The sequence below is a fragment of the Brienomyrus brachyistius genome, chromosome 4 (genome assembly GCF_023856365.1).
Source record: "Brienomyrus brachyistius isolate T26 chromosome 4, BBRACH_0.4, whole genome shotgun sequence".
Lineage (NCBI taxonomy): Eukaryota > Metazoa > Chordata > Actinopteri > Osteoglossiformes > Mormyridae > Brienomyrus > Brienomyrus brachyistius.
Genome location: NC_064536.1, coordinates 6,404,148 through 6,526,043, shown reverse-complemented (window position 1 = coordinate 6,526,043; position 121,896 = coordinate 6,404,148). Strand labels below are relative to the sequence as shown.

Sequence of the window (121,896 nt, the reverse complement as noted above, 5' to 3'; positions counted from 1 at the left end):
TTACATGCATGACAGGTTAATCATTATAGAGTTATCTCTGGTTCCCTTCGACATGAGTAATTAACAGTGTGATGTCGCCATAGTTAACGTGTAGCGTAATGTAACGTTTTTAAGGACAGGACCGCCTACCTCGTGCCCATAATTCCCTAGGGTCTCCTCCGCAGAAGTGCGTCACAAGGGCGCTATAGAACGCTATAGAAACCAAGCTAATTTTAACTGTTACTGCAGGGATGGATACGGCATCCCGGCTTAGCACATTAGGCTACTTTTTGTAACATGTAGCACTCGCGGTGAATGGAAATGTGCTTTTGTTTTTTTTTTTTTTCGTTACAGAGGCACGCTTTCAGAAATCACAGCGAGGCACTTTAATTACTGGCCATGTGATGCCGATTCCAGAAGGGAAATCTAGGGGTGTCTCTTTATTGGGGACCTCGTACGTGCCAGGCCATTTTGTGATTTTAATCACGGTCTTTCCTGTCGTGAAATGTTCCTCACGTACACCCTGAGTAGCCGAAGCTGCCATGCAGGCCTCTGTCTCCATCGGCGTCACCAGCCTCCAGCATCTCCCAGTCTGGCTCTGCTATGAAACGGCGCTATACTGTAACTACACTCCGGTGACAGGGTGTGATCGATGGCGTTCGGTACCAGCCACAAAATGCCTCGGCCTGAATTTTTAAGGAGCCTTTCGGTACCCACTGGTCTCAGACGATTTCTGCGTTCTCTCCCTGTTCTGGTGTCCTGCTGATGTTCTTGTAGTACGTTCTGGCTGAAGCGTGTCGAGGGGGGAAGCACAGGAGTCGTACGCAAAAGCCCGATAATTTGTGGGACTGCATCTGTGGTGTCAAGCATCTTTTAGACATTTAGATGAGTAATCTATCGATCTCGTTAATGTAATTCCAGTTTAAGCACTGACCTGGCAATTATGCTTATTTACGCATCCGCCGACTGATGGCTGCCGTTGGCACGTCGTCTGTTTCTTGAATGCATTTGGAAATTGCAAGAAATGGTGTCAGAGATTTATTCAGGGTGCCGTGTTAGTCTCATAAGACCTTTTTGGGGGGGGGGTGGGGCGATCAGTTCTGATATTTTCAGTATTTGCTTCATATGTGCAATATAGAATGTATATCTCCAGGTATGGTCACCCACGTTCTCCATTTCCTGCTGAAACTGTATTATAAAATACAGTTTGGCATATCCACCCTCTGGATTCCACCCCCCCCCCCCCCCACGATTGGTCCGACCCGGCCTGTAAATGCCAAAGCCTCCATTCACTCACATAATTGGCCGTGGAATAACACCCCTGCACCTGACATTATATGAAGAAGCGTTTTTTTTTTGGTCAAACTAAAAGGCGTATGGAATGTTTTCCGTGGACCTCCAGGACAGCAGGGGGCTCCCTTCTGATGTGCCACAGACTAGCGGCCAGCCTTTTTTCCACAGAGGGATCATTTTAAACAAAACACAGCAGCTTGCTCATGGAGAGCCAGCGGGGGAGGGGTGAGCACGCTCTGTCCTGGCGGGGCTCCCGTGACGATTTCCTCTATACAGCTGCTCATTACTCACAAGAAAGGCAGGCCCAGCCCACCCCCGGGCCTGGGCGTGGGCTGTCGGGGGAGGTGGGATGAAGACTCAAGTAGGGTGCAATTTGTGGACTACTTCCAGGGGGTGCCAGGGCAACGAGCAGAGCAGACCGTGTCGTCAGCTCCGGTATCCTGTAACAAGCAAGCATTCTTTCCTTTTTTTAATCAATGATAATGGATAATCATTTTCAGTCAGCGTTGCATGAATGGCGCAGTAGCCTCACCTTAAATGAATAGTACGTGCTGCAGTTTGCCGCTGATGCTGAACATCCACCCCATTTACCAGCATGTGTTCCTGACCTAACGAGCCAGTCAGGCCTAATTCGCAGAGAGGCTGATGAGGAGGGCTCTATGCGGCGTGACTGTATGGCGATGGCGGTGTACTGAGCCCTCAGCCCGTAAACCTCGCCTCGAAGCCCACCTTCTTTGTGTTATGGATTTCACAGGCTCTGCAGTCGGCGTTAGTCTTCTGCTTAATTGTTTCTGCGTCCTGGAGAACGTGGATCGCTCTGTTCTCTAAACAAGTCTACGTTATTGATGGGGAACACCAGTGAGGTCTTTCTGCAGAGACCGCCGTGGTCTTTACGGCGCTGTGAGTTTGTACATGTGGTGCCCCTGTGTGAAATCAGTTCTGCGTCTCCTGTAAGTCTGTGTGGGGCGGGTCCTGTTTTGTTGGGGGGGGGGGGGGACAGGCTGGGAGAGGTCAGCGTTAACGGTCTGATTTGTGTGTGTGTTGAGTCGGAGCGTATGTGCCCCAAGGGCTGATGGGAATTTCTCTTGCTGTTCCCTCCCTCCTTCCCTATTCACTCCCCCTACTTCCCCCCCCCCCCCCCCCCCCCCACTTTCCTCCTCCTCTGTCACTGCTCCACAGAATGTCATCAGAGGACAAGAGTCTTGAGGCCTCTGAGCACGGACCATCGCCGCCGCCAGCTGGCGGGGGGGCCACCCCCGCTGGCAGCCCCGCCCCCTCAGACAAGCGCCCCCCGCGGCCGGCCTCGCAAGGATGCTGTCGCCGCCCCACCCAAGCCCCGAAAGAAGTATGGTTAACCCTTTCCCGTCCGGGACCCTTATCCATGTGTCGGGAGGAGGAGGCGGGGGTGGTCACAGTTAGTTTTAAATGTGAGAAATGTTTCCTGAATGTTCCGCATTTAAAGCTTCAGAGTCACAGATCTACGCCGGTCCGTTTGGTCTTCATCTTGTTGATTCCTGTGGGCCGGTAGAGTTGATGAGATGCTGGGGGTTCGCACCTGTCGTCACGTGGTCTAAAAGGCCCCAGCCTGCATTCTCCTTAGCGGCGTCTTTACATGATGCTTTTTGTCCCTGTGATTCCGTTCTGTCGACCCGGAGAGCTTGGAAATTTGGTCTGGGTTATATCTGACGAGGGTGTAGGCCCGAGTGACAGGAGCGGGCCGACGGCGTCCTGCCTCGGGGCGTTTCAGCGTGTTCAGCGCAGTGTCTTCACCATAACACCCCCCCCCCCCCACCCCCGGCCAAACGCCAATCCATCACATTCTGTTAAATCAGCCCCCGTTTATTAAGCACATGAATAATTCAACCTGCACGCATTTACTGCTGTCAGGGGCCTCAGGGGCTACCGCCGCCCCCCCCAATCTGCAGCCTTCCTGTCACGACAGGAAGTGGGGTGGGGATCGGTCAGGTGGCAAACTAGTTGACAGATGTGGGGGCGGGTTGGGCTCAGGGTAGATGCTACTGCATGTGACCTAAACTACATGTGTTCGTGTTAAGGGTTAGGGTGAGAGCGTGCAGGGAGTACGGTGTGAATTCTAAAATATTTGTTTGCTTCTGTATAGCTGCTCGGCAGAATAAAGAGAGTGCACATCTCCCTCCCATCCTGTGGGGGGCGCTATGATGACATTATTGGTTCCGCCTCGAACGCATGCCTCTCTTGCTCTGCCCGACCCGGCGAGGCACGGGAGCCGAACACGAGAAATGCGCGGCGTGAAATTGATATCGTATCACGCCCCCGCAGCTTGTTTTCGTCACGTGCGCTGCGGCAACCACGACGAGATCAGGGGGCTTGATATCAGACAGGTGGAAATGTAATCGCCTCGCCCCGGTATCGCTGCGTGACCCCGGCACACGCATTACAGATGTGTGTCTCCAAGCTGCCGATAAGGGCCGAAGGCGGGAAATGATTGGACGTCAAGTTAGATGAGGGCAGGGGTGCCACCACACGTCGTATCATTTTCGGTGGCTGAGTGACAGCGTTATGAGGTATGAGCACTGGGTTGAGGCACCTGGAGCTCAACTGACAGCATTCAGCTAAACCCATAGATTGGTTCTTTGTTCTACATGGTTTTGGTTCTCCATAATGTAACTTCATTACTGTCCGATTAATTGTTCTAACTGGTTCTAACCCCTCTGTAACTGGTTCTAACCCCTCTAGGGTTTGACCGTGTGCCCATAAACTCCTGGTAAATGATTGGTCAAAGACCTGAAATACCACAAAGAGGAGCCAATCAGAGATCCTGTGCTGACCCCTTGGCTGTAGCGTCCAATGAGCTCGTTGACAGGTGTCTTGTTTGACATAATGTGTCTGATTGGATCTTGGATTGCCCCCCCACATCAGCAGCCTGCCCAGGTCACGTGACATTCATGGGTTGCTATACAGGCCTATCCTAGATTTTCTGTGTGAGCCGGTCATGCTGGTACCGTGCGAGAGGGTCGTTCCAGTCCTGTCCTTTGTGCTTCTTTGTCAGTAACACAGCAGGTTCTCCCTCTGTGAAACATGCGGTCCTGTTACTTTCACATGCTTGTGCGTTTTAACCCTAACCTTAAATATCCCATCGTGGACACTAAACACCGGAACGTATTTATGCCTCCATCGTTAATCAGACTGCAGAAACTTCTTGATCAGCTTTTATTGTGTCTCAGGGCAAAATTAAGCAGCAAATTTCACATTGAAACGAGTCAGCGGGTGCTCGTAGTGATGGGTAAACAAGCATTTATGTGTGTGCGTGCGCGCGATACAGAAAGGTTTCTGCGGCATGGAGCAACTCGCACATCACTGCCATGTGTGTAATGCTGAGATGTCTCCCATTGTGACGCATCCCTCCTGGTCACTTTCACAGCACATTCTGCTGTCCACCCCAGCCTCCCTGTCAGTTAGGCTTAATTGGCTCGTTAGAGGGGACGATCCTGCGTGTCGTGTCTGATGGCCGCAAGTACACGTCCTGGCAGGGAAAATGAAAAACATGTTTATGTGAATAATAAAATACCAATATATCATCTAAACTTGGTTCATTTGTCTCTTTCAACTGGTAATTACTTCTTGGATAATTGTTAATAAAAATTTTAGATGCTCTAAATAATTTGTCTCAAGGCGGTAAGTGTGTATTTTTAAAAAAAAATAAAAAATAAAGAGCAGTGAAGTAAAGAATTTTTTCAGTGTGTCGGGACAGCAAAAAGCCTTTTCGTGTCAGCGAGACTCCGGAAATGTCAGATGCGTTTGGTTAGTCCTTCAGCGTCTCGTTTAGGGCTAATTAAGAAGGAAGAGCGCTGGCTGCAAGGAATCGGCAACGCGGGCCAGGAAAATGCAGCTCCGTTTGGTCGCAGGACCCGTGTGAGACTGACTAAAAATACTTATAGAACATGAATATATTATTTTGGCGCAGTACATTTAACAGGGCCGAATCCCAAACTATAGGCTGCCAAGTGAAGCGGGGAGCGAGGGAGTGAAGTGCATGCTGGGAGCCCGGCGCTGCGAAGAGGGGGGCGTGCCCTCCAGCGGCCGGCCGCTCCGTGCCAGGATTTCCCTTTTGCTCTCTGAGCTGGAACTACTTACCAAAGAGCTTTTTTTTTTTTTCCTCCCTCTCCCCCACTGTAGGGGGATCATGAAGCTAAGTTATAATGTACATGGCTGAGGGGGGGTTGGGTTCCTAGCAGCCTTTTAGGTTTTGTTCTGTAAAGAAAGGGCTGCTTTCCTTTTCATTCTGAATGGCAGGACCGCCAGGTTTGTTTGTTTGTTTTTTGTTTGTCGCCTGGTTTGTCTAGTCATTTATGAAACAAAGGGGCTTGCATGAAATATTAATGGAAAGTTTCTGAGATGCAGCAGGAACTTGCGATCGCCTCCTTTGTCGTCGAGGAAGCGCGTTTCCGTCTGTCCTGGACACACACCGCCGCTTTCTTGCCATTTTTCCTGCATCCCCGATACACGATGTGAGGTTTTTTTTCTTTGTTTTCTTTGGTTGATGTCCCCCCCCCCCCCCCCCAACACCTGGACAGTATAGAGGCCTTGAATAGTGCAAACCTTAGTTTGTTTTGTTATCAAAATCCATTCTTTCATCCATACATCCATCCGTCTGCCCTCCCTGCCCGCTTCCTCTCTGCCGTTACGTAGACCGCCTGTATGTTCCCTTTCCGGAATACCCGGCCCCGAAGTCTAGTCACAGTGACTCATAAAGTAGAGACGGATGTCGCAGTCCTGCGGCCCATGCCGACTTCTCGGGGCCCCGCTTGGCTCTCCCTCCGGGCCCCTCTTTCTTCACGCTAGGGATTTACGCGCAGCCCCCCAGCAAGGTGGGTGCCCAAGCCGTGCGGTGTCTGGGACGGCACGCGAGCTCCCAGGACCTGCAGGTTACTGCCTGATAGTGACACCACGCGGCAGCCCTTGCTGAAATGGTGGTGCTGGGCAGTCTGGTTTTTTGTTTTTATGTTGAAACCCCCCCAGACACACACCAAAACAACTGCTTTATGGTTGGAGGATGTCTGTCTGGGGGCAGTGCCTTCACTCAGAAAAGGAGTCTCGCTCTAAACAACAAAACAGTCTGCACATTTTGGAAAAGGGATAGAGGAACATGTAACTTAATAATAAATATGTGTATGTATAATTCTCAGGTAACATTCTAGTAGTATGAAGAAATACCGACATTGTAAGTCCTTTATGTACTAGGGGGCGGTAATAAAAGTGAGGGGATGGGACTGGACACTTGTTGCCATGGATTTAATTGCATTGGTCCCTCCGCGCTGACAGCTGATTGGTCCTTGGAGTGCCCCTCCCCTGTCATTTACTGATTCAAAACATATCATTGGCCATTGACAGATTTGGTCCCTCTGGTTTGAATTCTGGTTCCTCTTATGCCACCCACCATAGAAAAAGTCCTAGAATCACCCCTAACCCCGGCCCCAGGGCTAAAGCTCCACCCCTTGATTTTATGGTTTCCCTTCCCTGTTACAGGCTCCGCCCAGACTGCCCTCAGTTTCACTGTCAGGTGACTGACCCCAGGGGGCGTTGCCACCGTGTGGCAAATCGCCATGGACCTAAAAGCCTGCAAACAAGGTTCATTGGGCTGTTTTTAAAACAGCCAGCTTTGCTCTGAGTGAGTCAAGGCTGAGTTCATCATGTTCCTAGCATGCTGAATTAACCGTAAAATTTAACGACCGGACCCGGTTCCGAAACAGACCCGCAGCCCGGAACATACAGTTTCAGTCTTAAAATTTTAAGGCTCTCTATAGACTCGCCTTGTAGTTTGGTTTATTTGGCTCCATATCCATGCACAACCTCATTTTAATGAATTTACATAGTTATTCAGCCTTTTCTTGCAATATGAAGCATCTTGAAATCGGCCGAGTCGACATTCATTCGCCCAGAACTCCTCGCTTTCCGCCAATCGGCCGTGCTGCTCAGTGTGAAGATTCTTCTAAGCGTTGAACGTGAGGAGCCATCCTCCCTTGCCTTTAACCATGTCATAATTCATGTCATTGTTTACAAGCACTTGTGGTTTGGGGGGGGGGGGGGTCCTTTTGTCGTCTGTTATTTTTTATGTTGTGTAATTAATCCTGACCCGGGCTCCTGTGCTCTTTTTCTTTAGCTAGTCCTGGGTGTTTCTTTCCATGTTCCATGGGTCAGAGTCCCATGAGTCGTCATGCGTTATGCTGAAAATATTTTGTTCAATCCCCAATTACCATGTTTCATACTCAGACCCCATTTCATCGCCTATGACGGCACTCAAGTCTGAAGTACTACCGTATTATTAGGATTATAAGCTCCCGTTCTGAGCACCCAGCCTTGAGGATCCTCTCCAGTATATACTTCACATAAACAATCTCATCCGCAGTGAAGGATGGAGGAGGCTGTGGAGAAGCTGCACATGTTAATGGCTGTGGGACTGGACCGGAGCGCTCGCCGCCCTCTGCCTTTCTGATAAGGTCCAGAGTGGGAATATCCCGCGGTGAGAATGGCTGACAGGCTAACATGTCCAGGGAGTTTGTCCCTTGCGAGTCAGCCGGAGCAAGAGAGGGTAACCCAACTGAGCAGAGACCTCCCAGAATCGGGGGGGGGTCAGCTGAGATTGTGAGAGAGGTGCTGGGTTTATGCACCAACGGTCCCAAGCACATGGCTGTCTTACTGAGCGAAGCTGTAAGAGCCCCATTAAAGCCATTTGGGTCTCTTCTCTGCTCCAGAAAGGAAGTTGTGAGCTATGAATTTTACCTTCTTGTTGTCCCTCCTCCGCGTCGTTTTTGAAGCTGCCACAAATGAACTTAAAACCTAGGAGCCAAGGAGCTTATCGCTCTAAGGTCGAGGGTCAGTCTCCTTCAGCCTATCACGATTTTGTTCTCAGTCTGTCAGAAGTGGCTGATTTCCCATTTTTCCCTTTTCATCTGAATGTTTTTTGATTTGTATTTTGTGAAAATTAGTTTATATTTAAAATAACAAAGCACATTAAAAGTAAATGGATTTAAGAAACTGGTCCAAAGCATTACTTTTCCATCTGCTCCTGAAAAAAAAAAAAAAAATCTACTTTGCTGTTCTGGAGGTTTGGCGTCAGTTGCAAGACAGGAGATGATGTTACTATGGCAACAGGCGGCCAAGTACTGGCTGCAGGCAACTCTTGCACTATTGGCTGCCGGCGTATAGGAGAAATGGCCTGGTTGCCGCTTTGACATCATCGGAGTGGATGAGGGGGTGGCTGGACCCGACCCTGCAATGGCAGAGCGGCCTGTCAGGATACGAGCGAGGGCAAGAGAGGGTGGACTCCAAAAATGAAGGGCCACCAAGCCTGAGGCCACGCAGAGAGTCTGGGAAACGGAGTCCAAGTTGGAAAGCTCTCAGCTATGCTTCGGGCACCTTAATCCGTGATAATCAAAAACCCTACGACAACCAGCCGGAAGAGAAGCAGCATAAGCTTCGCAATTTTAGGTCTCCTCAGCAGCAATCTGGAGAACATGGCCCAGCTTGAGCCACAAGTGCGTGAAGGGTTAGAGTGAAGGTCTTCACTCGAGTGGCTTTGGGAACAGGGATTGACATAATGGACAATTCTGTCCCTCGTGCAAATGGCTGCACATTTCTGATGATAGCTGGGTGGCATCACTGTGATGGAGAGCAGGTAGCAAGCATGGAGAAAATGCTGTGAACATGGCAAGAAGGCCTGATCACGGAAGGGTTCTGAAGCTTATCATGAAGGCTGATCCAGACGATCGATTAAACCAGTTCGCTGTTCACATGTCCTTAATCCTCTGAGTCGACGACGATGCCGCGTAATTTTGTCGCGTAATTCAATTTATAACTCGCTGAAATCGTATTGTAGTAACATGAAATAAACGTTGACTAAATCCGTAATCTGTCTTCTTTTCAAAACGGCAATTGTCAGAAATATTAAAGTTTTTAAAAATTAGGTTAAATCAGCAAAAAAGTAAACCGTGTCACCTTCTTTGTTTTACCTGCATGGGGGGCGTGTAGTGCCGCCCTCACCTGAAGATCGCTGTTCGCTTTCTAAATAGTCGCATTAGCGCGTGTTCAAATCGCATTCGCATGGTAATTAGATGAACAATGCAACGGTGAAACACGATCCAGATACATCCTCATCTGCGCCATAAAAGGGGGGGGGGGGTGGCCAGGTGTGAATGGCTCATGCATACACATGAAAGTTGCTACATATTCAATGAAAGGAGCCCAGAAATAGTGACATGAGTTTTTGAGGTTTTTCTTATTTATTTATCCAACTGAATGTTGCAACTACACCATTTAGTCATCTTCATGTAGCCAAGATTTTGGTGATCAGATATGTGAGATCAAAACAAACTTCCACCATTGCTTACTATGTACTTTTATAATGTTTCTGCAAGTGTTCCGAACTGCATTTCACAATGTCTGTAATTTGATGTCAATAAAATTGACAATAAAAAGATATATCATAAATCTGATATATTTACAAAGTACACTAAGATTAAGATGAGTTTAATGCTAAATCAAAAGTATAAGAAATAATTTATTTGCCATGAATTAAGTTTATGATATTGAATGAAATGTGTGACCATGCCCCGAGACCCCAGAGGGTTAAAGCCTGTGTATATAGGGCAGAAGGTCGATTCTCCTGAAGGTTATTGTCCGTTTATGGACTCCATACCTGTGACTGAATCAGTGAATAAGCCACACAAAGTGAATTTATGATTGACAGTGATTTCCTGTGAATATACAGTCGGCTAATTGCTGATAATGCGATGTGTGCATGACCATGCCCTCACTTGACCCCTGAAAACGTTTTTGTTTGTTGAGTACTTATAATGATACTTCTGTCATTTGTACAAACATAGGATATTTTGGCTTTGCCATATCTCATATTGCTGTCTTATGAGGGCATAACTCAAGGGCGTCTTCCCTTCTTAATTATAAATAAAGCCTGTTATGCTCCTCCCTGCTGATGCTGTAGGCTCCGCCCAGCCTGCCCCTGTGCCCCTCCCTTATGATGCTGTAGGCTCTGCCCAGCCTGCCCCTGTGTCCCTCCCTTATGATGCTGTAGGCTCCGCCCAGCCTGCCCCTGTGCCCCTCCCTTATGATGCTGTAGGCTCCGCCCAGCCTGCCCCTGTGCCCCTCCCTTATGATGCTGTAGGCTCCCGCCCAGCCTGCCCCTGTGCCCCTCCCTTATAATGCTGTAGGCTCCGCCCAGCCTGCCCCTGTGCCCCTCCCTTATGATGCTGTAGGCTCCGCCCAGCCTGCCCCTGTGCTCCTCCCTGCTGATGCTGTAGGCTCCGCCCAGCCTGCCCCTGTGCCCCTCCCTTATAATGCTGTAGGCTCCGCCCAGCCTGCCCCAGTGCCCCTCCCTTATGATGCTGTAGGCTCCGCCCAGCCTGCCCCAGTGCCCCTCCCTTATGATGCAATAGTTAAAGTAGTGGCTGCTTGTGAGGAGAATCGAGGCATCATTCATTGCTTTCATAATTTTCAGGCCCCGCAGCCGAGGAAAGGCGGCGGGTGACGATGAGGACAGTATGGACGGGACTGAGGCGGTGGAATCCGAGAGCCCTCAGCAGATGGGTAAGTTTTTCTTCATTATTGGTATCTCCTTAAAGTTGATATTTAGGTTGCTGGCTGGGTAGGTGGGACATGAGCGTTTCTCTTGATTGGCTGTTCATCCTGGATTGAAGTCCAGGTCAGCCAATGCCATGAGGGCAGCTCCTATTGCATCAGAATGTTAGTGACAGGACTTCCTTTTTGGAGTAAAATCGGCAGTATTTATCATATGCGGCAGAGCTGCCCTGTATTCAGGCTCTCAGATTGCATTGGCCTGTCTATGTGAACCACCGTCCTTTAGTTCGCTCTCTTCCTGCGCATCCTCTGTTTGACCGCAGTGTATCAAAAAAACGGGGAGGTTCTTTCCCGGAGTAAACGGGAACTGGCGGTGGCTACTGTTGGTTTAATGTGTGAGAGAGTAGGCCTGATATGGGACTCGGAGGTGCAGGTGCAGAGTCAGTGCTGTTCAGAAGGGAGGGGGGGGGGGGGGGTGTCACGTGTTTTGGTGCACTGTCCTCCAGCAGGGGGCACCACACAGTCTCACCGTGTGACCATGGGAAGCCCTCACTGCACTGGCCATCTTTCATCCATCTTTCATCCATCTTTCTTCATTCTTCTGGCTCTTCATCACGCAGCAGCCAGGCAGACACCAGCCCACGGGCCGTACGGAGCGCCACGACACGCGCTCTATCGGTTTCTTTCCACTCACAGCTCTGCGGGGGGTTGGGGGGGGGGAGGGGTAGCTGATTTGCATTCTCCGGACCTCTGTGCTCAGGCTGTTTTTCCTCACAGTGGCGGTGGGACTGGGGTCAGCACCGGATGACGGATGCCTTCTTGGAGTATTTCATTTCCGTGCCTGATGTGGGCCATCCTGTTAAAGAGGGGTTTTGACAGGGGTTTGGCACACGAGATTGCCCTGCCAGTGGGCTCGCGTGCTGGTGCAAGAGGTATCGCTGCTGCCCCTTGTCTATAGCATCCGAGGGTTGATTGCTATCCTGACTGCACGTGCGTTGCAGCCCAAAATGACGTGTTTAAATTGAAGTTTCTAAAATGGCCATTATCTGCTATGGTGTATGGACTATACTGCCTGGAACAGGAGTAGTGGGAAGATGGATGGATGGATTTTTGTTCCCAAGCCTGCAGTGACTGTCAGATAATGGGATTCCTTAGACAGGTGACTCTGAGTGCTCCTGAGCGGTCTGCCTCTGAGCACTGCCCCCCTGTTAGCAGGCCCTGTTTACCCCCCCCCCCCCGGCAGAGGGTCTTTAGCTGGTGACAGATGGGCCTGTCGACACAGAGCGTGACCGTAGGGTTGCCTGGGGACTTCAGTGATCAGCGATCACCAGAGCTCTGGTGAACCGTGCTAAGATCCGAAAGATGGGAGCTTCCACAGGAGTCTCTTGGGCTGCACTCTTGTCAGGACCCCAGTATCTGCCCCGGAAAGGGTAAATCAAAATGAGGCGGGTGTGCTCGCTGTCCCTCCTTCAAGTAACCCGATGTCCTGGGTGTGATGGAGCAGAACAGCTCCCACTCAGTGCTGGAGGCTATTTCAAGGTACAACAGCCGGACCCCTTATGAGATTAGGGGTGAATCTCAGTACCAAGAATTGAAAGGCTGTACTTGTGGTCTTGCTAAATCGCCTGTCGAGAATGAATTTGGGGCGAAGCGAATCATAGGATTGGTCTGATTCAACTGGTGTATCCTTGATATTTGGGGCGGAGCAAGAACGACATCCGAGGATTTTTACCGTCTTCTGTACTTTTGTTCATGAGCATTGGGTTTTGTGTGGTTTCTTCCCGATTCCGATTGTTATCAGTATGACCCAGACGTGATGTCACTGTGGTCCGTCACGCGGCCTGTTTAAACTCGCAGATAGAGGTAGCGTTTGAAGCAAACGACGGGCGGTACTTACTTCTCCTCCGCAGGTGTCTGTGCTGGAGAAGCTCTCTGTTTCCCCTAACCATCTAAATAGGGAAGAATTTATTTGTGCATTTCCGGTTTCGGTACCGCGAGGGAGCCGCGGGGTTGGCTTGTGGAAATGTGGGCCGGGGGGGTGTCCGAGACGGTCAGTCTGAGGCGTTTACTCCTAACTACAGAAACAAAGGAGCCGCAGAAGGTGAGCGAGGGAGGCCAGCCCACGGAAGGTTCCGGAGAACCAGCCATCTCACCGACCACGCCGCCCCAGCACCCGGAGCCAGCTGCATCAGAGGCCAGAGGGAGGTTAGAAACTCTGACATGGAGTGTGTGTGTGTGTGTGTGTGTGTGTGTAACGTGATAAATATCTGGCAGGAAACCGGTCCCCATAAAGGAAAACTCTGTTTTATAATAATCAATGTCTGCTATGGAAAAACTAAAAATAAGGTTGTCATAGTTAGCATTAGCATAATTCCCATAGAAGTGAATGAGCGGGCCCCATAAGGATAGGTATACCCTACATGTGTGTGTGGGGGTGTGTGTTAGGGGCCCAGGCCCAAAAAGAGGAAGTTATATCTGTGGTTTGTTTCCCTCCCGTATCAGTGTGTGTGTGGTCGCGTGCGCACATGGGGGCGGTTATAGACGCCTGTGTGTGTGTGCGTGTGAGTGTGTGTCCTCGGGCGAGCTGCCGTGCCTAGTGCCTGTGTGCTTGCGTGTGCTAATGCTTCGGTGGGTGAGGATGTGGGGAGGAGGAGGGGCCGGGCGGCAGCCATGAATTCTGGGTAAAGAGACACCACGAGCCGAACGAAGCCGGCCCAGACCCCGAGGCGTCTTGGCGTCACGCGGGTGAAGCTGCTCTTCTTGCTCTGCGTAGATGGCCCAGCGCGTTCCTTTGGAGCGGTAAGCTGCAAATGTGCCATGTTTAAGGGGGGGTAGTGCAGAGGAACGGTGTCGTGTGCTTACGAGCCCCATCCGTGCCGAGCTACTGTGTTATCACATTGTAATGGGAATGGCGATTGGTGTCTCTGCAGTAAAACACAGCCCAGCCCAACAAAGTAAGAGGACATGCCACTCTCTGAGACGGCCTGTAATCCATCTCTGTGACAGCCCCCCCCCCCCCCCCCCCCCCCCCCCCCGGGTTTAATGGGGGAGAATTTATTAAAGACTCTCATTTTCCACTTGGCCGTCTGATAAATATTTACAGCACCCTGTCCGTCTGGCTGTCCTTAAGCGCCATTTATTCTCAGTAAAACAGAAGTGGACTGTAGATGAGATAGATATTTTGTTTTTTGTTTTTTTTTCTCCCAAATCCTTGCGCTTCAGATTTACGTCCGTTACTCCACTTCCTGTAGTGTATTGCAGAGGGGGTGATCCCTGAGGGCTGAACTCCCATCAGCAACACAAGGCCGAGGTCCTCTGTGTGGGAGGGGGGGGGGGGGGGGGGGGTGGGGATGACTGCCAGTGACGCGTGGAATAGAGAACGCACCGGATGATCTGCACTGGGATATCCAGAATGCTCCTCCGAACAGCCAGTCACGTGACTGCAGCTGACTACATCCAGCGCACATTAAGGAGGGTTCATTTACTGTGCAGCTGAGCTTTGGGGCAGCTGAGATACTGTGTATATTTGGCGTAGTCGCCGGTCTCAGACACCCCCATTCTTAAGTTCTTAACCGTAAGCAGGTGAATCGGCATTATGATGCGGGGAGGGGGCCGGGTGGGGGTGAGCGAATGCTAGAGCCCGCGTTTAGCTTTTTTGTGTCTCTGTGTGTGTGCGAAGCATTGAGTTCAGCTTCAGTTAAACATACAGGGTATTAACCCTTTAGCTCTGGGGGAAATGCCATCTGAGACCGGCAGAGCTTATCAGTCATCTTAATTGGTCCGATTTGGTCCGCTTTACGTGCTGGTAGACCTTTACTGTCACAGTACGGCTGCTGCATTGGATCAAATTTAACAGATCAGTTAAGCAGACCAAACAAACCCCAACGGGGTGAAAATTCTGTCGGAAGGCTTGAATGGGCTTTCCACTAGGCGGAGTTAAACTGGCACTGAGCCTGATGCTGATTCCCCTACAGCGAGCAGCTGTGCGCCTTGTGTCACTGTGGGGCACGCAGCCTCCTGGGGCAGGGCGAGCTGAGGTGGTTTGGACCGCAGCCGGGACAGATTCCCCAGGCCGATCCCGGAGGGAGCGGTGGGCAGCGAGACCAGGAGCCCATTACCGGTCCCGGGCAGACCCCCGCAAGGTAAGCGTGATGTTCTCTGTGAAAGGCGCTCCTCCAGACCGAAAGAGCAGCAGTGGGCAGGACACTTATCTATGAATTACCCTTAACGTATCAAGGGCCCGGGATCATGTTCAGAAGCTCCTGACAGATGGAACGGACCACTGTAACCTGTGCGGGGGAGTCCGATATAATTCACCCAGGCAGCCTCATTTTCTAGGAAAGCAATTAAGCGCCCTGATCTAATCAGCTCTCTGCTGAAGCACCGGCGTGTATTGTGTAATGCCGTGTAACCGGTTAGCCTCATCCACCCCCAGGCCCAAAATAATTTGCCTTTTTGTTTGATTAAATAATTCCGTGCGTGCTGGTTTTATTTATTTTTTTTGCTGGTTAATAGCTGCTCAGTGCCAGACCGGGGTAATTATGTCTTCATATTGTGGAGTTTGACAGAGGGCATACGGGAATGGTGAAAATGACACCCGTTCCCCGTATGTGAAGCAGTGTGTGCACCCCTCTCCTGAGTGGAACAATCCAGCCTGTATAGTCCGTAGCATCTCTGATGGAACAGTCCAAACCTCCCGGTGTGGGGGAGGGGACACTGGGAGCCGAGAGTTGGGTCTCATTTAGAGATGAGGTTTCTCTGAATATAGCCGTCCGCTTTTTTTTTTAGATCTCAAAAATGGTCATTAATAGTCGTAACATTTTTATTTTATCGTTCTTGCAGGAATTTTATGTCTGAAATCATGTTCTGTTGCTCACTGTAGTTTGTGTCATTTAAAATTTTTACATTTATTGAAATGGCCGAACTGTTAACTGGTTTCGTCAAGAAAAGCAATCAACATTTTTTGCTTTTAATATTGTTATTGGCCTGGATGGCGCGCAATTGACACGTGAGCGCTGTAAGAGAGGCGCCCTCCCAGAGGTGCTCCGTCATCTTTTTGGGCCCCACACTCATTTCTTTTGGCTCAGCACAGCCAATCGACTCAGACCCCCGAGGGGGGTCCGGTGATGTAATGGGCATGGAGTACGGTGCTGGCAGGCGGCCAATCGGCACATTGCTGCTGCGCTGGAGGCGTGCGATTGGTCAGCAGGGCTGGACCCGCGCCAGGTGGTGGGGGCAGGGGGAAGGGTGGGTGGAGGAATGAAAACAAAAACAAAGAGAGGCGTCTGAGGCTGCGTGTTGTGCAACTGGGCCTGTCGGGCTTATGCTGTGAGCAATTAAATTGCTAACAGGAAACGAAGCCGAATGCTTTCAATTGACCGATGCGTCTTAATGGCAGGTGGAGGGCGGCTCTCGGAGGGGGTCCGGGGCTTCCCCAGAGACGAACTATCACCTGGTGCCATTATGGACGTCCCACGGACGCGGCTCATTGTAATTCAAATTGGCTGCGTTTCAGTCCCGCCCGTTTGGCCGACCTAGAGACACAGCAAGCGCTGAAAGGCGAAGAGAATTCTCCCGGCCCGGAGGCAGATGCCGGTGCTCGGTTGCGTGACGATTTGCGAATCTGGCGGAGAGAATCCGGAGGATGAATGGAAGGCCGATCGCATCTGTGGTGCTGCGACAGACCGCGCCGTTCGCTCTGCCTCGTGGTCGCCGCCGTTCCTTGATGTCGGGCGCCTTTTCCGATGGATAGTCCGCACTCACTTGCGGATGTTCTAGGGAATTCTTCGCCATTGCAAGGATCTCGTGACAGGGAATCGTGTTCTGTTTTATTCGGAAGAGTATGGATGTGATACTGTGATACTTTGTGGGCTTTGCAGCATTCCCAGAGTTCCCAGTCTCCCGAATGCCTGCTGACTTGTTCCTGCTCGGCTTTCTACTGACCTTTTACATTTGGCGGGAGTCCCTGTCAGCTCTGCTTCCGCAGTGCCCCGTGTCAGAGGTCAGATACTGATCGCTGAGCAGTGATCACCCTTCCTTCTTTCCCAGTGCTGCCCCCTCTTGGCCAGCAGAGGAGCCGTCCAGCAAGTCGTGGGACGAGCTGGGCCGGGTGGGCCTTCCCGATGACGTTGACGTGCGGTCGCTCTTCGACCCGGCAGGTGAGTCACCCAAGAGTGTGCTGGAGCGACAACACCGCAAGGCCATCGCACCTCAGCCTTGGCTGCACGCTTATCTCGTCGTTAGGGTAACCATCCCATCACGGTGTACTATTTTGAGCTCACGCCCCACACTTACAGCACTGAGTGTCGACAGATGACTATCGCTCCCTCAGCAAACCTCTCAGTTGGTTTTAAAAATGGCTTTAGAAAAAGAGGGATGCCGTGTTCGTCAGCAGGTGGGCGGGGCCCGTGTGAGAGCATGCCCCCCCCCCCCCCATTGGCACCAAGGTGGCCTTCACTCACCCTCCTGAACCCTTTCTCCCATATCTCACCCCCCTCTTTCAGGGCGATGCCTCGTTCACCAGCGCTGTGCGTCGTGGTCAGAGGTTGTCAGCCAGGGGGGAGGCCAGGCGCTGGAGAGAGCCATCCACTCAGGGAGCACACAGGTGAGACAGTAGGCCCCAGGGCTCTGCTTCTCTCAGCAGATGGCAAGACAGACAGAAAGTCAGACAGACACAGACAGATAACAACAGACAGATGGAAAAGCTAACATGGAAGACATTGACAGACAGACGGAAAAGCAGACAGACACTGATGGAATGGCAGTAAAACAGAGACAGACAAATGAAATGACAAACAGGCAGTCAAACAAACAGGAAAGGACAGACAGATAGAAAGACAGACAGATGGAGAGGCAGACAGACATGGTAAGATGGACAGTCAGACACAGATGGAGAGGATGGAGAAGCGGAGAGATGGAAAGACAGATGAGAGGAAGACAGACAGATGGAGAGGCAGACACAGACAGACAGCTTGAGAGAGAGACAGACAGACAGCTTGAGAGAGAGAGAGACAGATGGAGAGGCAGACACAGACAGATAGCTTGAGAGAGAGACAGACAGATGGAGAGGCAGACACAGACAGACAGCTTGAGAGAGAGACAGACAGACAGCTTGAGAGAGAGAGAGACAGATGGAGAGGCAGACACAGACAGACAGCTTGAGAGAGAGACAGACAGCTTGAGAGAGAGACAGACAGACAGCTTGAGAGAGAGAGAGAGACAGATGGAGAGGCAGACACAGACAGACAGCTTGAGAGAGAGACAGACAGATGGAGAGACAGACAGAGAAACAGACAAACGGTTAGCTGATGTTCACTCTTTTTAGGGGGATAGGATTAACAAATTTGCCATAGTTTTATTGGAAACCATGAATTTCCTCAGCAAATAGTTCCTTTGCATTGGACCTTGGACATTCTTAGGTAAAAAGATAAGTTCTGCTAAAGGATTGTCATGGAAACAAACTGCCATCATTGTGATAATTAACTGTGATTAATTAAGAATTGTTGTTCCTTGGTGGGACAGACGACCAGAGGCATAGCAGGGTCCTGTGATCTTTAGATATTTTTAATTAGATGCCACCAACTGCTACGCTGCTCAACTTTAATTTTAATTAGGACTTTATCTGTTGCCAAGGTCTGAATCAGCAGATGAAATAAAAAGGGCTGAGCTGGGACAGTGATTTGTGAGAGAGGAGGGTTTTCGCTATAATTGTTATTTTGGGTCTTTTCTAAATGCTGCATCTAGGAAGATTAATTAATGACCTCAGATATATAAACTCTCGCAGAGTCAGTGTAATTCCTCATCACTGGAGGCATGGGACGCTGTACACAGACACCCCATTGCTGTAACGATGGGGTTGCCTTCGCATAATCCCCATTACTTGTTGCCATAGTGATGGTTGGTCCTAAGTGAGACGCCTGGCCGTCTTCACCCCAGTAAGGGGCACTGTGGGTGTGTGGGATGCTGCCGTGGGGCAGGTGAAGGACAGCTGCCCAGCTCGCAAACTTGGAGTTGTATGTTGACAGGTTCCTCGTTTAATTTGGAAGTAGATGCCTTAAAGTTCAGTTCCCTGCTTCATTTGTGTGCGTGTGTGAGTGTGTGTGTGTGAGAGGTGCTTTAGTTTATTGGTAGACCAGTCTTGGGCCCCCAGATGGTGCCATCGATTGGTCCAGACCTGAAAGTAAACAAGGGAAGATGAAGCGTGAACAGAGTTGGCCCAGAGTGTCATCAGTCAGACGAGCTGTGTGTTGATCTGGTTCCTGTTTGTTGCTGCTTGTCTTTTTATTTCCGCGACATGCGCTCTGGCGGGGAATTGCAGGGACGGCCTCGTCTCTCGGGAGCTGTCTTCCGGGGTGACTTTGAGTCAGTTTCTTATGGAGTCGGTACATATGTTGACGACGTGGCTGGGATGGCGGCTTGACGACGCGGACGATCCGCAGATGGACACGATGCCGATGGTGACCATCAGCTTGACGCTTTGGGGGAGGGGCTTTAAAACTCTCCCTGGGGAAGACTCTCTGCTCTGGGCCCGTCTAAGCTTCCTGTGTTGTCGATAGCCAAATGATCAGTATGTGCGCGTTATAACACAAGTACATCTCTATACATAAACCTCCGAAAAGTTTCTGCATTTTTATAGTTATGATAATGACTCTTCTCGCCCCCCTTCTCACAGCGGTGTGCATACTGTAAACGCCTTGGAGCGTCCGTCAGGTGCTGTGAGGAGACGTGCCAGCGCTCGTACCATTACCCGTGTGCCCCTGCGGCCGGAACCTTCCAGGACATCCGGAGCTACAGTCTCCTGTGTCCCGAGCACATCCAGCAGGCCGTCGAGCGCGGTAAGTCAGACGCCTCGCTTCATCAGCAACGGTAGAGTTGCATGTCGTTAGCTTGAGTTCATAGCACATCTGCCTAAAGACAGTTCATCTGTTCGCCAGCGATGTATTTATTTCTTTGAGAGAAACATGCCCTCTAGCAGGGTTAGCATTAAACAGTGAAATCACCTTAGGCACTAGCATGTCCGTCAGGGTTAGTGAGAGCCAGGGCTCTCAAGTTCCATCAAAAGTTTGGATTGAGATCAGTTAGGGGCGCAGCCTGTGTCTCACAGTCAAGGTGGGTAACTTGAGATCCCTGCCTGCCACACTGATCCGATCATGCTCTCCCAGTTCCACCTTATCTGAACTCCGTGCGTGTATGTATATTTGTAATAATGTGCTTGCAGCAGGATCACATGTATCTTATTTAGGAATTTACCCGAAACAACAATTGCTTTTTTCAAATTCGGCTGGTAGGGGGCTATTAACTCTGTATAACTCGGGGCAGCTATGAACTCGGCGGAAAACTGCACTCCGCATGCCTGCACCTCGTCTAATAATTCTGTATAACGGGACACTTCGCTGGGGGTTATCCCTTCACTTCTCAGTGTGAGAAACACAAGGTGTAGCGTGTGAACGCGTGAACTGCTTCAAAGGTGTATGTCTTACTGTCAGTGCATGAGATTTGAGAGCCCTGGTGATAGCAGTGGTCTGTCAAATCAGCTTTAGCATTAGCGTTAGCATGGACCCATCATGGTTAGTGATAGCACTGATCTGTCAGATCAACTTTAGCATTAGCGTTAGCATGGACCCATCATGGTTAGTGATAGCACTGATCTGTTAGATCACTTTAGCATTAGCGTTAGCATGGACCCATCATGGTTAGTAATAGCACTGATCTGTCAGATCAACTTTAGCATTAGCGTTAGCATGGACCCATCATGGTTAGTGATAGCACTGATCTGTTAGATCACTTTAGCATTAGCGTTAGCATGGACCCATCATGGTTAGTAATAGCACTGATCTGTCAGATCAACTTTAGCATTAGCGTTAGCATGGACCCATCATGGTTAGTGATAGCACTGAGCTGTCAGATCAGCATTAGTGTTAGCCAGCGTTGGTGTTTACCACCACTCAAATCATGCATTGGCCATGAACAGTCACTACCTGTGGTTTTCTGAGTAGGGCCTCGGAAACAACAATCCCACCCCTGGCGCTAACATTAATTAGCATTCGCATTTAGCGTTAGCACAAATCAGTGAAACCAGGGTGTTAGCATGAACAAACGATGCAGCTCACTGTCCCTTGACACGTGTCCCCATGTCTGTCCCCACTGCCCGCAGCCAAGGAGCAGGCCAACTGCGCGGTGTGTGACAGCCCCGGCGATCTGCATGACCAGTTGTTCTGCACCAGCTGTGGGCAGCACTACCACGGCGTGTGCCTGGACGTGGCCCCCACCCCGCTCAAGCGGGCCGGCTGGCAGTGTCCTGAGTGCAAGGTGTGCCAGACATGCAAGTGAGTCCCGCCATGACCCATCTGTGGAGCGGGTTTAACGGCGGGGGCGGGGGTGTGGATGACAGTGTGGTCAGGGAGCCCCAGCCCTGTTTATCGAGGTGTAACCCAAAGCTCAGAGGCTGCCCTGGAAGGCGAGAGCTGAGCCTGCATCAGCAGGGGATCTGAAACCGGTGAACACTCTGAGAGTGCTGGCCCGTGGGTGTGAGGTTTTCGCGTCTCAGTAGACCGTGGCGCTCCTGCGGCTTCCTGGCTGGGCCGCACCCCCACCCCCCCCCCACGCAAACTGAGTGGCATGATAGGGGTTGGAGCCTCAAACGGCCATCCGTGGGCAGGGCCTGGCAGAGGTTGGAGCGGCGTGGCGGCCGCCCCCTGCGTGATTCACCCGATTGTGAAAGTGTCGATATTACAAATAGTCACCCGAATAGCGGCTAAATGAAGGATAACCATCTGAGATCGGCTTCCTTTCAGAAACCCGGGAGAAGACAGCAAGATGCTGGTGTGTGACATGTGTGACAAAGGCTACCACACCTTCTGTCTGCAGCCTGTGATGGAGTCCATCCCCACGAATGGGTGGAGGTGTAAGGTACGGGGCGGCAGAGCGGGTGGGGGGGAATGTAACTGCTTTTGTTGTTTTTCTGAGTCTCTTCCTTTAATAACGCCCCCCACCCGCGCTCATTATCGGAAATTGCAGCGTGCTCTGGTGCTGTTGCTGAAGCAAATGGGTCAGGGAGGGTCGAGGGGGGGGTCATGCACCTGCTGACATCTTCATAGGTGCGCTGGGCGTCAGCGACGGGCTGTTTCCTCCTCAGGCAGAAGAAATAGCTGTACCTGTTTCTCTATTTTCCCTGTAATGAAATTGCTTCTTCTCCTCATATTCTTACGATTATTTTTTAATGGAGCTCGTACCACACGTCTAGTCATCGCCGTCTATCTGAAACACTCCCCCCCACCCACGTCTCCCCTCCCCCCCAGCTGAGCAGAGAGAATAGCAGAGAAGGCGAGGGGGAGGCCTGGTCCAAAACGCAGGGATGAGAATGGAGATGTTGGCTCAGCGGTATGGTGGGCGGAGCTCCAGGCTGTGTGTGTGTGTGTGTGTGTGTGTGTGTGTGTGTGTGTGTGTGTGTGTGTGTGTGTGTGTGTGTGTGTGTGTGTGTGCGTGTGTGTGTGTGTGGGAGGGGGGGTGGAGTCAAGGCTGCCCCCGCCTCCGCCCCCGTTTAGAGCCCCTGATTAGCAGCTCGCCCCGGGCCGTCCTGTAATCAATCCCTGTCCGCGCGCTTCGCCTGGGAAAACAACCACCGCTGCCAGAGCAAATTAAGTCATTCTAAGCCATCCGCGGACTGCTTTAACTGCGACCGCCAGTGGGGGGAGCGGGCCAGAGTTCAGGCGGGACAGACCATTTTCTGTGGTGCATGGGGGCCACCTTGGCGTGACTCCAGTAGCCTGTTGTCAGTCCCCGCAGCTGCCAAGACGACTCCTTCTGTCATCTTGCTATATGGGTGACTTCCAGCTCCTGTACAAGGAGGAGGGCAGGGCTGGATTGTTTCGGAGCATTCCGGACTGCTGATGATGGGAGAAACGGCTCGCGCCAAGCCACGCCTCGGATGTACGGGACATGCTGGGGCATGTGGTTAACAGCGCCCCCTTTCTTCCTCTCCACAGTACTGCAGGGTGTGCGTCCAGTGTGGCACCAGGACCAGTTCTCAGTGGCACCACAACTGCCTGCTGTGTGAGGGCTGCTTCCAGCAGCAGGACCCGACGGGATCCTGCCTGGTCTGCGGGAATGCTGGGAACCCAGAGCTCCAGAAGGATGTGCTGTCCTGTCACCTCTGCAAAAGGTACGAGGCCCCGCTGTGCTGCGTAACTGCGACGCCTCCACTCCTCCTCCATTACTCGGCTCGCGGCGTTGTTTAGTTGTTTATGTCACCATGGATATGCTCCCCCCCCCCCACGTTCCACATCTCCTGGGGGTCTCCCCACACAGATCATCCGTTCCACTGTTTAGCCGGGTTATCCGCTCTGCGTGACCCGCTCGTTTTCACGGGCTGATGCGGGCCCCGGTCCGATCCTGGGATTCCCGGCTGATGCGTAGAATTATCACGGTGAGCCCAGTGTGACAGCAGAACCCGACACACCATAAACTGGGCTCTAATTTTACCCATTAAGCCTTTCAAATAAAGATGAAACGATGGAGATTGAATTAGTCTCTCTAAATTCCTCCGTGGAGTATGATTGTGTGTGAGCATTTGTGTGTGTCTGCCCTGTGATGGACTGGCACCCTGTCCAGGGCAGACTCCTGCCGCCTGGTACACTCTCCAGCCCCTTACAAGGATAAACTTATTTGGATGGACGGATGAATGGATGATAGGGAGTTTGGACGGATGAATGAATGACAGGGAGTTCGGACGGATAAATGATCGATAGGGAGTTCGGACGGATGAATGAACGATAGGGAGTTCGGACGGATGAATGAACGATAGGGAGTTCGGACGGATGAATGAACGATAGGGAGTTCCAGTGTTCTGCACTTTTTTTGTATTCCCACGTTGCGTAGCTGTTTTTAACTCTGTATTCCGTTTGCCGCGTGTGTCTCTCTCCTGACTGCTCCGGCATTTACTGGCCATGGGGCAGAATCCACTTCCTCTCCCCCAACCCGTGGCCATTAGGTGGGGGTAACTCTTCAGATGAGCAGCCCCCTCCTTTGCCCTTCTAGGTGGCTCCACCCGGAGTGCGAGCAGCCGGCCGAGAGGGACGCAGAGGCCCCGCAGAGGGAGGGGTATGTCTGCGCAGACTGCAGGCAGGCAGAGCTGGATGGCGCCCCGGAGGAGGGGGCCCATGCCGTCACAGAGGCAGTGCCAGGTAAGCCTGCGGGCAGGAATCGGCGCAGCTCGGCTCGGTTCCGCCGTTATCGCCGTCTGGCCCGGTAGGCTCGCGTTTGCTCAGCAAATTAAATACAGATGAAAGGAGCCCGCCGGCCTCTTGCGGAGCGAGATAACACCGGCGCTGAAACAGGCCACCGCCGTGCTGGATTCGCCAGCAGGCCCCAAGGGCCAATTAATCCGCGGCAGACGAATGGCAGTCGGAATACAATGGCGGCCGAAAACCTGCAGCCAAACGGCCGTGTCTGAAATGCCAGTGCCCATGAATGAGGCCTGATTAGCACTGCGGCTTCTTTCACTGCAGCTGGGTGGTTTTCTGTCTGCCCCACCCTCCCCACACCTTATTATCGGGGGGGGGGGGGGGCGCTCTATCGCCGAAGTCGGCCACGATTGCGATGATCATTTCTCTCTTAACATTTTTTTTGTTGCAGTCGGCGACTGTTTAGTGGGGATCCGAACAAATGTTCCATCAAAGTGTTTGACCTAGTCGGAGTGCGTGGGGGGACAATGGGGGAGTGGGCGAAGGGGGGGGGGTGGGGGTGGTGGAGAGAAATCTGAGCTCCGTGCCAACCTCGAAATTTTTATTGCGATGAAAACTCCCAGAATTAGCAGGGGTCCGCGCGCGGCTTGCTGTAAACACTCCTGCGGTTTCACTGGCGCGGGATCCTCCTTCCCTGCCTGCATTTCATTTTCTGCTTTGCAAATTAAGAGCTTTTTGGCCGGCGCCGGGACGTGTGTGAAGAATGATTATTCACAGTGCTTAGCCCCGAAATATCAAATGCCGGCTCGAATTTGGATCCACTTCCCGAAATGACAGAAGTATTAAATCTGACTCCAGCTTTTCCCAGACTCCCAGTAACAGGTACCATATTTCTGTGGACTTACTGGGATATCCTCGCGGGGTGACAGCTTTACCTCTGCACTGGAGGGCTCCCGGCTCATCGGGCCCTAATTGAGGATCAGATCAACAGCTTAACTGGCATTTGATAGGTTCATGTTTGTTTTGACGACAAGGAGCGTCTCACGGTCGTGTGGATCAGACCGGAGCGCTGTCGGTTTTCCGAAATGCCTCGTGAGGAGTAATAGGTCCCTGGAGCACCCAGAACCAGATGGTGCAAAAAGAGGAGGAGAAAAAAAACGAGAAGAAAATCCATCTTCCTTCTGAGTAATTGAAGCTCCTCCAGGCTGCTCTCTGGAACGGTACACTGTTGTTTGCAGTGATTTCAGGCGCTGTGATCCCCGTTGTTAGCGTCCCGAGCCCTGAACACACCCAGAGGTGACAGATCGATCCACGACCAGCCGGGCAGTTTGGAGTTGGTTTAGTGACCCCCGCTGTTGTTTCATTCCTCAGGGTGGGGGGGGTGCGGGCATAGAGCCTGTCCAAGACTCTCCACCTGTTTTCACAAAATGCACACACACATACACCCAAACGGAACAGTGATACTTTATTAACCCCCATGGAGAAATTGTCCTTTCTTGCCCCCCCCCGACACACAGACGCATATGCAAGACAGAGCAAGTTTGGGGGTCACAGCACAGGGTCAGCCAGCGTGCAGCATCCCTGGCCCTGGGAGTAGAACCGGTGTCTCTCTGGTGACCTTAGAGTCCTAACCCACTGTATAACACACCACCAGGCATGTAGTGAAGTAGTATAACAAGTTTGAACCATCCACCCCTCCCCCCCCCCCCTTTGAAATTTCTTATTTTTTACCGATCAGGCACATAGCCTGGTAGTAAAATTACGGGTTTGAATCCCTCTCGAAATTTGCTTCAGCCCCCTGGATGGCAAAGGCGGGGGGGGGGGCTGTCAGTAGTGTTGCCAGACCCCCTGAAAAATTTCTTTCTGGCTAGAGAATTGCGCACTACCCCCGTTGTGCGTATAAGGACAAAAGTGCATGCTGGTACCGAAAGTTATCACCTTCAGTAGCGAGCGCGAGGCAGCCATTAGCCTCCGGTAAGGCCGCGCTTCACTAGGCCACCTGATCACGGTTTAACCCAGAGGATCGTTTAATTCCCCCTCACTCACCACCAGACCCTTACTCGGCAGTGTCCTCAGTATGCATAGCCCCTCTCCTCCCACCCCCATGGTGTTTTGATTCCCCGGGCGTGGTGGATGTCCCTGGAGTCACCGACACCCCTCCAGCTCCGCAGGTAAACGGCCAGGAGCAGCAGGCATCGGGTGTCAGAGGATAATGGGTCGTCAGCCGGCCGTGCGATCGGCCCCGACTCCCGGGATACACACAGAGCCGGCTTTGCAGATCCGGACGTCTGCTGCCCGTTGAGCGCGGCGCCCTGCCCTGCCGCGTAGCCGCAGGCCTCTCCGTCACACTCGCTCCGTCCCTGTCGAACGGCGCTTCAGCCACCTCAGCTACCACAGCCTTCATCTCATCTTGGTGGCTTCGGCTCACATTTTTTGTCGAATCCTCTGCAGAGTGTTTTTTTTCCCGTGGGGAGTGGGGGGGGGGGGGGGGGCTGAACGACACACGTAGACACGCACGAGAAAACACGCACACACTGGGCTGGTCTGTATCTCGCAGGAGACGGAGGATCATCTGTGAAAGTAGCTGCATCTAAATCCATGTATACTGAGATCCGACTGAGCCAGTGTGCTAACTGAGGTGGGGGGGGTGGGACGTGGAGCTGGTGCAGCGATGGGCCTGGGGCACCGCAGGGGCTTCTGGGTCACACCGCCGCAGTGCTCCGCCTCCACGCTCCCCCGTCACCCCCTGCGTTTGGATGGTGACGAACATTCTTAGTTACCTGGAATAAATGAAGAGTCACGTGTCACTGAGCACGGAGTAGCTGCGATAAACACGGCACATGGCTGGTGGGTTGGGTTTGTGCTCGTTAACTGACCCCCCCCCCCCCCCCAAAAGAGCAGAGCTGCTTCTTTCAGCTTCAGCGGAATGTCAGCGAAGCCTCTTTGTGGCTCTGAGGGCAGCTGCTGTGGTCTGTGAGGGAGGCGTGAAACTATTCAGACTACACCCTGCTGGACCCCCCTGCCCCCGCAGCGACCCCCTCACTGGATGTTCGCTATCATCATCTTGCACCCGGCACTTGCGATGCCGGAGCGCCCGTCCTCTGCCGGGCCTACCAGCGCTGGGCCTGACTTCATGTTTGCCCCTCAGCCTGAAATGGCAGTAATGTAATCCCACAGGCGCGATCTCACAGAGACTCGCACTGCGACGAGCCGAAATGCGGCCCCTGTCCGTCCGAAAGCCAGCCCCCCCACCCTCCCTCTTTTAATTATTTATCACATTTTGGAATCAGAATTTCTTATTTTCGTTTGAGTCCGTCTTTCAGGTTACCTGCAGACGCAGTGAAACAGTTTTATTCATGTGAGATTCGCATGAGGTCATCGAGGGGACAGCGTACCCACGGACACCCCCCCCCAGGAATGACGTCTGACGTGTGAATTAATGCGTGGCAGGCCTGGTAGAGTGACTCGCTGAGCTGGTAGTTGGGGGGGGGGCAACTGGGTAGTTGGGACACACCGAACACGAGCAATCAGCGGCCGTTTGACCTTTATGTCTCTGGGATTACATTTGTCACCTTGTCGGCCCTCGTTTATTTTCCAGGAGGAGTACCCGAGCTGGGGGGGGTGGGGGGGCACTGTGGGTTTTTTTTTTTTTATATCAGACCCCCCCTCCCCCCTCCAAGATCAGCAGCGTTTGAGACCTACATCGCCATGGCAACACCTCGCTCAGGCGTGCGGGGTAAATCACAGCTAGCAGGAGGCGCTGTCGGGGAAGGAGGAGCAGAAGTTGACCCCCACCCGAGTCCAGAAACGGGGTTGCCTTTAATTCCAGGAGCGTGGTCACTCACCCATGACTCCATCATAGAGGATGGACAGGGGGTGCAAATTTACTCTGCGACACCGCGGTGGCGTGAGCGTTTACGGAGAGTTCATGGAGGCCTGCCCGGTCCGCTTCCTGTGACTAAAATCAAACAGGTAACTGTGTGTGGGCCTTTCAGCCGAAGTCAACCAGGCTGTCAGACACAGCTTCTGACCTTCTCCTGCGGGAGGCGTTAGCACGCACACGTCACCCGAGGAACCTGCGACTCGGAAGAATAATGATTTGTCCGTCCTCTGCAAGCTGCCTCGGTGCACGGAGGCCTGAGTCACCGTAGGGAAGGATTTAGCACGAGGAGGAAATGTTTATTGTGAGAAACGGATAATTATCTTCACCTGGGGGACTTATTGGTTATTGTTAATTAATTCATCACATTCGTTACGGGGTTTTTGAAGCGTTTCGCTGGAGATGTATATGTTGTTTTTAATTTTTCTTTGCAGTTTCTGGTGGGGGGGGCAGTGGGGTTCATGAATTAAAGATGGCCCTCCCTGAGCACGGTCACTGCGCTTTTAAAGGCGGGTGTGCATGTCAGGCCCCTGCGCACGGCCTGGGGCTCGCATTAATGCCGCGTCCTGCTGAAACACTCTAACAGACCTTTCCTTCTCCCCCATTTACATTTAATTCACACACACCCTGCCTCATCTTAAAAATTTAATTCAGGTTATTTCTTTCTTAATCGAATTAATTTACAAATGCGCGCTGAATCACTTTACCGGCAGTATTATGTGACCGGGCTTTCGGTCGACGTTCCTCCCCCAGCTGCAGATGTTGGCGGTGAGGCCGCAGAGGAGCGTGTGGAGGAGCGTGCGGCGGATGGAGGAGACCCGGAGGAGGAGGCCTCAGGTATGCGTCACGGTGGGCTGCGGGGGTCATGGTTTCCCCATGTGAGCATTTTTGCAACTCGCCTGGGTCTCAGTATGGCTGACGCCCGCTGCTGCGTCTCGTTCCCTCCCTCAGCTGTTCTACTGGCCCCGGAGATCGATGCCCCAGAGGTTCCGACGTCACCGGCGCCGGTTGTGGTTTCCGTGGAGCCGGAGGCAGCGAGCCCTTCCATGACCCGCAAGGACGAGTGCTCCGACATCACGACTGGAGCCTCGGAACCAGAGGAGCCCATGGATTTCCCCCCCAAGGACGTGGGCGCCCCACCCCAGGAGGCCGAGCAGACGGCAGGGGCAGCCGAAAAGACTCTGGATTCTCCTACCAAAGAGACCAACTTGATTGCGGAAGAAACAATGGAGGTCTCTCCCACGGAACATTCTAGAATGTCTGGAATAGACCAAACGGCCGATTCCGGGGGCGAAAGGCCACCGCCGCCGGAGACTGTCGTCCGGATAGCGTCGGTATCCGCGGAGGAGGCCCCTCCTGGCTCAGAGCCCAGTCCTCCTTCGGAGGCGGACTGCGCTCCCACCAGCGAGCCGGCCCGCTTCGATTTCAGCCCCCCTGCTGAGGACACGCCTTCGAGGCCATTTGTGGCAGAGTCGGCATTGGGAAGTCCTGCCAAGGCGGCTCTGTCCCCACCGTCTGCGGAGGCCTCCCCCAGGGAGCCCCCTCCCAGCCAGACCACCCCCACTCTACTCGAGCAAGCCATACCTTCGACCACCTTCATCTCAATGACGCCTAAAATCGGCATGGGGAAGCCCGCCATCTCCAAGAGGAAGTTCTCCCCTGGAAGACCACGAGCGAAGCAGGTAGGTGGCCCATTTACTAAGCCCTGGACTGGGGGGTGGGGGGTGAGGTTGGCCTATGCGCCCCATGCTGATTAGCATTCCGAGGCTAACTCTGTAGATGGCATCGGTAGTTATAATATTTTTATGGTGTTTTGATTCCGTCAGTATGAAATTAATCATTAATTAAAGTAGGACAGCTTTGCCAGAGTGTGTGGAGAGCAGTGTGCACTCTCAACAAATATCGTCGGAGGGTGAAAATCGCCTCCGTCGCTTTGGTTTTGTAACCAGGAGCGCGAAGACGTCCTTTCGTGGACAATGTTATTTTCTGGTGTGACACCTACTCATACCCCTGAATCTTGTATTTTTATTCAAATTTTATGGTGTTAAGTGGCATTATAGTTGTGGTTCAGTTGGCTGCTGGGAATTTCAGGTCAGTTTGAGATGCCGTCTTGCTGATAAACAACGTAAAGCAATCAGAGACCCGGGTTCCATCGGCATGGTGGAGTCGGTGAAGCTGATTGGTGAAAAAAATGGTTCCGGATAACTGTGCCTGTCTGTCTGTCTGTCTGTCTGTCTGTCTGTCTGTGTCTGTCTGTGAGTGTATGATTGTGTGCGTCTGTGAGTGAGTGAGTGTCTGTGTGTGTCGGTAAGTGAGTGGATATGTGTCTGTGTGTCTGTCGGTGTGAGTGAGAATGTGTGGTATCTTGCTTCCGAATAGCTAATGGAGTGACATGTGTTAATGCTTCCCTCATGTGTGTCTGTGGTAGATCTGTCATTAGCCCTCCTGTCATTAGCCCTCCTGTCATTAGCCCTCCTGTCATTAGCCCTCCTGTCATTAGACGGGTGTCTGCAGGAGTATAATGTGTCTCCCCACTTGGGCTGAGGTTGGGGTGGCGTCTGCTCGCAAAACACCGCCCTCACCACAGAGCCGAAGGCCCCGCCCCCTTTGCCGTTAGCGCCGCCGGTTTTGTGGGTCCTGTGACAGAACCAGGAGCTCCGCCTTCCTGGAGTGTCGTAACCGTAGCAACCGAGATGCGAGAAACAAGCGGATCCCTGGCAATGTCGGCAGACGAGGGAAGCTGGGAATGGGCTTCCGGGAGAGTGTCCAAGACTGTCCAGCATTGCTTACGCGACGTTGCGTTCCTTCAGCTCTGTTTCTGTCCTCATCCCCTAGCATGTCCTCGCTGCACACGCCGCTGTGGCTCTCCCTGCTCTCCGCAACGGTGCCGCGGCACCCCCGCCTGCCCCTTTAAAAGCTTGGCCCCGCCCTCTTTCCCACGGCCTTGCATCTGTGTCCCGTGTGTTACTCAGCCTGTACTCGATAATACAGATATTTAGAGAACAGATACGTCCCACAGCCATTTTATTCATGTCTTTAAATGGATTTAAAAGATGAGCTTCATTTTGTGATGCGTTTATTTCCTCTGCCAAATCCATCCATACATGTCCATTGCATGGTTGTCATTGACATTATTTTATTTTCACGGTGTTGTTTGAGATGTGCTGTGAAACCTGTGCCGAAGGACCTGGCATCTTACATGGGAATGAGGCTCCCTACCTACTAATCAGATCAGCAACATGAGCTGTCATGTTATTGGCTGGTCAATTATGAAGTCCCACCCATTTTTATATGTACCTTGTGCATGTATGATGACCTTGATTTTTGCATGATTGTTCTGTATTGCACTACAGTCATTGCTGCATTGCTTGTTTTGTGTACTAATTTGCTACCCCCCCTACTTTTTGATCTTGGTTTGTCCCACTTAGCCCCCCCCCTTCCCCCCATGTTGGCTGTTCATTTTGTCTGGCTTCATCCCTCCTCCCCATTCTCTCATCCGCTGTGCCGTAGGGAGCATGGAGCACCTATGGCAGTGTGAGCTCACCGTCGTGGTCCCCGGACCGCTCGGACGGGTGGGACGCCCCAAAGACGAGGCAGGGTCCCGGCTCGCCTCCCTGGAGCATCAGAGTGGTAAATGGCTGGCCGGGGGTGGGGTGGGCGGGAGGGGTGCACTCAGGAAGGATGGGGGGGGGCGGGTTTTGGTTCACGCAAGCCGGTTCTGATGAGATGTACGTCCCGGAAACGGCTGATGGCTGAAACCTCGGCTCTGCTGATGTGACATGACGTGTCTGGCCTGATGGCCCATAATAGTAGCCCATAAAAGGCTCACCGAGGGGGCAGAGGTCATTCAGAATTACAGCCATTATCCGAAATACTGGCCCCTGATTACCGATCTTGCTGTGCAGACTAAATATTCATTCCAGCTGGTTTAAGTGGCCCGGGGGCCCTTTGTCAATGGGACATTTAGCTGGAAGGGTGCTCACCTGCTACATCATACTAGCTGACAGCATGGATCCAGGACGAACCTCCATTAACAGAGGACTCTCACCCATGCGTAAATAAGCCTGTGTGTCAGATCAGCCATCAAGAGCGGCCCTCCTACGGAATGTTCCGGAGAGGCTGTGCAGTGCCTGGCCCAGGCAGATCGCGTGTAGAGTGATGGTGGTCACCATACTCTGGGGTCAGGGGCTGCAGCTTCTGGAGATGTGTCTGGGGTGTTCTGTTGGGTAATCAACCTGCCATTTTCTGAGGGGGTGGGGCCGCGGGGATGGTTGGGGGGTGCGTGGCATCGCCAAACCGAACGATCATTCATCCCCCGAGCAAACAGGCCTTTGTTTGGCTGTTATGAATCAATTGTGATCTCAATAACGCTTTAATTCCCCGGTATGAATGCGGCCCGCAGAGGCACCGCGAGTCCTTTTGTTGAGCGCTCCTTTGTTCTGCGATTTGATAGGCTCATTCTGGGGACTTTTAGGAGTTTTAATTTCAGGGGAGAGCGGGCAGGAGAGCTATCGTATGCACAGCCCCGAAAAGCTGACGCCTGTCGTGAATTCGGCCACCAGGTTAGGGGGGGAGGGCGCTTTAAACATTTAGTTGCCCTTTTCTGCATGACCATGCAAACAGGTTTGTTTGTTTTCCCCTGTGTTTGTTGTAATAGCCTCTGATTCTTTCCCTCATTGTTCTGCCCATGTCTGCCGTAACCGGATCTCTTCCGGACAACATGCAAGCCAGTCGCTTAGTCACGGTGGTGTTGGGTGTTGAGGATAATGCAGGGTTTTACGTAGAAGGCGATCTCTCCGGAAGGCTCTGTCATTGCAAGGGATGGATCGTAGGGGGTCGTTACTTCCAACGCCTTGTCAAAATGCCCCAAACTAATTTCATTTTTTTTTTCCACACTCAGCTCTTATGCAAGAGGGTTACGTGAATTAGCCAGGTGTTCGGCTCAAAATTCACTCGTATTTTTTTTCCCGTCGACAGACATCTCTATAAGTACCAAGAATAAAGAGTGCAATGTATTGCAGAAAAAAAACGAAATACAACAAACAGCATAAAAATTACAGTATATGTAATACGAATAGAATAGTGTGCAAGTAGGATAGCAGCATGAAGATAAATGATAAAAAAAGAGATGGGAATGTGCGTCTGCTGAAGGTTTAAACGTGGCACTGTATAAATGTTCAAAAATAACTACATACATTGCAAAAGGTGTAATGAGTATATCAAATAAAAGTGTAAAAGTATGCCTATTAATATGTTCTGTTGGTTATGTTACGATAAAGGTGCTTCAGCTTATTCATAAGGTCTTGCGTGAAGGTGGGTGCCTCGGTTTTGGGTGGGGGGGGATGGGGCATGGCGGTGTCATCCGGAAACACTGGACATTTCACTCCCCGCAGGGACGAGGATCTGGCTTCCCGGGAAAGAGGAGGCCTCGGGGGTCGGGCCTGTCCGGGAGAGGAGGCCGGGGCCGCTCCAAGCTAAAGAACGGCGTTGCCCCCATCGTGGCTCCTGGGGTATGTCTCCTCAGCTTCTCCAGGGTGTCATTTCAAGGCCACGTCGGCTGACATGCTGCCCTTACGTAACTGGGGGTGAATGAAGTGGGCGGGACTTAAAGTGCCGCCAATCATCAGCAGTGTCGGCTCACTTCCTGTTGAATCCAGCACCACGGTTCTTAGCAACCTTTCATCAATAGTGTTACGCCTTCTTAAAAGTCTTAGGCCTCGTTATTAATTACCGGATGGGGGGGCGGGGGGGGGGGGATATTAATGAATAACAGGGTTAAGTAAGTTCCATTGGGAGGTAGCGGCACTCGATTGAACATTAATAGCATGTCGCCGTTAGCCTAGCGTTTAGCGTTACAGTTGTGTGAGAGCTGACGCATTTGCACGCCCCCCCTGGTTATGCGGCTGGCTCTCTGCGGGCCCAGGTGAGCATCCCGGAGACAGTGTACGTGGTGAAGGAGGAGGAGGAAAGCGCCATGCACAGCACCATGGTCATGTTCTCCAGCAGTGACGGCTTCACCCTCAAGCAGGTGGGTCTCCCCTTCATAAGTCCCTTTCATTTTGGTGCCCGAGGGGCCGTGATTCTTGGAGGCAGCGCGGGGGGGGGACGAGCCGGTGCCTGGGGGAGGGAGTGGGCGGCGGTCTTACAGGTGAATCGACGACCACGGAGAGGGAATATAGTGTTTATATCTAATGTAGCATCCTCTGCAGTCTGTGTCCTCCTTCCTGTAGGTAGTTCTGCTCCCTCGCAGTCTAACTCCTGCCTTGGGGTCTGTTGTTCACAGCCTACTGGGGTCTGATTCTGTATCAGTGTTTTCCTGCTGCATGCAGATGTGTGTGCGTGTGTGTGTGTGTGTGTGTGTGTGTGTTTCTCCTGACAGGAGTGGGCCGCCTGACCCCTCTGACCTCTTACAGGACATGTGCGTGGTCTGTGGTAGTTTCGGGCAGGGTGCTGAGGGCCGGCTCCTGGCCTGCGCCCAGTGTGGCCAGTGCTACCACCCCTTCTGTGTCAACATCAAGGTAAGACAGCACCCCCCCCCCCCCACCCCCACCCCAACCCAACCCCCACTTCCCGGACCAGACTCCTGGTTTTACACCCCGCTTACCTGGCTTTGGCGCCATGGCAACGCATCTTACCAAGCCTCCATTCCCCGTCTCTCTCCTGCCATCCCTCCGTCACGCAGTGAGACCTAAGCGGTCACTTCCCAGCAGGCCGTGCGGCGCCATCGTCCCCTCCAGCGAGGCTCTTAACGCCGATGGCTTTGCTAATTATCCAGCTGCGTGCACGGGTAAAACGTAAGCCGGATGAGTCGCTTTGGAAAAAGAGCGATTTAATAACATTATTATCGCACAATCGCAGGCATAAAGGCTGTGTTTTTAAGCTTGGGAGGCGCGAGACGAGCTTTTCGGGAGGTGCACCTGAGCGACACCCCTGCAAGGTGCCCTGCGTTAGCGTTAAGGGCCCTTTGAAGTGATGCGGAGCGCGTTAGTGGATTAAAAGGCCCAGCAAAACCCAAACCACGAGGCTCAGCTCAAGAGCACCGCTGATCTATATCAATTAACTCTGCCGCTTACCGTAAACACAGTGTTTCCAGGCTCGGGTAGCCATTCATGTGCTGGGCGTCTCATGAAGGATTACAGGAGCCGACCTTACGGCATATCTATTAATGTCTTTGTTTTCCTAAGCAGGATATGTGATTCTTATCTGCACAGGCGCGTTCGGCTGGATGGGGGCGGGTCTGAGTGCTTCTCCCCACTTTTGGTGTGTGTGCTGAACTGCTTCCCGTTTCCTGGAAGAAAAGTAATTTCTCTATGTCGCTCATACTGAGGACTGGAGCCTTGACGTTAGTCTTTTTTTTTTTTTTATCGCGTTATTAAAAGTTTTATCGTAGGAAAGACGTGCGTCGTAACCAGGTCTTAAGTGAATGAGTGAATGGCGCTATTTTTATTTTTTTTTACTTTCTGCATACCCTAGACCTGGTCAAGAGCCAAATAGCTATAAATGCTGCAGTTAATTATCACTAAGTTTTAAAGAGCTGCTGGGACCAGACCCGGCCTGAGGTGATGCAGCATGTGCCAGACCTGCCTAGAGCATCCCCTCGCTTTCATTCCGTTAGCCCCGCCCCCTCGATCACCCTATCACCACATCACATCCTCCTTTACCCATTCCATTAGCCCCGCCCCCTCGATCACCCTATCACCACATCACATCCTCCTTTACCCATTTCATTAGCCCCGCCCCCTCAATCACCTTCTCACCACATCACATCCTCCTTTACCCATTCCATTAGCCCCGCCCTCTCCATCACCTTCTCACCACATCACATCCTCCTTTACCCATTCCATTAGCCCCGCCCCCTCGATCACCTTCTCACCACATTACATCCTCCTTTACCCATTCCATTAGCCCCGCCCTCTCCATCACCTTCTCACCACATCACATCCTCCTTTACCCATTTCATTAGCCCCGCCCCCTCAATCACCTTCTCACCACATCACATCCCCCTTTACCCATTTCATTAGCCCCGCCCCCTATGTCTCTTTCTCATATCCATGGTCTGTTCCATCTGCCCCCATGCCAGATCACCAAGGTGGTGCTCAGCAAAGGATGGCGCTGTCTGGAGTGCACGGTGTGCGAAGCATGTGGACAGGCCACAGACCCGGGCCGCCTGCTGCTGTGTGACGACTGCGACATCAGCTACCACACCTACTGCCTGGACCCGCCCCTGCAGACTGTGCCCAAGGGCAGCTGGAAGTGCAAGTGGTGAGTCTCACACATGCACACGCGCACGTGCATCGCACGCCACGCCTGGCCAGACAAACTCTGAAATTTCGTTTACTGGATGCTGTCATTGCACTGAGAGAGCTCAGTACAGCACAGTAAATATGATTTTTTTCCCTCCCCGCAGGTGCGTTTCCTGTACGCAGTGCGGCGCCACAACTCCAGGACTGCGCTGCGAGTGGCAGAACAACTACACACAGTGCGGCCCCTGCGCCAGCCTGGCCACGTGCCCACTCTGTGCCCGTAGCTACTGCGAAGACGAGCTCATCATCCAGTGCCGCCAGTGTGACAGGTGGGCGGGCTGCAGCAAAAGGATTCGCATCGCAGGAACATTCCCCAGGCTGGGCGGTGATATTTCAAAGGGCGGAGTTAGTGTTCTGGGGGAGGTCCTTTAAGTTTGCTATTAGCAAAACTTAGCAATAACAGTGTATTATTGCACCCATGTTAACACTTCCTGCTGCAAAACGGCTACCTGCATTCTCCGCCTCCCTCACCCGCCTCCCTCACCACCTCACCCCTGGCCAGGTGGATCCACGCTTCCTGCATAGGCCTGAACTCTGAGGAGGAATTGGAGAACGCGCCCGACAGTAGCTTCGACTGTAGCACCTGCAGGGCACAGACGGCACCGTCCCAGGGTAGGCCGTGCCCCTGACCGTGGGTTCATAGTAACTGATTTACGTGTGGAGGTCGGTCTTTGGGTTTGTGGGCCAAAGCGAAGGCCTCACTGGTGTATGATGCCGTTAGTCTGAGAAGATGCCCTTCCGTTATGGTGTTCCTTACCTCTTCTGTAGTGCTGCTGCCCCCTCCCGTGCCCGCGACCCAGATCGTCACCGAACCGGTGGAGCCCATACCTGCTCCGCAGATCATGACCAAGACCAAGGAGCTTGGTAAAGCTACGCTCTGATTTCATGCACCCTCCCATCCCCCCATGCTGCCGAGTAACCATGGGCTTCGCCTGTCTGCAGAGCCGGGCCGGACGTACACCCAAGACGGCGTGTGCCTGACGGAGCTGGGCCTGTGCCAGCTGCAGAGCCTGGCGGGCCACGGGCCTCGGCGCCGGCGATCGAAACCCAAGCTGAAGCTGCGGATCATCAACCAGAACAGCGTGGCGGTGCTGCAGGCCCCGGCGGACCCGCAGTCCGAGCACTCCCGCGACGGGGAGCTGGATGAGAGCAGAGGTAGCTGTGGAAACTGATTTTCTTGAGCTCTCCGGTATGATGAGAATGCATGGACCAGTAGGGGTCACCTTTGGGTACACATGCAGGGTGCGTCCAGTCAATACAACGATACCCAGAACGGACGGCAGCATATTCATCTAGCGTTTTACAGTCACGCTTGTTCACGCAATCGTAGCTTAAGTTCTCTTGAGGTCGTGTGCAGGAGATGGGGGGGGGGGGGGGTAGGGGGTAGCTGGAAATAGCCGGCGAACCAAGGTGTATTTTAATGTGATCGTCTTCTCCCGCCTCTAAGTTGGTGCTGATTTGTTCCCGTGGAGAAAAGGGGATGGAGGGAAGTATTGGCGATAAAATTTAATGGGGGGAAATCTTTGAAAACCGCAGTTGGCAAATTGCAGTCTGGGCTTCCCAGTGAGATGAGCGCTACGGTGCTCGAGGAAATTATGGCCTGAGCTTCCCACCGACTGCTGTGCTCGGGGGGGATGGTGAAGCTCACAAAATCTTAACTGGAGAAACTGCTACCCCCCTTTGGCGCCCCCTATGGGTTAAATGTTAGACCATTGTTTCCCAACCTGGTCCTCGGTTGGGAGCTGGCAGGGAGCAAAAACGTGGACCGTCTGCGGGTCCCTGTGGACCGGATGGGGAAACACTGGTCTAGACTGTTTGGTGTTGAACTGTCTGTGTTGGATACAAGATGACCCTTCCGTGACTGACTTAGCTAAAGGTGAACGATGACCTAGACTTCCCAGAAACCTCACTGATTTTATGTCCAAATGCATCACGGTGATTCCAGAGTCAGAAAGTGTAGATCTCCGACGACAAAAAGCAACACTTGAGCATCTCTTAATGGCCTGTTGAGTTCTTCAAGACACCGATGATGTTGCGTCGTTGTTGAGCCTAGTGGATATAATTCACGTTACTGGAAGTGGGTGGGTGGGGGAAGGGGGCGATCACAGTTGTTTACCTGTCGATGCTGATCTGCCACTAGAGGGTGAACTTTTGGACTGTGATGGCAAGTCAGACTCCAGCCCCGAGCGGGAACCTGCTGATGAAGACTCCAAAGGGCCCGAGGGAGCCGACGGGGCCAAGAAGAGGAAGAGGAAACCGTACCGACCAGGTAGGGTGCCGGATGGGCACAGCTTCTTTGCAGAGGCATTCTGGGTAACGCCTATTGTGCGTATCGGCATGGGTTGCTAGTTAGCCATTCTGTAGATCTTCATTCTTCTGGCAGTGGCCCTGAATTAGGGCTTCCTTTGACCGTAATGAGAGGTAACCAAAAATGCAGTGGACTTGCAAATGATCGGTATGAGTGTCTATTTCCTGCGTGGCATGTTAAGCTCGACTAAGCCAGGCTTAGTCTTGCCGCTCAGTGTGGAGCACGCTAACTGTTTAAAGGGAAAAATCTGTAGAAGCTTCAGCCCTCCAAAAATTCCGACCAGGAATTTGTATTTATTAGTAGGTTTGATTGGCGTCTGTAGCAGCCAGGAAAGGCGATTCCCCCTCTAGCACAGATCATGGTTCGATTATCAGCGATAACATTCACCAGCTCTGAGCTAGATCATCTAATAGCAGAATGAAATGCATACGGTTTCCTTGGAGACAGTTGGGCTGAGTCAGCTGTATGGTATTTTTTCAGGTTTATTTTTTTCCTGAAATTGTTTATGTAGATTTGTAGATTCCAGTGACACACAATGTCAGGACTTTCTAATATTCAGAGGTAAATGAGTAACCTGTCTGCTAGGGATGAGCGAGTACAGCATTATCTGTATCTGTTAACCATATGAATTATCTGTATCTGTATCTGTACTCGGACTGGGCAGGGCCTAACCCGGAAGTGGGCGGGATTTAACCTGAAAGTGGGTTGGGTTGTCTTGAAATGGGCGGGGCTTTAACCGGTATGTTATTTTAAGCATGCAATTGATATGGGTTGATCAGAAATTGTTATATTTATTGCTGATTAGAAAACTATTTTACATGACAGCATCAGCATTGAGCTTCAGATCAGTGGTTTTGATCACGATAACAAACGAACTATATACAGAACAAGTTTTGCAACAATTGAATACAACACATGCGGTTGCAATTATGAAGTAAAATGTAATGAACAAGAGTTTTCATCTCAACATAACTTTCTTTTTTTAACTTTTAATTTTTCTATGATCAGTGTGATTTCTTTTGGTTCTTTTTTTTATTATTTCCACACCAGGTATGTGTGAGTGTGTGAGTGAGTAAGAGAGAGAGAGAGAGGGGGGGGCAGTGTGTGTGTGTGTAGCTTAATTTGTAATATTATTTACACCACAACTACCTTTATTTTTTTTTTATAAAATACAGCAAGAAAGTGTCACTCAGTGCGTAAAGTCAAAAAACTGGTTAGAGCCAGTAGACGGTTTAAAAAAGAAAAAAAAATCTCCGACAGGCAGAGACGCGAGTCGCATTCTACCAAGCACCACGTCTGAACAAACCCCACGTTTACCAAAACTCTACTGGTTAATAAGTAAGTACTACAAACCAAAGTAAAATTCAAACCTGAAGCTGAAGAAACCCTAAACGTTAACGGAAAAAACCCGCAAACCTGAGTGACTGAGGGGGAGACAGAGAGAGAGAGAGAGCGCTGTTCTCTTCTCGGTGTTCTGTGTGTGAGTGAGCAGAGCGGGACACAGCAACACAATAAATCTGTATGTGTGTAGGGGAGGGGCGCTGTGACTGGTCCATCACAGAACGCAGACACAGTCAGCTACCCAATGAGAATTATTATTCAATCCGAGCACAGATATTGACTCGTATTACTCGTATGATACTCGTACTCGTCAAAAGCGCTTTATCCGTACCGGATACTAGTTTCAGCCGAGTATCCGGCTCAACTCTACTGTCTGCTATTACAGCATGGCTGCTTGGAATCAATGCGGACTTGGTGGAAAGTTCTTTCTTCGCAAATTGTTGGAGCTTATTACGTATTCGGTCACATTGTGTGTGGTTGAGCTGATGTCCCGCCTTCTGATTGGCCACTGCAGGCATTGGTGGATTCATGGTACGACAGAGAAGTCGAACTGGCCAAGGGAAGAACAAACGCTGTCTTACCAGGAAGGATTCCTCAGGCTCTGTGTCTGAGAACCTTCTCGGCAAGGATGAAGGTGCGCACATCCCCCACCCCAGCTTCAGTCTTTGCGTTCACATCCACATGTTTCTAAAATCGATTAGTCGACCTTTGTTGTTTGAGGTGCTGCCATGACACGGAGTTTGTGGTACTCATGTGAGCTCCCTGTGTGACTGTATCCTCTTTCGGTCACTGAAGGTTGGACTGAGATGCCAGATACGCCAGTAGACGAGACTGCCCCTGGCTCCGAGGGTCTAGAAAAAGCTAAGAAGCGTTACAGGAAGCGCAGAAGCAAACTGGAAGAGGAATTCCCCTCGTACCTGCAGGTTCGATTGCCTTTGGGGGCGGGGTTTGCTGTGTTTATGCGAAAAGGCATGCAGGTTGATCTCTTCTGTTCCATTAATGGCCATCTGACAACGTCAGGCCAGGACGTTGGGGATGTGGCCGTGACCCACACAGCTGCTGAGTTTATGGGTTTAACCTGACAGATCCATACCGCAGAATCGGCAGTGTTTCTGAGATTTGTATACTGAATGGAGAATGTAGGGTTTCAAGTTCTCATTTGTCTCTGCAATGCAATGGATTATTCTTCTGCTTTTTTTAAAAGAAAAGACAGCTTGTTTCGCTTCAGAAATGAAAGAGGGAAGGTGTTTTGCACATACTCTGTCCATCACCTGTGTGAGCACACTACAGACTAGTATCTGTGTAGAGTTGATTAGTCATTGACAAAAAAACGTAATGATATGCACATCCTTTTTGAGCCCAGGTGGATGATGCGAGCTCATTAGCTTTAAACATCATCTGCAGTTTAGGTGATTCTGACATTGATATCTGGTTATTTTGATATTTGGTGATTTTGATATCTCATGATTCTGATGTCTGGTGATTCTGATATTTGATTCCAAAATCTAATGATTTTTGACATCTGATGATTCTGACATTTGATGATTCTGACGGCTGGCATGCGTTCCTTATGCGTGTCCCTCGTGAGTGTTGCACGGATGCGGTTTGGTTGCCGGGCCGCGATATCTGCGTCGCGTTTGTTTTCTGAGACGTTACCGTGGTTCATTGCTGCCCTGATCCCTCACAGGAAGCCTTCTTTGGGAAGGACCTGCTGGACAGGAGCAAGCAGAACCGGCAGTCCCTGGAGCCTGGGCTTTCTGACGACGACCGGGCTCAGTCCGACAGCAAGCCCGCCCACGCTGGCTTCCTGGACCGCCACCCGGGCCCCCTGCTCGGCTCAGCCGCCCCGCCCCTCTCTGCCAAATCCGGTCCTCTGCGTACGTACACGCCGAGATGGACACCCCAAAGACCTCACGTTACCACCACTTGCTAACCAGGCAGGCTTCAAAATATACAGCTGTTTAAATGGATAAAGTGTTCAATTGCTGATCTTTGTAAACATAAGCTATGCTAATGTAGTGATACCAAAAAAAAAATTCTAAATAATAATAACGATTCTGCTCGCCATCAGTGACCCGTTAGGCCTAATCACCCGGCCTGGCAGCAAAGCTAATTACCGTCCTCCTTCTATCTAATCAATTCTGAGTGGGAATGAATGAGCTCAGTCAGATCTACTGCCTCCGGGAGGTGACTTAATGGCACTGCTCTAGACACATCCAGCGCTCCCTGTATCGACAATACCGGCTCAGCAGTGCCCCCGGGGTCTCTCCCCAGCCTCCGTGATTCAACACAATGAACCATTTTTCAAAAATGTTTTGAATCATTCGTGCTTATAAAGGCCGCTGGATCGACTGTAGCCTTCCAGATTGCAGGGATACGCTGCCCGAGTGTGACTCCTGCAGAATTAGCCGCAGATTAGTGCCGAAAGCTAACGCACGATGTAAAAGCGAGTCAGCGGAACCGGCGTGCCTGTGTGCCTCCCCAGCCAGCACCGAGGACCCCTTGCTGGACCTGTCGGAGGTGCTGACCACGGACAACGACATCCTGGGAATGCTGTCGGGGGATCTGGTGAAGCCAGCCGAGCATCGAGGTGAGCCGTCGTCATGGACACGGGCCGTTGTCATGTCCCCCCCCCCCCCCCCCATGGTTTGCCATTGTCTGGTCCTACCTCTCCATCCACGCCATCATCACATTCACTGTTTTGTCCAGTTCCTCTAGGTCTTCATTTAAGCCGTTTCCAGGTCGAGAGCTGCACCTCTCCATTTGGTAAGGAATGAACCATGGCTTAACCATGGCTTAGTACCAGTGGCCCCAACCTCTCCCCCCCCCTCCCCTGCAGCACAGCACACCCCTGCATGTGCCCCAACCCCGCTCCAATCTCCATAGCGTCATTATGGTGTGTAGCAGTAGTCTAACTACTCTATTAATGTCCTTTCATGTGATAACACTGCTTAAATATGTAAATTGATCTGTGTGCGTACAATTTAAGTAATAATTCATCAGTCAGGTTTATAAATTCAGCCAGAGTTCATACTCTAGTACTCCTGAGTCGCTCGTTCAGGGGTCAGTGCTGACAAACGTCTTCCAGTGTGGCCCTAGTCTCTGACAGTACAATCTTGGTACTGTACTAATCACTGGAATTCCGTACACGGACAGAGCAGCACAGTGCCAAGGCTGCTGTTGGGGGCTCAGTAGTTTAATTTCATATAGGAGCATTAATTTAGTCAAAAATCTGAATATTTGATTGGCCTGTAAAATACAGCTGTAGCAGTTTAATGTCTAAAGCAGGTGCTGGTACTTGATCTCTTCATTAATTGCCTGCCTGAAACGTTTGTGTAACCAAGGCAGTTATCAGTTAATTTAGCGGATTAATAATAACTTTACTATTAGCTCACTAGTCTCTGCCGTACCCATGAAATTGACAGAATCAATCCGCTCTGTTTTTAATGATCCTTACTTATCGGAGTGACATGGTGTAATTTTCCACTCAGCTGAGCACTATTCTGCCTGCTCTGGCCTCCAAGTACCACAGCAAAGCAGAGGATGCATCAGTCTCATTAGGCAGCTGACGTTTTGACTCCCGTTTGTTTCCTGTATCTCTACATGGCAACCCTGGTGTGGATGGGTTGCCAGATCTTCTTTTCCCCAGTCTGGATGGGCTGTTGTTTAGCTGGTTCATATTTCTCCGCATGCATACTAGCCGACGCGTCTGCTCGCACGTTTATGATGCATTTGATACCATTGTGCGCCTCCGCAGGTATTACCGCAAGGTAATAAAACTACTACATACATGTAAATACGTATGTATGTGAGTGCAGACTTTCAAATTTCACACCAGCCAGCTGACCAAAGGCAACCCTGTGAGCTGGGTCTGAATTTGTGAAACACAGAGAGAAAGGGTCACAAACCTCACTGCTGTGGTATGTGTGCTGGGAATATCAGACTAATCATTCATATTGATATCATTAATAAAAATACATGCGCAAAGTGTGCGGCTTGCAACTATGAACATTTCCAGAGAGTGGATACACGAGTATTGCACTTGTGCAGAGCAAAAGTTTGAAAAAACCTTTATGAATCTGGTCAGGGGATGGATTTTAATACGTGCGTCTCCATCTGTGTGTGACCCTACTAGCTGGTCTGAGCATTGGCCCCCTTGCAGACGACTCTGCCACAGTCCCTCCGACACCCCCCGGGCGAGGAGCCCGACCTCTACCGGAGGAGCCTCTGGATGGGATTCTGAGTCCCGAGCTGGACAAAATGGTCACTGATGGTAAGGGTGGTTCATTCTCCGTATCAGTAATAAAGGCAGGTAGCCTTCTGTCCGTGCAGAAACATGCAAACTGCTGGAATATTGCAGGTGGTTAATAGCATAAATGTTAGTTTAATTCATATGGGAGTTCAGTGATGAGTAATGTGATGTCACACGTTTAGGCTTTAGTGATTTGTATAGCAGTTTGTGTTTCGACCCATATGCACAGTCTGGAAACACCGAAATTCCAAATGCCATCTTTTCTCCGTGATCTTTCTGATTTAAAACCTACTTATGAGGATTTGTTTTTTTTTTTTTTCCCGTCACAGGTGCGATTCTCAGCAGGCTTCAGCAAATTCCAGGTCTGTTGTCTTGGACTCTTGCATATTCTGTTATCAATTAGCATGTTACACCAGTAACCCTCGCCATTGACCCCTGTAGAGCTGGAGGGGAAGGATGTCGAAGACCTTTTCACAGCAGTCCTGAGTCCCAGCACCAGCCAGCCTCCTCTGCCTCAGGTGCCACCATCCTCAGCCATGCCGCTGTCAAACCCAGGTATGTTACTATCTTCGGTAATGGATTCAGTCCTTTTGAAAAGGATTTGTAAGTGGGGATTCATATACGTGCATACTGTTTATACTGATTTAATGCTATTTAAAATGCATAGAAATCTGCAATCCACTTTTGGGAGAAAGCGGATCTTGGTGCGCTTGATGCAGTGCCAGTGTTTTCACGCTGGCCTGTTTTTCCTTACAGGAAATGCCATTTTTCCACGCATGCCGATGATGAATGGTCTCATGGGACAGAACCCAAACTTCCCTCCAGTGTCTGTGAATCCTGGGAGAGGCGCGTGTGTCCCAAACACCTTTCCTCCTGTTCAGTGCCTGCCTTTCCACGATGGCATGAGGTGCTAATGTCTCTCTTGCTACCTTCGCTAGCTCGAGGTGTCTCATTTCTGCCGGCAGAGTAGAAGTGTCTCATTTCCTTGGGCATTTTGCGGCAGGCTTGAGCAGCCACCAGATAAGGGGTCTGGGGGGGTCTGTTTTGCATTTGCAATTTGTTTGTTTAGCTGGCAGATGTTCCGCAGGGTACTGTACATAGCTAACATGGCAAATGTAATACGTGCACCAAGTAAACAACAGGCACTGTCAACATGCTGCTTGCCAGGGAAATGACCAAATTCCAGATGTTTCTTTGGGACCTTCAGCCTATGGCCAAGTTTAGTCAACGCTGCCCTTCAACGCTCTTTTTCCACAGAGACAAGACATTTCGGCAAATGCCCAGAGAGCCGGCAGGCCCATGGAGCGCAGCTGGCCCCGCCCCCTCGCTCGAGGGCGAGACAGACACCATGTCCAACACCCAGAAGAACACCCTCAAGTGGGAGAAGGAGGAATCGCTGGGCGAGGCAGCCACAGTGGCCCCTGTCCTTTACACTAACATGAACTTCCCCGGCCTCAAGGAGGAATTTCCAGGTAAGATCCAGGACCTTCAGCTCCTTAAAGCTGCTTCAGCCTCTTTCAGCGCATATTTCATGGAGATCCTCTGCCTTTCTTCAATGTTATTTGTAATGCCTCCTAAAATGTTGCTCATCCAGACTGGTCTACAAGAGTCAAGCAAATTGCAAAGCTGTGGCGAAAAGCCAGCTCCCAGGAACGGGCACCATATGTGGTAAGACAGGCTTTTAAAGAATCTGTAATTAGCATTTTTTGGGATGGATCTGAGGGTCCGACAAGAGTGCTGGTTTTTATTACAGCTGAACCCTCCCAGTGCTGACCTGGCTTAGGGTGATACATACCTTATGTCTTTGGTGCTCTAGGTCAGTGTTTTTCAACCCATTCCTCAGGGACTTGGAGGGAGCAAAAACATTGACCGGGTTGGGAAACATTGATGGCACGATGACAGGACTTACTTTGGTTACCCGATATTTTTATAGAAATGAACATGTCAGTTTGATGTGGCCAGAGATGAAGCATTACATATTTACCATGATTTCATTCACAAAAAACTGTTGCCCTGCACCTTGATGCTTACAGATTATTTGCGGTTTTTTTGTCAAATATAGAAGATACAGGTCTGGATGCTGTTCAACCAAATAGTTGCTTCAGTATTAGTTCAAATACAAGAACTTGTAGCCATAGGTGGAAATTAGCGGGAGGACATTTTAAACTGGATTTGAGGAAGCACTTCTTTACACAGCATGTAGATAGAGTATGGAATAGTCTTCCTGTTAGTGTAGTGCAAGCTAAAAACCCTCGGGTCCTTTAAATCAGAGCTAGAGAAGATTTTAACAACTCTGAGCTATTAGTTAAGTTCTCCCCAAACGAGCTTGATGGGCCAAATGACCTCTCGTTTGTAAATTTATGTTCTTATTGTTTGCTGCATTTTTTCAGCAAAAGGCTCGAGACAATAGGGCCGCACTCCGCATTAACAAAGTGCAGATGTCCAATGAGTCCATGAAAAGGCAACAGCAGCAGCAGCAACAGCAACAGCAACAACAGCAGCAGCAGCAACAGCAGCAGCAGCAACAACAACAGCAACAACAACAACAGCAGCAGCAGCAGCAGCAGCAGCAGCAGCAGCAGCAGATGGACATGTTTGACCCCAGCATCCCCTTGGACTCTGAGCTGCTCTTCAAGGACCCTCTGAAACACAAGGAATCTGAGCATGAACAGGAGTGGAAGTTCAGACAGGTGAGGAGGGCATGTCTGGTATCCTGGAAGGGCAAGAGCCAGTCAGGGCAAGATGAATACGTAACCTCTTGTTTTTGCTCTGCTCTGTTTCTCCAACAGCAAATGAGACAGAAAAGCAAACAGCAGGCAAAGATCGAAGCCACACAGAAGCTCGAACAGGTTAAGAGTGAGCAGCAGCAGCTCCAGCAGCAACAACAGATGGGTGGTCGATCTGAAGGGGACACACCCAGTAGCGGCAGTCAAAGTCCCATCGCCTGTCAGTCCGCTAATGGTAACATGTCGCCCATGCAGCAGACAGTGCCCAAGGATGGGTTTCCTCGCCCGCAACTCCCTGGAACACCTACGTCAGGGTCGTCTGATGATGTCTTCCTGCGTCCCCCACCTCCTCCCCCAGCTGGTGTACGGCTGCCGGTTCAGGATGGGGGTGCCTGTCCGCCACACGGGCCATCCTCCCAGCCACAGTCCCCGCAAAGATTCTCTCCTAGCACGAGTGGCTCCAGACCTTCCTCCCCCTGGGACCCGTATGCCAAAATGGTGGGGACTCCTCGGCCACCCCCGATTGCATCAAGCACACCTCGTAGGAGTTCTGTCGACTCAGGAAAATCTCCCAGAGCAGAACAGCAAGAACGAGAGCGACCATCTCCTGTCCATGAATCATTCAGCTCTCCGACTTCCATGAGCAGTGACCCCTATGCTAAACCGCCTGACACCCCCAGACCTGCAACAATAGCAGACCCATTTCTGAAGCCTATGGGGCCACCAAGGTCATGCTCTGCTTCTGAGCAGCAGGGAAGGCAAATGATGAGTTCACCGGCAGGCAACACATTTGCCAGACTAGCACTTCGAAATGAGAGCTACCAGCGGATGCCCCCAAACAGGATGATTCTGTCAGACCCCTATTCTAGGCCTCTGCTGACACCTATTCCCGGAAGCAATGAGTCTGGATCTGTCCCATTGTTCAAAACCCCAATGCCCCCTAATCAGTCACATGATCCTTTTAGCACCATGCATTCTACGCACAGACCTTCGGAGGGATTTTCTCAAAATCAACAGATTGACCCATATGCACACCCTCCCCTTACTCCTCGTCCCTCAGTAAATGACAGTTTTTCACATCCTTCCAGAATGGCTCGACATCCCCAGGGCATCACCTTTTCTCAGTCTGGACCTATGGTACAGGTGCCTTCTCGAGATCCATATAGCCAAACTGCTTCTGACCCCTATGCTCAACCTCCTGGTACCCCTCGACCTTTACCTGACCCTTATACCCAACCCCCTGGTACTCCTCGACCTTTACCTGACCCTTATGCCCAACCCCCTGGTACTCCTCGACCTTTACCTGACCCTTATGCTCAACCCCCTGGTACTCCTCGACCTTTACCTGACCCTTATGCTCAACCCCCTGGTACTCCTAGGCCTTTACCTGACCCTTATGCCCAACCCCCTGGAACTCCTCGACCTGTATCTGACCCTTATGCCCAACCCCCTGGTACTCCTCGACCTTTACCTGACCCTTATGCCCAGCCCCCTGGTACTCCTCGACCTGTATCTGACCCTTATGCCCAACCCCCTGGTACTCCTCGACCTGTATCTGACCCTTATGCCCAACCCCCTGGTACTCCTCGACCTTTACCTGACCCTTATGCCCAACCCCCTGGAACTCCTCGACCTGTATCTGACCCTTATGCCCAACCCCCTGGTACTCCTCGACCTGTATCTGACCCTTATGCCCAACCCCCTGGTACTCCTCGACCTTTACCTGACCCTTATGCTCAACCCCCTGGTACTCCTAGGCCTTTACCTGACCCTTATGCCCAACCCCCTGGTACTCCTCGACCTGTATCTGACCCTTATGCCCAACCCCCTGGTACTCCTCGACCTGTATCTGACCCCTACAGCCAATCTCATGGTACTCCTCGTTCTTTGTCTGACCCTTACGCCCAGCCACCTGGCACTCCTCGGCCTTCATCTAACCCTCGACTTGCTGCTGTGGAGCAGTACCCCCAGCAATCTCAACCACAGCCTTCCAGTCGCAGACAATCACCATCACATTCAGTAGACCCTTATGCTCAGCCACCAGGAACTCCACGTCCAGTAATGGGAGAAAGTTTCTCCAAATCCCCAGGTAGCCAGAGAAGTGTTGATCCTTATCTGCACTCTCAGAGGACTCCAAGACTCTTGAATAGCGGTCCATATGGCCAACCGCCTGGCACACCTAGACCCTTTTTGAGCGATCCCTATGCTCAGCCTCCAGGAACACCACGGCCTGGTACCAGCACAGAAGTGTTTAACAGACCAGTCGCAAGGCCCTTGCTGACCCCACAAGACCCTTTCTCCCCACCTCAGGGTGGGATGCAGGATACCTTTGTACAGCCAGTAGCCCCTGGCTCTCAAACACCAAAGCACACCGGATTGTCTGATGATGGATTTGCACAGCCCCAATCTAACCCACCCAACCAGACTCCCATTCATGACCCTTATGAGCCGGCCCCAATGACCCCTCAGCCGCTGGTACCCGAAAGACTCAATCATGACCTGAAGGATCAGCAAGGAGTAGGGCCTGAGGTCAGTTCCCAGGATATAGCACAGTTCTCTGATATCCCACAAACCACTGGAACAGTCTCTGATATTCAGACTGGAGGACATCAAATTCTAGATGACAAAGAGGAAACACTTAGGAAGGTATGACTCTTTGCTTTTCTTGATGTATATTGCATCATGCAAGGAGTGTGAATGACACAACACTATAACTGTTGGCAGTTTCAAGGTTTTCCAGTCATTAACATTTGTGCCTGTGTCACTGACTCACACACATCTGTGTTGTTGTTTAGCGCCAGCGGATCCGGGAGCTAATTCGCAGGCAGCAGCAGCAGAAGAGTGCTCTCCGGCAAGAGAAGGGCCTACCAGACCCTGCCACAACTCCTGTACCTGGAACTCCTCACCAGGAAAACTTGGGCCAGCAGAATGAGATGTTTGGCAGGCCTCCTCCCCCATACCCTGGGACCATGAAAGGCCCACTGAGGGTTCCAAAACCTTTCCCCAGTGACCAGCAAGGTCATTTCCCCAGTGAAGGGCACTTTCCTAGACCTCAGTTTACAGGGGAAATGAACAACATGGGCATGCGACCACATGGGTTAAGGTTAGTTTATTAATGTTTATGTGGCATATGTACCATTAGTAGCGTTCTTCTTGAATTTATAATAAAACAATATTACAACTAGTGTTTTGATGTGCTATTTGATCTTGATTGTAATGCTAACGGGGAGTGCTTGGACACTTAAAAATTGAATTCGCTTTTCTCCTCCAGGTTTGGGTTTCCCACAGCGGCACAGGGGCCACATGGGAGCCAGGAACACTTTGTTAAGCCACATCAGATTCCTGAACCCATGATGGATCTCCCCCCGCAAATGAGAAGGTCTGTGTCCATTGACCTTGGAAGAGCAATGGGGAACAACCAGATCGGGCTTCGTCACTTTCCCCCCAGAGGTTTGCAGGTGCAACAGCACAACATAATGGGGCAGCCGTATATAGAACTGAGACACAGATCCCCCGAGAACAGAGTGAGGCTTCCCTTTGGATCTTCTGCTGTACCAGGAAATGGGGATCCTTCCATTCAGGCAGAAGCACCACCAGGATTTATGAGTGAACAGGAGGATGGCTTCCCTGTAAATCAGGGGCCTAAAACGATGGACCCTATGGTGAACCAGTGTTCAGCAATTGCTAACCAAATGTCATCCAGTATGGAAAACCTGCATCAGCAGCCTATGCCAATGAACTCGGGGCCTCAGCATCCTCCTCTTATGCGCTCTTTAAGCCATCCATCATCAACCGAAGCCTTAAATCCACCTTCATCCATCATGCTCCCAGCACCAACCGTGGAACCAGCAGAGGAGATTCCAATACCCAGCACAGATGGAATTGAAGAAAAACTGGACACTGATGACTCAGCTGTAAAAGATCTGGAAGATGTAGAAGTCAAAGACTTAGTAGATGATGACCTCGAAAATCTCAATCTTGATCCTGAGGACGGCAAGGACTTGGACCTTGAGACCAATGATTTGCATCTTGATGACTTCCTCACGTCTGGAAAATTTGACATAATTGCTTACACAGATCCCGAACTTGATCTGGAGGATAAGAAGGACATGTTCAATGAAGAGCTGGATCTCGGAGATCCCATTGATGATGGTGGTGAGCCTTCGGACTTGCAGAACGTACTGTCTGAGAAGAATAACACCAGCTCCAATAGCACTGAGTTGCCTTCCAAAGTGACCACAGAGCCTGGAACAGGAAAATCAGAGAAAATGCCAGAGAGGTCTTCAGCTCAGGTCAAACAGGAGACCACCTCTCATAGCCATCCCCTGTGCGCAAAGAAAATTGTTAAATCTGAAGTCAAAGACGGTCAGGCATCTGCTGAGGAGACTCCTGCCTGCAGAGGTCAACATGATGGAAGAATAGTGCCTCACAAGGAGGGTCTTGGAGATAGCCCCAGGCTCCTGGAAACATCTGTTCATCAGGCTCTTCAGGTTTCAGCCAACGGGCTTTCCGATTCGACTCCAGTCCTTTCACGCCTGCTGATCAAGGAGAACTTGGAAGAGGCTGCACTCAGCTCAACGAGCTCTTCTAGTCAGAGTGACCTAACGGCTCAAACTAGCCAAATGAAGGGAGGACAGCAGACTCCGAACATGATGATGACGGCGGCACAGATCCCTGACCATGCGATGAATCCCAGTATGGCTGTGGGTCATCTCATGAACCCCATACAAGGAGCGTCACCTGGAAATCTAAATCTCGTACAAGGGCAGCCCTCATGTCAGGCTTTTGCGGATGACCTGCCGGCAGACTCAACACTTGCTCTGGAGAATCAGCAGCTGCCTGGGACCATGACCCAAGCACAGGCCCAGCAGGCTATGTTTACTCAGGGCTTGAGCCAGCAGAACCAGCAAAACAGACCCCTGCTTCTGGATGAACAGCCCCTCCTTCTGCAGGACCTGCTAGACCAGGAAAGACAGGAGCAGCAGCAGCAGAGGCAAATGCAGGCCATGATTCGCCAAAGATCAAGTGATTCTTTCTTCCCCAACGTTGGTAAGATTCATGAGAGGAGTTCATCCCTCAGCGCTTCCTTCCTTCGCCTTGAAGATCGCCGCTTATCGTAAAGAAGCACCATGTTCACCGCAGAATCTTATGTCATTATATAATGGGATCCTATGTGTATTTTGAAGTTTGTTTCTGTCACTTTTCAGACTTTGACGCCATCACTGACCCCATCATGAAAGCCAAGATGGTCGCTCTGAAGGGAATCAACAAGGTCATGGTGCAGAACAACATGGGAATGGCACCAATGGTCATGAACCGGTATGAAATGCAGCTAAATTTATTATGATATCTTATTGTTCGGTACCAAATTCCCACAAAACCTGAGGAGGATTGTTGTGAATCCTTGGCTACAATGAATTTTTGTGTTTGCTATAAACCGTGTGTGCATATGTGTTTGCACGTTCCCTTCTTTACACTCTGTAAGCTGAAATTCATATTTATGAACGGTTGCGTCTTATAAGACATTATTATAGGGCACGTTGCACGTAGAGCAGTTTTAGTGTGCTCTAAAAGACAGAGTATCTTTTCCAAGAAAGACGGACTGTGCTTTAGATAGAATGTTTATATAACATGGGATTTTCTGGTAGGTTCCCAGTAAGTGGCCCACAGGCACCAGCTTCTCAATGTCACAGCAGTGGAGTAATCCCCCAGCAGGCAATGGGCCAGGTATGTTAATTACTTTAACTAGTGTAACCTGGTTAGTTGCAAGGGATGATGGTCTCACTGTTTCAACATAACCATTTCAGGATGGGAAGTTGGCGCCCCATATCGTACGACCTAGTCCTCCTAATTTTGGGCCGGGATTTTCCAGTAAGTATATGTATGATAATTATGGAGATAGATGTCTTCCTCCCTCCTCTGCACACTCATTAGTGTTTTTAATCCATTATGGATTTAAATAGAAATTCACTTTAATTAGTATTGTAATATGAAGTTATGCTACATATTAATTTACATAATTTTTATTTGAGTAGCCAGTAAATCCAGTCTGACTTTATTTGTTGTGAAAGTCCAAAATGACCCTGTTCATCCATCCTGGCCCAGATGACACCCAGAGGAAGCAGTATGAGGAGTGGCTTCAGGAGACCCAGCAGCTGCTGCAGATGCAGCAGAAGTTTCTGGAAGAGCAGATCGGGGCCCACAGGAAGTCCAAGAAAGCGCTGTCGGCAAAGCAGCGCACGGCCAAGAAGGCGGGTCGCGAGTTCCCCGAGGAGGACGCTGAGCAGCTGAAGCACGTGACGGAGCAGCAAGGCGTTGTGCAGAAGCAGCTGGAGCAGGTAGGGAGTCTGCGTAGCGACTGCGTAGCGTCTTGCTGCAGCGCGTCCTGATCCGTGATACGCAATATCATGTGAATCAGTGCTGTAGTTTAATGCCATATCACCTCTCTACTTCATTTTAAGTGTGTTTGTCATCTGCTGAAAACAGATGAATTTCCTTCTCGCATCCTCTCATAATTAATGCATGTACCAAGGCTCCAATGTTTCTCCATACATCAGATGTCTTGACCTACGTTCCTTGTTTCCGGAAACTTTGCCATCCGTGTCATCATGTTATCACAGCCCGAGGAACATGTTGACCTGCTCAGTCACCGGGATGTGACCCCACAGCGGGAAATTTTAATCTGCTTTCCCAGGGGTGCTCATATACACTACTGTACATGAACAAAAGTATTTCTGACACCTGGCCATTAAACCCACAGGAATTTCTATGACATCCCATTCTAAATCCATAGCCATCGATATGGAGTTGGTCTCCCCTTTGCAGCTATAACAGGTGCCACTCTTCTGGGAAGACTTTCCACATGATTTCGGAGTGTCTGTGGGAATTTCTGCCAACTTATCCGGGAGCGTTTGTGTGGTTAGGCACTGATGTTGGACATGAAGGCCTGCCTTGCAGTCTTCATTCTTGTTCATCTCCAAGGTGTTCAGTGCGGTTGAGGTCAGGGTTATGTGTGGATCAGTCAAGTTTTTTTCCACACCAAACTTACCCAATTATGTCTTAGTGAACCTTGCTTTGTACACTAGGGCACAGTCATGCTGGAACAGCAGAAATGGGACTTCCCCAAACTGTACCTACAGTGTTGGAAGCATAGATTTATCCAAAGTGTCTTGGCATGCTGAATCATTAAGAGTTCCCTTCACTGGACCAAAAGGGCCTAACCCAACCCCTGAAAAACAACCATACCATTATCCCTTCGCCACCAAATTTACAGTTGGCACAGGGCAGTCAGGCAGGTAACGTTCTCCTGGCATCTGCCAAACCCAGACTCATCCAAAAGAATTCCAGACAAAGAAGCATGATTCATTACTCCACAGAACACGTTTCCACTACTTCAGAGTTCAGTGGTGACGTTCTTTCACCACTCCATCCAACACTTGGTATTGCTCTTGGTGATGTTAGACTTGCTTGCAGCTGCTTGGCCAAGGAAGCCCATTCCATGAAGCTCCCGTTGCTCAGTTTTTGTGATGGGGTTAATGCCAGAGGAGGATCGGAACTGTACAGTTATCAAGTCAGCAGAGCACTGGCGACTTCTCTGCCTCAGCACACTGCGACCCCACTCTCTCACTTTACGTGTTACTTTAATTTCTGTTGTTCCAAAATGCTTCACTCTGCAATAACACCACTTACAGTTAAGCATGGGGTATTTAACAGTGAAGCAATTTCACAAACTGGCTTATTGCAAAGGTGGCATCCTATGACAATGCTACAGTTGAATTCACTGGAGAAGTTCGGGGTAGTTAAGGGCCTTGCTCAAGGACCCAAAGTTAAATGTGATTATTATACCAAGGTCCGACCCCCGCAGTCTTCCCATCACAGATGCAGAGGCCTAACCGGCTGAATCACACAGCATCCCCCCAGGGGACTCATTAAACATTTGCGTGTTTGCCCCCCCCCCCCCCCCAAAATCGAGAGCGGCAGTTCCTGCATGTGAAATGCTCATTTTTGTTTTGCCTCTAGATCAGGAAGCAGCAGAAGGAGCACGCTGAGCTGATTGAGGAGTACCGCGTCAAACAACAACAGCACTGCGGCCTACAGCCGCCCATGATGACCAGCATGCAGGGCCAGACGCCCCCTGTCTCTGGGGGCCCATCCATCAACCAGCCTGTGGGCCAGCTTCACCCGGGCCCCCAGCCCAGTGCCCCTCGCTGGCACCCAGGCTCCCCGGCCCCTACCATGGGCCCCCGGATGCCCTCCCTCTTGCCTCCTCCGCAGGTACCCCCAGCTAACCCCGGCCCCCCTCCCACACTCCCGCCGGCCGCGAAGATGGCAGACGTAGCGGCGGCAGCCGGCGAATCCCCACAAGTGAAGTTTGATGACAACAACCCGTTCAGCGAGGGCTTCCAGGAGAGGGAGCGCAAGGAGCGGCTGCGGGAGCAGCAGGAGCGACAGCGGGTGCAGCTGATGCAGGAGGTGGAGAGGCACCGTGCCCTGCAGCAGCGCCTGGAGATGGAGCGGCAAGGTCTGGGGGCGCAGGACAGGACGCCGGGGGGCATCTACAGCACCGACGTACCCCGGGAGTTTATGCAGCCATCGAGGCCCCAACAGCCTCTGGGCCAGATGTTTCCCCAGCAGCCCAACACACAGCCAGGCTTCATGGGATCTCCTCCAGTCCATTTCACGCCAGGTGGAGATCACCGGGCTTTTCCGGGCCATGGGATGGGGCCGGGATTCCGAGCCAGCAACCCGTCGACGTCTGGCCCGAATTTTCCCCATGGTCAGCCCAGACCGCAGAGGTTTGGGGCGCCGGGACTGCCCCCTGCAGTGGTGGGTGAGGCACCCCCTTTCAGGATGGAGCCATCCACCCCGCTGCCTCCCTCATACCCCGGGCCAGGCCAGTCACTCATCCAGTTGTACTCCAATATCATCCCTGAGGAAAAGGGCAAGAAGAAGAGGAACACAAAGAAGAAGAAGGACGACGATGCTGACTCAGTGCGGACGCCCTCCACCCCACACTCTGACCTCACTGCCCCGCTGACTCCGGCAGTTTCTGATACCTCCTCCACTCCCACCCGGATTGCCCAGCACTTGGGCGAGTCGGACCCTTCCGAACCTTCGTTGGGCCCCTCCACCCCTGGCCCCCTCGGCGACCATGCCCATTCCAAGTTGAACCGGGAATCATCGGGAAGTATTGGCTGTCCTCCACACCAGCAGGTGGCGACGCTCCGCGAGATCAAGCTGGAACAGATGGACAACAGTGAGTGCCAAGTAGGCAGGGACACGCAGCTGGAAGCACCCACAGCACCCGGGACGGTGAAAGTGGAAGAAGAGCTGGAGGGTCAAAGCCCCACCCAGACAGCCAAGGGGGATTCTGGGAATGAGCTTTTGAAACACCTACTGAAGAACAAGAGCACTCCACCGCTACTGCCTAATCAGAGACCTGGTGATGGTCTGCCATTGGACGAAGGGCGTTCAGCTGACGGCAGCGCCCCCCAGAGGCACAGTAGCATAGACAGCATTGGGGTAAGTCGCTGCTGGAGCTTCTCAGCCCAGCCCACGAGTCACAGTCTCCGAGCATCAGGCAAATGACTCATTTCACAAACCCACCAGCAGCCTGGAAATGTGAAAATGATTGCAATAACCCCCCCCCCCCCCCCCCCAAAAAAAAAAAAAAAAAAGTGTCAGGATAGCGTTAACCCGTACCATGAAATCCTCAGTCCAGATGACACGCTCCACATTTCCTGCAAATTAACATTTTTTGATATTAGAACTTTTGCGGCAATAAGAAATATAAATAAATAAAATGCTGATCTCAAAGAAAGTGAACTGACTTTATCAGCTGTATGTTTTGCCCATACCAGCTTGAAAAATCTAATTATGAAATAAACCCAGTCATATCAGCGTTACGAAGGGAGGCACACTGAGTACAGAATGATCTTTGCCACATGCAAATAAGGTTCGTGTGTTTTCTCAGTGCATCGATCTGTAGGAGTTTTCTTTGAAATATGATGGGAAATCTGTGGACAAATCGGGGGTCATTTGGATCTTGGCTGTAATGCTGTGGGTTAGAGATCTGAATCATGCAGAAATGATTCTCCATTCTGGCACATTTCTCTCCATTTATTTGTGGTTAGATTGGTGATGACCGTTCTGTAATAATGTCCCTCCCAGGTGGCGAACACAGGGTGCCGCCTGACCGGTCCCCATCCGGAGCGTGGAATTCCACTCCCTGAGCCGGATAAGAAGAAGCAGCGGAATAAGCGGGCACCCAAGGGAGGTGAGAAGCCCACCCCACGTTCCAAGAAGAGGAGGAAGGAGGAAGAGGAGAGGGCGTACCCCAGCACGGACACGCTGATGACGCAACTCAAACAGGTACCTCCCTCTCAGGTCATTTCCGGGTTGGAGCGACACTGGGCAGCATCACTGCGGTGGATGGAGCTTAGGCACTGAAAAGAGGCCTTGCTGTTGTACCTGTAAACCACGTGCAGTGTGGTACTGAGCCGTTTTAATACTGTACGGGACTCAACCGTTATAGTACACTGGAACGTGAACGTGAGAGTGCATCAGTCAGGTACCTGGCTCAGTCTTTTCAGTAGTGTCATGGATACACAAAGGCATGTCTGAGAGTAATGAGTCCATCTTGTGGTTCATGATATAAGCTCCATGCTCCTTCCTCTCAGGCGAAGGGAAAATAAGACGAATGTGGATTATTTCTTGAAAACAAACAGCAACATTTTAACTCTGAGTTTAGGGGAACAGTATAGTGCACTTCAAAGTGTCTAATGTTTATGAAGTGGATATCTAGTATAGTTTTTGCTCTGAGTATGCAGGGACAGACATTTTTGGCGCAGTCTAAAATCCAAAGGTTTAATTGCTATCATCTTGGTGAGTAATTGCTTTCATTATGCTTCAATTGCAGCCTTGATAGGAATAATTATGCAGTTAATGTAGTTTCTGGGAGGCATAAGCAAGAAATCGGGCTTAATTACGGTCACACCCAGCTGCTCGACGAGGCCCAGTCACTATTCAGGTGACTTGTTTTCTTGGCCAGTCGTAAGTGAGCATTAAGAAGCGTGTGAAGCCCATTGGCTGACAGGCAGCCATCGCCGTGACACCTGGTTATCTGCCTTGCTTGCTTCCTCCCTAACACACTGTTTCTCCTCCTCTTCTACTTTACGTGTCTCCCTCCTTCTTTCTCCCTCTTTAACACTGCTCCTCTTGCTCTGTCCTCTTCATCACCTCTCACCTTCTCGCTCTTGTCCCTCGTTCCCCTTCTCCTCCTCTGTCCTCCCTCCATCTCTGCCCCTCCCCCGATCCTTCACTCTCTCCCTCCCTCCCTTTCACTCCTCCTCTTCCCTCTCACCTTCCTTCTCTCATTTCCCGCTCTACCTCTACGCCTTCCCCCCCTTCCTTCTCTCCCTTTTGCTGTCTCCACTCTTTCTCCCTCTTCCTCTCCTTCTCCGTCCTCCCTCCATCTCGACCCCCTCCTCATCCTTCTCTCTCGTGCCCCCTTCCCCCCTTTAACAGCAGCTGTCCCTCCTGCCCCTGATGGAGCCCCTTGTGGGCGTCAGCTTCTCGCACTTCCCCCCGTACGGCAGTGGCCAGCTGGACGGCGAGAGCCAGCTCTCTGGGGCCTTTGGCAGTGCGTCGCTGGGCGGCATGTCCGACTACTACTCCCAGCTCATCTACAAAGTAAGCCCCCCCCCCCAAAGTCAACTAGCTCCTATTATCACTCGTACGTATAGTTACTGGGGGTGCAGCAGTCTGCTCGGGAAGAGACTGTGTGTATTGGGAGTGTGCAGCGAGCCTAGAGTGGTGTTGCCTTGCGAGCCTCTGAAGGTTCCTATCAGAGATGTGATGAAGACGCGACTCCTCCCATTGGCCAGCGGGGTGATGAGCACGGTCTCCACCTACCAAGTCACATGGTGGCGCTTCTTCCAGCAGGACAACCTCAGCAATCCGCCCACGCCCCCAGCCTCTCTGCCTCCGACCCCCCCGCCGCTGGCACGGCAGAAGATGGTGAATGGGTTCGCTACCACAGAAGAGTTGGCCACCAAGGCCGTCGTCATGGGTGAGCGCCGGTGATCGGGGGGGGGGGCCGGAGTGACACGTGCGTTTGCGGGGGCACGTCCTTGTTCCATATCCGTAACTCACTGCGGAATCATAGCTACAGTTTCCCACCACCCACGTTCGGCGATTTTTACCAAAGAATATCAGCCACCATCCACATTTATGTGTGAGGTGTTAATTAAGGAAGCGGAGTGGGCGGATCCTTCCCTGCAATGCATTGTGGTAACAAATCTGACGCCCACAGTGACCAAAGGTCTGGGAGCCAGGAGCTTCCAGGCTCCTTTTCGCCCTGAAGATGAGCTGCTTGTGCGAGCGATCGCCCAAGGCCCCAAAACGGTGGATGTGCCCGCCTCGCTTCCCACGCCCCCCCACAACAACCACGAAGAGCTCAGGTAGGTTGCAGGTGATCTGCTGGGAACCAGGCCCGACCGCAGCACTCGGGGCAAACGGGCCAGCCGGGCCAGCTGTCGCTTCTGCCTGACTGTGCTGTGGCCTTAAACCTGAAGCTTTAAGAATTTATCTCCTTCAGCTCAGCTGTGATTGGCTTTTCATGTCTGCACTTTAACGGATGTGCCGCCCTGTGGTGCTCCTTCATTTGAGACTCTGAAGGAAGTGACTCTTCATTTGAGACTCTGAAGGAAGTGACTCTGCATTTGAGACACTGCAGAAGGGGAGAATCCAGCCATTAAAGTGAGGGTGTAAAGACTGTTTCTCCATCTCCCTCTTTCTCTTTCTCTCCCTCCCTCCCTGTCTATACTCTTGCTTACTCCTCCCCCACCCATGTACAGGGGCCAGGAACCCTGTGAGGATCGGGACACCCCCGACAGCTTCGTCCCTTCCTCATCCCCAGAGAGTGTGGTTGGCATGGAGATCAGCCGCTACCCAGACCTGTCACGGGTGAAGGAGGAGCCCCCATCGCCCGCCCCCTCTCCCATAATCCCCATGCTGCCGAGCTCCAACGGGAAAGGTGACCGTGTGCAACCGCAGCACAGTCTGTGTGTAATAGTCTGTGCGATCATAACACTATTTTTGCAGCTGCAATGTGGTCTGTAAGTTTGCAACACGGTCTAGTGCAGCCTTAATACAGTCAGTGTAGCCCGAATGCGGCCTGCTTAGCCATAACACAGTCAGTGTAGCCCTAATGCGGCCTGCTTAGCCATAACACAGTCAGTGTAGCCCGAATGCGGCCTGCTTAGCCATAACACAGTCAGTGTAGCCCTAATGCGGCCTGCTTAGCAATAACACAGTCAGTGTAGCCCTAATGCGGCCTGCTTAGCCATAACACAGTCAGTGTAGCCCTAATGCGGCCTGCTTAGCCATAACACAGTCAGTGTAGCCCGAATGCGGCCTGCTTAGCCATAACACAGTCAGTGTAGCCCTAATGCGGCCTGCTTAGCCATAACACAGTCAGTGTAGCCCTAATGCGGCCTGCTTAGCCATAACACAGTCAGTGTAGCCCTAATGCGGCCTGCTTAGCCATAACACAGTCAGTGTAGCCCTAATGCGGCCTGCTTAGCCATAACACAGTCAGTGTAGCCCTAATGCTGCCTGCTTAGCCATAACACAGTCAGTGTAGCCCTAATGCGGCCTGCTTAGCCATAACACAGTCAGTGTAGCCCTAATGCGGCCTGCTTAGCCATAACACAGTCAGTGTAGCCCTAATGCGGCCTGCTTAGCCATAACACAGTCAGTGTAGCCCTAATGCGGCCTGCTTAGCCATAACACAGTCAGTGTAGCCCTAATGCGGCCTGCTTAGCCATAACACAGTCAGTGTAGCCCTAATGCGGCCTGCTTAGCCATAACACAGTCAGTGTAGCCCGAATGCGGCCTGCTTAGCCATAACACAGTCAGTGTAGCCCTAATGCGGCCTGCTTAGCCATAACACAGTCAGTGTAGCCCTAATGCGGCCTGCTTAGCCATAACACAGTCAGTGTAGCCCTAATGCGGCCTGCTTAGCCATAACACAGTCAGTGTAGCCCTAATGCGGCCTGTGAGACCGTAACATGATTTGAAGTCATGGAGACTGTGCAAAAATAACACTGTGATAAATTCCACAGATTTGATATTTTTAAATGGTGGGATCACACGATCTGTGGTTCTGGATGTTGTTTCTCTGAAATAAAAATCCTTTTGTCGCTGTTCTCAGAACATCTTCAATGCCTCCTTTTTTCGTGAATCAAACAGTGTCTGGAACCAGACCGCGGGAGGTGAAGACAGAACCTTCCAGCATGTTCTTCGGATCTCAGACTGCGAATGACTCCAAAGCTGGCCTGGTATCCATAGCGATAACCCTGAACCCAGCGGCGGCGGAGGTGAGAGTAGCGCACAGGCTGCCGTTTGATGTGAGAGCGATGGGCCGCTGGTTCTGACATCGAGGCCGGCCGAGCTTTGACCCGTTTCTCCGTCCTCCAGAACATCACCAGCGTGGTAGCAGCCGTAGCGAACCTCCTGGATGTGAAGATCCCCAGCAGCTATGAGGTCAGCGGGGGGGCCGACTGGGGGCCCCTGGCACTGCTAGGGGGCCTCAGGGTCCCCCACCAGGGCTTTGCGGCACGGGTGCCCAGCCTCCTCCAGGGCGCCGGCACTGCCAGGTTCACAAGACCCGCCGGAGCCTTGGGACCAACGCAGCCGCAGCTCAGCTTCACCCCCATCAGCACCGGTGAGGATCCTCACCCCACCCCCAGTAACCAGGTTCCGTTGTTGGAGCTTCTAGTTAGAATTCCATTTACTCTGCAGTACTAGCTTTATCTAGGAAAGGAAGGAAAATCATTAAGACGAATACCGTAAATCTTCTAATTAAAGGACCCCAGATTTGGGGATTTCGGGATCAATGAATAGCCCTACCAAAACCACAAAAAGGGCAAATCTGAGGGCATATGGAATCGAGAGCAAACGTGGCAGGTGTTTATGAGGAAAAAGGTGTGAAGGAACAGATTGTGCTAGATATTCACAAAGAGAAGAAATTCCTTTCTGTGTATAATGCGGAGCCCTGCGATGGGCTGGCCCCCCGTCCTGGGTTGTTCCCCGCCTTCCGGGATAGGCTCCGGACCCCCCCCCCCCGCGACCCAGGAGGATAAGCAGGTTGGAAGATGGATGGATGGATAATGCAGATTCTGGAAACGGCACAGGGGTCTTTAGCGAGAGGCGGCGCGCTCGCACGCGGTGTGGCGTTAGCGCGTGGGGGTGGAGTCGAAATCCGCAACGAACATGCTGGTGAATCACTGCGATTTCTGAGCGGGTACCGGGCGGCTTCTGCGCCGTCGTAAACAGCATGGATTTATGAATAAGGGCTGCGAGGGGTTCGGTTTATTTTTGGTACGCGGCTGTGAGTAATTTTTTATTTTCTCATGCACAATATATACTGTGAAATCTGTGAAATTGTGCTTCAAGTTATGCTTTTCATCTGACAGGATTTGTTTCTATACAGAGACTGTTTTAACGGATGTTTGGATTTAACAGACATTCAGCGGCAACGTGGGACCTTCCCCTCCCCCCCCCCCAAGTCCATTAATTTGTGGACATGCTGCGGCAGGTCCCTGTCCTTGATGCCACATTCCGAATTACAGCTGTGGCCTGCTTGTGACCAGCAGAGGCTTCTTGGATGTAGCTGGTCAGGTCCAGATGCAGGGGATCACGGCTCTTTAAGAAAAGCCTGTTGTCTGCCGTGTGATAGCAGTTCTTGTTCGCTTCTAAAATATGGCATATGGGATGATATCCGGGTGGGGAAAAAAAAATTAGCCATTGAATTGAAATAGAAGTAGAGCATCGATCAGCGGCGGAGTAATTACCGTGAGAGGACCCTCTTCTGGGCAAAGGAATAATTAGAGGCTCGAGAGTATTATTTGCAGCATAGACCTTTTGTTTGTGGGCTTGTATTCCGGCTTTCAAAATGCCTTAATTATGGCTCTGAGATGAAGGCCGAAGCCCCCCCCGCCGTTATATGAGCTGCGACCATTGTTGCTTTGACCCCGCCTCCGCCGGCTGCTGACCTGGAGGGTTCTGTGTGCAATCTGCCTGCTAGGTCCACCTGCGGTTCAGGGCAAAGCTCACCCTGCGGACCAGAGCCCGGGACCCAGGCCACAGTGGTGCTGCCACTGCAAAGTGGTCGTCCTGGGAAACGGAGTCCGGAAATCCACCAAGGACCTGGGCGCTCTCAAACAGGTACCCTTAGGTCTCACATACTAAGTATTATTTCCGTCTTTCTTCCACCCAAATCGGCTAATTCGATGACTAATTACCACCATTTACTGAGTGACCGTGTGGAATGGTGGTATCCAGTTGTTCACTCTTTATTGAGACTTGAAACACATTCTGGGCTGGGGAATTCTGGGGAAAAGGCCCTCCAGCCAGTGGCATATGCGGATAACCCACCATTCCAGAAAATAGCGGTATTTCTGGATTTCAGAAATAAGTAGGGCATTGCGCTAACAATGTAAAGGTTGTGGTTTCGAATCCCAGAGAACACATAAATTGTAACACTTCCCTCTACAGTAAGTCGTTTTGGATAAAAGTGTCAGATAAATCAGTAAAATGTATTCATGTAAATAACTACGGCCACCCCCACAGCAGGCCTCAGCCTGTCATTTCACTCCAGAGACATCTCGTGGGTGTAGGCCAGGGACTGGGAGGACATCAAAGGGCCAGCTTACTCCCACGCCTCTGTAATTATACTAAACTCCTCCTATGGAGGGCAGTGTTGAGTCTCAGAGCAATCAGGGGGTTAAGTAACGCCGGCCACGAGATGAGATTAATGATGGGAGGGTGAATATCAGAAAGCGTGACCCCCACCCCCGCTTCGTGGGGGCACGCGCTGGTTCACCATGTTCCCAGCCTCTTTGATGTCCTGTAGCGGGTACACAAGATGCTGCAATCTCATCCAGCGTCATCAAAGCCTCACATATCAGGTGCCTTTGATGAGCCTGCAGGACTCGCGGGGGCACCGGCGCTCAGAGTGGGGGATCCGTACCCCCTCCCACCCATGAACCGCTCACCGCCCGCCCCCCTGTCTCCCAGGAACCGCAAGAGATCCAGGGTGGTGTGGATGGGAACATGGTGTTCTGCAGCCACACCTGCTTCATCCTCTACTCATCCACACGGCGGTCCAAGAACGTCAGCGTGAAGGTGAGGCCTCTGTAGCATAAAGTGTGTGTGTGTATATATATATGTGTGTGTATATATATATATATATATATATATTAGCTGTTTAGCTGTCAGAAGTCTAATGCATGCATAAATATGTGTGTATGAAGTGTGAAACGTACGCTACCACTCAAGAGTCTGGACAGCCCTACTTTTAATGCATTTGTCTCTTATTCACCTTATAGCAAAAGGCCTCGAGGCAATGAAGTAATGCATATCAAATATTGCAATAACCAAGAGAAGTGCTTAGCATCTCAAAATATTCGGATTTCATCCACTTCAAAATAGCCCCCTTTTGCGTCGATGACAGCGCTGCAGACTCTTGCCGTTCTTTCAGCCAGCTTCCAGATGTAGCCACCTGGATGCTTCTCCCACAGTCCTGAAGGACTTTCCACAAGTTCTGGGCACTTCATGTATACTCTTCGATCCAGTTCATCCCAAACCAGATCTGTAGGGTTTGGGTCGGCGGATTGTGGGGGCCAGGTCATCTTTCACAGAACTCCCATCTCTTTCCTTATTCGCTAGATAATACAGTGTTTATATAACCTCGAGGTGAGCTTAGACTTGTTATCTTGTAGAAAAGCAGATGATTTTCAGTAGTTGTGTCCAGAATTTTTACTGGTACTGTATATGTGAAAATAAATCCAAAGACATATGTGCAAATAGTTATCAGTATAAAAAGCAGATCCACATTTTTCCGGAATGTTCTCTGACAGTCTTGCTTCTGCACCAGAGCGTGGAGCCTGGCCCATAACATCCACCAATGTTCTTTAAACCCACAGCAGGTGCCGATTGCCCCCCCTCCCCCGGCGTCGCCGTTGAAAGCCCTGCACCAATACAGCAATAACATGTCGGCACTGGACGTGCACTGCTTAGCGCAGCTGCAGCCCCGCAGCCCGGCGCCGCCCTCCTCGCCGCCACTCACCTTCCCGCCTGCTTTCGCCGAGGCTGGCAAGACTGAGTCAAAGGCCGACGCCCTCAGGGTGACAGTGAAGCTGAAGCCCCGCCTCCGCGCCGTGCACAACGGCACCGACGACCTGCGGCACCACGGCAAGCGGTGGAAGGGCACCCGCTGGAGGAAGTGGAGCGTGCAGGTGGTAGTGCCCAGCACTGGATCCCAGTTGCCCTCTGAGGACGAGGTGGACGGGCTGCTCCGGAAGCTGGGTGCCTCGCTGCGACCCGACCCGCTGCCCCGGGACCAGCGGCGCTGCTGCTTCTGCCACGAGGAGGGCGACGGGCTCACAGACGGGCCGGCGCGGCTGCTGAACCTAGACTTGGACCTGTGGGTGCACCTTAACTGCGCGCTGTGGTCTACAGAGGTGTACGAGACGCAGGCCGGCGCCCTCATTAACGTGGAGCTGGCGCTGCGGCGTGGCCTGGCAGTGCGCTGCGCTTACTGCCAGCGCACCGGCGCAACCAGCGGCTGCCAGCGCATGCGCTGCACCAATGTCTACCACTTCACCTGCGCGCTGCGCGCCCACTGCATGTTCTTCAAGGACAAGACCATGCTGTGCCACGCCCACCGGCCACGCAGCGGCGCCCAGGAGCACGAGCTGCGCTGCTTCGCCGTCTTCCGACGCGTCTACGTGCAGCGGGACGAGGCGCGGCAGCTGGCCAGTGTGGTGCGGCGCGGCGAGCGCGACCACACAGTGCGCGTCGGCAGCCTCCTGCTCCACACTGTGGGTCAGCTGCTACCTCAGCAGATGGCCGCCTTCCACTCGGCCACTGCCATCTTCCCAGTAGGCTATGAGGCCTGCCGCATTTACTGGAGCATGCGGCACGGCAACCGCCGCTGCCTCTACTTGTGCTCCATTGACGAGCACGATGGGAAGCCCGAGTTCAGCATCCGTGTGGTGGAGCAGGGCTACGAGGACCTGGTGCTCACTGACACCACACCCAAAGGTACAGGACGCTCCCACCGGTGGGGACCCAGGGTGGCCGTAATTCATACTGAGAGGCCGACTTTATTATTAGCCAGTGATATGTTATGAGTCGGTGACTGACAGGGGAGGGGCACTCCAGGCGCCAATCAGCATTTAGCTTCTAGTCGTGATTAAGGCCACAGTATCTAAGGATACCTCAGGAGGCACGGGGCGCCCCCTGGAGGAGGTGCCTGGCTACACTGACTTATGAAACGCAGGGTTTTTACAGTCTTTATGACTACTAACCTCGTGCCCTGGGATCATAAGAGGTAATTGTTTAGGATTGCTCTTTTGCCCCGGCATAGGAGTGTGGGACAAGGTGCTGGGGCCAGTAGCGGAGCGGAGAAGCGAGTCGGGCACGCTGAAGCTCTTCCCTGTCTACCTGAAAGGCGAAGACCTGTTTGGGCTCACTGTGTCTGCTGTGACCCGCATCGCAGAGTCGGTGAGCATGCAAGCCGCTAGATGCACCGTCCGCATCGAATCCGCTCTCTGTTTCGCTCTTTGCTTGTTCTCTCTTTAAAAAAGGTGGGGGGGGGAATTCTCACCCAGACTGTTGTGTGTAAAAGTGTCTCTGCTGACAGCTCCACCTTCGCTCCCCTCCAGCTCCCGGGGGTGGAGGCCTGCAAGGGCTACACCTTCCGCTACGGCCGTAACCCACTCATGCAGCTGCCCCTGGCCGTGAACCCGTCAGGCTGCGCCCGCTCCGAGCCCCGGACCAGCCCTCATGCCAAGAGGTTTGTGTTAAGGTATTTTATAACGTTTTATTTTTTTACGCCTCGAATGTTGCCTGTTCTGCTGGATACTGCTACCTCCCTGTCATCCCCCTGCCGTTACTTTACCATCTTCTCACCACCCCCCTGCCATCCCCCCGTCATCATTCTGCCTTCTCTCCGCCGTCCCTCCACCACCCCCCTGCCATCCCTCCGTCATCATTCTGCCTTCTCCCCGCCGTCCCTCCACCATCCCCCTGCCATCCCCCCTTCATCATTCTGTCTTCTCCCTGCCGTCCCTCCACCATCCCCCTGCCATCCCCCCGCCATCACCTTGCTAACCCCCCCCCTGCACGCCCCCCCCCCCCACCCCCTGGGACATAGACGACTCACACAATAATGACGTACCACTGGTGCCTCATCTGCCATTTTTAGACAGTTTTTTAAAGCCGTTAAAAGTTTTTGTTTTGTTTCGGATGAGCAACATCTCGCAGTCCTTTTCTGTTTGTGACAAAGGCTCAGACCGTCCTCCCACGCTTAACCGCCCACGTACTCCTCAGTCGCTGTCACTGTGCCACGGGGGGTCTCACTCCATGCCTCCCCCCCCCCCCCCCAGGCCATACACTCTCACCAGCAGCAGCTCCTCCAAGTCCTTCCAGAGTGCGGTCAGTGGCGAGGCCGGAACCCCTTACAGCAAGCAGTTCGTTCACTCCAAGTCATCCCAGTACCGCCGGATGAAGGCGGAGTGGAAGACCAGCGTGTTTCTGGCTCGGTCTCGCATCCAGGTGGGTGGAGGTGCCCACCCCCTCACTCAGGATGACTGCCCTTAATGGTCGCCATGCCACCGTGTCAGTTGCCAAGAGATGGGTTTGGGTGGGGGAGGAAGGGGGGGGGGTTAATTAACTCTATGTGGGTTTGCCTAGATCTAAGGGGGAAAACATATCTTATGAAGTCTTTAATGATGCACTTTGCATTTCCGCCGTGCTAGACCAGCATTGGGTTCACAGTGTTTGTACACATCCCTGTGTTATTTCTGGCATATATACCTGTGCTGAGTGTGAGGTATATCCCGTGTTGTGTATGTAGGGTATATCCCGTGCTATGTGTGTGGGGTATGTCCCGTGCTGAGTGTGAGGTATATCCTGTGTTGTGTATGTGGGGTATATGCCGTGCTGAGTGTGAGGTATATCCCGTGTTGTGTGTGAGGTATATCCCGTGTTGTGTATATGGGGTATATCCCGTGTTGTGTATGTGGGGTATATCCCGTGTCGTGTATGTGAGGTATGTCCCGTGCTGAGTGTGAGGTATATCCTGTGTTGTGTATGTGAGGCATATCCTGTGTTGTGTATGTGGGGTATATCCCGTGCTGAGTGTGAGGTATATCCCGTCCTGTGTATATGAGGTATGTCCCATGTTGTGAATGCGAGGTATGTCCTGTGTTGTGTATGTGGGGTATATCCCGTGCTGAGTGTGAGGTATATCCTGTGTTGTGTATGTGGGGTATACCCCGTGCTGAGTGTGAGGTATATCCTGTGTTGTGTATGTGGGGTATATCCCGTGCTGAGTGTGAGGTATATCCCGTGTTGTGTATGTGGGGTATATCCCGTGTTGTGTATGTGGGGTATATCCCGTGTTGTGTATGTGAGGTATGTCCCGTGCTGAGTGTGAGGTATATCCTGTGTTGTGTATGTGGGGTACATCCCGTGCTGAGTGTGAGGTATTTCCTGTGTTGTGTATGTGGGGTATATCCTGTGTTGTGTATGTGGGGTATGTCCTGTGTTGTGAGTGTGAGGTATATCCTGTGTTGTGTATGCGGGGTATATCCCGTGTTGTGTATGCGGGGTATGTCCCGTGTTGTGTATGCGGGGTATGTCCCGTGTTGTGAGTGTGAGGTATGTCCCGTGTTGTGAGTGTGAGGTATGTCCCGTGTTGTGTGTGTGAGGTATGTCCCGTGTTGTGTATGCGGGGTATATCCCGTGTTGTGTATGCGGGGTATGTCCCGTGTTGTGTATGCGGGGTATGTCCCGTGTTGTGTATGCGGGGTATGTCCCGTGTTGTGTATGCGAGGTATGTCCCGTGTTGTGTATGCGAGGTATGTCCCGTGTTGTGAGTGTGAGGTATGTCCCGTGTTGTGAGTGTGAGGTATGTCCCGTGTTGTGTGTGTGAGGTATGTCCCGTGTTGTGTGTGTGGGGTATGTCCCGTGTTGTGTGTGTGGGGTATATCCCGTGTTGTGTGTGTGTGGGGTATGTCCCGTGTTGTGTGCGTGGTGTATGTCCCGTGTTGTGTACGTGGGGTATGTCCCGTGGTGTGTGTGTGGGGTATGTCCCGTGTTGTGTGTGTGTGGGGTATGTCCCGTGTTGTGTGTGTGTGGGGTATGTCCCGTGTTGTGTATATGGGGTATATCCCGTGTTGTGTGTGTGGGGTATGTCCCGTGTTGTGTGTGTGGGGTATATCCCGTGTTGTGTGTGTGGGGTATATCCCGTGTTGTGTGTAGGATATATTGCCTTTGTGCTGTGTCAGAATCAGAGGTAACAGTGTGTCGTCTCTGTGGTACCCCCCATCACGTTTAATGATGTGCTGCGTCTGGCTTCACAGGGGTTGGGACTGTTTGCTGCCAAAGACATAGAGAAATACACCATGGTGATTGAGTACATCGGAAGTGTCATTCGGAACGAGGTGGCCAACAAGAAGGAGAAGATGTACGAAGCTCAGGTAAGATTTTCCTTCAGCTCCTGCCTGCCGACGTACGTATGAGTCCCAGCAAGCCAGTGTGAGTCCCAGTGGTGTCTGACTCTATGCTCCCTCAGAACCGTGGGGTGTACATGTTCCGAATTGACAGTGAGCGTGTTGTCGACGCCACCCTCCGCGGAGGTCCTGCCCGGTAAGGCTCCAGTTTGCAGCACTACAGCCAAAGTGCCGCCCATCAAACCCTGAACCACGGGGTTCTCACAGGTTTTTCTTCTTGCAGGTATATCAATCATTCTTGTGCACCGAACTGTGTGGCTGAGGTGGTCACGTTCGAGAGAGGCCAAAGGATCATCATCAGTTCAAATCGGAAAATTCAGAAAGGAGAAGAGGTACCGTATTACTATTATTTGTTTTAGAGGTCTTCCTGGACATGGTCATTCTCAGGTCCTGTCTGGTTAGGCTAGAGGTCGCATTAAAAAAAAATTAAAAAACTCCTTCTTCGTTTCAGCTCTGCTACGACTACAAGTTTGACCTTGAAGATGACCAGCACAAAACCCCTTGTCACTGCGGGGCAGTCAACTGTCGGAAGTGGATGAACTGAGACGAAGGGGAAAGCGGAACGGAAACTCGCAGAGGGAAGCCGTGCTCCCCGTGACGCTAACAGCCTCGTCCGATGGGAGCCGGAGCCCAGAAAACGTGTGGCGATGGCGCCCAGCCGAGGGTGGATGGGGGAAAAAACAACAGCAGCAGCATCCAGCCATCCCGGAGTTTGCCGGACGAGCAAACGACAGTTTGAAAGCCTGAAAGGAAAGGGACGGGGAGGGGCGGGGGGGGAGGGGGGGGGCAAGGATTCACCAGCAGATGGGAAGAGAGCACAGTGCTGGACACCCGCCTTATTTGCTTTTAAGGGGCGGGCCCTTTAATTGAACAAGAGACAGATGATACAAAATCAACGCGGACACAACTGAACGGGGAATGTATGGAAAATGACTTCCTTAATACTAAGGGACGATTTACTTGCACTAAAAAAAAAAAAAAACTAAAAACAAAAAAACAAAATACTTGATTCCATGAGTCAGTTTATTGTACTTTATTTTTCCCTGTTTTTGATTTCTGTAAAATAAGAGAAACATTTTTGTATTTATTACTGAATAAGTGAATGAAGCTATTTTTAAAATAATGAGCATTGAGGGCCAAACTCAATGGCCCACAGACTGGATTCATCCTGTCGATCTGTAAAGAGTGTAAATATTTTTAAGCAACGGTATAAAGAAAATATAGTAACGATTGACCAAATGCTACCTTAACATCACGGCTGCAAGGCCTTTTGTTTTTTTTTTTAGTTTTCTTTTGCTTGTTTTTGAAAATTATTTAATAAGGATGTCACAATATCATTCTGAGAGTATATACAGTACTGTGTATATGTATTCTGTATAGAATGTGTAAAATTTCAATAATTTGCCCGTCTCTTCTATGTTGTCATCTAGAAAATAGTATCGCTTTATTGCTTTGTGTTTAAAATGTATTCCAACCACTCGATATTTTTTTTTTCGCTTTCCTTGCAACTTTTGATTTTGTGCTATGAATTTGCGAACGGAGACATCAGAGAAGGTCCAGTGGTGGAGGCCAGGATCATCTTGGCGTCCTTGCTGCCAATCAGGTTTGACTTTACAGCTAGCGAGAACTGTGAAATCAGGTTTGCAAGGTGCCTGCGCGGAATGTGCAAGATCTTTTCTTAAGGAGACGACAGCAAACCGACAGCCGAATATATTCCGTGCAAACTCTGTCCGGCGACTTTTCTGTATGGAGGAAGTGAGCGGCCTGCCTCCGGCAGCCTGGGGAGGCATCCTTCTGGAACGCCGACCTTCTGCTCAGATGGGATTTGTTTACATTTCAAGAGAAGCAAAGCCTTGTTTACTGGTGGAGCTGCATTTTGAACCTGTTATGATTTTCATCTTTTAAAATATTTTATGAATTGGAAATGGCTTTGTTACTGACTCTTCACCAATCAGTTTCAAATGAAGGTCTTGTGCACACTTTCCATAGACTGTAAAACTGTCCGTCTTCTGACACGCTCTTGAACTTGTGACATCTATATGGCATGAAGTATTTTTTAACTTTGGCAAGAATTGTTTGTAAATATTTTTCTCGATAAATAGTTGTAATGAAATCACTTCTCTGATATTTTTCCCCTCTTGTACAATATTCTGAACATCCGGACGGTTTTCGCCTCCTTTTTTCTGTCGTGTATAGTAGTACCTAATGTTTAAAAATGAAGCCTTTTCGAAGTATACAGAGTGTTATGGGTTTTGGCGTTTGTGTAACCAGATTTAGCAGCATTTACAAAAAATAAAATATTTTACATCTTAAGGTTTGCACAGTAAATTTTATGACGTTCCCTTAGGGTACTTTGCAGCACATGGATTTTGGTTACAGGCTCGATATGCTGCATCTGCTGGTGTTTGGTTCATTTTAGCTCATTCCAGGACCTGTAGATAATATCTGATCTGCAGTCTGATCTGCAATCACTCTGGTGCAATTCCTTTGGCCTAGCAGAACAGCCAACGCTTGCTGTACCCTCTTCAGTTTGATGGCTCAGGGCTGTTTAATCTGCCAGACCCAATTAGAAGATTCCAGGCCGACTTTGGTAAGAAGATGCATGAAGATGCCTCTGATTCATCGTAATCTGTGAACATACATACCTGCATTTCCTGCCGTAAAGCCTGTATTTTTATGATTTCTCATTTGCCTGCAGACCGTCCTGCCGATAAACAGCGGAGCGTATGAACACCAGGAGAAGCCATCCGGGCTACAGGGATTGACTACAGGGCAGAGCCAGAGGACAGTTACCACTTCCCTGAAGCATCTTGAAATCCATCCATTTTCCAACTATTTTTCCTGGCCAGTCCATCACAGATCACATAGATGCACCACGAGTAAGGTGCAAACGCTGGTTACCCTAACTGCATATCACTGGACCGCAGCAGGAAGCCAGAGGAAAGTCTCACGACCCGGTGAGATCATGTGAACTCCACAAACAGAGGCAGGACCTACGTAACCCTGCAGGCTTGGGGCAGCAGCGCCACCTACTGTGGCAGCGTGAGCAATATGAAACGTCTCGATGTTTAGTGATTGTATTTCCTGGATAGCTGACTCCTCCCCTTGTTCTGGAGCGTTCTCCAGCTTTCCACCCACACCCACTTTCGGGAATCGAACGAGGGATCGGGCTGCATCCTCGTCCGGTTCTGGCCCCTGATGCTCAGCCAGCACTAATGGAGGTTGGACTCTGGAGAAATGATTTCTGGCAACCCACCCAACCCCCCCCACACAGTACCCCCAGGCTGGCAGGGAGCCACCCACCATCCCCCCCGTGTGGGGAGAGTATATGAATTATGCAGCCCCCCCACTTGTCCACCAGGGCCCCTCCTACTGACGGTCACTCATGGAGCTGTGGCGTGTCACCGTGACAACGCAGCCGAGCAGCCCAGATGCTTTGGGGAGAGGGGGGGGGGTATGGGAAGGCTGTACAGCTCATGAGCTCCCCGGCCCCTAGGAGCGTAGCCACCTTATCCGTTCCTCATTATGCTGTGAGGGCACGCCACATCTGTCCACCAGCGATGGCACGCCCTGCCTTATAGAGCACGCTCCTAAATGCCAGCATGTTCTTGTTTTGCGCTGTCCGGCCATACTGTAAAGAGCATGGCCGTTTCGCTCTCAGTAAATCCTCCTCTCTTTGTTCACTAGGCGCTTTCGCAGGGTGATGCAATGCAGGCCGGCTTTCAGACGGAGCGGAGTGTGAGTGGGAAGGTCTGGGAGCGCGGCGGCCCTGGAGAGTCGCCGGCGTCGCGCACGGCCCCCGCCTCCAGCATCCACCTTTCCCGTAGCGACGTCCCAGGGCAGCTGAGGTCACTCTGATCCTGGCTGCGATTCCCGAAAAAACACTGTGGTGCCACGATGAGTGTAAATTCAGCCGAACTTGGTAGAATTGCGGATTTTTCCGGAAATGTGTCCCAGACCTAATATTTCTCTTACTGGCAACGTGTTTGTTTTGTTAAAACGCTGCATTAGTAACCTCTGTAGATCCCGTTGTGAACCACGGTAATTGGTCTTGCGTTTTTTTTTTTTAGACACTTAAGACAGCAGGATGACGTTGGCACGAGTCTTATCAGCACACAAACGTGTCCTTTAATTTCTCTGAGTGATGGAAAGGTGGCATCGGTACCCCCACCCTCATACAGCACTTACAGGGAAATGGCAGTATTCTGGGCAACCTGAAAATACATGGAGTATGTTTTTCTGGGTTGCGGAGGGGCTGGTACACCACCTCTCTTGCAGTGTAGTCACATGGGCCTGATAAAGGCAGACGTAAAACCCTGAGCCTCGGCATCCTGGAGCCACCGCAGGCAGAGGACCAAGAAGAAACCCACACAGAGCGAAGGAAGGATTCAAAATCCCAGAGGTGTGAAGCAACAACGTCGCCCCGTGAGCCACCAAGCCGATGACAAACTTATCATTACAACTCAGGGTAAATCCACCTTCCAGCCCCATGCTCCAGGCCGCTGGCTGCCGGAGGCTGAGGGGACGGCCAACAGCTACGCTGCCCCAGGCCAGAGACGAACCCCAAAGCTCCCCCCTCCGAACGCCGGCCCGTGGAGCCATCCCGGGAAGCCGATTCCATCATCCATCTTCTCCAGCTGCCTTCTAAGGTTCACGTAGACGGAGCCCAGAGTGCAGTTAAAGGAAAGACTCCAATCAATCATATTGGCAGGCGGCTCACGGGTGACGGATCGGCCCCCACAAGCCCTCGGCGCACCTGGGCCTTTTTGTTCACTGGTGCAATTATCAGAGGCCTGTTATCGTGGATATTAGGGGATGTTTAGTGTGTATCTTATACTCCATCTATCACAGTACATAAGGATAACCGTAGCCTGATTAGTAAGCGATAACAGCACTGGAAACCTAAGGCCAACAGTTCATACAAATGCTGGTCAACAAACCATACATCTGTTTGTAATGATTTTTATTACTTCTGTCTGTCGCTTTACGAATCTCGACAGAAAAAAAAATCAAGGTGTACTTTTATAGTGGAAAAGTGCACACCAGATATCTTCCATAATAACGCTTCTATATTTAATTGGCTACAAAATTAAGTCAATTAGTACTGACGAATATTGTGCAACGTAATATTGCAAAGCAGAAATTACATACTGAAACGGTTGGGTTTTATGGGTTTGTTTTTGACTGACCAGACATGGAAGTGTTTCACCACAGTGCCCCCTGCTGGTGGTGTTCTGAAAAATGCATTTTCGCTTTGTTGTGTTTCTGCTTAATGCCGTTTAACGATAGTTAAATATTGAAATTGTTATAGTAATTACTTTTTTTGCAGGACGTGTGAAACATAGAATATATATATACACCACCGTGCTCTGTGTTTAAATCCTTAGAGCAATTTAAATTCTCTCAGCTAGTCGATGCACAATTTAACAAAATGGAGATTAATTTTTTTTCGTGAAGTTCGTTCTGTGTTTATCTCGTTGTCACACGACCACGTCTCCTCGGAAGAGCATCATTAATGCATAAACACCCCCACAGTGTTACAGCCAGATGCCCGCGTTTTTGTTATAAATTCACAGTTTTAGACACGAAACAGCCCGCAAACCGCAGGTAAAAGGTGTTGGTAATACCACCGCTTTCCGGGCGGCAGATCAAAGGCCCCTCGGCCGGGGACTGTGCCCTGATGCCCGCCGGTAGCGCGGCGCCATCCCTGCCCACCTCCCGCTCCACGCGTGGCCGCGGACCGACTCCTGGCGCTCCCATCTCCCCCATTTCCTTAACACCTCCAAGCGTTTCCCTGCAAACTTAACGTGAGTATATGCGGATGATGATCCGTCTTTGGCGGTTTTTCTTTTTTTTATATAGCATTTTCCCGCTCCCAGCACGTTAACTACCACACCGTATTCGCAGCCTTTCGCGGTTCCAGCAAATTGCTTCCCACCCGGAGTGAGGGACACATGGCCGGCCTCAGAGGCTCTCTTACCCCAGAGTCACCTCACCCTGTCCAAGACGCCGACTGTGACCTGGCCTCTGTGTTCCGAAAACCCAGCAGCGCCTGTCTTGGACAGCGCTATCCGGCACTCCAGAGCTAATGCTCGCATCTGCTCTAATTTACATGCCCGGAGTTACAGCGAATCCATAACGCATCTACCTAAGACTATCAAAACCCATCGCTAATGGAGAGTACCTCGATTGTGTTTGATCTCCGAATTGCGAATGGGTTGTGATTCCGGTTTTCTTAGAAACGTTTTAGGTTTGATGGGTTTCTGTGACGAACGAGATGGACGATTACAGAACGCATTACAGACATTTGGTTGTAATGCTTTATGTGGCAACAGTGAATAGCATCGTCAGATAAAAAAGGTTCTGAGACTTTCTGTGCACCATAATAATCCTTTTTTCATGCCCCCCAAACTGTGTGAGACTTTAAAATGATTTCCTCAAATTATATATGATTCTTATTCCTTGAGGGGATATGAACTCTCCTGATGTTAAGTGATTATATTAAGCTCAAATTATTTTCCATCTTTGATGACCAGTGTAGACCATGTGAAATTATGACGGGCGCGATTCAAAGAGAAACGCAAGTCATCCGTCAGCAAGTGAAACGTATGAGTCACACATTCTGGAATCAGGGTCTGGAAAATCATTGGCTTTTCGGCAAATTAGAGGCAAGGCATGGAAGGTTTGCTGGAGCGACGTCGGCAGGATTTTACGATCTGACGCCCAATGAAATATCACGTTCACAGGAGTGAGGAAACTAGAAGCCAGAAAAGAGAGATGAGGAGGATTTTGTGTGTGAGATTTGCTCTGGGCGGGCTGGTGAACTGTAACGTGACGCAGGTGGATGTGAAGAGCAGAGATTTTATTTCGGGACGTGAGTGGAGACAGGTTTAACGAAGAATGCGAGGAGTAACCAACAGCTGTGTTGGCAGTCAGATCGAGGAAAACAAAAATTGATGTTGCATCACGGAACACACTAGAACGGTGTGCGGGGCACAGGTGTGGGCATCTGCGCACGTTTTCTGTCCTTAGAGGCACATGCATGTATAGTATAGGGAATACGGTGCAGGGGGAGTGAATGGAGGAGCTGGTCACGTGACCTCATCCTCATCAGCCTGGTGTCAGGCCTGGTTCTCGGTCATGAGGTTATGTTGGGGGGTGGATAGCTCACACATCTTAGCAATGGCAACCTCTTGAGGAGACATGACATGCCTGCAGCAGGCTAATAGCAAAACACATGACAGGCACCCTTTTCCATAATTCTTAACAAAACTGGTATAATGCTTTCATTGTTACGCATGGTGGAATAAGGTCAAAGCAGAGTGATATTGCACAGATGAGAAATTCGTGATTGCCATGGAAACCTGGTAGCTGGTGATGGGGTGCTATGCGGCTCTGTGGGTTAGGATGCTGTACTTGTGATCAGAAGGTCGTTGGCTCGAAACTTGTGGTCGGCAGAGTGCTGTCACGTTAGGCCCTTGACCCCCAGTCGCCCCAGGGACAGGCTGACGCTGCTTTCACAATCGTGTGTCGCGTCAGATTAAAACGTCTGCTTAAAAATAAATGTAGTAATGTAGCGGTGACCAGCCTCTTGTCCCAAACTGATGTCACTTACTGATGAAAACGATGAGCTCAGTTGATACTGAAACCAAACCCTGAGGTCACTGTACCCCCACTCTGCTGGGCCCCAGGCACACCCTGGACTAGCACCTGGGGCCTGGGGAGGCTGGTCTTAGTCATCAAACCACTTGGTGATGGGCTCAAAGCCCCCGGGGAGCTGGCTGGACAAGGCGGCCTTGGAATCCTGCAGATCCATGTTAAGGATGAGGAATTGGGACACAGGGACTGCTAAACAGTGGAACAAGCGGCGCTGCTTCCATGGTGATGGAACGAGCTCCACGGCAACGTCGCAATCTTCGTCATGTGATGCATTGCGGTAAACCATACAAAAAATGACTAAAAGGATTTTGGGAACAGAGCAGACATTTCACAAAAGCTACAATTTAAACTGTCCTTTCTGAATTAATCATCTACCTCATGGCTCTATTTCCACTGATTATGAGCATACAGCACATGGATAAGCATAGAGTTTCTACTCAGGGAAGCCTAGATCTGGCCTGCGAAAGCTGGAGGTAGGTAGGGTTCATGGAACATATTTTAATCAGAAGTTGCAGGTGAGCCTGCTTGCTGTCCAAGTAATCAGTAAGACAGTCAGCCGAGGTTTACCGAACATGACCACTGGAGGTGGTCTGTTCAAAGATCTCTTGTGTTCCAGTAGAATTTCACCATCTGGAATGGATCAGTACTAAGGAAGGACAACAGAAATCCAGCCAGAAGGTATAACACATTTAAAGATCTATATGTTTTATGTGCCTGGAAGGCTGGAGAAGATATAAATTCTGAATAAAACTCTAACAAAGAAATCACACAAAGACCTGCGGAGCTTCAATCGGTTACCAATGTACTGTGGAATTCATGGACGTCCCTATAAAACCATGCAACATGGTTACATACAGTGGAATGAGGGCAGTTTGTTTTGATGACATCATCAACCAGCGCCGGATGGACTGGTGGGCAATGGGGTGCTGGGCAGCTGTCTCCCCTGAACACGATCGCGTGGGAGAGATCTTGTTCTGCCCAGCTTAACTTTGGACCCCTAAACACACTGCAGCCAGGGGAACCCCCCCTCCACAACACTTGGATGACAACTCTCAACTGACTGCATGGCTGATATCTAAAATTAATCTGCACCACAACAGTCAGAGGTGACAGAGCACCATCAAAGCTCTCTCTCTCTCTCTCTCTCTCTCTATATATATATATATATATATATATATATATATATATATATATATATATATGAATGAGAGTAGAGCCCTTCTGATATGTGAAACTAACCAGAATTAAGCAATCCCCATGTATTTACACCACTGCTCCACACAATTTCCTATATTTCACCAAGGGTCTTTTAAAAATTCAGTAATCGCTGTAAGTGCGCCAGTTGAAAAGATATTTAGGTGTTTATTTTCAGTTGCTTGGTAGACACGCATCCAGAGCATTTAAATATTAAATACTATTGAGTTTCACTCCTTCACAGCGTTCTTAGTCATGACGGCTACATCTGAGCGGCAGGGTGTAAAACGGCAGCACATCGCACAGTATTCCTATGCAAGCAACCGGTGTGCAATTGATTAAAGAACCACAAGGTGGCAAAACGTGACAGTCCGCCGGTAAAATAGGCGATTTCTGCAACTGGATCTTTAAAGGCTTAGGGTTTGTAGTATATATGGAAAAAGAAGCCGACAGTCCACTTCAAATTAATTTGAAAGCATGTCATTTGAGCAACCTCACTTACAGGTGTGGCGTTTTAATTTAAATTCTCCTAAACCTTAATTTTATGAAACTAAAGGCTTGCATTCTTTGCCTGGTCCGGACCGTCCACACTGTCAGAAAAAAAAATCAATTTGTACCTTTGAGGGTAGTCTGCCAATAGCTGCAGGTAAAGGTACCTTTTAAGCTACAGGTATGGACTCTGAGGAATGATTTTGTACCATTGGGGGGGGGGGTACATTAATGTTGTTTGTACCCTGGGAAACAAATATGCGTCTTTTTTCAGAACGTTTACACAAAAACATCTCTAGGTCCAGTCTCTTTGCATTACCATTACAATCACCACTACCTTTCCCCCTCGCCTGATCTCGTAGCCCCTGATTTAAAGCCAGGAAGTAAACTCCATCCGATGTGTTTATGTGCAGCGCAAATGCAGCCATGTGACCGGACCTGTATTAGTTAAGACCTGCCCAAAAGTAAGTTGGTGCACTTGAGCGGCTCGGCGCAGATCTGATCATGCCTGTGCACAATCCCTTCCCCGGCAGTTCGTTAGACCTGTTTTTTTTTCTTTCTTTTGGTAGCTCGCTTACTGCCACCAGCATGATGTTTTGAACTTCCTGGTTCTCGGAGATTTGCTGCGAGTTGCAGTTCGTTTAATGCTGGGAGGCGCACGGCGCTGCGCGGCGCTCCGGTACGAAGGTTTCGCTCGATGTCCGTCCGGGCATCGCGGGTGGTCCTGCGCTCGGTACCGGCGAAGCCGGGGAAGGTGCACCCCGATGCGGCTTGTTTGACATTCAGCGTCCGGTCCGCCGCGTTTTTATCTTATTTCAGGAGGCGGTCCGGTGGGGGACACTGGGTCGCACTTTGCGCGTCTTTCTAAAGGCAGAGGTGTGACGGCTTGAAAATGGGAAGTACGGCGATGGACAGCAAAAGGAAAGATGTCATGAAAAAGAGTTCAAGGAAAAAGAAAACGCTTTATCTGAGCATGCCGGTGAGTGGGGGGGGAGACGCCGAATTGCCTGAGCGGTGCGCCATCCGAGCCGAAAGTAAGAGCTGTAGGCGTGGTTCTACCGCTACATGCTGCCGAGGGTGGCTCCACGGATCCCCTTAACAGTGTTTTTATCGTAGATTCAGCACAAAATTATATCTCATGAGTTTTCACATCTATTTCATATGGGCTTTTCATTGGAAATACCTCCAACTCCTCAGTAATTATAATTAATAATAATAATAATTATTATTATTATTATTATTTATTATATTGAGTCATCGCAGGCAACAAGTCACTCAAGGATATTGTGCTGACGGGTCGTCTTCCTAACCAGCCATAAACGAAAGCGATATTCTTCCAGTTCAGTTTTCAGCATGGCGTGTCTCCTATATTAATAAGCATCGACGCAAAATGGGAAGCGTTTTTATTAATGAAATAATGCCGCGTTACCATTCACTGGCTGGTGCCGCTCTGCGTTACAGTCTACGTGCTGCGGTCCCGTCGCGATTATCGGGCTTTGGCAAGGCGTCTGTCTGTAGCCACAGTGCCATTTAAAAACCGAGAGCTTGAAAATACGTGCAAAAAATCTGTGTGTGTGTGTGTGCGCGCGCGCGCGCGCGCGCGCACGCCCTGTTCCCAAATATACCTTCTAGAAAACGGCGCTGGAATAAAATGTCTGAAAACCAGTACATATTTCTCGTGATAATGTTTCTTTTCGTTTACTACTAGGTGGAGATGTTACATTCAGGCTTTTTATTGTAAAGTAGTTGCATGCAGAAAGCACTGCATGTTCCAGGTATACTTGGAACGGAAAGTTCGTGTCAGACACTTAACGAAGTTTTTTATGTTCTTCAAGACCTGGATTTAGTCACATATTAATCTCTCATAAGAATGCACAGGACCCAGAGGCCAAGTGTACTTGAGGTGTTTGTGTATTCATCTCTTCATATTACTGTGTTGCATATTATGAGCGTTTTATTTAATTTTTAAAGCTTCAAGGGGAGAGCCAAAGTTTGCATTTTCAGTAAGAGGGTCCAGTATCGTGTTTAGATTAGACAGATGAATATGGTAACATGGCCCACGCGTGAATATCTCAGCGGACTGCACAGATGGCATTTGTCAAGGTCGCGTAAGCGCTTGAGACGCTTCGCAATCGCTCTGGAGGCGTGTGGAGATGGAGGACTCTCACCCATGTGTTTATCGGCGATTTCTCTGCGGGTTCGCCGCGTATGTGGCCGCATTAATGCCACGCAAACTCTGAAGGGGGCGCCTTTACGGGGGGGGGGGGGGGGGGGGGGATTTGTGTATTACGAAACAACGTTTGGGTTATTAAAGAAAACGGGGAAAAAATGCATACGATTTAATATGTCGAGTTTAAGCATTCAGCTGCGTAAATTGGTCAAAGTAAAAAAGTGAAACTTACGTCATAATAAACCAGATTTGTTTTTATTTTTTGCATCCCCTGCATCTCCCATTGTAGCTTGAATTAAGACAGGAATCAAGATGGCAATAATGATATAACAAAATGGAAAAATCACAAAAACAGGATTGCTGTAACAGGAAGCAGGGACATCTGCAGAGTTTAGATCTGTCCGATTGGCTTGCTTGAATATGTACGTATAGCTGGTTGCTATTGCAAAACAGAGATGTTACGTGCTAGTTTATCTGTGCTCCCAAGGCACTTTGGTGCTGCATGAACTCCTTGCTTTGACCTTGGCTTTGACATATGGCTCGCTCAGCTTAGCCAAAGCTTTACAGGTTCAAGGTGTAGGGCTCCTAAAATTTAGCCTTGGGCAACTTTGGCCATTTGGTAGTGGAAGCTCATTTATCACAGATTGAGATCATGACCTGAGGTTATTCAACTTTCTTGCTTTTCGCTTTGGAAAGAATAATGTTATTTTTATCAAAATAAAACAATCTTGCTCGAATGCAAGTTTCACGTGGCCCGGAAGCCGGTGTTTTTAAGCACGGTGGTGTTGATAGAAAGGCCGTCGGCAGAAAATTTAGATTGTGGTGTCCATCGGAAGTGAGCTGTATTTTCGGGGGCGGCCGTTCTGTGGTTCCACTTGGAAAATAAAACAACGCTCATTTCAGTTTTATTATTTTTATGTGGGGTGGCAACAGGGGTAGTCTCATATTAATTTAGTTAATTTGGGTTGGCCGCCCCCCCCCCCCCCCCAGATCTGCCGGAGACTAGTACTTAGTAAGGTTGGGCTGTGAAGCCCATGCCAAGTTTGCTGTATAATCATACCTGTCAAACTTTCTGCACCTTGAAAAACATGAATTTACTGTATGCCAACCAAAAAAAACTGTCAGAAATGCAAGTCAGTCAGAGGAGAGGCACTTATACACAATTATACAATCAAACAGTACAGCTACCTACCAAGATACCAATTCAGTTTTATTTTGTATAACGCATTTTCATGACATAACATTGTCTCAATGTGCTTTACATTATCGCTGCCTAAAGCCCCCAGTGGCCAGAGGGGACAGTGGCTGGAAAAACTCCCATAAGGGAAGAAACCTTGGGAGGAAGTAAACTCAAAGGGGTGGGGGGGGGGCATACTCCAGGGGCCGGCAGAGGAAGTCAAAAGAGCAAGATGGCAGATTCCCAATTCTCACTGTCCAAATTTTATGATTGACCACACTGTTGTCAACACAGGTGTGGGCTCTGCTAATGATGAAATTATCAGGACTGTTGGGAAGAAGGAATTACAAGTGTTTTTCGGGGGGGTGGGGGTGGTTGCCATATATTTTATTGATATATTTTTCAATGCAAATAGCATACCTTCAAAGTTAGCTTTTCCTGGTCCCTTCAGATCAGCTCTGGACCAAACCCGGCTCGGACTGTCTGCATCTGGCGGGTGTCTGAACCCAGCAGCCAATTGCTATGGAGCCGTCTGATGGTGATGAGCGTGACTGGATCACAATAGGCGTCGAGCTGGTTCAGCAATCAGTGAGTCATGCGACAAGGCTGTACGGCCTTCTGACAGGAAATGTCATATCTGCATTTTTCAGGCCTTAGTCGAATGAGGAAAGTCACCGACAGAAAAAGGGATTATAGATGCAAGGACGTGTCTTTGCTTCCGAGTGAATGATTTGTGCTTGTTCTCCTTCCGAAGGAACAGAAGGGCAGGGTGCAGGTCATGTCGAAGTCGTCGCATATTAACATTTGTGTAACGTTTCAGCGGTGAGTCCCTTCAGATGCTGCTCAGGGAGGATTATTGATTTGTTTATCCATCCATGCTCCATACATAGGGGTGGTGCGTGGGCTAGGGTTAGGGTTAGCTCTCTGTGTCTGTGATCAGAAAGTGTCCGGTTCAAATCCCATGTTCGGCAGAGTAGCTACATCTCTGCTGGGCCCTTAAGAAGCGTCCTTAACGACCCCCGTCCCAGGGGTGCTGGATGGACGGTTGACCCTGCACTCAGACTCCGAGCTGGTACTTGTACAATTGGCAAATAAAGCTTTTTTTTTTTCATCGATGTAGTTCTGAGTCTTGGTGAATCGTGAGGCTGAGCAGGGGAATGCGACGTTCCTCTGTGATGCTGTGCCGTTGGGTCTCGTGCATCCCCCCCCCCCAAACAGCATGGAGACCATCTCACCCTCCCCTCCAGAACCACGGCCTGGAGATCGAGGTTCAAACCTGGCCTGGACTCCAATGGCATGGTGTCAGTCATCTTGTGAGTTTGAGGTCCTGGACTGTGCCTGAGGATAGCCCCCTTCCCTAACCGCCGGTCACGACCACTGAGGAGATGCGTGGATGAAGTTCCCTTCGTTGTTGTTCTGTTCTGAGATCTGTTATCCAGACTTGGCAGCTTTACGCCATCACATGTGTCTCCATCACTTCTTTAATACTATATCATGACTGGACTTGACTGCCGTTTGGTTTGTACTATGACCGATGGAGGTCCCCTTGCACAAGGAGAGGGTCGTATGTGGAAAAACCCAACCCGAAAAAACGGGATAGCAGATGGAACAGATGGTGCATCTCCATATGGCTCCGTCTGTTGAACGGGGGAGCCCATGGAACTGTGAGAGCAGGGTCTCAGAGGAGGGGAGGCGTAGGCCTCAACGTCGTTAGATCCGTTCTCCTGCGTGGTCCGTTTTCAAACGAGAGCATAGCAGCGTCGTTGGAAGGAGCTGTACCTGGATGTGTCAGTAGAATGTGATGATGGTGTCTTGTAGAAGCTGTTATACATTTTTGTGCTTGGTTTTAATTTTTATGGGACATCTTTGGGCAAATCGGCCATCTCTGTTTTCCTGAGGCTGCTCAGTTGACCTGGTCACATGTAAGCTGCTAGCTATCGTGGTCTAGGTCATAGCGCGGTTCTGCAACGGGTCGATCACGATGCAGATTTTAAGCAGATGTTCGTTCATCACTGTGATTCTCAGAGGAAAGAGGAAAGGAATAAAGATGTGCATCTTACCAGGTATGTAACATATTTGCTACTAAGGAATTGTGGGTATTCTTCTGAGAAGGTTGGTACCATCGGAGGGGGGATGGGGCTGGTGGGTGGCCACATTCCTAGTGGGAACAGACCCAGCCCAGAAGCTCTGGCTCATACTGTGAGGTGCCCCCCTTCGCCTTGTGTGCTTTGTCTATCTGTCTGTAGACGTTGCTACTGGAACTGGAGGGGTCCTCGTCAGCATAGGTGTCTGTTGATGTGCCTGATTGTTTATGCATCTCATTGGCAAAGAGTAAGTGTGTCTTTGTATGAAGGAGAGGAACGCAAATATTAGACGTGGATCCTTTATGTATACTTTGGGTTAAATAAGCTGGTATGCAGGGTTTGTTCTGCTTTGACGGTGCATGTACGTTCATGCTCGTGTGTTTGGGTTATAGCTGTCCTTGCCTTTCCTAGGGAGTGACCGGCGGAGCAGACCGTGTATGAAATGCCACTCCTACAGCACTAAGCCCTAGCGATAAAACTTCTTTAGTTCAATGATTAACCGCTGGAATGCACACCCTTGTCCTTGGGACGTACATGGGAAGGAATTTGGGTTTCCTCGAAAGTCTATTGTCGTCTTCCCCTTCATGGCCGTTTTTGGCAAAACGGCATGAAGGTTGTGAAATTGTACAGTATTGTGCAAAAGTCTTAGGCAGCCAAAAGAAAATGATGTTTACATGATCTCCACATTTTGTGTAAACCTATGATATTATGCCTGTCGAAGGATGTCAGCTTAGCCATTTCGAAACCCCTGCTAAAATCACCCCTGTATTTGCAGCAACCCTAACCCATGTCGTTTTTTACTCCTCTAACACACCTTGTATAGCTGAAGCGGCGTTCATCTAGCCATCCAACAAGGTGTCGGTAACCTTTTTGGAGAACAGAAGGAATCCCTGTTTGTTTTTATTGTGCTACTCTCAATTTGCATATGATCTAAGGCTGAATTGTGTTTTTTGTTCCGAGCAAAAGTGCACTTGCTACCCAGATAAACAGCTCTAAGCATTTCCTTTGGCTGCATAAGACTTTTGCACAGTGCTGTATCTATATTCTTACGTTTATGAAGTGCTGTTGACTTATTCACGACTGAGCACTTTTATAATCGTGTTTATTGCAGTTCCTACTTGATTTTCTATCCGACCATCTTCCAACTACTTACCCCACATTGGGCCGCTGGTTTTAATGAGTCTGAGCTGAATGCTTTAATTGGCCGAATTTGCTTAATTGGGGCATTTGGCCACCTGCTGGTGTCCAATCTATGCGCCCTGATTGGCTGCTGACGGCCCTGGAGCTGTGACTCATTACAGCTGTTTACACATGTGGTTTGCACTGACAGCAGGACATGTGCCTGGGGAGGGGGGCTAAATGGGGCTTGGCTTTCTGCAGCCATCTCCTGTCAAAATAGGCGTGTGGAAATTCGCCAAGGAGCAGCGGTACGCCTGGCGGAAACGCAGCGGGGCTGCATTTGCAAATCGGTGTGACCATTTTGCATGTTAGTGATGCACAGTGGCCGTCTTTGTGGCCGTGGGCCACACGCCCTTTCTCTGTGGGAGCGGCATTTACCGCGTTACAACATGTGGTCTTCGATTTCCTGAACTTGAGGCTCATTCGCTCTTTGATCACCAGCTGCCACTTTTCTCGCTCGACCCATAACGAGACCGTCTGATCGTCTCAGCCGAAATGGACGCTTTGGGGTCTTCTGACCGTTCAGAATGCCATAAAACAACATGAAAAGCAACGATTTTAAGGTGAGTGTGGTGTTGCTGTGGCTGAATGACCAAGACCATAGAATAAAAACCCACAGCTAGAGATGGCGACTGAAGGAAATTTAGGCGAATGATTAGATGACACAACTGGGGTGTTACGTTTTCTGAGATAACTTAATAGATTTGCTGGCCCCGGTCCCCTCCAGTGTGGCTGTAAGGTGGGGGCAAGGTGGGGGGGTTTTGGTAATGGCGTGCCTCAAACACGGACACGAGGAGTGGCCTGCCAGGTCATTCTCCTCACTAGACACCCCATGAGAACATCAACACTGTCAGAAATAGGGTACAGCCCTGGTGCAGTTTCATTCCCCAGGGTACAAACAAATGAACCCTGGTGAGCTTCACTGTTATAGCTACTTGTATTGTGCAACTTGTTTTGCCTCGGCGATTATGCACCGCCCTCCCTCCTCCCTAGGCGAGGAAGTGAAAATCGATGTGAATAGCCTGCCTCATTTCCGAGCAGCTTCTCTGATCTCCCAGGTGGACATCAGCAGATGTTCTCTCACAGCTGAGACCAGCATCTTCTCTGGCAGCCTCAATCTTTTGGTTCTTTACGTTCTTCTTACGTGTGTGTGTGTGTGTGTGTGTGTGTGTGTGTGTGTGTGTGTGTATTTTATCTGTTTTCTCTTTCCCCCTAGTTAACTTGAGAACAGCCCACCACACTGGCATGGAGCTGGTTGGCTCTCTGCTCCAGCAGAGTGCAGTCATAGTGAAAGCTGCAGCCAACACTGTACATTCTGACATCTGATACATCAGGCTGATGGTATCTAGTAGCGTCATTGTTGCTATGCTAAAAGCTGGGTGAAATCGTGACCCCGGTAAATGGTGCGCCGTCCTGTATGGTTCCTTCTGTGGCGTCTCCTGAAGGCGTCGATTTGTGAAGCTCACATTCAGATGCAGTTTCCAGCAGGGTCTCTGGAACTGTAGAAAGTGTCATGTAGGGCTTTGTGCCTCAGTTACTGTTAATATGGGCAAATTGAAGTAGATATTGTTGTGAAGTTGATTGACGTGCTGGATCCATGCAGTGCTGGATCCATGCAGTGCTAGAACCCTATTGTTTTAGGATTTTTAGGGGCCCAAAGCAACAGTCCAGGCCATATATTGTTGTTGTCTTCCCCTAGGCCATATATTGTTAATAGGGGGTGTTGCATCTAAAAACTGCCCTAATCTCATGACCTCCTTGGCCAATCCAAGTGACATTCGGCACGAACTCTTATTTCCTGTTCTCATCTGCCCTTCTTTCCATTGTCCTAGTTCGATAAGCGTTTCTACCGTAATGGCGACATGTTTGGTCTTCGTCCTGTCTCAGCGGTATTTACTACTGTCTGACTTTTCCAAACATTGGCCACCAGTGACAGTCAGTTCTCCATTTTCCATCAGTAACGATGTACTGATTCTACGATAACATTCTAACCCTTTGGACCCCTCAATCACTGCTTGCAGTTATCTTCTCCTCCTTTTTCCTTTCCTTTTCATTCATTATTTTCATCTCCTCCGCCGTCTAATTTTCTTCTCCTTCTCATCCTGCTTCTCCTCCTCCTCCTCATTCTTTTTCCCTTTTTGCACTTAATGACCGATATTTCATCAACAGAACCCAACAGAACCCTTTCTCACCAAACTTGCTGTGTGTAGCTGGTACGATGTTCTTAAGCCACTCCCCAAATTTAGTAAAAATCACCCAATAGGGGGCACTATAACACAAAATAGCTTGTAACTCAGAAACCATCGGACAAATGATGACATTTCGTATATGTAATCATGATCCGAAGTCCCACCTAATCATTTAAAACAAGTTTATCTACTCATTAAACATGGCTGAAATAGGCAATCAGATTTCATCAGGCAAGAATTACCCTTATATATGACCAAAAATCACGAAATATGGTGCCATGCTGCAATGGTTCCTCCTGAACTACAGGTCATAGAAAATTGATTCTCTTTTTTTCACATTCTTTGACTGCATGCAGTCATATTTGTGAATATGATTGTCAGACTCCACCCCTTGCATCCTTAGCTTATTTGCAAAATGCACAAAGTCTACTTTTTTGAACTTGTCTTGAACTGTTCACCTGATTGGCACAAAATTTGACCTGCAACTTCTAAGATCATTTAGACAAAAAGCTGTCTGGGATTTCGGTCACAGTAATTGTTCCGATGCTGCAGACCAGATCGTTTCATGGACGTGGCTTTTCTGAACTTAATGAGCTTTTCAGCATCAACGGAGCATCCAGTTCTCACTAAAGTCTAGTTGGTATGACATTCCAAGGCGACTCTACCAATTTCATAAAAATCAACCAATGGGGGGCGCTATAACCCAAAATAGATTAGAAGTCAGAATCCATTGGACTTGAGATTATATTTTGTGTGCGTGTCTGTGGCCAGATATCCCAACAAAATCATATAATAAAAGTTTGTCCGTTCATCAAACAACAGCCAATCAGATTTCAGCAGGCTATAACTACTATTCTATATGATTGAGAATCTTTTAATTTGGTGTAATGGTGCAATGTTCCTTCCGCTACCCAAGCCAGAAAAAGACACTGGTTGGGTTTATGGTGGTTCGGGCTGCTCTGCTTGGACCCTGTTAATCGGCGTCTGCGGCTATATGCTGTTTATGTTTTTGTTCTTATTTTTCTTCCGTATTCCTACTGGTGTGCAAGTAGCTGGACAAATTGATACCAGGTAGTTAATTAGGCAACAGGACAGTGGTCTTGTTAGCATAATAAAATATCGAGCAAAGTAGAGTCAAAAAGATCGTTGTTTAAACCAGACTGGTATCCATTTTGTTTTGGGAGTTATTACAGTTTTTTTTCATACTAGTGTTTGACAAAAACTCTCGTTCTGCAATTAATATCTACATTCTGGTGATATGCAGAGTTGTGTAGTGATTGAGATGCACGGCCCCCAGAGTTTAAACCAGAGCGCGGTACAGGCGTAGATTGCATCTAGTCTAGAACAGGGGTCTCCAACTCCGATCCCGGAGAGCTACCGTCCAGTAGGTTTTCTGTCCTACCCGGCTTCTAATGAGCCACACCTGCTCTCAGGTAAATACCAGGAACAGGTGTGGCTCATCAGTAGCCAAGTGGGACAGAAAACCAGGACCGGAGTTGGAGACCCCTGGTCTAGAACTTGCTTGAAGGTCTTTTTATGGGAATCTCACAAAAGTAGCAACTTACCGCTGTTCCTAAAAACCTAGGTAGATGGCGCTCTGGGGAATACCATCTTCTTGGTAACCAGGATTCAAAGTCGGCTTGTCAGCACTTAATAATCCATTCATCGTCTAGCCGCTTATCCTGGCCTAGAGTTGATCCCAGGCAGCCGCCCCGCCCGTGACCCTAACCCGGATAAGCTGTTAGGGATGGATGGATAGAATAATAATAATAATAACAACCGCAGAGTCATTATTTTCCTGAGAACTATCTCTTAAGTGTCAGTCACATTAGCCGGTGCTGCCATCCTCACTTGTGGCAGCTGCACCTGGGTACAGGGCCTGGAATTTTCTGGGTGCTTGTGACGTCTGGCACCGTGGTACATAACTTCAGCCGTTTCTCCATCCAGTGCAAAGGTCTGTGGTAGATTCTGTTGCACTCGCATCCTTCAGCCTAGGCACAGAAGCTATAACCCTGCTTGTTTGCCTGGGCTTCGAATGCTCTTCATCTCCTTCCATCTGTCGTGTGCTACCTTGGCGGCCTCAAGGTTAATCCCGGCGTGCATGCCTGAAATATTTCACCAAGAACTTGCAGACGAATGGCCGCCCCGTACATCCTTCACGCCCTCGTGCCTTTTCAGATAACATGTTTGTTGTCTCCCGAAGTATGCTTGTCATGCCGACTCACAAAGTCAGTATCTGCGGTAGCCATCAGCTCGAGCTGCTACTCGGCGATCCGCATTCAGACACTCGGAGGTTCGGCACGAGTGAGACCGGCTCCCCGTTTTCTGAAGGCTGTGCGGTACTTGGTTTTTAAAAAGTTTGCGTTCACTCACACACACACACACACACACACACACACACACACACACGAGTCCCTCAGACTTCGTGACCAGATTGTGGAAACTTTTTCTGGTATGGCTGAAAAGTTTTTTTTTCTTTCCAAAAATGCTGACCTAAATAAAGACGACAGCGATTTCAGGGTGGAGGTAAATATGTGTGCTAGCTGAATGCTGGGCGGACAAGATCCATGACCTCTTGCAATTGTTTTTTTTTTCCCCTGGTAATTATAATGAACACATTTGGAATAATAATGTCAAGCAGAGAGTGGGTCAAACAGGTTTTTAACCATGATGTCGCTAGTATCCTGTAGCCTGTAACTGTGTAACAAGTCAAACCCTACCCGTTGCTTTACCCTGTGCGATTTTTGCAGAGGGGATTTCATCCAAATCGCTCGTGTAAAAACAACAGTGCAAGAAAACAACAAAGATATAGAATACACCTAAGACATTGATCTAGGACATTCTATAATGTGGTAACTCCCCCCCCCTTCCTTCCCTCATACTGTGTTGGTGTTTTTCAGTCTGGAGCTCAATCAGATCTTCTGCGGGTACTTGAGTGTCCTGTACTTGGCTGTGAGCTCACATGGACTCTTCCATCTTTTCGTAGGCGGAGGGGAGCTGTCACTCGGCCACTCCCACCAAAACCGGGTTCCTAAGAGGGCCCCTGAGCCCCCAGCTCTCCAGCCCATTGACTGCTCCAGCTGGGTGTATAGGCAGCCCGGACTCCCCCAGGACGCTGTTCCCGACCTCACCCCCGTACCAGGAGTCACCGCCCAAGTCCCCCCGCCGTTTCAGCTTCAGTGGAATCTTCCGAACTGCCTCCAGGGATGCCTCCAGCTCCTCCCCCTCCCCTTCCCCCTCACCCGTCAGCATCAAGCTCTTCTCCCGAGCGAAGAAAGGTAAGGGGCGTGGCCTGCATGGGCGTACCTGTCACTCACGCTGTGACTTATGTAGGTGACTCTCCTGAGCTGAAAAGGACTCCGGGGACTCAGAGAGTGGTGGCAACAGTCCAGAAATCAAAAGCTCAGGTGACATATCTGTGCACATGGCAGAATCTGAGAGCTTTATGTTCAGCGTGATTTACGGTATTGATGGGGGATCCGAGATTAAATAGTAAATACAGATTTCATTTTGCGACCATGGTGTTTTGCCTCCATGTTATGTGGAAGCTGTTTTTTACAAAGTCACCAACCACAAAGCGAATGTCAGCTTCCTGTTTTTTTTTGTCCCTGAAACTGAAAGGAGGATGTTAGAGCGATTTTTATAATGTGGGTTTATTCTGACTCCTCAAAGTCTGTACAAAGCAAATTGTTCTCCGTGAAAATTATGCAACGCAGAAATCGCCAGGCGTATTCTTTCTTTTTTTCCTGAAATGAAAATGTAGGTATGATTGCGTCTGTTCCCTTGGCCGAAATGGACTTCAGTCCCAGCCCAGGAGATCCAGACAAACCAGAGACTTATTTTCTTCTGAAACGGGTTCGGTTTCACTCAGCCGAGGCCACAGGAACAGGAGATTGTACTTTATTATTATATCATTTTTTTTTTTTTATGTTTGCCCATTTCGCCTGATGTTGTAATCGTGCTTTTCAGATTCTGTTTAATTGCTTTCTATGTTGATCCCTTGAGGAAACTAACAAGAACAAAGAAAGCCAGACTGGTGTCTTTTGATGTCATTCTGGTTATGTCGTGTGTTGTTTTTAATTACATTTCGAGAATATGGTGCCTTTAACGGCCTGCCTTTTTCCTGGTTTGGTCTCGAATGTTAATGGACGGTTTTCCGTGGAGGACGGACCCACGTTCGCTCGCGATCGATGCTGTCTGGCAGGTACTATGAGCCTCCCACCCCCCCCACTTTGAATCCTTGCTGTTATCAGATGCTGCGGCGCAGCCCTGCCTGCCAAGCGGGGCGCTGTGCAGCGCCGATGCCTGCTGCCGCGATGCGGAGGTCAGCGTGTTGGGTCGCACTCGGTTTGACCGCGGCACCTGGAGCCGGTCGGCCTCCCAGGACCGCGTGGTCAAAATCAGCAGCTGCTGTTGCATGATAAATGAATAAAAAACAAAGGCAGACATTGCGAAGAAGACCCCCCAGGCCTGGATTAAACCCACACCCGTCAGATGTTCTCTCTGCACGTGCTCAGTAGGTTAGCGGTGGTTGCTGGGTGGTGACCAGTGTGTCACGTGACGTCTGCAGCCTTTTTCACACACAGCAGCCCCGTGTGTTGCGTTCCTGGCACCGCGCACAGTAAGCAGCACCAGAACACCATATTGTATTTCATTACTCGGTATTACTGCACAGCCGCTTCCAAGTCATCCCTCGGAGCGCTTCCTAATTAACTTTTTAAAGCTGCATTATGACTAATCATATTCCACGAGGAAGTCGTTACGTCTGTGATTTTTAATGAGGGGGTTTCTCCAGCCGGTGGCCAGCAGATGTTTTTGCTGCAGTGCCCATGATGCTTCGCAGGGAAATTTTAGACGTCGGTCCATAAAGGGCAAGTTAAAGGGACTATAGGGCATCGAGCATCATCGCGAGATCTGTCTGGGAGGCGTGTCTGCGGGGTCGAGCTGGGCCCCCATTTCTGCATCGCTGCGAGAACGTCCCAGAATCTCCGCAGTGTCCTCAGCGGTTCACGGCGTATCCAGCTCTACGCATGAATGTCTGACACTTCACTGGCTACCTTTTTTGATCAGAGGGAGGTCAAAGGTCATGGGCTATCTCTGCACCGGCTGGGCAGAGGGAGGTCGTAGGTCATGGACTCACTGCATCACCTGGCCAGAGGGAGGTCATGGGTTCACTATGTGTCAGCTGTCTTCCTGTTTTATTTCAGAAGGGCCTCATGTACTATGCAGCAGATATGATTGACTTTAGATAATTTTTTTATGTGCTTTTTAATCAGTCATCTCATTGGATTTCCCGTGATTGTCGCGCATCGCTGCCCAGCCCCATCCCCCGCCGCCCTGAGTACGGTCCGTCCCATGAGCCCATGCTGCCTGGTCTCCCTCGCGCAGGCCGTCACCGTGGCAGCAGATTCTCCGCACCGCGGTGACTCAGCCCCTGCCGGCGGTGCGCCGCAGCGTGACTCATGCGCTTCGTGACTCGCGCTCGCTAGCGCCAGCAGAGCGAGCGTACCGCTGCACGCCGGGCGGACGGCTCCCGGGGCGGCTGGGATTTCAGCGTCCTGGCTGGAAGTCTGGGATCCTCTTAGTCCTCGTTTTGGGGAAGCATTCTGAGATGGCCAGTGGAGGGGGCGGGGCGGTGCCGGTCCTACCTGCAGCTACAGAAGCGCACGCAAGCAAGCTCGCTCACAGTGCCGCAGCACACCAGTGCGTTTTGGCTCCGCGTTTTCACTTGAAGGGATGTGTGTCTGGTTACCGGTGCGCCGTCAGTCACACGAATATGCAGTTGGCCCGGTTTCGCCCCCCACCCCCACCGTGACTTTTCGCAGAAACGGGAAGTGGCTGCAACGCGGAGGTGTCGCGTAACGGCGAGCTGAGTGGCGACACTGCGGCATCTCCGGGCCGGGCTCGAATTGCGCCCGGAAAGCTCTGCCGTGAAAGCGATAGCCGTTAGCTTCCAGCTACAAAACATTTGCGCTTGTCAGTATCACGCTGCCAGCCTCCGCCTTTTCATTCTGATTCGCCCGTTTGTAAACTGAGCTAATCGCGACTTCCCAAGGGTCTTTCCAGACCAGCCACGTCCAGATGTGTCCATGCTACTACATATGACCATATCTGGTTGCTGGCGAGGTCTGAGGTACCTGGGTAGGGCCCCCTTTTGGTTGAACAGTGCATGGCACCCTGCCTGACTGTGATGGGGTCGGGCGCCATTCCCCACTGTCGCTGTCGTCTGCTAATGCGCCGTCATAATGTAGCGCTTTCATAACCTGCAGGCAGTCGCTCATTTAGACGGAACTTGGGAGGCGTTTCGCAAAGGCTCTGCTGCAACCTGAGTCGAGATTTAGCTGTAGCCTTACTGCCACCTTCTGGTCTTAAGCGGCACTGCAGGTTGGGGGTGCCTTTTCTGAAAGCCATGCCGATACGAGTCGCCACCACTCTCCGAGTCCTCGGAGTCCTTTTTGGCTCAGGAGAGTCACGTGCATAGATCGCAGCATGAGTAACAGGTACGCCCATGGAGGCCACGCCCCTCACCTTTCTCGGCTCGGCCTTGGCGACGCGTGCTATACTTTCCTCCTGTCCTTGGTGAAATTTAATGCGTGCCTGTGCTGGCTGTCTTGCGTCACGTCTTATGCATAAATGAGTGGTATAAAAAGCACCACCCTTGGGTCACTTCGCCTCTGCGTCAGTGGCTACTATAGGTATGCATCAGTCGATACTGTCCCGGAGCCTCATGACCCAGAGTCTGTGGCCGCTGCTTGACATTATGGTCTGTTAAAAGTGCAGTGACACATGAACTTTCTGGAGCCTCTTCCAGGAATGAAATGATGGGCTATATGCAGTGTTATTGTAATCATTATTTATTACAATTAATGTATTCGTATTGCCAGATGTGTAGGGGCTACCTCAGAATAGTGGCCTTTTTTTGTAGGTCATCGGGAGTGCTTGTAGTGAGTTTCCGAGAGATTCAAACTCGGTTGTGACCCTTCGCAGAGAGAGGTCCCATGGCCGGTTATGTGACTGAGGTATTTTTATTTGGATTTTTTTATTTTTTTTTTTTGAATAAACAAATTGGACAGGGGTATTCTGGCTTCAGAGGAGGGGCTGTGTGGGCATGAGCATGCAGATGAGGTATTCAAGACGGAGGCATAGAGAGGCATTGCAGAGCCTCACGCGGGCCCCGGGCTCCTGCGAAGGGAGCTTTATTACAGTAGCTTGGGCAGGGTAGGAGTCTGTGGGTGGTGCGGCTGGTATGGCTATGGGGGGGGCAGGCTAGGCTAGGCTAGGCTGGACGGTAACTCTAACCACCTCCCTATGTCCCATTCTCGGTCTACAGCTTCCAGCAATCTTCTTCTTTTATTTTTTTTCTGTTTTATTTCTCATTTCAAACCCATTTAGACCGTATGTTCCAGGTGTTTGATTCCCTCCTGATTTGGTTTTAGTTTTTCCCCAATGCTGGCATTTCAGGTGTTTTTTCCCCTCCTGGGCGCTCCGTGCCACGGGGTGACATCCGCGAAACCCCAGCATGCTCCTCTGGCTCTCTCTCCTTACATAATCAGTGGCTCCGCGCCACTCTGCCGAAGCCATGTGATGCTGTAAAACAGGACTTCGGGGAGGAAATGCTCTTGGCTTTTTGATCCCTTCTCCCGTCGAGTCGGAAAGTACCAGATAGCCTTACCCTAAGACAGAGGATATTCCATTATTAATATCGACCGCCTCGTAGCAGGGCATCAGTCATCTGGAGGCTGATCTAATGCAGTTATTTCTGGGCTCTGTAGTTCAGCCCCCCGTCTAAAGCCATGCATGTTTAAAATAGATGCCCTGGCAGTAAGCTGACAGCCGTTCAGCGCCCTCTGTAAGCCACGACGGCGGACTGCCATGGCGTTTCAGAGACTCCGGATTGGGCCCCACCCTGTGACCTTTAACCCCCTGATACAAGCCTAGCCCTGATTGGCTGAAAATCCAAGTAAGCGTTGGAAGCATGAACGTTGTAGTGATGTACTTAGAAATGAGTCATGCTCAGGCCCTAATTAGCATATCTGATGATCGTTTTGGTAAGAGCGGCGTATGACTCAGCAGGCCTCTGTGTCGATGAACGACAGGTCGCTGGTTCAAAACCCCTAACCCCCCCCCCCCCCCCCCCGAAAAATGCTCCAGGGGTGCTGGATGGATGGACAACCCTGTGCTCAGACCTGAAGCTTTGCTCTCATCTGTGTGTGTGTGTGTGTGTGTGTGTGTGTGTGTGTGTGTGTGTGTGTGTGTGTGTGTGTAATAAAAATAATTCTTCTGTACCTATTCTCGTACCAAAATGGCTTCCTATCTTCGTCTCTCATTAAAATTACTTCTGCGTTTGTGTACATTGATACGCAGCAACCGCCCATCTCGTGATGGTTCTGCTCCACTGAAAACGAATAAACGAGCAGCTGGTTAAATGATTCCGGACTCTGCGCTGGCCCGTTCTGCTCCATGCGCCTCCATATCGTCAGGGTGGGACGCAGCATTCGGGAGGGAACGTGGGCGGTAAGGATCTGCCATTGTCTGGTGAATTGTGCTGAGACGTCGTGAGAGAACGTGGTCTAGAACCTGGGGCCCAAGGTTCCAGTCCTGTCACTCTGTGCCCCGAATGGATTCCTGCATCTCTCGGCGTGATGAGTCCTCTCCGACAAGACAATGGTCCTCACAACTGCCACAGAGGAAAGGGAATGTCAGAGGTGTAACTGGAGCCAGACAACAGTGCGAGATAAGTGCTGGCTTCCTATAGGCTTTCCTGTTGATCACCATGGGATATAGGAGGGACATCGGCAGCAGACTAAGAGGTTATTGGTTTACCAGGTGGCATCATCTACCCATTGGTGGCTCTGACCCAGACTCATGCAGACAGGCCTGCATTCCAGTGTAGCCCCCTGGCCCGGGTAGGTGTGGGGGGATTTAATACTTGGAAACTTGCATGGACGATCACAGCTCTTTATACAAGATTCCAGAGTAGACATCTACACCGTAAATTGTGTGCAGTCTGTTCTTTCAGGGTTCCGACTAACCTGGTCCTGCCCTGAATTTCTCCTGGACTCTATTCAGACGCACACTGCCGCCTCGCTGACAGATAGACCAGGTCGACGTTTTAAACGCGAGGACCGGGCCGTCTTAGTCCGCAGCGTGAGGCCAGTTCGCCGTGTGGGAGGGTCGCTGTGGCTTGGTGTCTGAGAAAGATGGAGTGAGAGAAAGAGAGATTGGGGGGGTGGGGAAGGAGAGAGGGATATTTTTACCCACGAGTGAGAAGATTGGTCTTAGAAGTACAACCGCTGTCCTTAACCATAATGAGAGTAACGTGATTCTGGTGGGTAATTTTAAGCATATAATGAAGTCCGGGATGCCATGTTGTCCCAGTCAGTACAACGGGACGCCGTGGGTCGTGGTCGATGCAGCCACCAGAGCAGGTCACACCGGGGAGTCTGAGCGACAGTGCAGGGTTGGAAGACTGGCAAGATCTGCACGTTACGGTACATTGGAAGAAACGCAGAAGTGTGCCGGGAGGAGCTGGCTGCTCCTGGCCGAACCGTCCGGACGTTCAGATTGTGAGCGTGCAGTCACACGTGCACGCGCCTCCATCGCCTGGGCCTGCACAGTCATACTAACCACACGACGAATCTTGACTGAGGATCACGACAGGATGTTCGCCTCTCCACTGCAGTTTACAGAAACCGGAAAACAAAAAAGGCCGGGCAATCAAATCCCTCGAGATCACAAACACAAGCCGTCAAGTAGGTGACTGTGTCGACCGATGAGTGATTAACTGGCCGACAAGCGCAATACACCTCTACAGTAACCCGTAAGGCTGAAACTAAAGTAGTTTAAATGCATAACATCCAGAGGGAAAACACAGTGGCAAGGCACAGTAAGTATTAAATTCTCATAAATCCAGTAGAATGAATTTAATGGAGTTATTATGGAGCATTTGGGTTTCTTGTGCATTTGTTTATTACTGTATATATATAGTATTTTAGTTTCCAGATCAGTTCTGAAAGTCAAAGACAAATTCCTTCTCTACCAATGACAAATTGCAGCATCATCGTGTACAAGCCCCAAAGAGGAAGACATTAATTCTCACCGCAGTTTATGGTACTCAACAGCCTCTGAGAGCATTCTCGGATGCGGCGGATGGACTCGGGGGAAAACATTCAGATCGATATTTCCGGCCCGGGATCGTCAAACGCAGCATGCAAACGTGGTCATTCTCCACATGCAGCTGGGCTCTTCTGGGTCACGTAAGAAGACAGGAGGTGGGACCCAACCCGTGCGGCACATCCCCAATCGCGGTGCGGGACCGGAATTCCAGTGATCCGCGGAGTTGTCGAGACGTCGGGTCCGTGCCATTCCCCAGAAACCCGGTTCTGAAACTGGGTCAGAAACGGGGGGGGGGTGAGGCATTGTCATGGAAACGGTGCACGGTTACCTAAAGCGGTGGGTGGCAGGGTTCTGCTAGTCGGTACAGGGACCCCGGATATGGCAGAGTACATCAGCCAGGTGACACCAGGGAACGTTCCAATGGAAATCCAACCCTTTTTGCAGGACATGAAGGTTTTTTATTGATGTTATTGCCAGCCTTGGTGTATATTTCAATGGGGCAGTTCAGGTCAGCTTCTCAGGGGACAGCTGCAGTGTACCATTCGGGTCTTAAACCAGCGATGACCCGGTTATTCTGTCCAGTGCCCAAACTCGCTGACTCCCGTTCTCTGGCCTCTCGACGCTGTGGGACTTTCCTTACAGGCCCTCCAAGTGAATCTCCCCGTTCCGTCTCCCCATCACTCAGACCAAGCAGCGGCGTGGCTAACAGCCCGCAGGCCATGCAGGTGACTAAGCTCGCCTCAGCCCAGGGAACGTCCCCATCAGCCGTCAGACTTTGGTGCGTTTCTGCTGATACGCCACCTTACGCCTGAGCTGCAGCTGATGGTGTCGCCGGTGCTGATGTTCCGTCTCCTCAGAAGCCCCAAACTGATGGGTTGATGCCGTTTTTCCATCTGCGTGTTGAAGAGCAAAGTGGAAAATTCTTCCTTGTGTGGGAAAATCCCTTGAGGTGGGTTGGTTTGTTTGTTTGGCTGTTCCGGTTGAAGGAAGTTAGCGCCAAGGCTCAATAACGACAAAATATCAGGACTTGTAGAATATGAACTCTCATTATAATGTTTATTATAATCTTTACGTGATCGGAATAAACTACCGGTGCGAAGCTATATAAGCTGTATTAAAAAATATATAAGTAAAATGACTCCTTCCTTCACATATACATCCATTATATCCAAGGGTGTGACTGCAAATTCTGAGCCTCCTGATAAAATGTCACCTTGGATCCCCTCTCAGTAAATTTTGTGAAGTGGGGGGGCAGTGGTATGGTCTGACCAAGCTGGTTTATATTGGGGCCTGAGAGGCAGAGATGTGCCTCAGCGGGATGTCTGTGGAGGGGACTCGGTGCGACGCTCTCTGTGACGTTCGGTTCAGCAATTTGAGAAACTGTTGCTTCAGCTGAAATATGTCTGGGCAGTACAACCCTTATGTCCAGTTCTCAGTGTCGCCTGAAGTGCTGCAAGGCTGTTGTTGACCCGCGGTGGACTCTGCCTTAGCAGCGTGACCTTTTCTGACCATCCTGTGCCCATACGGACCGCTCTGTTGCTTTTCGCTAAGCTATAAGCCAAAAATTTGCCGTGGCAGATAGCGAGCCCCCAAGCCAAGTGTTAATGACCAAAACGGAACATCATAAAATCCTTTCTCCCCGCAGGTTTGATATGGGTCATTTCCGCTTCGGGGCCGGTTTTCCACCTTCATTTCTGATTTTAATTCGACGTGCTCTTTGTTTACACCTCAGGGGTCACCCTTTCTGAAGGAATTATCTGTTTATACCCAGATGCACCATCTTCCATCCAAATAAACTCTGGGTGCAAAGGAGTGGGGACCTGTCAAGTCATGTGATGCTCTGTGGTCACGTGACCTTGGCCTGCTTCTCTCCTCTACAGCTGCAAGCCTCACCTCTCCCCCCACAACCCCAACCCAAGCCAAAGCCATCAGACAGTCCACCTTCCCCCTGGAAACCGCAAAGAAGGAGGCAGAGCGACCCGAGATGCCGCAGGCGCCACCCCCCGACACTGGCCAGCCCCCCACCCCCCCTATCACCAAGCCGCCCCTCCGTACCTCTGCCAGCCGGCTGGTAAGTATTTGCCCAGCATGTATTTGGGAAAACAAACACCATTGGCTGGTATCATCTCACATGGGCGTTGTCTTCTGGCTTTCTCACTTTCGGTCTTCCCTTTATCCTCATTTCATTCACCGTTCTGAATAAAAGATCCTATAATGGTTTGCCACACACCCTTCTCAAGCGCCTGGGGGAGACTCTGCTGTGAAAGATGTTATATGAAAAATTGAATTGAATGGGCTGATTAACCTGCAGTGATACACACAGCCATCCTATTCTGATGTGACTCGGAGGTGACACCATCGTCCCCTCCTCTAATGCCCCCGGGTTCTCGGTTAGGCCTCTGCTCGCTGAATCGCCGTCCCTTTCGCTGCCCATTTGCCATTAGTGTCTGACTGGCGAGCCGGAAGTGAATTTCCCGTGTCCCATTTGCGAAAGAGGTTCCCGTCAGCGCACACAGAGGAAAGGATCAGCTTTAAAATTCGAGGGAAATCGCTTATTTTCTTCTGCAGGTTTTGCGAAACAAGCCATTCTGCTTGGTATCACCGCTGTTCCGGCGCTGGCTTTGTGGTCTGTTGAGGCCACGTGCACCGGTGCTAACCCAAAGACTTCATAGCTCCTGCAGAGTCCCCCTTGTGGTTGGATTGCAGGTTTTATCTGATTTCAGGGTCATTAAAGCAAAAGCGAGACACCATGGTCCTTCCGGGCTGCAGGCACTGTTGTTGTGGTTCCCCTTTGAAATACTGAGGAGTACCAGGGTGGACCAAGTCCCTGGTCTGCTGCCCGCGGATGTAGCGTAGCCAGTCCCCTTGGGCCGCCGCGCAGTGGTGTGGAGATTGCATCTTGGAAATCCTGACAAATCTCTCCCAGAGGACCAGCGAAGGCGTTAAATAAGATAACTGGCCGATGCCATGTCTGAGTTATGCTGGAGGGAGGGGTTCTCCCAGTGCAGATCTGAGGCATTTTAGGATGGGAGCTGATGACTGGGATTTCATATTTAATGCCATTTGTATACAGACACACACACACACACACACACACACACACACACACACAGGTGTGGGGACTCTCCATTCATTTCTATGGACATTACCCAAATCCCAACCATGACGACCTTAACCCACCACCCAACCCCTAACGTCAACCATAAGTAACCAAACAAAATACAAGACTTTTGCCTGTTGTAGCTATTTGACCGTATTCACAGGTTTTTGTAAAAGTGTGATTTTTATATTGTTGGGACCTGAAAAATGTCCCCACAAAAATGTGGCCACAATAAAGTAACAGGTTTTATCACAATACGGATAAATACACCCCCCCCCCCCCCCACACACACACACACGCTATTTTGAATTTCCTTAGTGTAATATTATAGCTGTATTTTCCTCGTCAGAAGGATGTCCTGATTTAGTAAGCTATTAAGCATGGGCGTCGCCGCCATTAAATCTGAATGGGACGTGTCGTCCTCACATTTCATAATTATTCGTTTTGACCCCCCCCCCCCCCCACACACACACACACACACACACACATTCAAAATGCTTCTGACGCCCCTGTGGTGAGACAGGTATCTGATGCACATATAACTTTTTTCATTTTATCATTTTGTATCAACCAACCGGTTGTGCAAAAGGGCAAAGCGCTTGCGTATAACACAGTTCAATGCTGGTCTTGCCAATTAATTTCAATTAAGACTTGGGTGATAGAATATTAATTCAGGGCACTACGGTAATCTTGTGCGTTGAATTGACCTGCACCAGTGGACTGAAGCTACGTTATATCAGACACGGATTCGAGAGCACGTCTTTGCTCACTTCACATTTTAAGCTTGCATACATACATTGTAATTAGTGTTAAATTAATAGACTACACGCGCCACAAGGAGGTATGCTCGAAAACCAATAACTGATCATTTTAATACACTAATGATATGTAATGCGGCGAGAGTGTTCGGGAAATCCTTGGCTTGTTGCTGCTAGGCAACCCTGGGGTTTTCCTTATATGGAAAGGAAAGGGTGGCTTCACCGCCGTATTTACAACGAAAACAAGGGATATTGTTGATTAGTCATTAAATGACCACATAAAGCCCAGTATAAACGAGAATTATGGAAGCCCAAGGCGCATCCCGCTCGGGAATTCCTGCAATGAACTTCTCCGCAGCCGTATTAATAATGAGATGAGGAAAGGGCTTTCCCGTGCGGCGCGGGCAGTGCCACCCCTCTCCAGTCCTATGGCAGCACCCGGGGATCTCGCCGTTACTGCAGCAAAATGGAAACGGAATGTTCCACTCTGATTGCACGAGGGGTGTACTTGTGTGTCCATGCACTTTCGTTTTGCGTATGAAGTTGTACGATATGCGCGTATTGGAGCATGTAAGGAACAGTCGTAGAAGGGATATTACCTGCACCGGATTTGTCCTTCAAAAGCTGCGATCGCCGGATTAAAATCAATCTGCTCTACTGATCGTATAAATGAGAGGTATGGATCATCAGTCGGTACTTTCACTTTAAGAACTTGCTGGCTTTAAATGTATGAGTTTGGAGTCCTGGCTACGGTATGCACCTTGAATAAATGATTTGCGGCGTTGTTGCTTGGACATCAAAAGCAGCGTGTATCCGCATCGTCTTTGTCCGCCGGCTTCCTGTTCGCCCCCACGCATGCCTGGCTGTCCGCCTGTCCGGCTGTCCGAGGGGGCAAAGCCTTCCTGACCGAATGCTGACTCTGTACCCCGCCTCTTACCTACAGGTTCCCGATTCGGCTGAAGGCATGCTGGAAAAACTTGAACTAGATGAAGGTGAGTTTAAGCCTGCTGTATCTGGTGCATCAATGCAAACTTTACAATATTACTGAGGATGTATTGCTATTTTGGAAGAAAAAAAAACCAATGTTCGAATTAACGGTATCACCAATGGCGTTGTAACATACCTTATACGTCCAGTGTGTTTTGGAAAAGCGACTAATGATTTTGGAGAGTGTTAATTTTGCGGTTAACCGCGGGAATGACCAGCAGTGCATAGCTCACGCACGGCGTGACGCTTCCGGAGGGGATTCCTCAGTTACACCGGGCTGATCTGGCTGATATACAATTTAAGTCATTCATGTTTTAAAAACCGTCAGATGATCCAAGACCTTCGGGCAGGCTAACCGCATATATTCTGCTGATGGGAATGACAACTGCGGTATTAGTACAATTACAATTATTTTGTAAATGTAATATTGTGTAGGGTCATTATTGAACAACAATCGTTCCTCTAATAAGTGAATATTTGTAGAATATACCTTCAGTGAATATCTACTCTTGTGTTTTTGTAAATTACTAAAGTTGTTTCAAACGTTTTTATTTTTACATGGTGAACACACGGCACACGTTTCTTAAATCGTTGTTTTTTAAAAAAATAATCTGGGAGTAATACGTTTAAATTAACTTAATTTCTTTCGGTCCTGATCCCTGGTGTTTGTTCATAAATGGGCTCCTTCGTTGTGGGGAAAGTGGGATTTCTCCCTTCCAGGAGGCGTTTCCACGTCATATCAGATGACATCAGCATCAATCGGGAGTCCGCCGCTGCCGGATCGCTGCGGATAAAACGCCTTTATCGGAATTAATTCCCGTCTGAACTGGCAGCGTACAGCGCCGTGCTGCGCTCTGGTTATACGGTTTAGAGAAGATGACCCGCATAACAAGGAGATGAGAGCATTATTCAGCAGATTATGAGACACGCTGTTCCATGGGGTCGTGCCGAAAAAACGTGCATTATGTCACTGTACTTCGTGACTGCTCTTTAAAGTCCCTAGATTCGAGAAGGTGCCGTATATATCGCATTTTTAAAATGATGTGTCACGAATAAGGGTAATTTTCTTCTTTAACTGAGAGGAATGGGAGTTTAATTTTTCGTTGAGGTCATCGATTTAGTAATTCTGCAGCTAATATTTCCTCGGTAAAATGAATCGGCATATTGTTTTGCTGCCAAGACTTTACAAATTTAAGATTTAGCTTCTGGAAATTTACTGCCATGAAGTGTTGTAAACTGACGTATTAGTGCGATTTTAGTACTAGATGACCTAAATTTGGGGGTGATTTCCCCTCCCAAACATAAAACCCATAGGTCTTGCCTTTAACATTTGTGAAGCATTAACGCACTAGTCTTTGTACTGGAACTTGATACATGCAGTACTTGAAATTGTCTCTTTCGATAACCACAGCTATTGCCTAAACCACACATGACACTCTGTGTACACGACTCACTACTCCTATATAAGTCAAACTACAGACTCACAATCTATAGTACCACTGCTTATTGTAAAACACAGTGCTTCAGGGCTGTGTCAGGGTTAATGAGCACCGATGTTGGGAAGTGTTTGTAGAGGGTAGGTGTGACTGTTAAGGGCACCGACTTACCCTGAAGGCTGTTTGCTCCAATCCTGGGAGAGCTATAGTGCTTAACCTAACACATCCATCAGTACAAAGGCGTGAAGCTGTCAGTTTGTTTACACCTGCCTACAACCAGCCTCTGTGTTAGGACTGCTGTGTGATTGGTGGATCTTCATGAAGAGCAGCCTATTAGATCATTGACTGTCCCTCATCCACCTCGCATCAAAGCTGTGGACTTTCAGCCATTGAGTTCGCTTCCCCCTCAGGGCTGTTGTAAAAAGACCAGGGTAATTTGGGCCTCTCTACAGATTACCATCGGTACGAGGGCTTCTGTGCATCGACTTGGACCCTTGACATTAGTTTGGCGGCCCGCTGGAAAGGCTAACGGCCGCTTCAGGGAAGCCGCTCGGTTTCCGTTAAATATTATTCAGTAGGCACCCTGCTACAGAGATGCCAGATCACCTCCCGAACCGGTCTGAGTCAGGCGCGTGGAAATGCACCCTTCTAGAGCAAAGTCAAAAGTACATCTGATCTGAGGCCATGAGGGTTTCCATGAACTTTTTCTTTATTGCAGTCCTCCACAGTGGGGTGGCTGAACTTGTTCTGCAGGAAAGTCTGCAAGGGGTGTGAGGGGAATTTTAAGCCATGGACGTATTAATGAGGATGCGGGTTCTGAGCCGGATTGGTCAGGTCTTGCTTTGGCTTTGGCTGTAAGCACACGTGTGGCTTTAGTGTGATGCGCACGTGTGCTTGGTAAGCAGAACCTCGATAAGCCCCCCCCTACCCGCTCCCAGTCCAGCTTTGAAGCTCCACGTCAGAGGACTTTGATGATTTTTCCTTGAGAGATGCCATTTTCTGGTTGTTCTATCCGTGCGGTTGGGGAGTGTGGAGCAGCGCTGGCCCTGATGTGACGCATTCTGTTCAGGCATCAACGCGGACGGACAGGTCCCTTTCGCACTGTCTCCAGCTGAGGCGTTGCCTGAGGCAGGCTGGCTGAGCGCCAGTGAGCATCCCTGTATTCATCGCAGTGCAGAGCAAACCCCTCCCCCCCCCCCCAGCCAAAAGCAGGCTCTTGAACACCTAGCAAGACATTTCAGTGTTTATATCCAAAGGTGTATGTGTTCCCGTCCCGAGATCCAGGTAGTGTTGATGCTGGCGGTGGGGTTGCGGTGGAACTCCCCTGATTTGTACGGCACGCTTTCTGTAACTGTCATGACATAATCGCACCCAGCCTTTCTTTGTAAAGAACAAATGCTGACAATATTTACGCATGACATCAGGCTATTTTGTAGTGTGTTACAGGAAAGTGCTTATAAAACCTTTTATCAGCGACCGTCTTCAGTAAGATGTGATGTCATTAGTATTGGAGCATTTTGATCATTGTACGGATTCCTGTATTTTGTGACGACCCAGAAGACAGAATGACAGAAACCCTATTGAGCATGCTGAAGGAATTTATGCTTGTTGATAACTTCCATTTGCTTTTTGTTTTTCTTTTGCAGCTGTTGAAGAACCAGATAGTGATATTTACATGCGGCTTATGAAATCCCATAAATGCTACGATATCGTTCCGACCAGCTCAAAGCTGGTGGTTTTTGACACTACATTGCAGGTAGGTAATGGTGTCGGTTTAAGATCAGCCATGTATGATGCGTGGTGGCTCACAGCAGCCTGTATAGATGCTTAAAATCACGACACGTACGTGCTGACTCACCCTAACCCTCTTTCCTGCAGAGCTGCTCCTTTACAAAGGGGTGGCTGCAGATCTGACTGACCTGACTTGCAAAAGAGCTTAGGTGGTCTGTTAGTGCCGTTCTCTCAGACCTGAATTAGAATTAAAGTAATCATGGAGTCCTGTGAAGAGCTGCTCTGCTCCTTTGGTTCTTCTCATTGACCGTCATGTGACAGTGTCATGTGATGGTAGCTCCCTCTGTGGTCTGCTGGTGTATAGAGACTGTTTTGTCTATCGCATGACTTTGATTATTGATATGTCCACTTTTTTTGCCGCAGCTGATTATTCTGTAGTAACGCAGTGTAGTACTTGCTCTGCTAATGGTTTAATATAAAGTTTTGCTCCCAAGAAAATGCTGTCCTGGGTGCCAGATCTGGAAGGTTCTGCCCATAAGCGCAGGTCGTAATTTGCGTTGAGTTGTGTTCCAGAAGGTGACCGTGAAGCTGAACGGAAATTTACTCGTTTCGTTTTTAATGTTTGTGGCTGGCGGTGGAGTACATGGCAGCAGGAAGGTTTACAAGAAGCGTCGCAAGAAGCCTTTCTGGAAGCTCTGGGCTCCTTTCTCTCTCCTTCCCCCTTTGGCTGTAGAAGGTCTCGCTCAGTGCCTCGCCGACGGCGCTGAATATTTCATGGCTCCAAGACTAACGCTCCCTCCAGCTTTCAGCCGGACCCCCTGCTCCGGCTGGCTCGTGTTTGCGTTTCTAGGAGCGCACGGGTGGGGCATTTGATCTCCTCCTCGGAGAAATGCAGGCCAGTCTCGCGTGGCCCTCAAAGGAGGCGGCCCCGTTGAAATTTCAATCAGTCCGTGTACAGCAACAAAAGCTAGAGATGCTCATATCCGCGATCCCAGAGCGAATCCGTTCTCCCGAGAGAAGGAGCCTTCATATATATTTGAGATGGTTTGAGTGGGACAATGGCATTAATTTACTGGGGCAGCTCCTGTCTCAGACCCCTGTTTTCTCTATTTTATTCTCTAATGCCCTTTTAAAGGCAGGGCTTGGATGTAATGCTCCTGTGGTCACATGTATTTGACTAGTGCATTCTTTCCTTGTAGAGTCTTTTTTTTTTTTAATCGTACAAATGGAATAGAGGTAGCATCACGGATGTATTGAAGAGCGATGTCGCCTTTTAGGCAAGCGGAAGCTTTTTACCGAAGTGAGGAAAGCATGTGGTCAGAGATGACGGTCAGCCAACATCCAGCACGTCGGGAGCAGTTGGGATTAAGTGTCTTACCCAAAGGCCCGGCAGTGATATTACTCTGCCCGCCATGGGATTTGAACCCGCATGCCTTCCGGATGATGACCTCCTTCTGAAATGCACACCTCCGTGGTTTCGAGTCAAATGTTCAAGTAGCTCGTGCAGAAGGTTGTCATGTCATCGAAAAGGCAGTTGGGTTCACCTGAAGTTAGCTGGAGGTCCTACGTGTTTCCCAGGTTACATTGCAAGTTTGCTGCCCGTCAAGGGGTGTCAGTTTTCTTAAAGGAAAACGTTTCATAATGGACTCCTGAATAGATCGAAACACGGGTGGGGAAAATTGATACCTTATCTCCAGGAGGATGGGACGTGTAAGTTGATCTTTCTCCTTTAGGTTAAGAAGGCCTTCTTTGCACTGGTGGCCAACGGGGTCCGAGCTGCGCCGCTGTGGGAGACGAGGAAGCAGAGTTTTGTGGGTATGTAGGCCGGACACCCCCCAGTGCTGTTTCTGCAGCGTCTCTCTACGCGCCAGCGCACTGCCGCTTAATGATCATCGATTTCCTAATAGTTCTGTAATTGGAGCACCTACGTAGGAATTTTGGGTTGCGGTCACCCTTCGTGGAGGAGCACCGCTTCATGCCCACCGTATTTGTGGTTCTGCCTTTAAATACAAGACAAAATACTCACCCTATACATTACCGTCTGTCTAGCAGTCGCTCTTTAATAGCCGAACGATACTGCGAGTGATAAATAATGAAGAAAATTTGTGTTGTTATACCATCTGTCACCACCTGGGGCATATGTGTTCCTATTAGTGGAATCCCCCTGAGAGCTCATTTTTCTAATCCCTGGTTTGGCACTTTCCAAATTCCTTCCCGCTAAGTCGTCTGTTTTCAGGTTTTAGGACAACATTCCTGTATTATGATTTAATTTAACGACAGGCTCCCCCCTACCCCTCTCTGCTTCCGCTCGTGTCTAATCCTCATTTCCCATGAACCCTTGGGGCTCTGAGTAGGTAAAGGGCAGTCCAGGTGATATGGTGAAGTATTCATAGTTTTATTACTATGGGATAAGTTTCCCGTGAATATAACATTTTATATTGTATTTTGGCCAGTAGAGGGTGGCATTTCCTTTAAATAACCTCTAAAAGTCTAATTACTGACGATCTGCCTAGTTGGTGTGTTGGATGCATAATATTTATCTGTGACCCTTTGCCCTTTTTCCTCCCCGCCCTCAGGAATGTTGACCATCACCGACTTTATCATCATCCTGCAGAGATACTACAAGTCTCCCATGGTACGTGAGGCTCGCTCCTGCGCCCTTTAAAACAGCTCCGCCGTGCGTGGCATTCCGTGGATCATGTCGTCTCTGCCCTTAAAGTCTCCTTTTTATAGGTCCTGCGTCCTCGGTGCGATGGATGATGCTCGATGGTTAAAAATATACTGTAAACCTCCCGCTCTGTTGTGTCAATAGAGCGACTATTTCTGGCTGCTCCATAGATGAGGGCGTTGAAGTTCAAGCTTTGTTTTTTTAGCCTTTTTCCTCTCCTCATTCGTGTCCCTTGTTTCTTTTTTTTTTACTTTTTTTTTGGAGAGAGGAGGGCAGCTTTTCTGAAGTGCCGACCTTCTCATTGAGCATGTGTGTAGACGAGATTGATTGATCATGCTTTTTGAACAAAACTGTATTCACATTGATCTATTTTTGAATTTCTATATCTGTAAATATCCCCCCAGGTGCAAATATATGAGCTGGAGGAGCATAAGATTGAGACTTGGAGAGGTTAGTCTTTTTTATTATTATTATTATTATTATTATTATTATTAGGTTGAACATTGAGTCCTGACCTGGAATGTTCAGTGGGGATGGGTGGGTGTCACTTTGCAATGGCTGTTGAGGATGTATTCTCCTTCCTTACAGAGCTGTATCTTCAAGAAACCTTTAAGCCACTAGTCAACATCTCACCGGATGCCAGGTAATGATTCTCTCTGCACTGTTTCTTCTGAACACTACATGAGGTTGCTGCAGGAACTCCATGAGATCTGTTTGTATAAGCGCTGTGTTGAGTTTGTTTGGCAATATGGCCGTCCTTTTTTTAGTCGTGTTTACTCTAAAACAAGACCGAAAAACACCCAGTGGGTCGTTTATGGGTAATGGCAGGGTTGGTCTGGTGCATTGTGGGTGCAGCTGATTGGTTAGATCTCTGTAAGCATTTGAGCGGTTTAAAGCAAACACTGTGAGTGCGGCGAAATAAGGCGGATAAACATCTGATTTGGGTTCGTGACTCAGATGCCCGGTTTGACGTTCTTTGGGATCTTGCAGCCTGTTTGACGCAGTGCAGTCTTTGATCAAGAATAAAATCCACCGGCTGCCCGTCATCGACCCTGTGACTGGCAACGCACTTTACATCCTCACCCACAAGAGGATCCTCAAGTTCCTTCAGCTTTTCGTGAGTGAGACGTCCCTGTTCGTTCACACGCTGCGATGCCGGGGGGGAATGCCGCTCGGTATGCATGTGAGGGGTGGGGGCTGTCCTCTGGTGGAATCACTGATATGTTTTTATTTTGGGAGCTCGTGGGCCAAAAGGTCATGGGCTGAGGGTTACATTTTACTGCCCCTTGTGGATGCAAATGAAATGACTGTTTGGTATGACCTTTTGCTGACCTCAGAGGTCATTAAAATAAGCTGTGTGTGTGTGTGTGTGTGTGTGTGCATGTGTGTGTGCGCGCGCGCCTCTGTCTGCTCACATGTTTGATGCACCCTGTGTTTCTCCTCCCTTTGACCCTTGACCTGCTGATGGCGCTGTTGTGGTGGTCCTAGTGTAACGGTAACATTAAGCCCCCCCCCCAAATTTATTGTCATGGGGCACCCTTAATAACATCAGCATTTGCTCATGGCCCTTCCGAGAACGCTAGCATAGCAATGTTAGCGTTAGCCTTGGCTTGTACCCACGCCCTCTCTTGGCCCTCCTGGTTTACCTGCCCTAGGTGTGCGAGATGCCCAAGCCTGCTTTTATGAAGTGTACCTTGGGAGAACTGGGTATCGGCACCTACAAGGACATTGCCTTCATCCACCCCGACACGCCCATCATCAAAGCGCTCAACGTCTTTGTAGAGAGGAGGGTGTCAGCCCTTCCCGTCGTTGATGACTCTGGTAGGGGTGGGGGGAACCCATCAGTGCTTCACGCCTCTTTCCTTGGCCTGTTGGAAGATTCGTTCCTAAATCTGCTTTTATTGCTTCTTACAGGGAAAGTTGTTGATATTTATTCCAAATTTGATGTCATAGTAAGTACTTTTTTTTTGTTATGTTTATATGTTGTCGAGGCATCTTGATATGTTGTCGATAGAAGTGGGAGATTTTAGAAGCTGCATTCGCGAAAAAACTCAGAGGTGTCTGGCCTTAAGCAGTGAAGCCGACTGTAGACATCCTCTCTTTGGGAGGATGGAGGTTATCTGCAGATGGTGCTCGCTGGTTCGGGAGATGTTCCGCACCACCTTCTCAACCTCATTCTCTTAACTCGTGTGTCATGCCAGACTTTTTACAGAGTCTAAGACGGTAAACCAGCCAGGCAGGAGCCACAAGATAAAAGGTCAGGAACCAGACAATGGTGGCGAATGACCTTGACCATCCTACCTTGTAGCAGCATGACTGCTCAGTCTTTGTTAGGTGATTTGCATAGGATCGCACTTTGCCTTTTGGCCTCAGTAGTGATTTGAGAGCAGGATCGTTTCCTAATAACAGTAACTATTGATTACGGGCAGCCACATATGCTGGGATTTCCATGTAGTGTAACCAGTAATATCACACAGTAGTATAGTAAAAATCGTGGTGCCCAACTTTGCACGGCAGAGAAGAAACCGAAAAAAAAAAAAAACACTTGGTGAGAGATAACTGGCCGCATCGCTTGCAGAACCTGGCCACTGAGAAGACGTACAACAACCTGGAGCTGAGCGTGACGCAGGCGCTCCAGCACCGCTCCCAGTACTTCGAGGGCGTGGTGAAGTGCCACTTGCTGGAGACTCTGGAGACCATTGTGGACCGCATCGTCAGGGCCGAGGTGAGCCTAGGGGAGCAGGGTTAGTCCCAGAAGGTCCCGCTGCCGGCGCCCCCTAGAGGAAGTTTAGTTACATTGCTTGAAGGGAAGTAGCTGTGTGGAGTTCGAGGCTATCTGGACATGTATCTGCTTTGCAGTTTGGTTGAACATAGCAGTGCCCGTAGCAGTATTACTGTGTCAAGTTGGGTTATATTACTTTATAGTGTAATGGTTGTTTTTAACATGGTGCAGACTATGGACTATGGGTAGGGGGAGGGGTCACGTGCTTCCGTGGCTGCTGGTAAATCACCTCGTTAATCCCACCCGGCCGTCCTGCAGGTGCACCGGCTGGTCGTGGTGGACGAAGGTGCCAGCATCGTGGGCATCATCTCGCTATCGGACATCCTACAGGCCCTGGTGCTGACGCCGCAGGGTAAGGCCGTCGTGTGTGTGTGTGTGTGTGTGTGTGTGTGTGTGTGTGTACAGACTCCGCCCCCCAGTGTGGACAGAGGGTGACATACGCGTCTGTGTGCTCTTCCCAAGGCACCAGCCGGAAGGAGGGAGGAGCCGAATGAGGCGTGGCAGAGCCGTGGGGTGTCTGGGACGGGTGGTGAGCTAGGCGGAGGCCACACCGCACTGGGAAGGGAGGCCATTGCTGCCAGGCCACAGGGTGGACGGCTGGGAGGAGGGGTCACCGTGCACCAAAGCGTCACCCATCCCCCGTAACGGTGTCACGGGGCTCCTTGGAGCTACGGTGGTGGTGTCATCTTCACTGGAGGGGCAGTCTGTTCCGCTCAGAGCAGCAAGAGCTTGGGGGAAAATGAGCTGCTTCTTCAATATAGCTGCCAGAAGACGTGGTGATAATGACACCCATAAGAACTACATTTCCCACAATCCCCTTCACACGGCACCCATGTGACAGAGTTCCCACATACGTTGTTTTTGAGCCGAAGTTGAAGGTCTTAAACCAAAATCAGATGCCAGTTGAACTTTAATAGTCGGATGGTTGCTTTTTAACTGAGGATTTTTCTGACATGCTGTGAAGAAAGAATATTAAAGCTTTATTTTTGCGTAGTTTTTTTTTTCTTTTAGTCGAAAGCCACCAGTTTGGTGTTGGATGAACTCAAAGCATGCAAATAGTAATTAAAAAATACCCTGCTGCAGTGTAAATAACAGGTTCCTAAATAAAAGGTTAATAGTGAGCGAAATTAAAGTGTATTTTCCGTGTACGAAAACGTAAGTTTGGTTTACCGTTTGGATTTTCCTCTTGTGTAAGTTGTACTGTGGTGTCAGATGTGTACTTTCATTGAATGAATGTTATTGGCATGAAAATGTCGTTAAACACAATGACGGGAGGTGGGTTTTTCCTTTATCATTTATTGAGACTTTGTCTGTTTTTATACCAAATAAACTGGGGAGGGGGGATATAAATGCACTGTGCTACCAAAGTACCACCTTGTCTGAAAAGGCTAATGCTAACACGACCGTTTGTCCATGAAAAAGACACCGATGGCCTTTGTGATTGTGTGCATGATCTGATTATTTAAATGTAAAAAGCAAATTAAATGTATTCAAAATAGTGCTGGGTATTGTCTGTTCTTCAGGAGAGAAGAGGAGGAATGAGACTGATGGACACTGCATGTACCGTACAAATATAGTTGCATGAGCATATGCAAGGACACAATAAACAGTGGGAAAAACCACAAAGTAAATGTTTGGCAATTAAGACACCATCCATCCATCTTCTAAAACGATTTGTCCTTGTCAGGGTCACGAGAGCCAACAGTCACGAGGCCGTAAACACCAACCCATCACAGGGCACGTTCATTCTTATGTCATTCTTATTCTCACGTTCTTATTCACATGTCTTATGGGGAGAGGTTAGCTGAGCTGAATCTGTTTAGCCTCGAGCAAAGGGGACTGAGGGGAGGGACATGATCCAGGTGTTTAAGATTGTAACAGGTTGGGACGTTGTTCAGCCAAATGGCTATTTCAGTATTAGTTTAAATACTAGAACTCGTGGCCGTAAGTGGATATTAGCGGGAGAACATCTTGAAGTGAATTTAAGGAAGCACATATTTACACAGCGTGTAGTTAGAGTATGGAATAGTCTTCCTGCTAGTGTAGCTAAAACCCTGGATTCCTTTAAATCTGAGCTAGATAAGATTTTAACAACTCTGAGCTTAGTTAAGTTCTCCTCAATCAAGCTTGATGAGCCGAATGGCTCTTGTTTGTAAATTTCTTATGTTCTTAGGTGACATTGCTAACCACTGTGCCATGCCACTTACATGTTGCTCCCCCAGAAATTAAAACAATTATTGGCATTTTCTTAATGATAAACTGTATGTATGTGTTTATGCTGTCAGTGATCTGCATGCATTTCCTGCAGGCCTCAGTATGTCACCTCCTACTGTTTACCCCACTTTATTTATGCTTAAAAAAAGATGACGTACTTATATCACTAGTGAACTATGATATAAACAAAGGCTGCAAACACCCTGAAGATGGCAGTGTTCAGTCATAAGGCAGAAGAGGCCTTGAAATGAAAGGAATGGCTCACTCCTGAAGGCCTGCATCTAAGGGCCGTCTGGGAAACAGCCACAGGAATCACACAAGGCTGACACCCCACTAGTGGCCAGAGATGGATAGTTCAGGTCCGGAAAGGGAAATCCAGACCAACATTTTGTTTCATCCAAACAGTTGGGTTTAGAGTCACAATCATGGAGTACTCAACTGGTTGGTTCGGGTCGCCGAGGGCTGAGGTGCGTAGTGTGTAAAAGTCTCCAACGCTCTGTGCACCGGGAGCTTTGTGGAATGGGCTTCAATGGCTGAGCAGCTGCACACAAGCCTCACATCACCAAGCGCAATGCCAAGCCTCAGAGTAGTATATAGCATGCCACCACTGGGCTCTGGAGCAGTGGAAGCGTGTTCTGTGGAGTGACGAATCACGCTTCTCTGTCTGGCAGTCTGACGGACCAATCTGGGTTTGGCAGATGCCAGAACGTTACCTGCCTGACTGCATCATGCCAGCTGTACAGTTTGGTGGAAGAGGAATAATGGTATGGGGCTGTTTTTCATGGGTTAGGCCGCTTTTGTCCAGTGAAGGGAACTCTTAATGCTTCAGCATACCAAAACACTTTGGATAATTCTATGCTTCCAATTTTACAGGAACAGTTTGGAGAAGGAAGGCCCTTTCTGTTCCAGCATGACTGTGCCACAAAGACATGATTGGGTGAGTTTGGTGTGGAAGAACTTGACTGGTCCACACAGAGCCCTGACCTCAACACTTCTGGGAAGAAGGTTGAATGGATGGAGATTGTGAGCCAGGCCTTTCATGTCCAACATCAGCCACTGACCTTACGAATGTTCTTCTGGATGGAATGGGCAAAAATCCCTGAGAAGGAAAGCCTTCTCAGAAGAGTGGCGGCTGTTACAGCTGCAAAGGGTGGGGGTCGGGTGGGACCAACTCCATATTGATGGCTATGGATTTATAATGGGATGTCATAAAGGTTCCTGTAGGTTTAATGGCCAGGTATTCCAATACTTTTGTCCATATAATGTATATACACATGCACATGGACACAGGCACACAGATGCATGCATGCACACATTCAAACGGACAAACGTGCACATCACACGAAGCTGAGAAACATCCTACTAGGAGGCTGTAAAAACTGACATGGAAAAATCATCTGTCAGGATGGTGTTTAATCAGAACATTTGTAGTAGCTTATGACATTGATAAATGTTAGATGCTCTGTTGTGAAGATATTACAATAGTATCACGCTGAATGACAAATACAGAATTAATAATGAAATACAGACAGGAATGATTACAGATAGAGAACAATCTGAAGTTGTTGGTGGTCTTGTGTTCTGACACGCCCCACCTTGGTCCTCTAGAGCCAATGTCCTATTGGTTTTGATCTAACATCCATTCTTGGTTTTTGAAGCAGCAGTTTATGTCACTTAGACTCTGGTGTTAACTAAAAGCTTATTTGAACACATTTTTAAAAACCAGCAGAACAGTGGCACTTGGATCCCAGTGCAAAATGGGTCCTGTACATGAAATAGCGCTCCAGTCCCTGTAAGTGCCATTGGACAACATCAACCCCATGGTAAGACACAGGAGTTCACGTACGGTTTTCTCGTAATAAAGGTTGAGCGCCACCCACAGGAGGGAATGCAAATTAAAATGACTATACACACACACACACACACACACACACACACACGTACATCCAAACAAACAAATACACGCTCGCATGCGCACATGCAAGAAACACAAGTACACAAACACACAAGCACAAGTGGGGACACATGCGCACACACGTGCAGAAAAAAAATACACACACATGTAGAAACACACAAGCATGTACACATGCGTGAGCAGCCCCAAGCAGGAATACCGGTATATACACACTCATGCAGACACATGAACACAGAATCACATGGACAAACACACATGCATGCACACGTAGACAGCCACACATTATATGTTATATGTGTGTGTGTGTGCGTGTGTGCCGGTATTTCTGCCCATTGCTGTTTCAGTAACTTCCTGCTAATACTATACGGGCTGGTGCCTGGAAATGAAGAACCCTACATTCTCAGCGGCAAATTAAAATAAACTGCAAACTCAGTATCTACATCTCAGACACACGTTATGGGTCGTTACCATCATAACAAAGCAGACTTCTCCGCATATATGGTCGTAGCTCAAGCTTACATTAGAGATCGTTGGCATGGCTGCCGCCCCGAATGGCAGGACCTGCATGACGTAACACCTGTGTGATCATTCCTAAGCGGGACAGGCTCGGTCTCCGCGGAGAGGAGCCGGCGGACAGGCGACGAGGACAGAAGCTGCTGGGAGCCACAGCGTTACGGCTCGGTGACGGTCAGCTCGCCACGGCACAATACAGGGTCCGGCGCTGCAGTTAGTCTTTTTGGAAAAAAAATAGTAATTGGGAGACAGTGCCTCACAGCGTATGGAGTCTCCTAAAGGCCTGAGGACCCACCCCACTCCAGCTGGGGGAGTCTCCATCCACGCAGAATGACCCAGCATGTGGCACTGGGGGGGGGGGGACAGCTGAGAGATGCCCACCCAACCCCCCTGCTGTGGCAACTCATATGGAGCATCATTATACAAAGAGGAACACAATCGCTGGAACAGATGATGGGGGGCACCTGCAGGCAGCACGACCCCCCCCCCCCCCCCCCCCACAGGCGACCTTGGAATGCTCCCGCTCGCTCCGGACCGATCCAGGAACCCTCCCATCCCAGATAATCTCCAGTGCTCCAACAAAGGGTTTCCTTTAGCTCTAATGAGAACCTTCTGACCTGATGTTCCACAAACATCTGCACTGATTTTCTCTTCTGGGAACCCGGGGGGGGGGGGGGGGGGGCAGTGTACGGGTCAGAGACACACCTGTTCACCTGTCCCTAAACCGCCCCCCCTCCATGGAGCACAGGAGGGAACTGAAAGACCCTTTGTTAACACCTAGCAGGATCCAGGGCTTCATGCCATTGGTTGTAGCCGGTGGCTCTGTCCCCGTGCGGTTCACACATGAAGCATGCAGTTAACCTACAGAATAAGGATCAATTAGTAGCCTCCCAAACAGAGAGAAGTCAGAGGATTTACAGGGAATGTAAAAAAAAAAAAACAAGCGCAAGGCAACCGTCTCTCACGGCAACATCAGAAGTCTTGCTTTGGCTCTGTACTGTTGCCCGGGAAACGCTGCGTCTTCCCCGCCCCGCATTCCAGCGGGTGATGAACTCTGACGTGCCCCCGGCGTGTCCAACGTCCCTCCGGTGGGGGTGGGGTAGAGAGGATCAGCATTTTTTTTAAAAATGTGGAGCGATTGGCCTTTGCACTGTAACATGAAGGACCGCTCTCGTTCGGCCTATGGGAGGAGAGGTCTTCAGCGCGGTGTCCCGAACAGCATACCAGCGTGTTGGGGGGTTCGCCGGGGTGACGGCAGTCCTGTTCCAGGACATACCGGCAATGGGTGGACTGACCCAAGCATACAGAGCACTGACTGCAGCGTGCCGCAGATTCAGGCCAAAGCCAGAGGAAAACAGATGACAGAGAGTCACACGCCCCGTTCCTCATTCAGTCGTCACCTGTAGGATCAGGGCTTCGTCAGTCACCATAGATCCCACCTAAACTCCCGCAGGGAGACTGCAAGCGGAACCCAGTGCCGATTGTCTCTGTTTGAGTGCAGCAGGTTGTGGATTCAGGCCCTTGGGGCGGTGGGATGAAGCTGCAAAGCCAGGGGGGCCGGGAGGGCTGGGGGGGGGGCCTGGGTGCGCAGGTACAGCCCGGCGTATGAGGAAGGGAGGACTCCGCTACTTCAGCATCATATATGCCGCGATGGGGACGCCGACAACTCCCAGGGCGACCAGTCCGACGACGGACTTGAGGTGCGGCCACGCTTCGCTGGACCCCCGCCTGCGACCGTACAGCTCCATGAAGGCTTCCTGCGGGGGGGGGGGACAGCACAGTCAGAAAACAGGCAAGTGACACAGAGGGCCAGCCCACTGATGGGATATCAGGTCTGGGAGGCAGACAGTACGGGACAAAGTAAAGCAGCACCGAACGGCACGGAGAAGCAGGGCTCACTTTGGGACAGTAAGGTGACTGATTTCACTCATAGGTGTCTCTCCATCTCTCTCTCACACAGACACACACACATACAAACAAGCAAACAAAGAAACACGCCCACGAATTTCTATTCATATCTTTGTGGGGACGTCCTTTCATTTCTAAGGGAAAATCCAGAATCTCAATAATGACGACCTTAACCCCTACCCAGGCCTATCCTTAACCGTAAGTAACTAAACAAAATACAAGACTTGTTTTTTGATTGCAGTCAGATTTTTTTTTTTATTTTTTATAAAATTGAGTTTCCCCTTGTGGAGACCGAAAACATGGTCACCACAACATCAAAATAACAGGTTTTTAGTACATTGTGGGGACATTTGGCTCCCGCAAAGCAATATATACATACCTCCCCCCCACCCCACACACACACACACACACACACACACACACACACACACACACACACACACACACACACACACACACACACACACACACACAAACAAAGGTTGCCACCTTCCGAGAGAACATGCCCTGAGAGACACAGCATGCCATTCAGAAGAAAGGTCAGGCCCTAATAAGGCATCCACACTCCCCACCCCCCCCACTCCCCCCAACTCCACCCTGCCCCCACAGCAGCCTTGTTATCTCTATCCTCGGCATGCTTTTGTGGATGGACACCTGCACACTCAAAAGCAACCTTTGCTCCACATCTAGATGGGTGAAGAGACACACCTGGCCCAGTGCCCCCCCCCCCTCCATGCTGCTCCCCACCTGGAGGTGTGAACAGCGACCGGGCTGCAGAACAGCCACGCATCGGCGAGCGCAGACATGTGCCAGGGGAGGGGGAATTCACAGCATTTGTCTGGCCCTTAGCCAATCAGGATCGCGACGCCGTGGGTGTGCCTCCCTGGTGTGCGTGCAGTCAAGGAACTGGGGGGGGGGGGGGGGTGGTCCACAGGGCTCCCACCCAGGAACAGGCTCAAATACCAGGTAGGGTATTCTCAGCTTATCCCCCCACCCCAACACGGGGATGCCCACAACATGAAGAGGAGACCCTTAAGCATAATGGACAAGCTGGGTACCTTCTGGGGAAGTTTCTCTCTAAGCACTTTGTGGCGATTTTGGGGGGGGTGGGGGGGGGAATAGCAAATATTGACCAGACTTGATTTGAAACTCTCCAGGTCCCTGCTGTCATAACACGTCATTTTCGCGGGATTTAAACATAAATCATGCAGTACCCATGCAGTCATCGGAATACACTGGCGTGGCTCTGCTACGGCTCCTTGACGATTTCTTAATTAACCGTGAGAAATCAACCCGGAGGGGGCAGATGGGGGGATTGGTGGGGGTCACACGGCCCTGACCGCAGGATGCGTTCAGGACGGGCCGCCTCTGTTATGCTCTCTGATCTCGCACTAGCGGCGAAGCCGTTAAATAAATAAGCAGCCCCCAGACAGATGGGAGATGAGTAGCTGCAGCGAGGATGAGGGAGGAAAGGTCGTGTGTGAACCGCCGTCCTCCTCCAGCCTAACACCTGCTCGTTAAAATATTTAATTTGCTACAAATGCACCCCCCCCTCCCCCTAACCTCCCATCCCGCTATTTGCTTTACTTATCTCCTGGTTCCTCCCCTACTCCCGTCTGCCCTGGTAGCATCACCTGTTGATTTCCTCGGCTCTCGCCTGCCTGTTGTATCTACACTCGTCGCGCTCCATTCACATGCACCACCTGGATGGATCTTGGCCCTGCCCCTCCAGCCAGACTGCCTCTGTGGGCCCCACCCCCCATTCCCAGCGATCCCGCTTACACGTCGGCACACATCCCTTGTTTGCCTTTCCGCCCTACAAACATCCTGATTAGAGTGGCTTCCGCAGGCCTGTTTGCTCAGGCCTTGTGAGCTCAGCATAAAACGGGAACGCCAGGAATCTGGATTGGGAATACAGCCTCTGGGCTCAGGCAGCGAACATCGGCTGGCCTCACAGCTCAGACGGACTGTCATCCACACTGGGGAATGTGTACAGGCCCCAGAACCCAGATACACACACACACACACACACACACACACACACCCACAGGTTTGTATTCATATCTTCTATTCATTCTCTATGGGAAAAACCCTAATCCCAACAATGACAACCTTTACCCATAAGTAACCATACAAAACATGAGGTATTTTTTAGTTGATTTGCAGTCACAGATCTTTATGGGGACAGAATAAATGGTTCCCAAAACGTCAAAATAACACATGACCTGTCCCCCCCCCCCCGCCCCCCCCCCGCCTAACACACATATATACACATACACAAAAAAACATCCAAAAATGATCATAATTGTAGAAAAAAAGGAAGCTTCCCCAAAAGTATACAGGCGCGAGATCACATGACCCCGCCTGTGGTGGTCACCTGGGAGTCTGCCTGCGAACGATACCGCACGCATGGGGGTAGGCCATGGTCAGATTCTCCCCCATCTCGGACACAGCGGTTATTACCGCACTAAATTTAGGCATGACGAAACGCCTGGCACGCGTATTTTTAAAAGGTTCGCTACGGAAAGCATGACGGAATCCGCGCGGTAGAGGATCGTGTAGAAAACAGGGCTTATGCAATGGCCTGGCACAGAGACAGGCGACGATCAAGTATCAGGGAAGAGGTCCTCCAATATTCCCCGGCGGGGATGTGGCTGACCAGGAACAAAGTTAGCAGCAGGATAAACTGAGCTAACAAACAAGGAAACAGTAGCCTTATTTCGGCCCTTCAATTTGCATTCGGCCTGTGACACAACACCTTCCAAAGAATGGAGACTCTGTTCGTCCGTTAGCTCTGCCGGGCTCCCCTTAGGCTCTCGCAGGTTAAATTCGGCTTTCCGATCCAGACGGGGACGCCAGTGACCGGCTAAAATAGTCCGTGTGTTGAGCGAGTGGCTCCAGCCAACTTGATGGAGGGTGATAAACAGTTGGAAATTTTGGACTTCATGGAATGAGGAAAAAAAACACTTTCTGCTGGATGTGAGGCCTCACACATTAATGTTATACCACCTTTGTTTCAGCCAGTGAGCCATTTTGCAGGCAAAACAAACATCGTACATGAGAGAAGGAAACATCGGCTGGCCCTTGTGTGCTTTCCCACAGCTTACACCATGTACGGTATCCAGTGACAAGTCTGCCAAACGGGACAAGAAGCGAAGGCGCCGTTCACTCGCCAGGCGATACTCTACCCCAGAGAGCCCCAATGGCTGCCTTCCAGTTTAAGGGGCGGAGCATCTACTCCCGAAAAACAACCCAATACCACACACACGGTAGACTGGACCTCCGAGCTGCATGCCACCCCGCATTAATACATCATCATCGTTGGCCCGGCAAACGCAGAAATGTGCACATTCCATAGGTGACTAAACATCTCGCAACATCTGATTCTGCACCATGTGGTTAGGGCACAAGCCAATGGCTTAAAGTTACCAAGACAACGTCTGGAATTGTTTAATACTTAAAGGAATGGAGCCCCAAAAACTGAATCCAACACACATAAACTAGCTTATATCTTCCAAGACCACTTGACCACTACTCAAAATGCAGGCAGTCGTAAGTTATAAAGCTCCAGATTAAATGTTAATTAGCATATTTGATGGCTTAACTTCCAGCTGGGAGTGTTTTCTGACACTTTTAAACGAAGGCTATCTGGAAAATCCCAGAAAAACAACGTAGCGCCATTGCCCAAAAACATTGCCCCAACCCCACCCCCAGTTTTCCAATCCTGCAAGTGTTTTTGCAGGCAGCAAAACTTCATGGTTTTGATTTAAAAGTCAGAAAATTACTTTGTAGGGTTCAATGCTAGGGGAACACCAACCTCACAAAATCAGGGCACATCAGAGGATACAGTACATGGCGTGGGATTGATCAGCCATTCCAGGTTTGGAAAAACAGGGAGAAATGAAGCCAGGGTTTTACTGGACTTCAAAGATGGCCTTCAAAAAGGACCTAAGACTTCAACCTTCACCATGAGACCATGTTCCAGCATCTGAGGGCAGGCCTGGCAATTCTGCAGGCAAAGCACAGCACAGCGGGGGGGGGGGGGGGGGGGTTCACCTACCACAGCTCCTTGCCCCAGTTACAGCCCCGCAGCCTACTTTCTGTCAGAGGGCCCCCCGCAGTAGCTGCAGAAGCGGCATTCCAGGAAGCGCCAAGAGAAGTTGAGTGAGTTCATGCTCCCAGAGCAGAGAGCATGCATATCCAGCCAC

The 121,896-nt window shown here is 50.2% G+C and overlaps 3 protein-coding genes and 1 long non-coding RNA gene across 9 annotated transcripts in view; 2 read left to right on the top strand and 2 right to left on the bottom strand.

The window, feature by feature from the left end:
• Positions 1–2,452: 2,452 nt before the first annotated feature.
• LOC125739850 (histone-lysine N-methyltransferase 2C-like) lies at positions 2,453–70,193 on the top strand. The gene is given in 63 exon segments (XM_049010369.1): positions 2,453–2,560; positions 2,562–2,617; positions 10,763–10,851; positions 12,924–13,047; positions 14,817–14,984; positions 16,891–17,000; positions 17,346–17,446; positions 19,514–19,676; positions 20,996–21,167; positions 21,636–21,750; positions 22,827–23,002; positions 23,878–24,023; positions 28,657–28,740; positions 28,855–29,585; positions 31,414–31,533; positions 33,297–33,413; positions 33,827–33,931; positions 34,317–34,421; positions 35,984–36,165; positions 36,311–36,475; positions 36,709–36,818; positions 36,975–37,070; positions 37,149–37,361; positions 38,347–38,475; positions 40,370–40,489; positions 40,651–40,778; positions 41,543–41,732; positions 42,341–42,445; positions 42,565–42,621; positions 43,991–44,128; positions 44,437–44,469; positions 44,549–44,662; positions 44,864–45,014; positions 45,365–45,579; positions 45,702–45,775; positions 46,498–46,797; positions 46,897–48,094; positions 48,221–48,298; positions 48,635–49,479; positions 49,629–49,936; positions 50,105–51,882; positions 52,041–52,152; positions 52,482–52,560; positions 52,641–52,704; positions 52,939–53,171; positions 54,853–56,355; positions 57,004–57,204; positions 58,360–58,524; positions 58,774–58,903; positions 59,147–59,294; positions 59,691–59,869; positions 61,087–61,214; positions 61,315–61,561; positions 62,924–63,063; positions 63,916–64,023; positions 64,824–65,943; positions 66,269–66,405; positions 66,567–66,709; positions 67,290–67,458; positions 69,270–69,386; positions 69,482–69,555; positions 69,643–69,751; positions 69,871–70,193. Coding segments are annotated over 63 exon segments (14,916 nt in total). The 3' UTR covers positions 69,964–70,193.
• Positions 48,061–48,723, bottom strand: LOC125739851 (uncharacterized). Of its 4 annotated transcripts, none has more exons than XR_007397355.1 (5): positions 48,599–48,723; positions 48,467–48,556; positions 48,341–48,424; positions 48,221–48,298; positions 48,061–48,136 (listed from the first exon to the last, which is right to left on the bottom strand). It is a non-coding gene; the product is annotated as an uncharacterized LOC125739851 (long non-coding RNA). The 4 variants fall into 4 exon arrangements; XR_007397358.1 differs by having other exon boundaries at positions 48,509–48,556; XR_007397356.1 differs by having other exon boundaries at positions 48,467–48,550; positions 48,635–48,687.
• Positions 70,194–79,206: 9,013 nt separating the features above from the next.
• Positions 79,207–112,636, top strand: LOC125739780 (5'-AMP-activated protein kinase subunit gamma-1-like). Of its 3 annotated transcripts, XM_049010233.1 has the most exons (15): positions 79,211–79,740; positions 90,547–90,838; positions 99,557–99,747; positions 102,478–102,526; positions 105,604–105,713; positions 107,422–107,503; positions 108,265–108,323; positions 108,761–108,806; positions 108,945–108,999; positions 109,347–109,473; positions 110,012–110,177; positions 110,271–110,308; positions 110,935–111,081; positions 111,397–111,490; positions 111,601–112,636. In XM_049010233.1, exons 1-15 carry the CDS (start codon positions 79,654–79,656, stop codon positions 111,630–111,632), a joined length of 1,575 nt encoding a protein of 524 aa, XP_048866190.1. In that variant the 5' UTR covers positions 79,211–79,653; the 3' UTR covers positions 111,633–112,636. The 3 variants fall into 3 exon arrangements, 2 of the variants coding, with proteins under 2 accessions (XP_048866191.1, XP_048866190.1); XR_007397312.1 differs by lacking the exons at positions 111,397–111,490; positions 111,601–112,636 and adding an exon at positions 110,558–110,690 and having other exon boundaries at positions 79,207–79,740; positions 110,935–111,063; XM_049010234.1 differs by lacking the exons at positions 110,935–111,081; positions 111,397–111,490; positions 111,601–112,636 and adding an exon at positions 110,558–110,912 and having other exon boundaries at positions 79,207–79,740.
• Positions 112,637–114,748: 2,112 nt separating this feature from the next.
• The window catches only part of LOC125739782 (apoptosis regulator Bcl-2-like), a 25,983-nt gene continuing 18,835 nt past the window's right edge, over positions 114,749–121,896 (bottom strand). Inside the window, exon 2 of the mRNA XM_049010235.1 lies at positions 114,749–117,537. Coding sequence (XP_048866192.1) covers positions 117,406–117,537 — 132 coding nt within the window. The 3' untranslated portion in view covers positions 114,749–117,405. The remainder of the gene's footprint in view (positions 117,538–121,896) is intronic.

Bases quoted from the DNA above. Each gene is read 5' to 3' on its own strand.
- LOC125739780 (XM_049010233.1), top strand. From the start codon at position 79,654: ATGGGAAGTACGGCGATGGACAGCAAAAGGAAAGATGTCATGAAAAAG. The intron at 90,839-99,556 runs GTAAGGGGCGTG...TCTCCTCTACAG, and splicing joins CTTCTCCCGAGCGAAGAAAG to CTGCAAGCCTCACCTCTCCC. The intron at 111,082-111,396 runs GTGAGCCTAGGG...GCCGTCCTGCAG, and splicing joins ACCGCATCGTCAGGGCCGAG to GTGCACCGGCTGGTCGTGGT.